The sequence below is a fragment of the Podarcis pityusensis genome, assembly GCF_964106645.2.
Source record: "Podarcis pityusensis genome assembly, chromosome: 6".
Lineage (NCBI taxonomy): Eukaryota > Metazoa > Chordata > Lepidosauria > Squamata > Lacertidae > Podarcis > Podarcis pityusensis.
Genome location: NC_138030.1, coordinates 39,117,288 through 39,254,064, shown reverse-complemented (window position 1 = coordinate 39,254,064; position 136,777 = coordinate 39,117,288). Strand labels below are relative to the sequence as shown.

General features: G+C 41.9%; 4 protein-coding genes across 10 annotated transcripts; 1 reads left to right on the top strand and 3 right to left on the bottom strand.

Moving 5' to 3' along the window:
- Window positions 1-9,690: 9,690 nt before the first annotated feature.
- On the top strand, window positions 9,691-13,585 carry LOC308479508 (interleukin-20-like; the record flags this gene model as incomplete). Its single annotated transcript, XM_081010219.1, has 5 exons — window positions 9,691-9,846; window positions 11,023-11,085; window positions 11,444-11,596; window positions 11,888-11,962; window positions 13,505-13,585. The coding sequence occupies 5 exons, from the start codon at window positions 9,691-9,693 to the stop codon at window positions 13,583-13,585; spliced, it is 528 nt and encodes a 175-aa protein (XP_080866345.1).
- Window positions 13,586-29,336: 15,751 nt separating this feature from the next.
- PIGR (polymeric immunoglobulin receptor) lies at window positions 29,337-63,349 on the bottom strand. 2 transcript variants are annotated; one of them, XM_081010633.1, is made up of 11 exons: window positions 63,193-63,349; window positions 39,799-39,902; window positions 38,330-38,668; window positions 37,546-37,875; window positions 36,315-36,638; window positions 34,097-34,411; window positions 33,207-33,342; window positions 32,446-32,564; window positions 31,473-31,601; window positions 31,262-31,317; window positions 29,337-30,544 (listed from the first exon to the last, which is right to left on the bottom strand). In XM_081010633.1, exons 2-11 carry the CDS (start codon window positions 39,854-39,856, stop codon window positions 30,455-30,457), a joined length of 1,896 nt encoding a protein of 631 aa, XP_080866759.1. In that variant the 5' UTR covers window positions 39,857-39,902; window positions 63,193-63,349; the 3' UTR covers window positions 29,337-30,454. The 2 variants fall into 2 exon arrangements, with proteins under 2 accessions (XP_080866759.1, XP_080866760.1); XM_081010634.1 differs by lacking the exon at window positions 63,193-63,349 and adding an exon at window positions 43,119-43,207.
- Window positions 63,350-70,539: 7,190 nt separating this feature from the next.
- On the bottom strand, window positions 70,540-85,422 carry LOC308478910 (polymeric immunoglobulin receptor-like). Of its 3 annotated transcripts, XM_081009100.1 has the most exons (10): window positions 85,277-85,422; window positions 84,769-84,837; window positions 82,930-83,053; window positions 80,142-80,483; window positions 78,474-78,803; window positions 76,545-76,697; window positions 75,249-75,360; window positions 73,612-73,730; window positions 72,000-72,134; window positions 70,540-71,148 (listed from the first exon to the last, which is right to left on the bottom strand). In XM_081009100.1, the coding sequence occupies exons 3-10, from the start codon at window positions 82,967-82,969 to the stop codon at window positions 71,072-71,074; spliced, it is 1,308 nt and encodes a 435-aa protein (XP_080865226.1). In that variant the 5' UTR covers window positions 82,970-83,053; window positions 84,769-84,837; window positions 85,277-85,422; the 3' UTR covers window positions 70,540-71,071. The 3 variants fall into 3 exon arrangements, with proteins under 3 accessions (XP_080865226.1, XP_080865228.1, XP_080865227.1); XM_081009102.1 differs by lacking the exon at window positions 76,545-76,697; XM_081009101.1 differs by lacking the exon at window positions 85,277-85,422 and having other exon boundaries at window positions 84,769-84,894.
- Window positions 85,423-112,544: 27,122 nt separating this feature from the next.
- On the bottom strand, window positions 112,545-129,748 carry LOC308479605 (specifically androgen-regulated gene protein). 4 transcript variants are annotated; one of them, XM_081010343.1, is made up of 4 exons: window positions 129,695-129,748; window positions 118,194-118,350; window positions 115,480-115,654; window positions 112,545-114,803 (listed from the first exon to the last, which is right to left on the bottom strand). In XM_081010343.1, exons 2-4 carry the CDS (start codon window positions 118,305-118,307, stop codon window positions 113,389-113,391), a joined length of 1,704 nt encoding a protein of 567 aa, XP_080866469.1. In that variant the 5' UTR covers window positions 118,308-118,350; window positions 129,695-129,748; the 3' UTR covers window positions 112,545-113,388. The 4 variants fall into 4 exon arrangements, with proteins under 4 accessions (XP_080866469.1, XP_080866467.1, XP_080866468.1 ...); XM_081010341.1 differs by having other exon boundaries at window positions 129,589-129,711; XM_081010342.1 differs by lacking the exon at window positions 129,695-129,748 and adding an exon at window positions 129,384-129,526.
- Window positions 129,749-136,777: the final 7,029 nt, after the last annotated feature.

Sequence of the window (136,777 nt, the reverse complement as noted above, 5' to 3'; positions counted from 1 at the left end):
GGGGAAAAATAATGCAAGTGAAATGTGAAAGGAAGGGTAGAAAGACTCTTACTTCAGAGAGGAAATTACACACCATCTCTTTTATTTGGTGGACTAAGTATCATTGGAAATACAGTGCAGGTGTCAAGCAAAGGTGCAAACTGAGTTCCTCAAAATCTGACCTTGCTTCCTCCTTCCCACAAAATGGATACTAGGATATAGGGATGCAGGTGGTGCTGTGGTCTAAACCACTGAGCCTCTTGGGCTTGTTGATCAGAAGGTCAGCAGTTCGAATCCGTGTTGGGGTGAGCTCCCTTTGCTCTGTCCCTGCTCCTGCCAACCTAGCAGTTCAAAAGCACAGCAGTGCAAGTAGATAAATAGGTACCACAGTGGCAGGAAGGTAAATGGCGTTTACCTTCAAGTGCAAGTAGATAAATAGGTACCGCTCCAGTGGGAAGGTAAACGGCGTTTCCGTGCACTGCTCTGGTTCGCCAGAAGCAGCTTAGTCGTGCTGGCCATATAACCTGGAAAGCTGTCTGTGGACAAATGCTGGCTCCCTCGGCCTGAAAGCGAGATGAGTGCCGCAACCCCATAGTCACCTTTGACTGGACTTAACCATCCAGGGGTCCTTTACCTTTACCTTTTTACTCGGATATAATTATCAATATTATCCAAAAAGGAGAATTATTTATTTGCATTATCATACTATGTTTTGAAATTAATTAGCATTTAGACTGATATTGTAATGATGTATTAATTTGTGTTTTTTGTTGTCATGTTATCCTGTTGTGGACACATTTCTGTGGAAAAACGCCATACAGACTGAAATAATTAATAAAGGAAGGAAGGAAACCAGGATTTAGACATTGCTATAGCCTGTCATGCTGATTCAGCAGTTGTGGCATGTGCTCGACAGCAGGCTTCTATGCAAATTAACTTCTGAATCAAGACCCATGTCTCCTTTGACAGATGCTACACACTGTTTCAATTGCTGCATTAATTCATATAGCACGTTATTTTATCTATTTTCAGTTATCCAAGAGTGCCTGGCACCGCCCAGGAATTTTTATTGTGATTTTTAAATGGATAGTGTAATTCGTGTGTTTGGATCTATCATGTCAAAAAACAGGTAAAGTCACATTTTGGTCCACTATCTTGATTCAAAATGGTGCCCAGCGTCCAAACGTCCACAAAGACTCCCCCCTCAGGAACCATCATGCCAAATTTAGAAACAATATCTCAAGAGGCAGCCAAACCTATGGCCCAAAATGGGCAAAGTCACATCACAGGGACCCTTGTGCTGAGTTTTGTGACACTATCTCAAAAGGTGGCTGAACCTTTGCCAAAAAATGGGAGAAGTGATGTTTTGGTCCACCATCTTGATTCAAAATGGTAGCCAGCCAAGTTTGACGATGATATCTTGAGAGGCAGCCGAACCTACAGGAAGCAAACAAATGGAGAAACCATTTCCCAGTTTATACAGCAATCAATCAAACAGCCTCCTCATCAAATAACACAGTGCTTAAAAGAAACAAAAAATGCTGGTAAAACCAGAAAGGACAATTTACTTCAAATGCCTGCTGAAATAGAAAGGCCTGCATCAAGTACTTGAAGTTCTATAGGGAGGGCAGGGGCTGTACTGCAACCTTCTCCACCACCTTGCCCAAGAAGGGGGAATTTGTGATTGGGCTGTCATAAATGACAGTGTTCAGGGTGGGCTTCTACAGGAGTGGACACACTATCTCCTATTTCATATCCTCCACATTACTCTGACAAAAATCGGGACGCACATCTTTTGGTGCCACACTCTTGCGGGAGCCGGCTGACTTGTGAACGAGTGCAGCACCAATGCAAATGCCAGCACTGGCTGCAAGTGCCAGCTCATTCTTCTTCCTGAGTGTGGAGGTGGCAGCGCTAAAGGGGGGAACAGGTCATTCTAGGATCATATCAGAGGCCGAGGTGGCTTCTGTAATTCCGGGATGTCCCAGGAAAATCGGGACAATTGAAGGGTATGCTAATTAAGGGCAGCAGGAGCCTAATACAAATGAATTCACCATCCGATCAACTCTCCCCAACAGGTTTTCACCAGCCTGAAGAACAAGAGGGCAAGAAGCTGGTCACATAATTGCAAGGGTTCTTTCCATATCACCAGGCTACACAAACAGAAACTGGTCCAATAAAATATACTGGACACCTTGAGTGGATTTGCAAGAACTATAGCATCCAAGGTGCAATGGGGAGCTGATCAATGTTATAAAATCATAGAATTGTACAGTTGGAAGAGACACTGAGGGTCATCTGGTCCAACCCCCTGCAATGCAGGAATCTCAACTAGATGATACATGATGTAAGGCAATCTGGAGCTGTCACCACCCAACTCAGCTGAGGCCTAGTCTCCCCAGAGCAGTCTGATTCACTTCAGGATTTAGCTCAATTTACTTAGAGGTTTAGCTTCTCCATTAGCTTCCTTTTATTTTCCAAGCACAATTCTAGGTACCAGTTTTAATGTATAAAAGCCTAAACCAGGGGCAGGGAACCTCACACTGGGGGCCAAATGTTGAACCTCCAGGCCTCTTTGTTTAGCTCTCGGGACTTTTCATCTACAGACAATCCATCTCACCAGCCCTGTTCCATCCCCTCCTTGAGTCTTTTGTCTGGCAAGAACTTGTCCTTGATGTGAAGGAAGAAACATTGGGGAATGTGTAGACAGTTCTGGCTATTGCATGGCTGGGATGCAGCCTTCTGTACCAAAGGTAGGAGTCACATTCATTGCCTCTGGCCCTGCTCAGCACTGGCATGCAGAACCCAGAAATTGGCTTGTGTGGTAATGTGGCCCTGGGTTTAAAAAGATTTCCCATCCATGGTCTAAATAGTTTGGGGTTAAGATGCCCAAGCGACAACTCCTGCCCTAGTGCCCTTTTACTGGCATTGCTGATTCATTATATATGGACAGCAAAGGTAAACAACTGCAGAGGACGGAGCAGGGCTAGCCTACAACTATGACCAGGTCTTTTTGGACCAAGCAAATATGGGATCCAAACAAATATGGTGGTGAATTTTTTGGGAGGAAGGGGGCATGTTGCCAAATACAGTCATAACTTGGAAGTCAAACGGAATCTGTTCAGGAGGTCCATTAGACTTCCGAAACATTTGGAAACCAAAGTGTGGCTTCTGATTGGCTGCAGGAAGCTCCTGCAGCCAATCGGATGCCACAGAAGCCGCGTCAGACATTCAGCTTCCAAAAATAGCTCGCAAACCAGAACATTCACTTCCGGGTTTGCGGCGTTCAGGAGCCAAAACGTTTGAGAACTAAGCTGTTCAAAAACCAAGGAACGACTGTAGTCTCAATTTGGGGATGCTAAAAAAAAGACAGCAGTATCTAACTAAACAGTTCTACAAGTACAAACACTTTGGACTGTGCAGTGAAACTTCCTCTCATTCTCTTTTCCCAATGAGTGCCCCTCAAATATATTCTGGGGTTTCTTCCAATGTTTCAGAGCAGATTTAGTGGGTGTGCCACAAGTGCAGGGAGAGGAGAGCAAGTGGAGGTTCTGTTATGCAGGAGAAAGTGATTTGTGCTAGCAGAACTCTTTAGCTGAATACCATTCAGAATTCACTGGAAACTTTTCAGAAAAGTCTCTTCTGAGATATGTTGTCCCAGTGAATACTAAATGAAAACTAGATTATTTGTTCATACTGTATTAGAGGATGAAATAAGCAATGGGCTAAGAGAACAGAACTGAAACAGAAAGAGCCAAGGCTATTGCTTCATTCCAAAGATCCATGGTTGTGGGTGGAGTGGGAGTTCAACTTACTACTCAATTTGGGGCTGACTGACATTGTCTAAAATTTCCGGGGGAGCCCCAAAAAAGAAAATTATTATAAAATGTATCAGAAAATTTCTGGAAAATTTCAATCCAGCTCTAGGGTTGTTTTTTAAAATGTTTTTAACTGTTCATTTAAATTCAAAGGTAGCATGTATGTAGTTCTTTTGTTTATCTCAAAGCCCCTCCCTTCCTCCAGTTTTCACTGTGTCTTTAGATAAAGCAAGCTATGAATGACTATACAAAACAGGATTGAAAACAAAAAATCTGACGCAAGTGAGATATACAGGATTGGGGGGAATAGGGTTCTTTGTATTACTGCTGTTATTGAACTGTCATCCTTACTTGCTGAAATATCTCCACTAAATGTTCACCTGCCTCCTACCATCTACACATCCCACTCACCCTGACCGCTGAAATGGAAAAACATGTCTTCATCTGCTTCACTGAAACTGTTTCATCACAACTCTTTCCTAACTTTTAATGGGTCAAAGAAATGTATCTCTTTATCTCTCTCATCAACTCACAATGAGCTAACAGAGGAAGCAGAACATTTTCCAACTCCTACTACTCAAAAGTTGCAAGGTACTCAGGCTTCCAACAGGTGCCCAGGAGCTAAGAGTTTTGCTTAGATTTTTAACACACCTGTACCATCTTTTCCACATAAAATCAGCCCTCAACTCAGATTTCAAATATGACATAGAGAGTGCAAAGTGTAATGTTGGAGGTGCTGAAGTGAATCAAAGCCAAAATTGCTGACTTATGGTCCATTTTGTAAGAGAACTGCATAGGGTTAACCAAGGTCATCTATTTCTTTCTATTTCCTGAGATCCTGTATAACTGTATACTTCTGTTTGATTATATTGTTCATGAGTTGTATTATTGTTTTTAGGTATTCCCAGCCTTGAAACTTCGGGATTGAGGTGGGTAAAAAAATATAATTCTCTTGGTCATCTACCTATCTCATTTGTATCCTGCTTTTTAAAATAATTTCTTGCCAAAGCAGCTCACATCAGAAAGAATAATGAATATTTGAAATGATCTGTATCAAAAAGAAAAAACAAACAAGCCTAAAAATTCAATGACATTTTTAAAGCCATTTAGAACAGAACAGTCTTCAGAGTCCAACCAAAAATGAGAAAAGAAGGTACAGTATTTGGTACATCTGTACACATTTCATTCACCCACCACATAAAAAAAAACAAACAGCTTGTATCCCGAAAATTCTGTGACTATAGAACAAATGAAATGCACTGCTTGGGCACACCCCTTTCGTAAATACATCCTTCTAACCCTGAACCTCTAGTGCAGGGGTCAGCAAACTTTTTCTGCAGGGGGCCGGTCCCCTGCACTGTCCCTCAGACCTTGCAGGGGGCCGGACTATATCTATCTATCTATCTATCCATCTATCTATCTGAATTCCTATGCACACTGTGAGAAGGAGGCCAAGCAGCAGCAGCTCTGCCAATCAAACACCTGATTTATCTCAGTGCGGCGCGGGGACGTCTCTGCCAATCAAACGCTGCTCCTCTTCCTCCTGTCGCCATCGCTGGGAATCTCGGCTGTGCGGCGGGTTCCAGCTTCATGGTGCAGGCCAGATTCAGGACCCAGGTGGGCCTGATCCAGCCCGGGGGGGGGCATAGTTTGCCAACCCCTGATCCAGCAACTAGCATCCTTCCATGTATTGTTCAGAGGCATGGTGAGAGAATAGGGCTTTCAGCAACATCCTCAAAAAACCCAGATGAAGTTAGTTGAATTGAGGTTCCACTTAAATCAATGGGACAAGTTATGGTTAACTTACCTCTTTGATTTTTATTATTATAATGAATATTATGTTGTGACAATATGTGGCAAAAACCATTATACAGCAAACATCCTTGTTTCTCATGTAACAACAAGCAAACAAACAAATAAGTGAAATAAAAAGGGGGGGTTAAAAAAGTCAAGGAAATGACATATGAAGAGGGGAGAGGGTCAACATAACAAAAACACTATAATATAATGAATAAATCCTGATGGCAGGATTTAAATAAACATTCACATTATTAGTATTAGAAAATGTTTAGAAAATAGTGAAATATTATGGTGTATTTACTTTTATTTTTATGTTTTTAGGCTTGATGTTATGTTATTAATAACTTTTTCTGTTAGGAAATAGCAAAGTGGGTGAAAAGAGAAACAAACCAGAAGTGGAAGTTGGGGGAAGCCCTGGAGGGGAGGGAGGGAGCAATATATGTAAATGTTAATAATTTTGAGGTGTATGTAATGAATGAAAAAGAAAAATGAATAATTAAAAAAATATAATACAATGAATAAATTAAAAGGAAAAATATCATCATTCTCTTGCCCCATCAATTTCAGTGGAACCCAAAGTCAACCAATTTACAGCACACTCCTAACCATTTCTACTCAGAAATTAGTCCTGTTTAATTCAGTAGGGCTTACTCTCAGGTATTCTGGATACAGCCCCATATCTCTTCTGTATATGGGCATGACATAATGAGGAAATGATGGATCCAAGTATCCTGGAGACAAAAGCACATCCTGCAGCTGAGTTAAATGATGTCAGAATGTCACAACATACTCTCAGGGAGGAAAGCTGTATTCTAATTGTGTCTAATAGATGCAACAAGTTGGAAATTGCCTGGCATCTGAAACACAGGAAATTATGAAAGCTCAGGGGCATTTCTTGAAACCTAGCTTGCTCTAAAGTGGGAATGGGGAGCAGAAGCCCAACAGGCACACAAATCAAATGTATTGATCTCGTTGGTATAAATCCCAGCATAGTTCAAACAAATGACTGTTCAACAGGTGACTATCTTAAATATGCATAAAGAGTTTTAAAAGCTACACTTAAAAGCTACATGTACATCTCTGGTTATTGTGAAATATAAAAAGTAATTGCATTTGGGAAAATTGCAGTTGCTTGAGAAACTTTTCAAAATGCTGTTTTTGTTCCAAGATGTGTTTGCACTTTCACAGTTTTTAGGCACACAGCTAAAAGAATGTCATGCATATGAGACAACATTGGGTGCCTCCAGCCTGCCAGTATTTTTGTGGGAGAGATTCAGGAATATAGCCAAACTGTCAACCGCCCTGAGATCTGCAGGTAAAGGGTGGTATACAATGGAGAAGGAGAAGGAGAAGGAGAAGGAGAAGGAGAAGGAGAAGAAGAAGAAGAAGAACTTTAGGTTTGTACATCTGAAATGGATTAAAGCTCTCTTCCACTCCAGCACAATGAACCTTTTCTGTTTGAAAAGTAGTGGGGAAATGCATTGAAATGTGTTTGATGAACAAATGATTAATATGAAGACATGTAAACACCATGCAAGCAAATCAGGGTGATGGCTTATTCTCAGAACCCTCTTCCCCAGAACTGCCCCCTGTGCTAGCCTCCTTGCCTTCTGGAGCTGGCATGCCAGGTGGACCTAAACCCCCCCCCCCCGCCCGCAAGTTCTGCTCGGTGCACAAGCTCTGGGGTAATGCTGTGACAGCTCGTAGGGCTGTCCAAGTGTCCACGAGACCTCACAAGAGCATCTCAGTGCCTGCACACTGAGTGGGACTTGTCCGGTAAGCAAAGCAGAGAGCTTAAGAGGTCTTTCCACTCCAGGAAAACCGGGTACAAAACAGCTTTTAAGCTCCCCATCTTGCATGCATTTAATTTGCACGACTTCAGCCAGACGGCTTTCCAACACGCAAGGTTGAGAATGAACAAGTTAATTGTGCATAAGATGCTATTGCACTGTACAAACCAAAAGTTATTCTCTAGCAGCTGCAGCAGTTCATCAGTTAGGCTGCCAGTGATGTCAGAAAAGCCACACACACTATCATTTCGAATGATATCATCCATGACACTCTTTTTCTTTTCTTTGCCTGGGCATACATATCAGGAAGCTCCTCAAGATCTTCCTTTTCCAATATGTGTACCAACATGAATTTTTCACTGCAGTACACACCTTGGATAATTCATTCATTGTAAAGCACATTTTTTTCCAAAGAAGAAATGTCTGAGGATCTAAAAGTTTTACAAGTAAAGCTCTATTGGTTGGGATCTTTTTTAACCCAGCTAAATATCAGTGTGTGATATCAACTACTGTGAAATGTCAGAGAAATATATTAGGAAAGTTCTGTTTTGTTTGTTTGTAAATTTGACAGGTATACTCTGAGAACTCCAGGGCACAGAGAGCTATTTTAAGACATCTTCATGACATCACTTGCTACTTACTCATGACTCTTCATTTTTCTTTTGGGAACTTTTTAAAAATATGCAAATGAAGCACCAGAGAGAAATTGAGAGTAAAGACTAGTCCCCACCCACAGGTATGTCAAAGGAAATTTCCTGTAAAGTCCTTCATATATATAAAGGGCCAGAACCAGGTAGTGACAATTATCCATCACTGCAAATCACAGCATCTAGGTAACTAAGGTAAGCACTGTGTACTTATGTGTCGGATGTGGCTTATATTAGCTTGAAATCTGAAGGCAGATATTTTACAGATTAAAAACAATATATTTAACTGTTTACAGGATGAACAAGTTTTACTCTTTTTCTTTTTCTATTAACATGAGTTTTATTACTCTATACCAAGTTCTAAGTTAATTTTCAGGTGTTTATTTACTATTATCAAAAATTAAATATAGGTTTAGATTTAGATTTAACTAGAAGATAATTCTATTCATGTCAACACAACAACCTTGCAAGTTAATGTTTTAGGAGTGTAATATTAAGTCGTATGAATTGAAATACATCAGCCTCTCTGAGTTGTGCACTAGGATGTTTTGTTGTTTTTTTAAAAGAATCATTTTATTCAAAATATGTGATTGTAGTAGTAACTCTGATGTCTAAGGCTTTATATGGAATTAATATGGGAGATTACATACACATAATATACTCAGTTCAGAAAAGGTCAGACACAACTAGGTCCCATTGAAATCAATGGGATAAAGCACTTCATTAACTGAGCTTACCTGTGAACCAATTTACATTTTATGCCATGTTGATGCAAATTCCTCCCACCGCAACAAAAACCCACTAGGAAGGATACACTTAAAAAAAACAACTCTCAAGATGAAAAGGTGCCTAGTAAAAGGTAAAATGTAAAGGTTAAGTCCAGTCAAAGGCGACAATGGGGTTGCGGCAGTCATCTCGCTTTCAGGCCAAGGGAACCAGCATTTGTCCACACAGCTTTTTGGGTCATGTGGCTAGCATGACTAAACGACTTCTGGCACAATGGAACACTGTGACGGAAACCAGAGCACATGGAAATGCCGTTTACCTTCCTGCTGCAGCGGTACCTATTTATCTATTTGCACTGGTGTGCTTTCGAACTCCTAGGTTGGCAGGAGCTAAGACAGAGCAACGGGAGCTCACCCCATCATGGGGATTCAAACCGCCAACCTTCTGATTGGCAAGCCCAGGAGGCTCAGTGGTTTAGACCACAATGCCTAAAACCACAACTGCCCTGCACTTATCTCTTTGAAATTTAACAGGCTCCACCCCTTAGATGGGCATTAATTATGCCTGCAAATGTCATCCAATTCTTCCCCAAAATTAAAATGATCTAGGTATTTGTTTTTTCATCCACTGTAATCAATGGAGAAGACATCTGAAGTAGCAGAAAGTGAGGCATAATGATCTTCTTCCTTAGATCCAAGGTGACATGTAGGGCAGGTTCAATGAATAAAATAAAATAAAATAAAATAATCTGTACAACCCTAGTAGTTTCATTGTGGGCATCAGTAGGCATTGTGGGCATCAGTGATGCAAATAATATTTTCCTCTTTAAAACCTGATTTTGAGAAATGTTTAGCAGTTTGACTACACTTCTTCATCAGCAGACCACTAAACCATCTGTGCCTTTTTACAGGAGTGGATTATCAAACAAAGATGGATATACGTTTTTTCTCTTGCCTTGTTCTTTCATTTCTCTTTGGCAAAACTGTGACCACAGAAGCTCAACAATTCAACTTTGGCCAATGTGAATTGAGTGGTGTATCTCTGCGGGAATTAAAGGACTATTTTGGTGCCATCAGGGAAACGGTGGTAAGTATCACAGGGCAACCCACATTTGACTTTTGGTCATTGATCTGAAATTTGGTGTGTATAGCAGATTCATTGTCCTGATCAATGAAACCAAGATGAAAATAGCATTGATGTCTGAAACACATCATGTTTTGACACTGATTACTCAGAATTCCTAGTATAATACTTAACCAAATCATTTAAATGAAAATGCCAATGGAAATATATACATATATTATTTAGATGGCCCCTGGTTAATTCCCTGGGTTAATTCCCCAGCACCTCCAGTTAACATGACACCATTGCATTTCAGGAAACTGAAGATGTGTCCCAGGCAGCTGTCTCACATCCATTTTTTCTTCAACTACATAGCACTTTCTACCAGCCTGATGAGGCACCAAACTGATGTGTCCAGTTGAGTGGAGGTTGCTAAGGAACATCACCATCCTGATCTCCTTTCTTGCACTATTTTTAATAATAAGAGAATTGAAAGAGCCAGTTTAAAAGCTAGTATCTTCACTGGAAGGTCAAAAGTCAAGTTGCATCTATATGTTGATAATTTTCTGTCTCTGCTTCTCAATAAAATGGTTTTTAAAAGTACTCTAAATAGATGTAGCTCACCAAGTTCAATAATCTCCTCAGACACATACCATATACCTAGATAGTCAAGTAACATTAGTGGTGGTCAGAAGAGAAGAAGGTACTAGATAAAGTTGAGACCACACAAAGTTGGGTCATAGACCTCCCTCTTGACTATAAATTCTGGAGCAATTTAGTCCATGGGCAATCCCTACCTTGAATAACCTAGACGGATCTGGTGGTATTCAATAAACTTTATTCTAAAGCACAGAGGAAGAGATTTTAGTCAGAATTTGGATATGAAGACACTGTGTAAAGGAGTAGTTCCTTTAGGTAAAAGAGTTCATGTTCTTTTAGGTCAGGCTTCCTCAACCTCGGCCCTCCAGATGTTTTGAGACTACAATTCCCATCATCCCTGACCACTGGTCCTGCTAGCTAGGGATCATGGGAGTTGTAGGCCAAAAACATCTGGAGGGCCGAGGTTGAGGAAGCCTGCTTTAGGTGAACATGACAGCTACTCATTTGTGGCATCTGTAATACCTGCCTTTCACACTACCTCCCCCCACCTTCCAGTTTTGTCTTCTACTCAAATGATTTCTCTTCTTTTTGTAATTGCAGCAAACACAAGATAACAGGACTGATGTGATACTGCTGAAGGAAGGTGTTTTACAAGATGTTCCGGTAAATATTGCTTTTTTAGCATACAAGAGTGCTCTGAGTGGCTAATTTGTGAAGGTCAAGAATGTATATTTAGTTCATGAATATTTAGTTAATATTTAGTTCATATTTAGTCCTATTAAGACAAATTACATTCAGAAATCTAAAATCATTCCAGGTTGTTCTAGATCTGTATTTCCCCTCCTGAATTTTGTCATGTCATGTCTTGAGAGAGCACACATTTGGATTCAGTGCTCAGGAATCAAATATTTACACATATATGTGTGAACTAGACCCTTGAGAGCCTTCTTAGCAATTATCAACAACTGAAGGAAATCTGAATTTGACCATGCAAACCACATATTTCCCCCCCTTGTTTTAGACATCTGAAAGCTGTTGTTTACTCCGCCACCTGCTGAGATTTTATGTTGAAAGTGTTTTCAGACACTATGAACCAACAAGCAACTTGCTTAGAAGGAAAACCAGCACTCTGGCCAATGCCTTCCTCAGTATCAAGACAATTCTGAGAAATTGTGTAAGTATGATTCGTGACCCTGACTCTTGTCATTGAAAAGTGGGCTCTTTTATGCACCCCAATTCCAGAAATCCTAAATGGTCACAGGAATAGAAATGCATTTTTACAAAGTAAGCAATACGGCTGTACTGGTAGTTAAGAGAGGTGGGCACCTGCACCCAGGGTTCTTTCTAAATCCAAATGTCAGTGCAAAGTTCAAAGATGAAAGTAAGATAAATAGTTTTCAGCCTTGTGTATTATACACGTAATTATCCTAATCATTTTTCCTCTTGTGCTTTTTTGGGAAATCAGCATGATCAAAACAAATGTTCCTGTGGAGAAGAGACCCATAGAAGATTTAAACTTATACTGGAAGAATACAAAACGGTAACTTGTCTTGCTTGTTTCGCCCTCTCTGCTATTTAAGACTGAGTCTTGCATTAATAAATACACATAGCCAGATCTGTCAGGAAGCTTTTGGACTTTGGCAGGGTCTCAGATATATTGTCTATCTTATACTACTTTGAGCTAGACTGAAAGTCAATTCTGCATCTCTCATTTATCTACATATCGGAGAAGCATGCAAGTGAGGCCACCATGGAATGGGGTTGTCGTACCACAATCACAAGGTACAATGCCGGTTTTCCCCATAGCATATTGAGATGACTTTTCAGATCACTTACTATGATCTGAACCACAAAGATATGTATTTTTTTCATGAGGCAGGAGGAAAGGGGGGGGGATAATTCCTGTTTAAAATTCCATAATTAGGAAGGCAATCACCCCATTATACTACTCCTTGGTGCTTCGGACAGAATTAACACCTCACTGAACTATAACTGTAGGGTCTATGAATATGAACTGAATAATAAGATGAATAGCATGTTCAGCCATTTGCCCTACATCCACCGATCTTGTCTCACATTTCCTGCTTCCACATATTACCATGATCTGCAACAACAATAAATCTGGGACCAATTTCATGACATGAAGACCACAACTTAATAATGTCTCATGATGAGAGAAATAGCCAACATTCAATATTTAAATGCATGTAGTTAATAATAGTGTGAAAACAGTATTGAGAGTGATCCAGTGAATACCGTATTTTTCACCCTATAGGACGCACTTTTTCCCCTCCAAAAATGAAGGGGAAATCTGTGTGCGTCCTATGGGGCGAATGCAGGCTTTCGCTGAAGCCTGGAAAGCGAGAGGGGTCGGTGCGCACTGACCCCTCTCGCTCTCCAGGCTTCAGGAGAGCCGCAGCGCCAGCCCCACAAGGTCGGGGGACAGCGGGGAGGCGGAACGCCGCCATCCCGCTGTCTCCCGATGTGGTTTGGAGGCTGACGGCGGGGAGACGCGTGCTTCTCCCTGCCGCCAGCCCCGCAAGCTCCGGGGACAGCTGGGAGGTGCAGCGCGTCTTCCCGCTGTCCCCGGACCTGGTCTGCAGGCGGGCGGCGGGGAGAAGAGCGCTTCTCCCCGCTGCCAGCCCCACAAGCACCTGGGGGGGAAATAAAAATGTTTTTCTTTATTTCCCCCACAAAAAACTTGGTGCGTCCTATGGGCCGGTGCGTCCTATGGGGCGAAAAATACGGTACTTTATACTGAATATACCGCATTATCAATGATTTTTACCAAAATACGTAAAATGTGTTGTTAACACTGTACTTAAATATTTAACGGTTGTCAATGTCTTTGTTCAGTTGTGCAACCTTTCTAATGGATGATCATATGTTCTTATCAAGGGTATCTCTATTACCTTTTAATATAGATTACAAATTACAAATTTGGAAATAACAGACTCTATAAACAACGTTAAAGGGAAATAAAGTTGGAGGCCAACAAATAATCCATTTACAGCCATTTCCCTCCTGTTTGCTTATATATTCTTCAGTAATGAATGTATGAAATTGCTTTTCTCTTCTGCAGCTTGATAATAATGTAGCAGCAAACAAAGCTCTGGGAGAGATGGACCTTCTTTTTGCCTGGATGGAAGGATTCAAGAGCTAACCACGCGTAACACAAGCTTTAGAACATCAAGAAATGCAACAGTTGTTCTTCATTTCAATAACGTAAAAATATTGATATTTATGTATATTTATTTGGTACTTCTCAAAATGAAAGATGGTCTATATATAAATTAATATAACAATAATATTTATTTATTTATTTTGGCATCTTTTTTAAAAAAAAAAAAAATTGTAACAAAAGTTGTCCAAATCCTTGGTAAGCTGTAGCTTCAAGGCTGCTGGACCAAAATCAATCAAACAAATTTAAGGCAAATGAAGATTTGGACTGCTTACCGTGCAATCCTAGCCCCTGATCTGTGCCACTGGAAAGAGGAGAAGGGGGAGAAGATCCTCCACTAGGCTTTGTTTGCCTTCATTAATAGCCTTCACCATATCCTAACCAACTCCAGTATCAAAGATCCAGAAGGGTTAGAATTGCCATCCTTGTAATTTTGAAAATTCATGAAGCATTAATATTTCAGAATGAGGAGGTGCTAATAAGCCTTCATCTGCCATACCCAAAGAGTTACCATTAACCAATTACTTGACCCTGTAACAAAATTTGTCCTTGTGCATTTCACTGCTATTATAACTACCAGTAATTGTTCATGTGGTTATTTTTCTTACTTTGTTATTTAAAATGTATTTATACAAAAGCATATTTAATTATTTCATTTTTAAAACATGCAAGAGTTATAATGTATTTATTAATTATTAACAAAGCCTGGTACCAACCTATTTTTATCTTAAATGTCTAAATTGTTTGGAACTCTGAATTTATTTTTAGATAAATGTTTTTATCTTGCCTAAATAAAGACGTGATATTATTTTTATAATGATCTAGATGTATTGCTTTTTTAGTCTCTGAATAGACACCTGTTTATTCATTTATTAAAATTACACCACACTTTTCCTTCGAGGAGCTCTGAGCGTTGTACATGGTTTACTGTCTCCCCATTTTATCATCACAACAAGCCTGAGAAACTTGAAAAATGTCCACCCTACAATGAAGCTGGATCAACCGCCAGCCATTGCATTTTATATCAAACATTTGCAAACAGAACTGAACATAAGCAGCTTTTGCCAAATTACAAATTACGTAAATTACACATTTACAAATACTTGCCCTTATTTTAATGGTAGCCACTAGAAATTTTTCAAACTTCACAATTACCAGATTATCTCAATCCACAAAGAGAAAAGTCACTTAGAAATCAAATGACTGCCCTTTATAAGATAATAATAATGGAGCAATTGGCTCTTTATGCAATTTTTTGTGAAAAGAGCAACATAGCAATACATGAGCCAGTGTTTCAATATTGCCATCTCCCTATTAACATACATGTTAGGGACTGGACTGAAGGGGAAGGCTGGGAATTGCCCCTCCTTCTCCTTTTCTTCCCTTGGAGGAGGAGGGGGAGTGGGGGGATCTCCAGCAGTTTCAAGAGAAGAGGAAGACAGGATTGAATTGCAGCAGAACTCAGAGTTGCCAAGTTATGAGGTGTTAGGAGGAGGGGGAGAATTGCCAGCAGAGACATCCTTGGAAAGTATAGAAGCACCACTATCCCCACATACGTGTCGCTCACTTAGATTTCAAGAGCAAAGGGCTCCAAGACGTTTGACTCCTGAGGCCACCCGTAGGGCCACAGGCTGTTGCTGGGGAAAGAGCGAAAGGAACTCGGAGTGAGCAATGTCACTATGGAGTTAAGTACTGGATTCTTTGTCTTGCACCACAAGAACTGAATAAAACCATAAATACGAACTTTCTTGCTTCTGCCTTGATCCTTGATGCTGACAATATATGATTTTAGGATGTAATTCTCTTAAAAGAGCACTCAAGTAGGGTAGTGAGAAGGCATCATTTTCCATTCTGCCCGCTATTTGTCCCTTGCAGCACTGTTTTCGTTTTTCTGCAGTTCGTCCAAAAATGATATTGTTTTTCTCCCTGTCCACTGTTGTATGCAAAATTGCAGAAATTCAGCAGGAAGCTATTGGGTATCTACCAACTGGAAACAAAGCAAGATGTCCACCCTAAAACCTTTGCAGGTGCAAAGAATACTACAAGCAGCTTTGTCCTGGTAAAATAATTAATGCAAAGCTGATTTGACTGAAGTGGTATGTTATTGTGTGAGAAAGATAAAGCCAGTAGGTGGCATCAGGCTCCCAACACTACACTGAGGGATAATTCTTGAAATCTCTGCAATCAGAGTTTTGCTTGTCAACATTGTGCCCCATGCACAAGGGCCCAATGGACACAACAATAACATCTATGGATAAGAATAGATTTTGGTACAGGCATTCGTTGGAGATATTGCAGGTTTGGTTTCAGACCACTGCAATAAAGCAAATACCACTATAAAGTGAGTCACACAATTGTTATTGTTTCCCAGTGCATATGAAAGTTATGTTTACACTATTAAGCCAGGCCCCCTTGGCTGCAGGGGCAGGAATGGCTCAAGCCCTAGCCAGCTTCATTCCTATGGACAGAAGAGGGGCACTGGCAGTGGGCTTCCTTCTCCTAGAAGCGGCCAGGCTTTCTGAAGCTTCACCCACATCCTGGTAAGGAGCAATATCTGTGAAGCACAATAAGTCAAAGTGCAATAAAAACAAGGTATGCCTTTGTCAGGAGCAAGCCAGCAGTCAACTTTAAATTGCTGTAAAACAGCCTCGCTGAAGATGCATAGAATACGATATATTAAACAGGAGCACCTGTTTTTGTCCCTTTGTCAACACAACTGTCAGGAAACCCTGATGATGACAATATGGCATATCTGTGATGATGCAAACTTGGACAAATCCACTAACAGTATGAAGAAGTCTGAAGGAAGAAAAAATAAACCAGCAACCTCTCTTTCCTGCCAGGAACTCAGCTTGCTATATATTACATAAAACATGCCAGGAGGCAAAACCAGCATTTCTTGGGTTTGCATCACTCTCTAACTAAAGACATGTCTCTGCTAGGAGGATTTATAATTCCAGCAATCACTAGCCTTTGATAACATGATCAGCTGGTAGCATTATAAAGTAATATCAGGAAAAAATGAATTGCTGACTCAGGTGCACTAAGCATGTTGCATGTATTTTCCAAGGAGACAGCTTTCCCGGTCTTCCTCTTGACATCACTATCAGGCTCGGCACCTGCAGGAGCCAGAGGGGGTTGAATAAAAGCATAACAGCATGAAAGGAAATCAAGGTATATGATGTGACTTGCCAATATCACTTTGTAAAGTGGGGGCTATTATGCATAATAGAAAATCATTTCCTGTAAACCTGTGTTGGAAATGCCTACAGAGTCTGTGTTCATTCCAAAATATTTTTCCATGTTTTATCATTGTATTGGTCTTCTCTGTTTTTATATTTGTATATTTTATTGTGAAGGTTGGATAAGAAATCTAATAAATAAATAAATAAATAAATAAGGCCATGCAGTTACTAGTTAGGTTGACCACCTTTGATTCTGAGGTGCTTCCATGCTTCTGCAACATACACAAAGTGTCCACATTGGCTTACTTGACAGCAGTGGGCAGGTTTAGTATTCCAATCCATGTTGAACAGTGAGCTGCTGTTTAAATTTCCCACAGTGTCCCAGTCATGGCATTGTTCCAGGGCACTGTGGAAATTAAGATGTCCCCCAGTGGAGGACTGGAAGCTACCTTCTAAATTTCCTTCAAGGCCCCAGAATACTACTATGGCCAGCACTGTTCAGAGGCTCCATTAGCTTTGGGTTCTGCTGAGACAATGGGGCCCCAGCCACACACTAAGGATGCTACATATTGACAAGGGATCTTGTTCAGTTGCAGTATAGATTATGGGCAAGTATGGATGCTTAAATCACCTCTTTTGCATGCAGAAATCCCTTGTTCAGTTTCTGGCATTCCCAGGTAGGGCTGGAAAAAGAGTAATCTGGGTCCAGAAATATATTCAACCACTGCACCACAAACAATTGTAGGTATGGCCAGGCCTGCCCTCAAAGATCAGCACCATCAGACAGTTGTCGGTGACTAGAGCCTTCAGGAGGACTCACCTCGAACCCTGCCACCGAGCCAAAATGTTGATTGCAACAACCCAGGCCCTACCATCAGGCAAAGTGAGGCAGTCAGCTTAGGTGGCAAATGCTGCAGGTCTGAGAGCAAAAGCTGTAGGAAGACCAAGCTGTGTGTCTTACCTGCCCTAAGCCAGCCTCCTGCCCCCAGATGCCCCATCAGATGCTGTCTCATTTACAGTGTTAAAGTAAGATTCAGCTGCCATTCCAGTCAGCTTTTGTACACAGACTGGGAAGAGGCACGATCTTATCCTTTGCCTTAGGCAGCAAAAGTTATTGGGCTGGGCCATCCACAGCTGGAAATGACTGTGGCTAGTAAGTCATATTATGTTGACATCCCAGAGGCACTGTGTGGGGATTTGTCAGCTAGACCAGCATTTTTTAATAATAATAATAATAATAATAATAATAAAAAAAAATTAATAAATTAATAAATTAATAAATATTATTATTTTGCTTGCTGCTGTAATGGCTTACTGTGAGGCTGGGTGCTGCTTCCACTGGACCCACTTGAAGGAGGGTGCACTGCCACTAAAGAGGAGCCAACTTGTAGGGGGGACCCTTCCAAAGTTGACAAAAATCCCAAGTATCTCCTCTCCAAGAGTAGCCAGGGTCTATGATGAAACTAGTGCCATCAGGCAGGAAGTTACGCCCTCCTGTCCTGTATAGCTGGAGCGCATTGCAGATTGATTGATTGATTGATGGATGGATTGGTTGGTTGGTTGATTGGTTGGTTGGTTGGTTGGTTGATGTTAAAAGGGATGTAGTGTTAAAGTTTGGATGAGCTCCACCTCTTACACCTTACAGGTAAATTGCAACTTATGTGCATTTAACTGGTGTGTAGTCAGCTTTACATGCTTGGCTATTCAAAAGGGGAGGAAAATGTGGCAGGAACCGGGGGGGGGGGGCTTTGGCAATCCCCCCACCAGTGTGTTTTGACTATATGCAATTTTGGCTTTAGGCACTATCCCCGGGACAAAACCCCTGTGTATCTTGCTTTCATGTGAAACTGAGAGGCATCTTTTGGCCTCGCCTTGATGTTATTGTAAGGGGGACACAGTAGAAAAAGCTTGGACACAAACAAGCTGTTTCTTCAGTCTCATACTTGTTCCCACAGCTTTGGTTTCTTTCCCCCTTCTTCTTTCCCTTCCATTTCCCTTTCTCCTTCTTTCAGCTAGGGCCTCTGAGAGCCAGTGTGGTGTAGTGGTTAAGAGCGGTAGACTCGTAATCTGGTGAACCGGGTTCGCTTCCCCGCTCCTCCACATGTAGCTGCTGGGTGACCTTGGGCTAGTCACACTTCTCTGAAGTCTCTCAGCCTCACTCACCTCACAGAGTGTTTGTTGTGGGGGAGGAAGGGAAAGGAGAATGTTAGCCACTTTGAGACTCCTGAGGGTAGTGATAAAGCGGGATATCAAATCCAATCTCTTCTTCTTCTTCTTCTTCTTCTTCTTCTTCTTCTTCGAGGGTCAAACTCCTGAAAAGCAAAATGGTAAAATCCTTCTGCTAAAAGGGAAGGACCACCAGAGCCAGGAAAAAGTGCTCTGGGGATGAGACCCACCTCCCAGGTCACTCATATCCATTTTACCCTGTAATTCAATCGGGCCATCACATACCCTCCAGCATTTCTCCAATGAAAACAAGGACGTCCCATTCCATAACAATAATTTTACTATTTATACCGCCACACATCTTACTGGGTTGCCCAGTTAATAAACTTCCCTATACAGGATTGCCTTCAGACGGCTCGGGGTTGATAGCTCCGTCCCTTCCAACATTTCTCCAATCAAAATAGGGGCACCCTAAGGAAAAGTGGGACATTCCAGGATCAAACCAGAAACCTGGACAGCTTCTCTAAATCAGGGGCGTCCCTGGGAAATAGGGACACTTGGAGGGTCTGCCATCACAGAATAGCTATCCAAGTTAGTGGAAGATATCCCCCCAAAGTTATAAAATCCCATTGTTATCAACAGTCTTCAAATGGAAATATCCCCCAAAATATTTAGCAGAAATATCCCCCCAAATAAAGAGGAGGAAGCTGTCAGGCAGTCCTACCCGCTGGACTGGTTGTAAAGAAGAAGGTGGTCAGGTGAGGACTGGCTGAGGGAAGGCTGAGGTTGGTAGGGCAGTCCACCTTTAGCCTAATGGATCAGCCACCATGGCTTAGCAGACCAGGACTTTGGAAACACAAGTTGATAATTGATTGGAACTAGTGAAAAACATTTCAATTATTTTCAGATCACTATGGAAATCAGGCCCTAAGGGCAAAATCAACATTTTAAATAGGCCAGACTGGTCGACATAAGTTAATGAATATTGTGCAATGCTAAATGTATTTAAAAAATAAGGCAATGTGGGGATAGCTCATTGTTATGTTGATAACATCTATAACCCCTTGTGTTTGTAGACTTATACACCTATACCCATATCAAGGGAAACTGTTCACGATGACTTTATACTTCCTCTAAAATCAGAGGCAGTAAATTTCCAAATGCCAGGTGCTGGGGAACCACCGTAGGAAAGGGAATCTGGCTGGCCACAGTGGCTAATAGGATACCAGACTAGGCAGGCCTTTGGTGTGAACCAGCAGAGCACTTCCAACATTCTTGTGTTCTTAGTTTCATGTAAGTCTGGAAATCCCTTGTACTAGAAGAGTTAAATTGATTGCACAACCATAAACTTTTGTTCCTATGGGAAGGTCCCAAGCAAGTTGTATTCTGTCATAATTGGCTCTTGCCCTGAGGCTGCCACATTTTGTGCCTAGCAATCTCTTCGTATACTTTTAGAAAAACATGCATGAGTGATCTTTACCCCAGAAGAATTGAAGGGAGTTGGAAGCTTTTCCTTCTGTTGCGGCATAAACAGGAACTTTTCTGGGTGTCACATGATGAGGGTTTGGTGCCTCAAAGCTATTGCTTAAACGAAAAAGCACGTGGCATTTATAATAGGTAAATGTCAGTATACTATGGCTTTTTTTGTGGGGGAGACAACTTTATTTTGTATTTGTCCTTTTGCTTCTCTTTCCCCTTTCACTTATTTGATGTCAAATTCTGGTCATTCTAACCTATTTTGCACTTCTGATGCAAAACTACTTAAATCAGTAAACATTAGGGCTGCACTGAATGGGCACGATCCAACATTGTGCCAGAAGATGCAACAGGGCTTCCCCTTCTCTCCTCCTGTTACAACCCCCCTGTCCTCCCGATGTGCTCCAAGGGTGGAACAAGAGGGTGAAGTTGTTTGCATTGAGCCATTTACTTCATTCACTGTCCCTCAACTCAGATTTTGATGCATCCTTGGGAAGGAATTGTCCAAGAAGCCCAACACAATCACACAGTGTAGTTTAGCACACCTTTGCAAACATAATCCTATACAATTTTATTCAGATGTCCTATTGTAAGTTTTGAAAACTCAGCAGTGGCCAGAGGATTGGAGAAGATCAGTGTACATCCCAATCCCAAAGAAGGGCAGTGCCAAAGAATGCTCCAACTACCGCACAATTGCACTCATTTCACACGCTAGCAAGGTTATGCTTAAAATTCTACACGGCAGGCTTAAGCAGTATGTGGACCAAGAACTCCCAGAAGTGCAAGATGGATTTCGAAGGGGCAGAGGAACCAGAGACCAAATTGCAAACATGCGATGGATTATGGAGAAAGCTAGAGAGTTCCAGAAAAACATCTGCTTCATTGACTACGCAAAAGCCTTTGACTGTGTCAACCACAGAAAACTATGGCAAGTTCTTAAAGAAATGGGAGTGCCTGATCACCTCATCTGTCTCCTGAGAAATCTATTTGTGGGACAAGAAGCTACAGTTAGAACTGGATATGGAACAACTGATTGGTTCAAAATTGGGAAAGGAGTACGACAAGGCTGTATATTGTCTCCCTGCTTATTTAACTTATATACAGAATTCATCACGCAAAAGGCTGGACTGGATGAATCCCAAACTGGAATTAAGATGGCCGGAAGAAACATCAACAACCTCAGATATGCAGATGAGACAACTTTGATGGCAGAAAGTGAGCAGGTATTAAAGAACCTATTAATGAGGGTGAAAGAGGAGAGCGCAAAATATGGTCTGAAGCTCAACATCAAAAAAACGAAGATCATGGCCACTGGTCCCATCACCTCCTGGCAAATAGAAGGGGAAGAAATGGGGGCAGTGAGAGATTTTACTTTCTTGGGCTCCATGATCACTGCAGATGGTGACAGCAGTCATGAAATTAAAAGACGCCTGCTTCTTGGGGAAAAAACTATGACAAACCTAGACAGCATCTTAAAAAGCAGAGACATCACCTTGCCAACAAAGGTCTGTATAGTTAAAGCTATGATTTTCCCAGTAGTGATGTATGGAAGTGAGAGCTGGTCCATAAAGAAGGCTGATCGCCAAAGAATGGATGCTTTTGAATTATGGTGTTGGAGGAGACTCTTGAGAGTCCCATGGACTGCAAGAAGATCAAACCTATCCATTCTTAAGGAAATCAGCCCTGAGTGCTCACTGGAAGGACAGATCCTGAAGCTGAGACTCCAATACTTTGGCCACCTCATGAGAAGAGAAGATTCCCTGGAAAAGACCCTGATGTTGGGAAAGATGGAGGGCACAAGAAGAAGGGGATGACAGAGGACAAGATGATTGGACAGTGTTCTCGAAAATACAAACATGAGTTTGACCAAACTGCAGGAGGCAGTGGAAGACAGGAGTGCCTGGCATCCTCTGGTCCATGGGGTCACAAAGAGTCAGACACGACTAAACAACTAAACAACAAGAAGAATCCAAGGTAAGTGTGGTTCCTGTTGGCAAACAACTGATGCGAAATAGGTTTTTAGGCTCTGAGCATCATCTTCTCAGATGCAACTGTTGAAACACCACTATGGTCAAAGCTGGTTGTGGTATTCTCTGTATTGCAATGGCACACTTTGTAACCACCAAGTCAAATTCAGGTCACCAGCTATGTATAGCAGTCTCCTGGTTTGCCACCTGCCTTAACAGAAAGTGATGCAACACCGGAGGTGAGCAGAGAGATGTACACACCTGTTGGGAAACAGGCCACACAAGGAGAAGAACCAGGAACTATCTGGAAAACATCAGGCCTCTGACAATTAACGTACATGAAGATGAGGCAATTATACTCGAGAGATAACTTCTGAGTGAAAGGAAAATACAAGGAAATGTGGAAGTACCTTAAAATACTCCTGTTCTATTTATAAACCTAATGGAATGTACACCCACACTACTTTTCTTAAGCCTGGGTGGATCTCAGGAAGTAATTTAGAATTGCTGATCTTTCTGGCACCCTGAATCCCCTTTTATTGAGGAGAAGAAGAAGAAGAAGAAGAAGAAGAAGAAGAAGAAGAGGAGGAGGAGGAGGAGTTTGGATTTGATATCCCGCTTTATCACTACCCTAAGGAGTCTCAAAGCAGCTAACAATCTCTTTTTCCCTTCCTCCCCCACAGCAAACACTCTGTGAGGTGAGTGAGGCTGAGATACTTCAGAGAAGTGGGACTAGCCCAAGGTCACCCAGCAGCTGCATGTGGAGGAGCGGGGAATCAAACCCCATTCACCAGATTATGAGTCCACCACTCTTAACCACTACACAACGCTGGCTCTCACACCACACTGGCTCTCTGTTCAGGTTCCATTTCAAGCCAGCTCTACACAAATTGTCTCTGCAGACTGTTTTAAGAGGCTATGATCAATGTACAACATGCCTGCTGAAATATCAAAAATGCACCTCCACTTTACTGCCTTTCTCTAGCATATTATTTTAATTATTCAGAACAAATCTAATGCAATAATCCTTTGTGTGAGCTGTACAGTGCACAGAATTTGGCTTGCTGGGTTGAGGAAGTTTTCCTTTTGACTTGGAACATAGTGCTACAGTTGCTACACTTCTCTGAGCAGGGAGAAGTTCCCAGGCATAGTGCTTACCCATGTTTGAGGAGGTCACTCGGGGCTGGTAAATTACAAATACTCAGGCTAATTAGAGCTGGACAAACAGCTTAACACTCCAATAGTCACCATGAAATGAAATACAGTGGTACCTCTGGTTACGTACTTAATTCGTTCTGGAGGTCCGTTCTTAACCTGAAACTGTTCTTAACCTGAAGCACCACTTTAGCTAATGGGGCCTCCTGCTGCCGCCGCGCAATTTCTGTTCTCATCCTGAAGCAAAGTTCTTAACCCGAGGTACTATTTCTGGGTTAGTGGAGTCTGTAACCTGAAGCGTCCGTAACCCGAGGTATCACTGTATAGGCTTTTAAAAACAGTCCCACCAAGTAGCCAAAGCCCATCTCTATCTCACCATAGCTCTCCAGAAAGAGACAGTGACCATGCCAGAATATTAGTTTACAGAACCCAAAAGCACTTCTCTCGGTGTCTCTCTTTGTCCATTCTTACCTCTGCCTCAAATTGCAGAATTAACACTTCTTATCAGGTCCAAGACTTTGGCCAATTATTGCCTGAGGGCAATTTGTAGTAATAGTCCTATTCACCCAGATTTGTTTGAAAACCCAATGTTGTTGATTAGTCATTTAGTTGTGTCCGACTCTTCGTGACCCCATGGACCAGAACACGCCAATAATAGTCTATAAATAGTGACACTCTGTCAAATAATGTTCCTGGACTTTCACACGTTTTTGATCCAGATACAAGGTGGGGGGGGGGGGTTCTGTGTAGGATGCTGCCGGCTTGTAAGGAGACTTAGCAGCTGGGAACATTCTACAGCTCTCAGTGGTGAGTGGTGGAATTTATAGCCTGTGCTAATCTGAGATCTAAAATCTATCCTTTAAGTAGTCTCTGTCTGTGGCAGATATTTGCCTAAGGGGCTTAGGAGGGAACATACTGGCATGCAACCTCTCTTGAGAAGCACTGTTTAAAGGCAGTGTATCGATACTGTAAACACATACATAAAACACAAGCAGAAATCCATCTGGGTCAACAATCTGGATTAAGACTGAAGCACTTCTAGGACTGGGATATTATGTCTTCAAATGAGCAGACAGAGCAAGTGTGCACTTCATAAATGATGTGTAAATTGACTCAATTTTTATTTTGAAACTAATAGTTTGGAAGGAATTATATGTCTTGAAACATCAAAATATTGTAATAAGAAGACTATCATTTATATAGGACTTTCTGGCCCCCATCTGTTATTGTATGTATCTAGCCTGAGTTAGATGATCAATTTACTACTCCCCACCACCACCTGTGAAGCAGGGAGGGGAGGCTTGGGAAGATGGATAAATCTAGCTTTTGTCTTCTAGTCCTAAGCATCTGGCTGGTGATATGCAGTATAGCAGGATATTCTTCCCTCACCAGATTACTCTTTTTCCTCAGAATAGCTTGCCAAGGAGGATCTGGGGATCCCAGAAACTTAGGAACAGCCCATAACAACAACTCTGTAGTAGCTTGGACCTTGGGATCTGCCAGGAGACAGGCAGGGATCCCACCCTGCAGAAAGGGACCTTGGCTTCTGAAGAAGAGGCAGAACAGCTCCCAGGAACAACAGTGCCTCCAAAGACCAAGCAGTGGTTCCAAGGGAGTGGTTTGTGCATACATGTTTTTGTGTATACGTGCCACTCCCAGAATGCCACCCCAGTGCAAGACGCAATTGTATTGTACTGTCCGGGCCAATCTGGTGCTCCTGCCAGTGTATCCACACAGCCCCAACCTTATTGCCACCTTCTTCTTCCCCAGCACTGCCTGCAAAAGCTATAGCAACTGTGGTGTCAGATTGGCTGCTATTTATACAGAGTACCAAACAGAGTTTCCCTGCCTCAGTTTCCCTCCCTTGCCAGGACCACAATATACTTCCTCTGCCTGTCTCAGTTTCCCTCATGACCACACCACCTCCCCTCTCCTTGCATCGGTTTCCCTCAGCAAGTTCACAAGGTGTACTTTCCTCCTCAGTCTCTAACCCCACAAAAAGGTCACAATATCCCCACCCCCTTGCAGACCACTTTCGCTTCCACCTGCAGCTTCCCACCAAAAGCCCCCCCCCCCCTCCTGTCAGAAAAACATCCCCAGTGCCAGGAAGAGAGAGAGGGATGAGAACACCTCTAATCATTCTTAGTCTGTGTGCCTCTTGCACCCTCTCCTGGCTTAAACTGTCATTACCCTATTACAACTGACAAGTGCAAATATTGGAGATGCTGTCTGAATCTTTTATAGCAACTTTGGTCGTTAGTTCTGTTAAACAACCTTATGTTGTCTGTGAGTCAGCTAAATCACATTCCATCATTATAATAAGAAACTGGAGCAGTAGGTTCATGGCTTATAGGTAGAAAATTATTCAACGGGATGATTGGAAACTTGGCGGTGTAAGAGAGGGGCAGGTTTGAGAATTGTCCATTGATGTATTTGAGGTAGAAAAGGGGCTTATATTGAAAAGGTTTTATGAGAGACTTTGGCATAGACTCTGTTGTGGTTTTCCAGAAAGATTTCATAAGAACAGCCAATAACCAATCTAGTCTAGTGTCCTTTTCTCACAGCAGCCAACCACCGAAGTGCTTCTGCAAGCATCTGCTTTGATCTAAAATTGATAAAATGAGGAAAGGGGGGAATCGAACTCACGGAATATACATTCACCAAATGTCAGCAAAAATAACTTGAGAATTCCCCCCACTTCTTTTCAGTTCTAATGCATAGAAACTGAAATTCTGTACAAATGAATACAATCGGAGGAACTGTAGCATCATATCGACTGATTATATCAGATGATATGATGTGATATAATTAGCAGACTTGGCAATTCAGATTGTCCAAAAGTTAATATTTAAATGATTACGTATTTTGATTTATTTGCTGGCTTTTCCAGAAACAAACCGTTGGTGTGATATTTGAGAAAGAGTGTGCTGGTCTCCTATAGCTACCTTGCAGCAATAAAAATCTGGTCAATAGATGCATTAGCGCCAACCACATAGGAATATTTCAGCTGGGATTTGCATCCTTTTTTTTTTTTTAAATGATAATTATTGAGAATTTTAAAGTTACAAAGAAAAAAGAAAGAGAAGACAAGAGAAGGAGAAAAAGAGAGAAAGAAGTAGATAAACATAACAATTAAACAATACAGATCAATAAAAACCAAAGTCAAAAAAAAAACCACACAATGCATCTAAATCAAAAAACAAAAATAAACAAAAAATTAAAAAACAAATCTAATATTCCCAAATCCTTAACTTTCATTAACTTATTTCCACGACCTCCTCACACCTCCCTTTTTTGTATTCTAGTTGTTAATTATCTCAGCAAATCCTTTCCATCTTTCACAATAGTCTGTCATTAACTTACCTTAATCTATTTTAACCTTATCTTACCCTAAAAAACCCTAAAACTTAAAACTTAAATCTTATATATACCAAATTTTTTTAACCATAACATATTCTTACATAATTCTTTTTGACATTTCTGCTAAAGCCAAATAATTTCATTCCAACATTTTCCTAATACTCATTAATTTTACAATACTTTTCTAAATAAATTTTTAAAACTTTCTTCCAGTCTTCATCCATCGTCTCTTCTTCCTGGTCTCGGGTTTTGTCAGTCCTTTCTCGTCCATCTAATCCATCAACCTGGTGCTCTTATGTCCGAGGCTCTTAAGTCTTTTCCATGTCCTTTCTGCAGGTCTTCTTCTTGTTTATACCTGCCCTTTACTTTGTCTTTTGTTGATCTTTTTCTTATTTTCTTTCCTTTCTCATTGGGGGGTAGGTCTCGGGAGGACTCCAATCCAAAAGTATCTCCATCTCTCCTCAGCAGATCAGCCCATTCCCCACAGTCCCATTCCCCACAGTCAACACTGTAATCCAGAAAGTATTTAAAAGCATGTTTCAAAGTCTTTCCAAAATTAAGAGCCCTCACAACTCCAGACCCCCCCTGGTCCACTCCAGATTCAAACTTCAAGAACAGCGGCTTATACTCCTGCAAGGCCTCGGATCTCTCCATTTGTGTTATTTGAGGTTCAACAGCAACCTCCTCCATTTTCTTCTGCACTTGTGCTTGCCCTATCAAAACAGATTCCTGGGCTGGTTCCTGAATGGTTTCTATATGGGTATTCGCCGTTTGTCCAAAGTTTTTAACTGCAATAGTCATCAAATCCATCTTCTCATGCATCTGCTCCAGCAAAGCACTTGTCTTGCAAAAAGCAAGCACCAAGACTTCTTGTAAACACATTTTTTCCCCCAAGGTTAGAGTCTGGTCTCACGATCCTAATCATACAGCTGTGAGGTCTCCAGATCAGCTCCGGCAACAAATTAACAAGCTCCCTCTAGAGGAGACAATTTCTATTTGTATCCATCTTTTAAAAGCAGGACCAACAAAGAAAAAATACTTTCACATTTCAAATACTTTGTTTCTTTTGATTGCAAGAAGCAACATTGGAGTCAATTTATTTCTCTCTTTTTTTTTTCTTTTTTTTTTACTATCTGTCAAAAGACGTTCCATTCACAGTCGATGAACTTCCCCATAAATTCCTGTCTCTGACACCCCGTTCCCAGATTTGAGACGGTGGAAAATTTATCTTTCTTTACTCTCTCTCCTGCAGGATTAAACAGTCAAAAATCCCCCTCTTTTCTCCTGCTTCCAAGAGGGGTTTTGGTGGTGATGAATGAAGGAAATTTAGAACTTTATATACGACTTTCCAGACTTTAGCTTACAAAATTTTTGCTTCAATCTATTTACAAAAAATGGGAGGCGGACTTCCTGTTTAGAACCTTCCCGTTTCGATGCCAAATTAAAATATTTCTTAATCCAATTTTCCGTTCTACTCACGGGTACTTGTTTAGAGTCCAATTGTCCACAGGAAAAAGTCAGCGCTCTCCGGCAACGGCTGTGCGGCTTCACTCCGTAAAAGTAGCGGTTGATTCAAAACACCGCGCCACTCACCCCATGTTGCTTCGGATCCCCGAAAAAGGGTTTCCCTGCGAGTAGGGGAGGCGCTCCTGGTGTCAGCCGAATCCCACGTTCCCAGGCTTCCTCCGCCTGGGATTTTTAGAGGGTCTCCGCCTTCGCCGCGGCGGCAAGACCCGATTTTCACGGAGCGGGTTCCTCTCGGTCAGAGGAACTCCGCCATTGCCGATGGCGCTGTCCCGGAAGTCTGGGATTTGCATCCTTTGCCCAGATGGGATGATGAACCAATCTAGTCAGATGCTCTATTCATTATGTTTACATGTAGCTTGTAGATCTAGTTGTGCAACTTGACTCCTTTGTGTAAACAAACCAAGTAGAAGGAAGGTAAACAAGACCAATTTCACAAAATAGATATAGTACTATAGGCTTGCAGTGTGACCAAAGGTTTCAACTCTATCACTATATAATATATGAGGCACAGTAAAGGAGCCATTCTGTATCTGTAACTATCATGCTACTGGCATGCCCATGAAACAAAGGTGCTTGTCTGCACCCCCAACCCCTTTTATTCTTACCAAAGCAAATTTTATTCCCCTCCCCCCCAGTGATTTGGTTCCTATTGAAATGGCCACAGATCAAAAATGATGAACGAAAGAGTGGTTACCAGATGCTCAACATTTGATTCCAGTTTGCTCTATCAAGTGTGTAACAGAACTATGTTGCATTTGCTATTCAGGGATGTCTCCTTGTTGTAAAATGTAAACACCTCATCTAGCAATGGATACATATATCCAGATCTTCATAACGTGCTTCTCTCTCAAAATCATCAGTTCCCTCTCAAAATCAGCAACAAACTCAACTTCCAAATTCACATTCAGGATATTTTTATGTCAGAACACACTGCTCAAAAACATTGCATACAAATAACTATAAAGTCACTGATTCCAGATGATTATAGATTACAGAGTCAGGCTCACAAACAAAAAAATAATCTTTTTATGTTTTGCGTTTACTGAATTAATTTTTAAACGATTATTTTTCTCATTATCCAGAGGCCATCAACAGCAAAATCCAGCTGTTGTTTTCATATACAGATGGGCACAACATTTGTATAAAGTTTCCAAATCAATACCTATTAATTTAAAATGTTTCAGCGTTTCACAAAAATAATCAGGTACAGAATCATAGTCCCCCCCCAACCTCCCCATCCCTTTCCTTCTATTCATGATTGCATGATTATGTGATCCTAGTTTCATTGCTTTTCTGATTATTGCTTCATTTTGTTTTGTTTTACATTTTCTCAATAAAACTGCATGAAATGAAAATCTCTAAAATGTGGTGGAGTGGAAAGAGGGTGGGGGGCTTCCACACCATACATTTAAAGCACCATTGTACTATTTGAACAGTCATGAAGACTCATGGGAAATGTTGAGGGTGCTGGGAAATGCAGCTCTGCAAGGTCAGCACCCATAACAAAATACAGTTTCCATGACTTTTAAAGTGGTATAATAGTGCTTTAAATGTTTTGTGTGGATGTGGTGAGAGAAAGAAGATCAATCAATCAGGCACAGATTTGTAGGGGACTGAATTCAACACCAGGAAATCCAGAGCTACAGCACTTCCAACAGTTGACTGTCCAGCTGTGCTTGAGGACTTCCAGTGAGGGAAGAGTCCCACCACCCCTCTAGGCAATTGCTTCCATTGTTTAACTGCTCTTACCATCAGTACATTTCTCCTAAATCACAAAACTTTATTAATTATATAATTTTGATATGAAACTATTGACCCTTAAAGGAGTATATGTTGATCAAGAAATATTGTATAGTATGTGGCAGAACTGAAACAATTTGGGGAAATCTTAGGATCTCAGCATAGCTCGCTATTCACTTATTCTAATCATAGGCTGTCTTTAGTCATTATTGCATAATTGGCTTCCACCAGTCTTCCAGCATTTGCAATCAAACTCTTCAGCCATCTGCAAAGCTCTATTGTTCCTGGTCTCTTCTTGCAGGGGTCTTGTTGCCTTCATTCAGCAGGACTGTGGTATAAGCCATCTCAATTTCCTCCGTGGAGCCCTAAAAGAACAAACAGAAACCCCAGTACTATTTTAACTTGGTCCATGTGACAAAATGGCCGCTTTCTCAGAGAGAGCTCCAGTTTGTGAAGCACTCAGAGATATCTTAGATGTCTGCATCAAAGAAGCAGCTGCTCATGGGTAGGTTTTCATATGATTTGCACCCCTGCATGATCAGTAATGTGGAAGCCCGCATGCACACAGATTCTCACACGCTTTGCTCCTTTAATGCAGGCATCCATACCAATGTGTGACCATCCAGGGGTGAAACCAGCAGCATTCCCAGCATTCCCTGGGGCACCCTTTCATGTGCTGCACACATGAAGGCAGCTAGTTTGATCTAACTAGTTTACTGCCTGCAACAGTCTATACCATTTTTCATCCATGATGGTTCACAAAGGGGCTAGCAAACTGAAACGTAAATTTAAACAACAGTTAATGTGAAACTACAATCAACAGACAACAAAAGAAAAGAAAGTAGACTTTTTTAAAAAAGGAAGAGAAATAACAAATTAAACTAACTAACGGTTTGTGCATCCTTCTGAAAGGAAGGGAAGGAGTGTGACAGTTTAGGGGGAACCGCCCCCAAAGTCCTTGCTTAATACAGTAACATGCAAAGAACACTAGAAGCTTTTAAAATAAGGTGTTTTTTCCCCCTGCTTCGTAACTGGGATTACCAAGGGACTATTATAGTCCTGTTAATCTAGCTCGCTCTTACCCTCTTTGTCTTCTTTGGTTTACCAGTCTCCTTAGGACTGCCACTGGTTATATTCTCTGTAAAGAATGAGAGATGTTAAGGGGCTGAACATGAAAATAAAAGAAAGCTCTTCCATGAATACACAACTTTCTTAACTGAATCACTATATTGCATTGTCTCTCCCCATTAACACCTAGTTGTAGCTAGAGTAAATGTTATACAGGGGTCTTACCATCCATGGTCCCTAATTGGGTCTCATTAGCATCTTCCATGCATACATTGTCCTTTGCTCCATACTGTCTCACATTCTCAAAATCTGTCATGCTGATGTTTGTCCTGTAGCTTCCAACTGAGACCAAATCTGTAGAAAGGAGTGGGGAAATGCAATGCAGTTCTTCAGCCACATAATGTGAACAAAAATCCATAATACTGTGGTAAATTGTGCATATAAATACATATACTGGTGAAAATAATGCATTATATCAGAAAAAAAATGGTTTACAAAAATTGTGTACTTTATGCAAAATTGCATATAAAAAACATACATAGTAGGAGAAATTTGCACAAAAATGCTAATGAATTTCCGTGAGGACTTAAAAAAAAAAAAAGCAAACTGATGTAGAAATGTGGATAACTGAACTTAAGACTGGGGGGGGGGGGGGCGGATGAGACATGGAGAGAAGCCAAAATATTGAGACATATCAACCCATCTCAAATTCTGAAGCAAGGTCCTCTTCATTCATTGCAGCTACAAAGAAAGCAAGCATAGGATTTCAGCCAGAGAAAATATTTGTGGCTCTCTCATCAGGCTAACAGGTAGAATTTGTGATTGTGCTGCTGTGCCACCCATGTGAATACTTCATACCAGGACCATTACACTCTTACTCTTAACCGTGATCCAGAAGACAAAAGGACGCCAGTATAGCTTCATAGAGTATATGAGCCTTCAAGTGCATCTGGGCATTCATGGCCTGTGAGTTGTTTCTAACAGGAGTTCAGAGACAAAGAGAGATCCCAAGGCAACATGAACCCAAGGAAAACGTTTCTGAAGTTCACCTTGCTAATGTTCACAATATATTGTTTGGGAAGTGATAATTCAAGTGCTCAAATTATAACAAAATTAAAATTATAACTCAAAAATTACAACAAAAAGTACATAAATTTACAATTATATTCCACACACCCTAGAACTTGTATAGATTCACCTGAATGCTTGAAAACCTTGCGCTTCACAACAATACCAATTGCGACAAGAAGCAGAAATACAACTCCAAGGGGGACTAAAGTGGAGACCAGAACTGAGGAATTTTTGCTATCTTCATGGCTGAAAGAGAAGTTGAATTGGAACTGTAGTAACTTTAGAATGAATAACCAGTGCATACAAATTTTAGGAAACAGATAAACTTGCCTAAATATTCTGTTGACATGGCGTTACTTATATTCTTACGATATTTTAAATACTTCAGGTACATTCCCAGAATCTATTAGTATTAGGAGCAAACTTTACATGCTTATGGTAGCTCCATGAGTTTTTCAACATGGAAGAGCCCCAATCACACAGAAAGAGGGAGGGAGGTCTAATTTTGAAAGCAAAGGGACATACAGGTGAGAAATAGAGGACCCTTCTCCTACCATTCTGCTTCTCATTCCTCAGCTCAAGCCCTTTTCTCTGACAAGCAGAAAAATGTCTGGGGAGAAAAGCTGCAGGGAGGTAGATCACAGGAAGCGGGTGAGAACTGGCTCTGCACTCTTCCTCTGTGTGTTCTCTTTGTATTTCAAATTGGACTCTATTTTTACACAAAGGGGAGCAGGCCTGGCCCTCAGCAAGTGCTAACTGTCAGTTTATCTGATTGCTCAAAATGATAAATTCAGTAACAAAATGTGACTTGCTTCTTCTTTTAGATCCCTTGCTTCTCCTTATACAATGCACTCACACATCATCCTTAAGGCTTTTACAGTCGCTCACCTGTCTACTGGGCTTTCAACTCCAGTTGCCTCCTTAGCTTCATTTAAGGGAAGGCCCCTGCTTCTAGGGTTGACTTCAGGAATTATATCACTGGGTTCTTTGTCGGCACTGGAATCTTCTTTAGGGTTTTGAAACACTATTTAAGCATGTTTGGGAAATTGGTATCAAGCAACATATAAGAAAACAAAAAGAAACAGAAAAGAAATAAAATAGTCAGTACCTTCTGATAATGGTTGTATCATGGCTTATTGCTTGCACACAGACCCCCTTCATACCTGCCCTATTATTCACAATAAAACCAAGGAGGCTTTAATTAACTACCGTTTCTCATTTTGTCCAAACAAAAGGTTTACTATCATAGAAACGGATATTAAACCAGGATATTAAACCAAGCCATGGTTTAAGATCCTGGGTGATAGATTCCTGCTTTAGACAAAATGAGAAGCTGTTGTAAACTAACATGAATTATTGGCAAAGGAAGGGCAAAGGGCTCTATGCAGAGGCTAAAAGAGCATGCATGCCTCAGTAATCCACAATAATCTGCTGTGTGGAAGTGCCTTTAAATGCTCCTGTGTTTAATTGTTGCCAATCTGTGTTACTCGCAGAATCAAATTATAGAAAAAGTATCTTCTGAATTGTTTAACTGAGTGGTTTAAATATGAATTATGGCACTCTAGGAAACCAGGAGCATAGCTAAATCATGTCATCCATGAAAGGCAAAGACCCACAAGCATAAATCTGCTCCATAACTTGAGAGTAGACATCTTGAAGTGCTCACTAAATATAATGTGTCAAAATTTGGAAGCAACCCATAATAGGCCTGGTAAAATGTGGACAGTACAGGATATGAAACCTACTGTGTTGTCCCTCTGATCAGAACTGAAGCTCACCTTCTTGCACTTCCAGATGCATTGCAGTTGTTTCTGCATAGTGACCTCCACGTCTGACTCCACACCAATACCACCCTTGATCTGTTCGTGACACTTGGTCAAAATTCAGCGACAAAATTCTGTTGGTTGCATCACAGTTAACCACCAAGCCGTTTTCATTTTGGGTGGATAAGACGAGAGGTTCACATCCAGTATTCTTCCACTTGCACCAATACTTCTCATAATCAGCATATTCACATGAGTAAGAGCATGATAGTTTCAGTGGGGCACCGACAACAGCGTTGATCTCATTATCTATTACTAAATTGGGTTTCCCTGTTTCAAAAGCGGGGGAAAATTAGAAGTAAATAGGCCATCAGTAAATCACTTTAAATCAAAGACAGAGAGCCTAATTTTAGCATTATTAAATGAAATAGCTGGTATACAATATATCACATCAAACGCCCCTAACTGGACCAGACCAGACCTTCCTAAGCAGATGAATATGTCATGTGACAAATAGAATGCATGAACTAGGCAATTATAGATAGTATTTGCTGCAGAAAACCCAAGTAGAATGTACTTTGGGTTTTTCCCTTTCAACGGAAAGATAAAAGGCATAGTAAGAATCGAAATGAAACCTCCAACCCTAGGTTTATAGGCCTATGAAGTGGCAGGGCCTGCTGGCTGATTATTAGGCTCAATAGGCCATACCTTTAAAGTTCCTTCAAAGCATGCACACTCCCCAAATAGGATCGTGGGAATGGGAATTGTAGCTCTATAAGGGATAAACTACTGTCCCAAGGATTCTGCACGGGGGAAATATGTTTTTAAGGTGCTTCAAATATATGATGTATAGACAGTGGCGGAGCAAGCTGATCGAGCACCATGGGGCAGGGCTAGCCGACTGTGGGATGGGGCCAGCCGCCCGCGGGATGGGGCAAGCTGAGGCAGGACACTCCATGGGGCCTCAGAGGAGTCTGTCTGCCTCCTCCCACTCAGCCGCCCTACAGCTGAGGGGGAGGTGGCGAGCAGACCATTTGGGGCAGCACAGAGCCTGCGGGCGCCCAAGCCACCGTGTCACTACCAGGAGAGATGCGTAGCTCAGGCACACTGCAGGCCCCACGGAGAGTGCAGCCTGGCATTTGGTCGCACACACCCCTTAGTAGTGACACCCGGGGCACCCCGCCCCCACCGCACCCCCTTCCTCCGCCCCTTTGTGTAGACAGCCTATTTTAGCTTCTTAAGAAATTAGCAGATGGAATTAACAAGCTATCTAGTGGAATGGCTGCACTGGATACACATTTCCTGTAAAGGAAGGAAGTGGCGGAGGAGTATAACAATGGCAGCTCTGGACAAGCAGTTATCAGAGCAGTCCTATCTCTTCAAGGAGGTAAACAGCAACAATAAAACCAGGAAGCAGAGTTAGTGATTAAATTTCAAAATTGGATAGCATATCCTTGCCTTATTTTCTTTAGCAGAATCTGCAAAGAATTGCTATTCTGAATGTACCCTAATAAGGACATGTAGACAGCCAGATCCACAAATGAGTTTGTCTGAAACTATTTGCTGTGATTTTAAAGAACTGGCTATTATCTAGCAGGAATAAATCTCTTTTCATTCCCATTCATCTCAATGATAGAATTAAGTTGGTCTCTCTTACTGAAATTAATGGGAATTAAATGAGACATTTAATATGCACTTTTTCTTAGTGTAAACTACCATTGTGAGAATAATCCTACAAGGATCAAAACCCCAGTGGGTTGGGAAGGGCAGTCTAACCCATCCCACCCACCTACCCACTGCAATTTATCCATCTACCCACCTCCCACACTCTATGTAGGATTTCCACTGAAATAAAGTTCCCATTATCACTAATGCAAATGGGGGAGGGGTGTTTTCACTGGGGTCTCAGGAAATAAGTTACATTCTTCTTCCCAAACCCTACCTATCATTGAACCAATCCTGCTCTCTCCCCCAGTGAATAGTGCCCCTTTTTTACAAACCAAAAACAAGACTGGGTATTTTATGCGATAATGCATTTCATGTCATATCCAGCTTGCTTCTGTCTGGATTATTCTCATTATCTGCAACAAAGTCCCTTTGAAAAACAAGTATAATATTTAGGACTGATTCCATTTGATCCTGCTGTGCTGTATCAGCTTAGGCTCTGCAACACTGAACAAAAGAGGCATATAGTTCTGCTGAGAAGCACATTAGAAGAAACATGGTCTGTTACCTTCTACAATCTTCAGCTCTGTTGCTGACCTTCTTTCCTCTTTTCCATCTACTACACACCAATAGAACCCTGCATCCTTCTCATTCAGTTGGTTCAACAGGATGGTGAATGTTCCATTACTTGGGTTATCATGCATCACTATTCTTCCCTCATAGGAATCCATCACATACCCAAAGTCATTTATTAATGGAAGGCACCTGTTTTTTTCTAACTTGCACCACTGTTTGCGTGTATAATTCTCTTTTGGATCATAATGGCATTCAACAGACACTGATCCACCTTGGACTCCTCTTGCTACAGGTTGTCCTTTGGGCACCAAAGACCCTGGAGAAAGAGAAGGCATGAAATTATATTGTTGCTGTTGTTGTTAATTTCATTTCTATACCCCTGTATGTATTTAAGAAAAAAAAATCTTCAAGAAGTTTACATTAAAATATCAGATAAAACAATATAGAATAAAACATTATGGGATAAAGTCAAGTGTATATTCAAAGCAACATCATTAACGGAAAACTGAAATATTATCTTAAAGATTTCAAAATAAAACATTACAAAAGTGGTCAACTACAGAAGCCACGTTTAATGCCATTTAGCTTACTAATAACACCATGCTCAAAATCCCCAGATGATAGCTCCGAATGGTTTCATAGAGATGTTGTAATATAGTAGACAGAATGGACCCTTGTGGGATCCCACAGCCCAAAAGCCATGGAGCCAAGAAACATTCTCCTAGTACTGTACTACTACTGCAGATAGGAGTAGAACCACTGTAATACAATTCTCACTTCCTTGAGTTGCTCCAGATGAACACGATAGACAGTGGTATCAAAAGCCACGGAGATGTCAAGGAAACCAACAGGATCGCATTTCCCACTGTTTCGGTGCTGAAACTGGGTTTGAAACTGGACTGGAATGTATCTAAATAATCTGCTTCTTCCAGACATACCCGTAGCTAGCTGGCAACTACCTTCTCAATCACCTTGCCCAGTAAAAGGAATATTAGAGACTGGATCGTAATTTTGTAAAACCTCTGGATCCAGAGAGGACCTCTTCAAGAGGGGCCTCCTTCAAGGCAGTGGGCATAACGTCCTCCCATAGTGAGACATTGTCCACTCCCTAGAGCCATCCAGTCAATTCCCGCCTACTAGATTTTATCAGACATGATAGGCAAGGATTAAGAGGGCACATTGTTTGCATTTAGGACTGCAAAATCTCCCAGCCCATTACCCACCTTCATAGACATGTATATCCAGTTCCTTGGATTCTCCCCCTGCCCCATAGATTCCAGCTCCACAGAGATATGACCCTGAATCTTTCTTCTTTAACTGGGTCATAAAGATACTGAATGATCCAGGAGTCCCAAGAAAGGTCAGCATAACTCTTCCTTCGTAGGCTGGGTCAATTTTTCCATACGAGTCAATAACAGTGTAGCAATCATTCTTTGACATCTTGCACAGGTACTTCCGAGCACTTGCATATTGCGCACCCAAGTCACAGTTCATAGTCACTGATCCATGCTGCTCAACATAAATGAGTTGAGCTTCATCCGGAACTGTTGAATCTATAGTAAGGAGACATAGCTTTACCAATTCTCCATCTTCCATTCTACAATCTCATGTTGTTCTGCATTGCACTATGTATTGCTCCATGGTTCTACATGTTATGACCTCCTACATTTCTTCCATTAGCTCCCCCCCCCCCAAAAAAAGTAATTAAACAGTTGGAGACTTCAAGGACTTTCTCACTCCCCATCTACAACTGTTCGTGTCAAGAAGTGACACAGTTACCACTATGTTACCCCCCTTCCCACTCACTTACATTCCCATCCACAGCTCATATGTATTCAGAATTTGTTTGTCCCAGAATAAAACAATAAAACAATAAGATTATTTAGTTATGCAGAGGATGAAGCAGGAAAAAGTGGAAACTAAAAATCTCATCTTCCAATAAGCCATAGATAAATGGATATTTGTAGCCTGCTTCTGACAGAAAATAAAGTAGCATTATATATTTACCTTCGGAAACATCCAGCTTCACTCTGAAAGACAGTCCATTGTCATTTAGTGAAACACCACATTTGTACATCCCCATGTCTCCTCTTCTAAGCTCTGATATTAATATAGTGAATATGCCATTCTCTGGAAAGTCTGTTATTAAGGCTCTGCCTTTGAACGCTCCAGCAACATAGCCATTGCTAGAAATGATGGTTGAACATTGCCGTGTTGATTCCTTGCACCAGTACTTCCTGCTGTGTCTATTCACACTAGTGGGAGGGTAAAAGCATTTCACAGTCACTGAGCCTCCAAGCAACCCAGTCACCTGCCGTGGTCCAAATATGGGACTTGAAGTTAACACTGAAAAGGGAAACAAACAGTGCACATCACTAGCTGCCACCGCATCACTAAAATAAAAGCTGAAATTATGGAGAGTGTCAACTACAAGCCTTAAATAAGATTGAGCCTCTGCCATATGCACTTTGTGTGATCTGCTGACAAATGAAACTTAAATCCCGTTCTGCCCTGCCCCGACACCTTATATGTTGCATATCTGTAGCTTCTCCCCAAACAGGTTGAGGATCCTGCATTTTTGTAAGTAATAATAAACGACGTAAGCATACTAAAAATTGTTTTAATGCTACAGTACCATATTGGTACGTCCCAAATGCTTGGGAAAGCAAGCATGTCATACTTGCCAACATTTTTCCGATGAAAATAGGGACATCCTATTCCATATTAGGCAGCTTCTGACATATATCGCTACAGAGAAGGCTCTCCTCACCATCCTCCGGACCTTTCTGAGGGTTGGCATGCTCAGAAGGGTCTATGATCTCAGGATCTCTGCAGATTTGTATGGGGGAAAGCAGCCCTTTAGGGAAAGTGGTTAAATTGAAATGCTAAGGGGTATAATCCCATTCATACAGATTTCTTATTTCGTATTGGATTGAACACCCTGCATTCTAAAAGTTCTTCCAACATTGCAGGTTTGTTGTGTTGCAAACAGAAAGGGCAGCTGGACAGTGTCAAATGCCTTTACAGCACCTCACTTTCATCTATATAATAACCATCTATAAAGCCTGCCTCTGCTTTTTAGGCTGAGCAACATATTACTGAAGGAGGCCACTTCTTCGCAGTTTACACTTTAGAAACATCAGCATATGATTAGAAAAGCCAGGGCACCACCCAGGTTATCAGAATTTTTAAAAAATAAGCAGAATTAATTTTAGTACCATCTGGAACAAACACTAAAATATACAGGAACATATCCCAATCAAAGTTAGGCATATTTACGTTCCATGAATTTAAATCAATCCATTAAGATTCATGGGACTTATATGTACTGGGATTTGCAAGATCATTCCTTACGTATTTGTTTCTTCACAAGTGCCTGTTGGTTAAACTATACCAAGGGGTACAAATGTTTTGGGTTACTGCCCTATGAAGATGTACAGTGTTCTTAATATCCCGGTGGTTGGTTAAATACTCACGGCTTGCAGATTCAGCTTGGACAAAGGCCAACAAAAAGATGAAGGCCAGGATGGCCATTTTACTCAAGGGTCCTAAACCTGAGATCCCAGGTTTCTCATACAAACTGAAATTCAAAAAGAAACGATTACATCTGTAAATAGGCAACATCTAAGATAGGGATATTGTGTGTGTGTGTGTGTGTGTGTGTGTGTTAAACAGACTTCAATAGTACATCAGCTAAATAATCCTGCATAGAATCTTAAGTGAAAACATAAAAAATAAGAATCATTAGCAATGTTCAGCCTGGCATTGTGAATATCGCTTGATCCGGGTAATGAATTTGAGATAATTTCCCCATAATATTGTGTTATTTAGCTAAGAGAAACTGTGAGCTCGAAGAAACATCCTCAAAATTCATTGCATACAGTAATATTTATACTAATTGACTAACCAGTTCATTTATTAAAAGTTAGAGAGTTTGAAAGTTTTAAATAACTTTTAGAAGTTCAAAGGATTTATGAACTACATAGATTTGACTGTGTGATGAAATTCTAAAATGATGCACTAGAGGGCAGTCGCAATGTACAGATGTGTCTGGCAACATACACTGAAGACCAGAAAACACTCTTGCCACTGTTTTAATAGGACCTAATCTATTTCTATTAAAATCTATGGCAGTTTTGCTATTGATTCCAGCAGGATGTGTGGAAAGAACCCCTAGGCAAGGAGGGCTTGTTATATCTCAGTATATCTAGAGGCCCCATTATCATCTTCGTCAACATCGAAACCTTTCTGAGGGACAATGTTCTTGCTTACATATGTCATCAGAACAGAAGCGATGCTCACATCATGCCATGGAGCGGCAGTTTTATGGGTGGTCTGTTCCACTATTTGCTGGGTCACCTCTCCAAGCCTTATCTCTATACCCTTTTCTGCCTCCAAGTATTTGCTCTTCATTTGCTCTATTCAAACTCTCATGATTCGAAACTGCATTTCAAGCAAATATAAAACTATAAAAGTCAGGAAGCATTATATAGTTACAGTGCCATGAGACTCCTAGCAGCTGTTCATAATAAGAAAAACAAGAGACTGAGCTCATTCACACAACATGCTAAGCCAAACCTGGGCTTAGTGAGACTGTGTGAATGTGCAGGCTCCCAAAGAGCAGCTCACTTTGCTCCCCCCCCCCCATCCCCTTCTCTGCAATGTCACACTGAGCTAAGCCATGTTTTGGTTTAGTATGTCATCCAAACTGGGACTTGCAACTAAGTTATTTTATCCCGTCTTGAGCTGTAGCCTTGGCCCAGTTCAAGGAAACACTGTACAGTGGTACCTCGGGTTACATACGCTTCAGGTTACATACACTTCAGGTTACACACTCCGCTAACCTAGAAATAGTGCTTCAGGTTAAGAACTTTGCTTCAGGATAAGAACAGAAATCGGGCTCCGGTGGTGCAGCGGCAGCAGGAGGCCCCATTAGCTAAAGTGGTGCTTCAGATTAAGAACAGTTTCAGGTTAAGAACAGACCTCCGGAACGAATTAAGTACTTAACCCGAGGTACCACTGTAAAGCCAAAACTTGGTTTAGCCTAATGCAGCAGCAAAAAAAGAGCAAAGTGTGTGCAAGTTCCACTCCACAGTTTGTCCTGGTGTGTTGTGCAAACTGGGTTACTGGGTTCTAGTATGTATAACTGAGCTAGAAAAGGATGCTTCCAGCCTGATGCTGTCGAATGCCAGGGACTCTTGCAGAGCTAAGGCAAATCTGATGCTTTTATTTCATTGGGCTTTTAAAAAATATAATAATACTTGTTCCTAACTGGCCTTATGAATAAGAGGATATATCAGTGCTTTAAAAAGTGTGTTGCTAATTATTTATTTAGTTGTTATTTTCACGCCACACCTTCCTTTCCAAAAAGGAGCACAAGGCAGATAACACAATGTCAAAGAACACATTAAAAGCATTCACCAGCCCCCCCAGCAATAAAACAGCAACAGGCAATACCTCCCAAACTCAAATCATAGCTGGATAAATAGGTGCATTTTCAAAGTGAGGAGACAGCCTGATTTCACCTAGAAGGAACTTCCATAGGTGTGGTGCTGCCATGGGGAATGCCATATTGTGTGACTGTCCTCCTCACTGCCACCATTTCCTGAACCACGAACAGAGTCTCTTCCACTGCTGGCAAAGTCTGGTTTGGGAGGCGCTCCTTCAAGCACTTGAGAGCCAAGCTGCTCAGGAACTACTGACCCACATCATCTCCATTTTGTCAGGATTAGGAACATAAGAAGCTGCCTTACATTGAGTCAGACCATGGATTCATGTATTGTCTACATTGCCTGGCAGCAGCTCTCCAGAGATATGGTAAATAGTCCTCCCAGCCCCACCTGGAGATGCTGAAGTTTGAACCTGGGACCTTCTGCAAACAAGGCAAATGTTCTATTACTGTGCTATGACCCTTCCCCAAATTCAGCTTCAGATTATTGGCCATCATCCCGCCCATCACCACTCCTGATGCAGACAGATGGTGTAAAGACTGGAAATTGAGAAGACAACATTCAAAATCTCATGATGTTGAAGTTTTTGGAGCCTCCAAACTTAGCAGCTCTGTCATCTGTTGATAGAGATTTCTGCTCAGAATTAAGTTGCATGTTCCATCTTGAGTCACCTTCAATGTTTGCTTCCTTACATCCCCCTGCCGTTCTATCCTGTTCCACTCGAGCAGAGGATTGTGATGGTGGAAATTGTTGTTTGTTTGTGTGTTTGAATGTGTGTGTGTGTGGCAGCAGCGTTTAACTAGTATTGCTCTCTTAGCCCTCATTCACTCACAATATTCCTGCAGAGTTTTTCTAACACAGCGTGTTTGTTCAATATTTCTAATGCCTACATTTAGTAGAGCTTACAACCAAGGCAGCTTGCAGAACAGCATTCTGTCCTGTCTCTATCTTCTTGCCCATCACATTGTCTTAAATTTCCTGCAAATATTTATTCAGAAATAAAAAGGGCTGAACATCATAGGGAAACGCAGCCAAGGCAGTCTAAATAGAAACTGGTTAATCAAGTAGATACGATAAAGTTTGGCAACGGACTGAACCAAAACGTGGGACCCAGTTCCCTTTTTCAAAGGGTTCCAACTTTTGATTGCTAGAAATCTGAATCAATGCCAAATTAGACCCCAATTCGGGAACAATCCCTCCAGTAGGCATTTGCTGTCTCTTCCTTCTACCTTTCAGGGATCAGACCAAAAGGGTGACGATTTCTTCCACCCACATCCAATTTTAATAGGGTGATACATACATTTACAAACACAGTACTCTCCCAAAGACTGGTCTTTGCCACCTACCTCTCGCTTCCCTAAATAGTGTTTCTGGCACTCTCCTTGCTGCCCTGTTACGTGCTGACTTAAGAAGAAAGAAGGCTACATGTTAGGCAACTCAAGAGCTGCCAAAAACCACTCCTTAAAATCCTGAGAGTTTACATTCTAAGTTTACAGCTGATCCGACCTTTACACCTCTTCTCCTTTAGTCAGAAACACAAAGGTTAGAGGGCAGTGTTTGCCTTGAATTTTCTCCTTTGCCCCAGGGGCAAGATGAGAGCTAATGATCTTCAGTTAGAGGGAGGTAGATTTTGGTTGAACATGAGGAGAATCTTATTGATGGTAAGAGGTGTTTGACAATGGAATCTATTACCTACAGAGCTGGCTGGCTATTCCTCGCTAGAGTTTATTAAGCACAGAATGGACAGCCATTCATGGGATCATCACCAGCATTTTAGGGTGCTGAATGGCACCCTTTCAGCAGTGGTGGAGTTGCTGCTCTCTGAGATAAGGATGGGGTGAGGTGTCCACAAAGTCGGGAAAGTTCTGGGTTGATGGCAGCAGCTTTCCACAGGCAGGAAGCCGCCACCAACTCAAGAGTTCCCCCAACCTGCACCCCTCCCCATCCTGGCAAATGCAACACTGCCTTCAGGAGAGTATGCACCACTGCTGACTGCAGTCTTCATGTAGCTCTGAATGTTCTGCATCAAGCAGTGGTTTGGACTAGCTGTTCTGCAAGATCCCTCCCACCTCTATAATTCCTCCATAGCTACTGGGGCCCATGCGAGTCCTTGGTACCTTCGAAAATAAGACTTACCTGGCATTATATATAATGGCCTTGGGTGGGGGGGTGGGGGGGGTTCACACAGCTCTTCTACTGCTGCACAATATATGCATTCAGGAGCAAGATCAGTGGCAACACCAAAGGCTCAGAAGGCTAAGGGTATGGGTATCAGCTGTTTTTCTTGGAACCTGTACCTGAACACATCACTTCATTCCAAGTCTTGACCCCAATTCCAGTTCAACTTCATGTTCAGTTTGCAAGTAAGTTAGTTCTTGTAAGGTACTAACCCTCCTGCAAAGCCTCCCATCATAGAATGTACATCCAAAATCCTTGCTTTTTCCTCTTCCTCCCTCCATAAGGCTTTTAACAAACCAAGAAAACCCACTAATTTCTGCCTGCCCCTCCTTTCCCTCTGAGCAGACATGTACAGGATTTCACTGCAAGTGTTTCACACTGAATTTGAGGCATGGCCTGAGGCAGCCTGAAGCTTCGCTCTGATCTACTGTATTTCCTCAAGGCTTGAAAACAATCGCATGGGAAGAGGCATAGGTTGTGTTTGTGTGAGTGCCATTGTGCAGGGGCGAGCGTGTAGTCATGGCAGCCAAGTCATCTTACCAGCCAGGAAGGGGTGTTTTGCAGCATTCATGCAGGCAGAGACTATAGCGAATGCCAAGTAAGCAGTGTGCAAATAGCCTGAAGAATGTATTCTCTGGGCATCAGGTGATGGACTTTGTTATAAGGGGTAATTCCCAGCAGTGAAAATATTTTATTTCCTCCTTTGCATAAAAGATGCCTTGTTGTTCTTTCTTCCTCTTGCTGTGGTGTTGCTCAATGGCTACTTGTCTTAGGCTATTTATTAACTCCTGGACAATGGAAAAAATGCCCTTTCAGAGTCTGAGCCTCTGTTTTCTATAACACTTCCCAACTAGAGGCTGGTATAAAACCAACAAGATGGCCTTGGCTTTAGAATATTTTAAACCAAGGTCCTCATGTTCTCTGGAAGCTTGAAATATTTTCTCAGTTGATTAAATAGGTTTTCTCACAAAAGCCCTCTTACGTGAACATATCATTCTCCAGCTCCTGCATAATATGCAAAGGTAAGCAGGGTCTGGTATGGTTTCTAATTGGATTGGGGATTCCCTCATTGTCCCTCAATGGATTGAGATTCCCACATTGCAGGGAATTGGACTAAGGGGACTTCCAACTCTACAATTTTATGATTCTATGATGCTATATCCAATTACTTCTTGGCCCTCATTGCTACAGAGGGATTTCTTCATTCTCATTAGTCCATCTTGCCTCAAGGTCCTCTCCCTTCTGCCCTTGTCCTCAAGCCTCATCCTCCCGCACCTACCATTCCCTTGGTTTCCAATTTCCTTCATCAGTGTTGGCTCCAGATTGGGGCATGTGTGGGCTTGTGCAAGATGCTTCAATGGCACCTCATATCTGAGTGGGCCTGCCTCCTTGTCACCACTGCCCTTTTGCTCATCCTCCCATTCAGCACCAGAAGCAGAGGCAAGTGGAGACTGTTGCTCATTCTTCTTAATCTTCTTGCTGTCTGCATGGTTGGAGAGGACAAGCGAGAGGACAGGCAACAAAAGAGGAAAAGGAAGAGCAAGACCAGGGAGCTCTGAGAATCAGCAGTGAGGGCCCTAATGTAGGCAGACATTGCCAACCCCTGATGCTGGCCCCAACCTAGAGGTTATGTCAGGTTTTAGTCCTGATCAAACCAACAATGTTCCTTTTCCTCACAAAAATTGAATTGGTTCTCTGAGTAGCTGTACTGTTCAGAATTATCTGCACTGTCACACTAGCCTAGACAATCAGTACAGAGGGACAAGCAAAACACAGTCTAAATCACTGGAATGTGAATAAAATTGGGTTATTTACTGAAGGGAAATGAAGTCATTTTCTTTAATGTACAAAAATGTTTGTGTCACAATGCTTATGCAGAACACTGTCCAGCATACCATGGTAAACTGAAAAGGCAACGAAATTTAGTAAAAGTCATTTGCTTGGCCTTGAGGTTTACCAGTAAATGCGAGAATTCTCAGAGATTTATCATTGTTATCCTAAATTTTAAGACCTATCAGTAAAAGTAAACTTCCATTGATTTAAATTTTGGCGTATCTCATACCAAACATTTTATTACTTATCTCAACAAACATTTGTTTCTGCAAGGGAATAAGAAATATATAAGAAAAATCAACATAAATCAACATAAATGTGTTGAGTCATTATCACACACATGTAGGCAGTGCTTTTTTTCTTAATAAAAAAAGTTTAGGGGTACTCTCATTTTCCTACTCATATGGAAATACTGCGCCTCAATGAGGCCAAACGTAGATTCACAAAATGTTTAGGGGTATGCGTACCCCCAGAAAGAAAAAGCACTGCATGTAGGAATAAAAATAGCAGAATATGGTGCATTTTGTAATTCTGCTTTAAATTTCTAGAATTTGGGATTGCAAAGAATGGTGTATTGTGACAGGACTTCAAACATCAAAAGAAAAATATAAATCAAAGTAACACAAGATCCATCATCATTTCTGGCAGCAGGAAAAAATGAGGCTGCCAGTACAAACAAAATTTGACTAGCAGATTTAAATCACTGGTGCATATCAGGAAGCGGGAAGTTGTGGTACAAGCTTTATCCTGAACAGACAGACAGCTATATTTGCATTTCTCTTCTCTCACAGATTGACTGCATAGTGGTTTAGAGTATTTTTAAAACACTTATTACTGTCACTTCATTAGTGACTCATTTCCTTCAAAGGTGGAGTCTAAGTCATAGTAAACGTATCAACAATTATTAATTTTAAATAAAATTTTGTATTATATACTATATAATCTACCTATCTATTTCTGTGAAGGTGCTGTGAACTATGATTCGCTGGAGATCTTAGAACAGAGCTTTCCAGACTTTTAATGTTGGTGACACACTTTTTAGATATGCACCATTTCGCGACACAGTAATTCAGTTTGATTAGCAAACCGGAGCTTAAAGTAACCCCTTTCCAGCCCCGGGAGGAGTGCAGGGAGTGTTTGCACAACACACCTACGCACTGCAGCTGACACACTAACATGCCATGCTACAGAGTTTGGAAAGCTCTGTCTTAGAGTAATCCCACACCACAATGTGTGCTTTATTATAAAAGATAGCATCATCTTATCCAGGGGTCGGCACAAGCGGCCCACCGATGGCCCATGAGCCACCCCCAAACTGATCTGCCTGCTTGGTGAGTCCCCACGTGCTGCGCTAAATCGGCGCCGGAAATCGCGTCTGCACAGATGCCGGAAATCACATCTGTGAAGACGCGATCCAGCCCACGGAGCAATCTCTGCAGGAGTGAACCGGCCCAGGCGACCCCTGATCTTATCAGTACCAACCATATATGAAGAATAGAGTCTAGTCTTGCCCTCCTCATTTGCTATGGAAATCTAGCATGTGGGTCAAAGAAATAGCATCTCTCCTGGGACAAACATTCTAGAAAATTCTTGTTTAATGCCCATAAGAGTGGTTATGATCAGTCACAAGATGTCCTTTTATGCTTTGTTTGCCTTGGGCAAGATTGAAGTTGATTCCCACCCCCCTTCCCCTTGCCAGGAACTTTGTAATCGAAACAGCTGACTGCCACTTCCTGGTAGTATGTGTGTTTTATTGAAAAGGTTTCTGTGCTGCCTTGTAGAGAAAAGCCCTCTTCAGGCAGCTTGTGCAAAAGGGATGAAACGGATGCAACGTAAGTTCAGTAAAATATCATCGAAGTTTAAAAGATTAGTTCAAATATTTTTTTAAAAAAACCATCCCTTTCTCATCATTTAAACAGCTAATATGATTGTATTTGCAGGTGGATAGCTCAGTTGGTTAGAACATGGTGTTGATAACACCAAAGTTGCAGGTTTGATCCCCGTACAGGACAGCTGCATATTCCTGCATTGCAGGGAGTTGGATCAGCCGGTCCTCAGAGCCCCTTCCAAGTCTACGATTCTATGATCTCAACAGGGTCTGTGAAGTACATCTTAAGGCAGGGACCAGTTGATACAGGGGCAACCAGTCCCTAAGATAACCTGGTTAAGAACTTTGCTTCAGGATGAGAACAGAAATCGTGCTCCGGTGGCACGGCAGCAGCAGGAGGCCCCATTAGCTAAAGTGGTTTTCAGGTTAAGAACAGTTTCAGGTTAAGAACGGACCTCTGGAACGAATTAAGTACTTAACTCGAGGTACCACTGTATTGCACTTTACAACACATTCAAAATGTTTTATTTCCAGCTGTATAGCTGAGTCTGAGTGTTAGGTGGTGGGTTGACATAGCAGCCGGCACAGCGATTTCTTCAAGTAGCTCTTTATTATGGTAAGCTGGAATAGAACTAACTGCGAACAGCTCAGCCGGCCTGTATTTATAGGCAGCCGGCTGTCAACATTGTAACCACAACAGCCCAGAGTTCCCGCCTAAAATAACTGCCGCGGACCTGAGTGAAAACTATCTACAGACCTGAGTGAAAACTATATACAGTATCCCCCTGTTGGCCCAGGGTGAAACTACACTACATAACACCCCTCCCCACCGAGATAAGGCGTTAGTTACAATCGTAATGGTTTCCTTATATACAGCACTACGCGTAATGGTTCAATTAAGCACAAAAGCATATCGGTTACATTTCCCATACTTAGACCAACAGTGATACCTGTCCAACAACATAGTCCTTTAAATAAGTTGGGCGCTTGGAAACTCTGCCAGACCGCCGGGGACTGGTAGCCAAGTCCGGAGGGCCACACAGTTCTCGCTGAGGCTGTGGTGCGACCCTAGGTGGCGTTGGAACCAACTCCCCTGGATCCGCTGCTGTGGGTGGAGCCTCCGCAAGTGGAGTGGTCTGAGTCTGTTCTGAAACGGCTTGGTTCGGCTCCACGCTGGCAGTTTGTGAGGGAGGTGTAGGTGGGGCCTCGCCATCTGTACGTGTCTCTTCTGGAGCCGCAAGCGCAGTTGGGGGCACCTCGGTAGTGTCCAAGTCCCCAACCCTGCGCCTAAGCTGGTCTATGTGCCGTCGCCACAAGCGTCCGTCTTCGAGTGCCACCTGGTACGAGCGAGGTCCAGTGACTCCCACTACTGTGGCTGGCACCCAAGGGATGTCCCCCACATAGTTCCGGGCAAAGACCTGGTTTCCTGGGACAAATGACCGTGGTGCGTTGGCACAGCCTGGGGGTTCAGCCACGGCAAAGTCTGGGTGTAGCCGGTCGAGCGGTGACCTGAGGCGGCGGCCCATAAGCAGTTCCGCAGGACTCCTCCCTGTGGCCGCATGAGGGGTGATGTGTTGCACGAACAAGTATTCGGCGACCCGCTCATGCCAGTCTCCCCGGTCCAGGCGCGCCAGTGCCTCTTTTGTCGAGCGCACCATTCTTTCCGCTTGCCCGTTGCTGGATGGATGAAAAGGTGCCGTTAGGGCATGGCGGATGCCCAGTCCCAAAAGATACCGCTCAAACGTGCCTGACGTGAACTGCGGTCCGTTGTCAGAGACAAGGACATCAGGACACCCATGCGTTGCAAACAGGCCTCGCAGCACCCGGATGACAGCTTCGGTAGTGGTGGAGGGCATCAGGGCGACCTCCAGCCATTTGGAATAGGCGTCCACCACTACCATAAAGGTCCGGCCGTGAAAGGGGCCAGCCAGATCAATGTGCACCCTCGACCAGGGTGTTTTTGGCGTCTCCCAGGTGTGTCCCTTAGCTGCCGGTGGTGCAGGCCTCGACTCCTGGCACGCTTGACAGGCGGACACCCAGGCAGTGATGGCATCGTCCATATTAGGCCACCAGACGTAACACCGAGCCAACGCCTTCATTTTGACAATTCCCGGGTGGCCAACGTGCAGAGCCTCCAGGACGCGCTGATGGAGTCCCTGGGGAATCACGACGCGGTCTCCCCACAGCAGGCAGCCACGATGAGCTGAGAGTTCATGTTGTCTGGTTGCGAAGGGCTGGAACTCCGATGCAAAAGGCCCTTGTGGCCACCCCCTCCACACCCAGTTGAGCACCCGGCTGATGGTGCGATCCTGGGCAGATGCGGAGGCCACAGTGGCAGCCGATACAGGCGCTGCCGGAAGATCCTCAATCAGAAGGAGCGATGAAGCTGGAGCCGGGTCTTCCACAAATGCTGGAAGAGGGCAACGGCTGAGGGCGTCGGCATGGCCCATCGATTTCCCCGGGCGATGGATGAGCCGGTAGTGGTAGGCAGCCAGGAAAACAGTCCATCGCAGCATGCGTGGTGAGAGGACCGGTGGAGTTGGACGATCACCGGCGAGGAGGCCCAGGAGTGGCTTGTGGTCAGTGATGAGGTCAAAAGTCCTGCCATAGAGGTATTCATGGAACCTCTTCACTCCAGCCACAAGTGCCAATGCCTCCTTGTCGAGCTGGCTGTAATTCCGTTCCGTCGGAGATAGTGTCCTGGAAAAGTAGGCGAGCGGTGCTTCTCTTCCATCTGGAAAACGGTGACTAAGGACAGCACCGATGCCAAAAGGTGAGGCGTCGCAGGCAAGGACCAGCGGCCTGGATTCACTGTACTGTACCAGCACACTGTCTGAAGAAAGGAGAGCCTTGACCGCGTTGAAGGCCGCCGTCTCCCGATGACCCCAGGCCCAAGGCGTCTTAGTGCTAAGGAGTCGGTGAAGAGGCTCAGCCACTGTGGCTTTGTGGGGCAGGAACATGTTATAAAAGTTCAGCAGCCCCAGGAATGCCTGCAACTCCGTTTTGTTCTTTGGGGTGGGGGCCTGCTGAATAGCGCGGATCTTGGATGTGGTTGGATGAAGACCGGAGGCATCGATAAGATAGCCCAGGAACTCTACCTGTGGAACGGCGATCTGGCACTTCTCCCTCTTTACCTTGAGCCCGGCCTCCTGGAACCTGGTCAGCACGGCACGGAGGCGCTCGAACAGCTGCTGGTGTGAGTCTGCAGACACCAAGACGTCATCAAAATATGGTACCACGCCCGGAAGCCCTTGCAGGAGACGCTCCATAAGGCTTTGGAAGATGCCAGGAGCCACACTCACCCCGAACTGCAACCGGCGGCAACGGAAAGCCCCCCGGTGGGTGACGATCATCTGGGCTTCAGCAGTGGCATCATCGACTGGCAGTTGTTGATAGGCTTGGGCAAGGTCCAGCTTAGCGAAGACCTTACCCTCACCCAGGGAATGCAGCAGGTGTTGGACAACAGGAACCGGATAAGCGTGCTGCTGAAGTGCCTTGTTGATCGTGCACTTGTAGTCAGCGCAGATTCTCACCGACCCATCTGGCTTGACAGGCGTGACGATGGGGGTTTCCCACTTTGCGTGGTCAACCGGCTCCAAAACTCCTTGGGCGATCAGTTTGTCCAGTTGTTCATCCACCTTAGCCTTGAGAGCAAAGGGAACCCGGCGTGGCTTTAGCTTGATGGGGGCGACTTGTGGATCAAGGCTAAAGGAGATGGGCGTACCTGTATATTGGCCCAAGGTGCCGTCAAAAACCTCGGCAAAGTCTTTGACCAGACCCTCAGTCTCTGCGTTAGAGATGCAGTTGATGCCGGTGACTTCCAGGCCGAGGGCATCAAACCAGTCTAGCCCTAGGAGGCTTGGCCGCTGACCTTCGACCACCACCAACCGGAGCAGGCCCGAAAAATCCTTGAAGGCGATCCGGAACCGGCCAACGCCTACCACGGGAATGTCGTTTCCCTGGTAGTCTCTCAGGTGTACGCGGTGAGAGTCGAGTTGCCTTTTGGACACTCTGGGTACCAGTCTTTTGATGGTGCTCCATGACACGATGGACAGGGCAGACCCGGTGTCGATCTCCATGTCACATGGAGCTCCTTCAATGAGCACCGTGACGTTCAGCTTGCGTCGCGTAGGCGAGTCGGTTTGGCCAATCGTGGTTCCAGACGGGCAGCGGCAGTTGGTGAGAGCGAAACAACTTTCCTTGGCAGACTGGAGTGAAGACTTGGACTTGCGAATCGATGAAGGGGGGGTGTCAGACGGAGCCGATCGGCAGACCTTAGCGATGTGGCCCCTTCTGGAACACTTCCTACAGATGGCGTCTCTGAATCGACACTTGGCACGGGAATGGTTGCCTCCGCAGCCAGCACATTCCGGTTGGCCCTTGGACTTCTGTTGGAACTTCCTGCGCTCCCGCTTTGTCTGGTGCACGTCATCGTCTTCACTGGAGGATGCCTCCTCACTGCTGGCCTTTTCATGATGCACCGGAACTGGCTCCCTAGCAAGACGCGGGCTGCTGGACTTGCGGATCTCCTGGGCGGAGCGTTCAGCAGCTTCTGAGGCCACAGCCTCCTCAATGGCTTTCTGTAGCGTGAGGTCTGGCTTGGCTAGGAGGCGCCGTTGCAGATGGATGTTCCGGACCCCGCAGACGATTCGATCCATCAGGGCATCGTCTAAGTCTCGGAACTCACAGTGCATTGCAGCCTGTCGCAGGGCGGTGGTGTAGTTGTTGATTGACTCCCCCTCTGCCTGGTTCTGGTGGTAGAACGCATGGCGGGCAGCAATCTTGGACGGCTTTGGTGCGTAGTAGTTGCGGAGCTTCTCTTGGATCGTGTCCCATGGTGTTGCCTGGACTGCTTCAGGCGCAACCAACGCTCGGGCCGTCTCAAACACCTCAGGCCCACAGAGGCTGAGGAATAGGCCCCGCTTCCGCTCCTGTGATACTTCTGTCAGCTCGTTGGCTTGGAGGTAGCAGTCGAACCGAGCGAGGTAGGAGTCCCATGATTCAGAGGCTGGCGCAAACGGCGGTAGAGGCACAAGTGAAGCCATGATTCCGATGCCGGCGTGAAGGGCGATGGATGGAACACAGTGCTCTAGCCAGAACAGTCAGCTCTGAATTGGTTCTGCCCAGTGATTTCGCTCAGTGATTTCGCTCTGTGATTCAGCTCAGTGATTCAGCTCAGTTCAGAGGCTGGCCGCATCTGGCTGTGCTCTGATGTCCATCAATCCCACCTTCGTCGCCAGTGTTAGGTGGTGGGTTGACATAGCAGCCGGCACAGCGATTTCTTCAAGTAGCTCTTTATTATGGTAAGCTGGAATAGAACTAACTGCGAACAGCTCAGCCGGCCTGTATTTATAGGCAGCCGGCTGTCAACATTGTAACCACAACAGCCCAGAGTTCCCGCCTAAAATAACTGCCGCGGACCTGAGTGAAAACTATCTACAGACCTGAGTGAAAACTATATACAGTATCCCCCTGTTGGCCCAGGGTGAAACTACACTACATAACACTGAGATTCACTAATGCTTGGATAACTGTGGTAAGGTCTGATTGCCCTAGATAGGGCCATGGCTGGTAGAATGCATTCCTGACTGCTGCTTCTACCTAAAATTCCCAAGAATCCAGGAACACACCCAAGCCACAGTCTCGGGAACATTGGTGCGTAGGTGGGTGTGTAACTTTTATAATTTGCACCTTGAAAGTCAGCCAAAATTTGCCTCTCGTAATTTACATTCACATATGCAATGTTTTGAGAAAATCACTTATGGGCCTGTGTCCTAAATTGTTTAAAGACCTAGTGAGGCTCCTGGATTAGATTCTCAGACTTACGTTTGATTCTAAGACTCTATGTAAACTGTCCTTCTCCTGGTATGTAGCTCTGCTAAAGCCACATCTAGGGAATGCAATCTCCATGTTTGCTGTGGTGACAAAGGTTGCAGTCGTATTCACACTTCTGATCTGTCATGTGTATATATGTCTCTCTCTATATATATTATTTATATATACATACATACGTACATACCCTGCCCCTCTGGCTGGGTTTCCCCAGCCACTCTGGGTAGCTCACATTGAAACAGACTAAAACATCAAACATTAAATACTTATTGATACAGGGCTGCCTTCAGATGTCTTTTAAAAGTCAGATAGTTGTTTATTTCCTTGATATCTGAAAGAAGGATGTTCCACAGGGAGGCCGCCACTACCAAGAAGGCCCTCTGCCTGGTTCCCTGTAACTTCATTTCTTGCAGTGAGGGAACCAGCAGAAGACCCTCAGAAGAGGACCTCAGGGCTGACCGATGGGGTTGGTGATGCTCCTTCAGATATGTATGTATGTATGTATATTGTTATAGACGAAGGGATCCCTTAAAACCTAGAAATTATTAAATGCTAGGATTTTGATTATTTGGGATGTGAAGGGAGAAATATAAGCTGCAGAGGAATTCCGGGGCTATCCTGTGCAAAGCAACCTGGCTAAGCTAGGGCCATTAAGGAACAATAGAGGGTCATTGGCATGCAAGAGAACTATCCTTCCCCCATTCCCTGAGGTGCAAACAGACGGGGTATGGAATGTTTGAGGTGACAGGAAAAGAGAAGTTTTGAGCAAGGGTTGCTGGGAGGAGGAAGGAGGAAGAAGGATCCATCTTTAGCAGGCTGACTGCAGAGCTGGCTGGGAGAGATGCCTTGGACAAGCCCCTCTTGAAAGGACCATGCTGTAAGATCTGGACTCCCTCCATGCAGACTGAAGGTGTAAATAGGTGAATAAATCGTATTTCTCAAAGCTATGACAGTCTCCATGGTGTCTCAATTCTCCAAACCCTGGGTGAGTCCCAGGAACCCCATAGGCTCTTGCCACTGCTCGGCGGGGAAAGGGGGAAACACCCAATTTGTAACAATATATATGTTTGTACTAGAAGCCAGGAAAGAGATAAGGTAACATTCTTTACCACAACCACCTTATGGCTATTTCCTATCTTTTCCACTGTGGGTTGCAAAATAATAATAATCATAACAATCATCATCAACCTGGTAACAGAACTATAACAGCTTGTTGATTATTGGAAACCCAGCTGCAAAGATCAAAATCCAGCACTAAACCCAGACCTGTATTATATGGTGATTCACCCATTGCGGCCACCACATGGAAGGGCTTCCATCAGCCTTTCCATGGCAGCTCTTAATCACTGCCTTCACTATACCCTAACCATTCACAGTCGGAGCTAAGCAGTTTCTATAATCTCTTATTTCCCGGCACACAATTAGTTAATATTCTCCAGGCAGTTTAGGGGGAAATGAAATACAAACATCATCCGGCTATTATTTTATTGATTTATTGATTTAATATGCTGTAAACCGCTTTGAGATTTTTATTAAAAATATAAAGCTGTATAGAAATTTAAAAAAAAAATACAAAGTCACAAAAAGCACAAAAAGTCTTGACTATAAAAAAAGAAGCAGTGAACTAGCAAGAGACACCCTCAAACCACAATTCACAAAAGCATAGGAGAAAATAATTGTTTTGACCGGGCAACCACCTTCACTCTGAACAATATGACCTCACAATGGGGAATTGCTTGGAAGATGGCCCTGATTTCTGTTATTGAAACTGACTGTGAAAATGGATGATTTCAAAAGGCTTGGCTGTTGCAAAATTAAACCCCTGTAAGATACGCTTTAGAACAAAGGTGGACCAAAGGCCATCGCTAATTCATTACTGAAAGTATCACAGACTAATAAAGTAGAAAGTTACAAAGTACTTCTCATTTACAGTCATGACCCTGAGAATCTGGGCTGATCATAAAGCCTTCTAAAAACAGAATCAGATTTTTTAAAACACATTTTCTTAAGAAAATGAAACAACTACAGTATTTACTCGAATCTCATGCACCATCGAATCTCATGCACACATCAATTTTCAGAACCTTGAAACAAAAAAAAGTATTTGCTGGTGAAATGTGCCATTGAATCTAATGTGCACCTTAATTTTCACCACGTAATTTGGCCAAAAAAGGTGAGCATTAGAATTGAGTAAATACAGTAACGTGATCCCCCTTCATGGATCACTGCCTTGCCGTGGCGAAGGGGCTTCAATAACTCAGAGAAGCTATGAGCTATGCCGTGCAGGGCCACCCAAGATGGACAGGTCATAGTGGAAAGTTTTGACCAAATGTGATCCACCTGGAGCAGGAACCGGCAAGCCACTCTAGTATCCCTGCCAAGAAAACTCCATGGACAAAGGCAACAGGCATATAAAAGTTATGACGCTGGAAGATGAGCCCCTCAGGTCGGAAGGCGTCCAACATGCTACTGGGGAAGAGCGGAGGACAAGTACAAGTAGATTCAGAGCTGATGAAGCGGCTGGGCCAAAGCCGAAAGGACGCTCAGTTGCGGATATGCCTGGAAGCAAAAGGAAAGTCCAATGCTGTAAAGAAAAATATTGCATAGGAACCTGGAATGTAAGAACCATGAACCTGGGTAAGTTGGATGTGGTCAAAAATGAGATGGCAAGAATAAATATTGACATTCTGGGCATCAGTGAACTAAAATGGACAGGAATGGGCGAATTCAGTTCGGATGACCATCATATCTACTACTGTGGGCAAGAATCCAGTAAAAGAAATGGAATGGCCCTCATAGTCAACAAAAGAGTGGCGAAAGCTGTACTGGGATGCAATCTCAAAAATGATAGAATGATCTCGATACGAATCCAAGGCAGACCTCTTAACATCACAGTAATCCAAGTTTATGCACCAACCACTGGTGCTGAAGAAACTGAAATTGACCAATTCTATGAAGACTTACAACACCTTATAGAAATGACACCAAAGAAGGATGTTCTTCTCATTACAGGGGATTGGAATGCTAAAGTAGGGAGTCAAGAGATAAAAGGAACAACTGGCAAGTTTGGCCTTGGAGTTCAAAACGAAGCAGGGCAAAGGCTAATAGAGTTCTGCCAAGAGAACAAGCTGGTCATCACAAACACTCTTTTCCAACAACACAAGAGACGACTCTACACATGGACATCACCAGATGGGCAGCATCGAAATCAGATTGACTATATTCTCTGCAACCAAAGATGGAGAAGCTCTATACAGTCAGCAAAAACAAGACCTGGAGCTGACTGTGGCTCAGATCATCAGCTTCTTATAGCAAAATTCAAGCTTAAACTGAAGAAAGTAGGAAAAACCACTGGGCCTGTAAGATACAATCTAAGTCAAATCCCTTATGAATACACAGTGGAAGTGAGGAACAGGTTTAAGGATTTAGATTTGGTGGACAGAGTGCCTGAAGAACTATGGGTGGAGGCTCGTAACATTATACAGGAGGCAGCAACTAAAACCATCCCAATGAAAAGGAAATGCAAGAAAGCAAAATGGCTGTCCAACGAGGCCTTACAAATAGCGGGGGAGAGAAGGCAAGCAAAATGCGAGGGAGATAGTGAAAGATACAGGAAATTGAATGCAGATTTCCAAAAAATAGCAAGGAGAGAGAAGAAGGCCTTCTTAAACGAGCAATGCAAAGAAATAGAAGAAAACAATAGAATGGGAAAAAACAGAGATCTGTTCAAGAAAATTGGAGATATGAAAGGAATATTTCGTACAAAGATTACCATAATAAAAGACAAAAGTGGAAAGGACCTAACAGAAGCAGAAGACATCAAGAAGAGGTGGCAAGAATACACAGAGGAATTATACCAGAAATATATGGATGTCTCGTACACCCCAGGTAGTGTGGTTGCTGACCTTGAGCCAGACATCCTGGAGAGTGAAGTCAAATGGGCCTTAGAAAGCATTGCTAATAACAAGTCCAGTGGAAGTGATGATATTCCAGCTGAACTATTAAAAATTTTAAACGATGATGCTGTTAAGATGCTACACTCAATATGCCAGCAAATTTGGAAAACTCAGCAGTGGTCAGAGGATTGGAGAAGATCAGTCTACATCCCAATCCCAAAGAAGGGCAGTGCCAAAGAATGCTCCAACTACCGCACAATTGCACTCATTTCATACCCTAGCAAGGTTATGCTTAAAATTCTACAAGGCAGGCTTAAACAGTATGTGGACCGAGAACTCCCAGAAGTGCAAGCTGGATTTCGAAGGGGCAGAGGAACCAGAGACCAAATTGCAAACCTGCGCTGGATTATGGAGAAAGCTAGAGAGTTCCAGAAAGACATCTACTTCTGCTTCATTGACTATACAAAAGCCTTTGACTGTGTTGACCACAGCAAACTATGGCAAGTTCTTAAAGAAATGGGAGTGCCTGATCACCTCATCTGTCTCCTGAGAAATCTCTATGTGGGACAAGAAGCTACAGTTAGAACTGGATATGGAACAACTGATTGGTTCAAAATTGGGAAAGGAGTACGGCAAGGCCGTATATTGTCTCCCTGCCTATTCAACTTATATACAGAATTCATCAGGCGAAAGGCTGGGCTGGATGAATCCCAAGCCGGAATTAAGATCGCCGGAAGAAATATCAACAACCTCAGATATGCAGATGACACAACCTTGATGGCAGAAAGTGAGGAAGAATTAAAGAACCTTTTATTGAGGGTGAAAGAGGAGAGCGCAAAATATGGTCTGAAGCTCAACATCAAAAAAACTAAGATCATGGCCACTGGTCCCATCACCTCCTGGCAAATAGAAGGGGAAGAAATGGAGGCAGTGAGAGATTTTACTTTCTTGAGCTCCCTGATCACTGCAGATGGTGACAGCAGTCACGAAATTAAAAGACACCTGCTCCTTGGGAGAAAGGTGATGGCAAACCTAGACAGCATTTTAAAAAGCAGAGACATCACCTTGCCAACAAAGGTCCGTATAGTTAAAGCCATGGTTTTCCCAGTAGTGATGTATGGAAGTGAGAGCTGGACCATAAAGAAGGCTGATCGCCAAAGAATTGATGCTTTTGAATTATGGTGCTGGAGGAGACTCTTGAGAGTCCCATGGACTGCAAGAAGATCAAATGCATCCATTCTTAAGGAAATTAGCCCTGAGTGCTCACTTGAAGGACAGATCCTGAAGCTGAGGCTCCAATACTTTGGCCACCTCATGAGAAGAGAAGACTCCCTGGAAAAGACCCTGATGTTGGGAAAGATGGAGGGCACAAGGAGAAGGGGACGACAGAGGACAAGATGGTTGGACAGTGTTCTCAAAGCTACAAACATGAGTCTGACCAAACTGCGGGAGGTAGTAGAAGACAGGAGTGCCTGGCATGCTCTGGTCCATGGGGTCACGAAGAGTCGGACACGACTAAACGACTAAACAACAACAACAACAAATACGGTAAATAAGGTACTCCACAAATTTGAAGATTAATTAATCAATTAACTGTGGTTCTGTTGCCAATCTTACAATCAAACTAAATATCTCAAGAGTTCATCAAGCACAAACCCAATTTGTTCCTACGATTTAAAATCCATGTACCATCCCTTATGAAACTACAGTTCATTTGATCTCTGTCAAAATTGTCCTGGCTGTTAAGGATATCCATTCTACCCCAGATGAGTTATTCTGATAATGTGTTTGATCAAGGGAAAATACAGACAAAACCTGAATTTCATAGGAGTGAAGCAGTACAGCTAACAATCCTTTTCAAAGTTGTTTAGGTACACTGTACAAGCTGACCTGGAATCAAAATTACACTTCTAAGTTTATGGGAAGCTTTGTGAATTATGCAAGCAGCAAGCATTACTGAATATGCTTAAACTCTCCACACTTCTCCCTTGTGAAAGGGAAACTCACGTATCTCCTCTGCATGCTTGGGGAATGCATAACTTCCTGTTCACATGTTCTTCACATGTTATCCACAAGCACACATTTCCAGTTTCAGTACTTCTGCAAAGTCACCCAGTTTTCTACCTCTTATCGGCACTATTATCTACCTCTGTATAAGATTAATAGTGTCAAGTTGAAGTAGTGTGAAATATATTGTTAACATATAACCAAATGCCAGTTACATGTACACCTGAATGTGCTTCACTGTATATATATATATAACTAGCACATTGAGCTATAACTGTTAAATCTTCATTTGCTAACAGTAGCTTTAATCATATTATGAAATGGTTATTCTGCAAAATTCTGATGCATGCGAAGTGTTTAAAAGAAATCAAGTGGGCCCTTACCATTGTGAGCCTTTTTTATATGCACATGTGCTGGTAAGAGACTAACTGTTCAAATGCTGGTTTGCTGGGTGCACTATTCTGTATTACCACCTCTTTCTCCCTCCCTCCGTCCCCTCCCCCTCAGTTACTGTTGTTAGAAAGTTAAAATTGGAGGGTGGAGCTGGGATGAGAAACTTGCCATTTCCCTAACCCTCCCTTCTTTTTCTTCAGAATTTGAGCGTTGTGGAGAATGAAGTGGCCCACAGCCAGGCTTGAGACTGGAAAACTAATGTTAGGCAATGTACAGTACCACAATATACCACTTTAAAACAGTCATGGCTTCCACAAAAGAATTCTGGGAGCTGAAGCTTCTTAAGTGTGCTGAGTGCTGTTAGAAGACCCCTATTCCCCTCCCAGAGCTATACTTGACAGAGTGGTTTGACAGTCAATACCTCCTTTCAGGGATTGTACCTCTAGGAGGGGAGAAATGGGATTTCTGTATGCTGTCCTCACAGCTGAACTCTACACATTCAACAGTTATGTCTGCATAGAATTTGTATACATACAACTCATAGGGCCTTCTTGCCATGCAGATCTGAACCTACAATTTCCAATAAAATAGCTTTCAAATAAAAATGCCTGGGGCAGGATCTGCTGCTCATATTCTGCCCCTCCTCATGTGTGCCCAATAAACACAGATTAAAGGTCTGAAAAGGGCTAAGGTAAATGCTGCCACTCCATTTGCTTTCATCACTCCTACTTACCAGGAGGCAGATAGGGAGGGTTGAGGAGGTGGGGAGGTTGGCATGGAATGAATCCCATGATCTTGAGATTAAGAGTCTCATGCTCTACCAACTGAGCTATCTCCATTCAGGAAGTATATTGCATTTATTGAATGCAAGTGTCATAAAGCTTTGCAAAAATGAACTAAAAATCTCAAGTCGCAAGCCAGACTCATTATCACTTTTTAGAATAATCATAAGGTGCCCTCTGCTCATCACTTGCATGCAGTCGTGGTTTTTGTTTCTGAATCATGATAGGAGTCAAAAGTGAGCATAGAATTGCTTAAGAGTTATGAAAAAAATAATACAGTGACCATCATACAGTGGGCTTTGTTCTTGAGTTAATAATACAGCTGCAATGACCTTCTTATGGGCAAGTTATCTGATTTAAGAACCTATCTAGAAGAATGGGAAGTTTGCTTGAAAGTTCTTAAGCTAGAAGTGAAGTTAGTTTCACAAGAAAAGGAATAAAGATGATTCAGAGAACTTCACACCTGCGTCTTAACTTCGCTTCTATCTTAAGACCTTTCTTAGGCCTTAAAAAGAAACATTAATGAAAAATGAAATATGGTTTATAAAGCGGGACAGACCTTATGAACGCTCCTTTATAATAGTCTCATTTATTTGTATCTAATTTGATATACCAGTATATGTTAGGTACGATTTAAGCTGGGCAGTGAATGTATGCAGTTGTGGCCTGGTGAATGTGCACAATGGCTGGTTATTATGCACACTAACCACTCAACTTACATTTTTAAAAACCTGGTGCACAAACATTAAAACACTGATTGCCTTCTGTCACACCCTAAGATGTAAAAGGAAGTAGTTCAAATTTTAGAAGAGAGGAGAAAACTAGGAATGGTTCCACAAGAAAACATATCTTCTCTCCTTGCTCTGAGATGTAACACCCTGCCTTCCACAAGGACCTGCCAACCCTTCATTCCAAACTTCTGTAAAAGTACGGTAAATCTGGAGGCAGATTAATTTGATATCCCACTTTTTAAATAAATAAATATCTGGTTTGGGGGCAAAAAGAACTGCAGCAGACCTAGTCTATTTAAAGGTTAGCAAAGTTAGTAATACACTATACCTTCCAGATATTGTCCCCAAAGCACTAAAACTCAACTTGTCAGGGCAGCTCTCTGAATGAAATTTGTGGACCTCAATTGCAATCCAGTGATAGGAAAGTTTCCCCCTTCTTCTGTCAGGACATCAGTTCTGCCATACATTACTACAGCATGTTGGGGAAATTGTGTCTAACAAAAACTCCTTTATGATGACTTGGTGGGTAGGTTTACCTTATGCTAAGGGATTAAGTGATTCACTTGTTTTGGGTCCAGCTTATTTCCCGCCCCCCTCCAAGTTACATTGGCTGTCAGTAAAGCATGAGGCACTTAATCCCAGGGTCATAGGTTCAAGCCCCAAGTAGGGCAAAATATTCCTGTATTGCGGGGGGTTGGATTCTATGATTCTATGACTGTGGCCCTGATCTATGTTTTGACTTGACTTAATGAATGGTGCACCTTCAGCCAAGCACCTTTCTGCAACACACTTTATGTTCTGCTTATGACCATTATCATTCAAATTAGATAGATGGAGATGATCTTGCTTCACAACAAAGAGGAGAACCAGATGCTCCTTTGGTTGCTTATCTCACCCAGAGTTGTTACTGAGTTTCAATTTGAGCAACATTTTGAGGTGAATTTGAAGATTCCTGAATAGGCAAAGTATCTCAGAAATTTCAAGGGTAGCAAAAATAATGTTGATGACTAGTGCAAGTCCTCAGGCGAATTTCGCACTTCCTTAGACTGACGTTGAACTCCATCCATGGCAGAATTTGAGGTGAATTTGGAGGTTCCTGCTGAGCAGGAGAAGGAAGGATGGATTCCAAAGGCACTGTAGTGATCAGCTGGGCTTTCACCCCAAGACAGTCCATCACATCAGCCTTGTGTTGGGTGAGATTGTACATAGGGACTTTGTGTAAGCGGGCAGCTCCTACGAGCAGCACAAACCTGATTGGTTTGATGTGCAGGTACTTTTGTGCCTCATCCTGGTAGATCTACCAGCTACTCTTTAGGAACAATGCCTGCATAATGCAGCCTCATGCTCCCTTCCTGCCACAATCACCAACTGATGTTCTAAGCGGTAGACTTTGGGGCAACAGCAGAGCCCCCTTCAAGTGTCACTCAGTGGCAGCTTCTGAGTGGTGTTTTCACCCCTTCACACACACAGTGCCAAAATAATTAACAAAAAAATTATCCATATGGTTTCCATAAATATTTCTATATACTAAACAAGGCCTCCATTCTTTAGTACCCATTTAAAAATATACAGCTAGCCTGAATTCATAAGCAGGCTATCAAGGGGACTTACCTCAGGTAAACATGGTTAAGACTCATCAAAGAGTTTATATAAAATGTGTCTGCAGCCTAGTGATTAAAATAGCCTCCACATAAATTGATAAATTGTATGATTTGGAATGACTCCTGAACAAAATGTTCAAAGTAACTGTGGTAAGCATCTCTGGAGCAGTCCTAAATTTCCTTGGTACCTCTACAGATTGACCCTCTAAATATGAAGGCTAATGTCTCAGAGCCTGGAAATCAAACATTTTCATTTTTAAAATTCGTTGTTGTTCTGTTGTTACAAATGCAGCAATATAATTTCACACTGCTAGAGAATAGTAAAGAAGCATTACTCACATTCTGGATTAGTTGTGCAGAGCAGACCACTGGTGCAAAAAGCGCCTTTTCCCTTCTGTTCTATCCTCCTACTGTGTCAAAAATCTGACCCTTGAGTCACTTCACTCTTTATGGCTGTTTGTCCCTGGGCTTCCTAAGTACAGCTGGCGCAAAACTGGATTTGACAAAAGTGAAAGTGTCATAAGACCTCCTCTTAACTCCAGCCCTGTACATCCATCCACCTGTTGAAACTGCTTAAAGGAATACCATCCCACAAATGTACCGTGCCAGTGATTCCCAATTGATGGTCTGTGGACCCCCTGGGGTCCACAAAACCTACCCAGGGGGTCCATGACACCATTCATGTAACAAAAACTACCACAGAGATATAAAAATATTCAAAAATAGGGAGTCTGTGACTGGCATTTGAAAAACGGGGGGTCCGCCATATGTAGCTAATTGAGAACCAGTGTTCAATCATTGTTTATGACACACACTATGTTTTGGAAGCGTATGTGTTTTGGAGGCTGCACAATTTTAATGTTCAAAGAGTGCACTGATGATTACATTTATTGAGGCACACAAGTGCACTAGTAAATATACTTCATCAGTATACAAAAGATACTCAGCTCTACCTCTTGTTTAAACCAGAACCAGTAAGGGCAATGAATGTCCTGTATCTGGGAGAGGTTGGAGGTTAATGGATTGAAATTGAATTCTGACAAGACAGAAGTACTTTTTCTAGGAGACAGGGGGCAGGCAAATGTGGGGGACTCCCTGGTCCTGAATGGGGTAACTTTGCTCCTAAAGGACCAGGTGCACAGCCTGGGGGTCAATTACAATACCAAATGCTATGTGGAATGTGATTATATAGCTCAGTCAGTAGAGCGTGAAACTCTTAATCTCAGGCTTGTGGCCCTTGTGGTCCCTTCCAACTCTTCAGTGCTGTGATTCTATGATACAACTGTCATGGGCAAATACTGGACAGTGGCACCATAAATAAGGACTTCTCATGACATTCTGCACATTTTTAACAGTTTGATTGTTTGGTTTAGCAAATTATTTGAGAGTCCAAATGCTCTTTCCTCGATTTAAAAAGAAGTTAAACACAAGCAATATTTCCCCTTTCTCCTACAATCATCAATTCCTTTGCATTGAGATGGGCAGGTGGAGGTGGCCAGGCGAAGTATAACTTTTCCAAGTTCTGGTAAGGATCATAATAAAATGATATTTCCCATGTTTGCTCATTTGGTAAGGCTCTGACCCAGTTTAGATAAATAACACGCAGTTCAGAGTGTACCCTTCCATGACTGCATTACGGAACTTCTCCTTTCTCTTTTCTCAAGAAGGCAAGTAAGGAAACATCCAGAGGGTGTGTCTGAAGTGTTTCAACTATGGCAATACACACTGGTATTGCATACACTCCCTTAATATGTGTGTATGCAATGGTTCACAGGAATGCAAAATTAAGAACAGGGAAAGCTATTTGTGGTGACACAGAGAGTGAGCAGGGGAGGGGAGCACAACACAAATTGCTGAAATTTCAGGGTTTCCAAAAGGAACAGTAAGGAGCAGCAGCAACAAAACTAAAGGCAATTCCAGATGATCCTAAATATTATCCAGGTTGAAGAATGAAATGGTTAGACATGTGTAAATATGTCCATTTCAGTTTCTTCTTTTTCCAGTCTGAAGGTTAGTTCTCCATATTCCACATTGGTTTGTGGTTGTTGTTATTTTTGAAAGAAAATTCATGGGAAGGACTCGCTCTGAAGTTGATGGGTCCTCCTTAAGTAGATGTTGGGTGGCAATCTGCCATGGATGCTTCACTTGAAATTCCTGAATTGCAGGGGGTTGGACTAGATGACACTCAGGGTCCCTTCCAACTCTAGAATTCTATGATTCTATGATTCTTGAAAATACATGAAAATGTCATGAAAATTAACCAGCATTGTAGTACATATTTCTCTTAATATACACACGTTTATGCAATTTTGCCTAAAGTATGTAAATTTGAAAAGCTAAATTTCCCCTCCTATAATGCATTTTATAGGTTATTTTCTCTAATATAGTCATTTAAATGCATAGTTTACAATAGTATGTGTATTTTTGTACATATTCCATGGCTGGAGAACTGCACTGCAAAATTTGGGACAGTGTGAAGGATGGTTGTATTTCAAGTCACATCTTGAAGTGTGAATTAGGTAAATTCATATTTAAATGTGAAATAATCCAACTTTGTTCCCCTACACTAGAAGTGGTGGAGCTATTCTTCAGGGTTATGCATTACAATGGGTGGATTCAAAAAAAAAAAAAAATAGCCATTTACAGCAGGACTGGGCAGAAGGTAGAATTTAGCAGTAGATCTTAGTATTATTAAGTAGATTAGAAAGAATTTTTTGAAATCCAGTTGAAGGAAGCAGGGATAGGGGGGACCAGAACTGTGAGTAGGGGGAGTGCTAGTTTGGAAGAATTGTGAGCTCAAAAGAAATTTCTGGGCTCAGAATCCTTAACTTCGAAGATTATGTCATTTGCACCAGACTCTGCTTGATGGTTGTTGGAGTTCTAGCAAAAGCGAAGCAGATCCTAGAAGCCTGAAATATCCTTACTGCCAGATTTACAGCCATCTGACTAAAGTGGCTCTGGAAACTTGAAGCCTGAACTTCAGCCTCTCTCATTGTTTGATTTTACATACAAAAGCACAAAACCTGATGGACAAGGATTTTCAGTTTGTACTCATCCCCAGAATAAATAAAACAATGTTTCAGCTTACAATAAAAACAATCTTCTCTTTTCTGAAGATGGAAGAGGTGCCAACACAGGGAATATGTAGGTTCCTTTTTGATTGTTAAGAGTCGCTTCCTATTAATTAGATCTTGTCATTATTAAGGATGCAAAATATATGCATCATCCATCCAGTGTTGAATGCAAAATACTGTGGTACCTCAGGTTAAAAACTTAATTTGTTCTGGAGGTCTGTTCTTAACCTGAAACTGTTCTTAACCTAAAGCACCACTTTAGCTAATGGGGCCTCCCGCTGCCGCCGCGCGATTTCTGTTCTCATCCTGAAGCAAAGTTCTTAACCCGGGGTACTATTTCTGGGTTAGTGGAATCTGTAACCTGAAGCGTCTGTAACCTGAGGCGTCTGTAACCCAAGGTACTGCTGTATACAGTATCAGGTCCAAAGTTACTTTATTCTCCCTTGTTTGCATACAGCTTATCTAACTATTGCTTCTCATCTGCGGTTCCATCATGGTTATTGCTGTACAAAACTTCAACATCACAGAAACAAGGAAATGCACTCAAAGGCACCGGCTATTATCTATGTAATGAGTTTGAACCATTACAATGATTTATACATGGTGCTAATTGCTTAATCATCATGAATGAAGCTCAATTGCTGACTGCATTTATTGACAATCATAGCCAAAGTTTTGTAAATAACTCAGATTTTATTATTTGTACAGAAAGGGGGGGCAAACAAATATCTGAAAAATATATGTGCAATGAATATTATTTTTCTCCCCAGCACACTCTGATTACAATGAAATTAATACAACATGGGTTTGATCTAAATGTTCCCTTCATCCAATAGAAGGGGTGACTCCAATCCAATACTGGTTATTTATTTACATTATTACTTACCCCCTCACACATAAGCTGGTGAACAACAATTTTTGTATTTTAAACACTGGAAGATTTTTTTAAAACAAAAATTAAAACTTTTCTTTAAAAGAAAAAAAAAAAGCACGTAGCATCAAAAAAACCAGTAGCATCAAAATCCAGCACAAGTTTTTTAAAACAAAAACAATTCCACATTATAACAACAGGAACAGTGTAAAAACAGTTTGCCACGATATTATTCTGGGTCACTGCCTTATTTATTATAGAGTAGGAATAAGTACATGTGAAATTGTTGCAACCTATCAAACAATTGCAATATTTTTAGCAATTTCAGAGAGCACTTGCTGGAAGGGAGGGGATGCTGGCCTATTTGTGGTCTGTTTAATTCTGAAATATGCACTTTAGATGGTCAAATGTTTTAAAATCAGCAAACTTTGGAAAATTGTGACATTCTAGAAAAACACGCTGGTCCATTCCACTTAAGGCCCTAGTCAATTCTTACTTTTAGATATATTGAAGTTGTCAGAAGGTGACTTCACCACATTCCTTTCATATGCTGCCTGCTAGTATTTAGTTGCCATCCTGGAGCTAATCCAGCTCCATTGCTTTTATCCATATAAGAACATAGGAAGCTGCCTTATCCTCTGGAGCATGGGTAGGGAAACTAAGGCCCGGGAGCTGGAGCGGGCCCAATCGACTTCTAAATCTGGCCCATGGGCAGTCCGGAAATCAGTGTGTTTTTACATGAGTAGAATGTGTCCTTTTATTTAACATGCATCTCTGGGTTATTTGTGGGGCATAGGAATTCGTTCATTCCCCCTCCCCCCAAAAAATATAGTCCGGCCCCCCACAAGGTCTGAGGAACGGTGGACCGGCCCTCTGCTGAAAAAGTTTGCTGACCCCTGCTGGAGTAAGATCACTGGAGTAAAATCATCTACCGGTAACTCATTATTGTCCACTGGAAAGCACTGGCTCCCGGGAGTTTTATTTATTTATTTCATAAAAATTATATACTTATATATAAAAGCATATTTTATATTATTATAAAAACAAAACCTCAAAGCGGTTTTAGACAGGGAGTTTCTCCCAATCATATCTGGAAATGCCAGGGAAATGGCTTGAAATCTGTTTCATGCAAAGCATGCGCTCTGCCACTGAACCACAGCTCTTCTACATCAGCTCTCACTATTTGCATTTGAGCAACAAAGCCACCACATGAAACTCAAAATAAAAAAAATCCTTCCAGTAGCACCTTTAAGACCAACTAAGTTAGTTCTTGGTATGAGCTTTCGTGTGCAAGCACACTTCTTCAGATACACTGAAACAGAAGTTGCCAGATCCTTCTATATAGTGAGAAGGTGGGGAGGGGTATTACTCAGAAGGGTGGTGGGAATGGGAGATTGGCAGATAGCTGAGATGAGCCTGCTGACGACTCTTAACGACTGTAATAGGTCTTACAGGAAAAGGCAAGGGGTGAGAAGGTGAGAAATGGCTTAGTCATGTATAATGGGATAAGAATCCAATGTCTTTGTTCAAACCAGGTCTCTCCATGGTTTTAAGTTTGGTAATGAGTTGCAATTCAGCAGCTTCTCTTTCCAGTCTATTTCTGAAATTCCTTTGTAGTAAAACAGCTACTTTGAGATCTTGTATAGAATGTCCTGGGAGATTGAAGTGTTCTCCTACTGGTTTCTCTGTTTTGTGATTCTTGATGTCAGATTTATGTCCATTTATTCTTTGGCGTAAGGTTTGGCCTGTTTGTCCAATATAGAGAGCTGAAGGACACTGTTGGCATTTGATGCCATACACAATGTTAGATGATGAGCAATTGAATAGTCCCGAGATGGTATGTGTGATGTTGTTGGGGCCAGTAATGGTGTTGTCCGGGTGTATGTGGCAGCAAAGTTGGCATCTGGGTTTATTACAGGCTCTGGTGCCAGTGTCCGTGTTAAGTCTGGTTGTAGTATTATTGTGGGTTAGGAGTTGTTTAAGATTGGGTGGCTGTCTGTAGGCAATGAAAGGTCTTCCTCCCAGAGCTTGAGAAAGAGAACTGTCATTGTCCAGGAGAATAAATGGACATAAATCTGACATCAAGAATCACAAAACAGAAGAATAAATGGACATAAATCTGACATCTGCCAAAGAATAAATGGACATAAATCTGACATCAAGAATCACAAAACAGAGAAACCAGTAGGAGAACACTTCAATCTCCCAGGACATTCTATACAAGATCTCAAAGTAGCTGTTTTACTACAAAGGAATTTCAGAAATAGACTGGAAAGAGAAGCTGCTGAATTGCAACTCATTACCAAACTTAAAACCATGGAGAGACCTGGTTTGAACAAAGACATTGGATTCTTATCCCATTATACATGACTAAGCCATTTCTCACCTTCTCACCCCTTGCCTTTTCCTGTAAGACCTATTACAGTCGTTAAGAGTCGTCAGCAGGCTCATCTCAGCTATCTGCCAATCTCCCATTCCCACCACCCTTCTGAGTAATACCCCTCCCCACCTTCTCACTATATAGAAGGATCTGGCAACTTCTGTTTCAGTGTATCTGAAGAAGTGTGCTTGCACACGAAAGCTCATACCAAGAACTAACTTAGTTGGTCTTAAAGGTGCTACTGGAAGGATTTTTTTTATTTTGACTATGGCAGACCAACACGGCTACCTATCTGTAACTGAACACATGAAACTCAGTTAACCAAATAATTTTGTGGTCACTTGTGATGGACTGACTGGATGCAAAAGGGGGGGCACCAGCTGGGGGAAAGCCAAAGGAAACCCTCAGGGGAAGAAGGCTCAGAGCTACGGGAGTGGGGGTGGGATGACAATGGGTGGCTGGAGGCAGAAGAAAGAGCAGAATCGGAGGAGGAGGAAGTATCAGAAGCAGAAGAGGTAACTGGGTTTAATGAGCAGGAAGAAGCTGTGGCAGAGAGCGGTTCAGACTCCAAGGCTGAAGCAGAAGCTGGAGAGGAGGTTGGCCAAAGAGGCAGAGTTGAGACAGGCTGCTGAAGAATCCAGGGAGTCTCCCTTTCCTGCTGCAACCAGCTTTCCTCTGCCCTGGTCTCCTAGAACACACAGAGAAATGAAAAGAGCAGAGATTGGTTGTGTGCATGTGTCATTTGTGACTGCTTGGGAAACACCCTGGAAAGGAGGTGTCTTTGAAAGCAGTGGGAAGGTGGGGACCTTCAATTCTCGCAACTGCCTCACCGGAGCAAGACCTGCTGGGAAGAGTTGCTGGGGTCACTAGGCCTGCACTGTTTTGGTTTCTTTGAACAAAGAAACACTGACACCATGTTTTTTATTGCTGACCTATGTTTGACTCTGGCTCCTGACATCACCTCTCTCAATACAAAACTCATACAGTGGTACCTCGGGTTAAGTACAGTGGTACCTCGGGTTACAGACGCTTCAGGTTACAGACGCTTCAGGTTACAGACGCTTCAGGTTACAGATGCTTCAGGTTACAGACTCCACTAACCCAGAAATAGTACCTCGAGTTAAGAACTTTGCTTCAGGATGAGAACAGAAATCATGCGGCCGCGGAGCGACGGCAGCGGAAGGCCCCATTAGCTAAAGTGGTGCTTCAGGTTAAGAATAGACCACCGGAACGAATTAACCCGAGGTACCACTGTGCTTAATTCGTTCCAGAGATCCATCCACCTGAAACTGTTCTTAACCTGAAGCATCACTTTAGCTAATGGGGCCTCCCGTTGCCGCCGTGCCGCCAGACCACGATTTCTGTTCTCATCCTGAAGCAAAGTTCTTAACCCAAGGTATTATTTCTGGGTTAGCAGAGTCTGTAACCTGAAGCGTATGTAACCTGAAGCGTATGTAACCCGAGGTACCACTGTATATGAATCATGGCTAAGATGATCACAAGAGCAAGGATCCAGAGAGTGATCTGAGATGCACCCAAGATCTCGCATATAACCAGTATATATTTTAATACTAACCCCCAATTCTGAGCAGCATCTCATGTCATAGCACAAACTGCTTTTGAAAATTCCCTTAATTTCCAAAGGCACACACATACTGCAAAGACTCATTCTAATTCACAGAATTAGAAGCCTTATAGGTGTCTAGGTCCTGGTGATTACTTTAAAACTAATAGGAGGTGTACCTCACATTGTATTTCTGATATAATTTTATGTCAATATCAGAAGGGGACAATATAATGCAGAATGACTGCTGCTTAGACATAGAATAGATTACATAATGAAAGCTTTCAAAATACTCTCTTAACTATATGCAACCTCATTTGAAAAGGCAGTCAATCAGTTTCTCTCAAGTCTTCGGGATTTGCCCCATGGCTGAGCAAGGAATATTCATTTTCAACTGGGACCTCAACTAAAACAGAGAGAGAGAGAGAGAGAAATATTAGGTTATATCATAGAAGCTAAATTATTTGGAACTACTTTTATGTCCTTGTCTCTAAAGTACTTGAACATGGTCCAAAACAAGATGGCTTGACAACCACCAACTATGCAAAGATTTTTTTAAAAAAACCACCTCAGCCTCATTTTTGCTATTTTATTCAGTAGTTTCCATGTGATCAATATACCCTGACTCCAGATTTCAACATTCTACAGCCACAAGAAACTTTAATACCATTTGAGCATTAATAGTATCCTAACAACCCCATACAAAGCAGTAGCTTTAAATTAATGTAAGACACCAAAGAACTGTACTATATTAGTCGGTTCAACATAATAAAGCTTGCTGTTCATAGCTTCTTCTTTTTAAAAAAATTTAGTCATCCGGTAATAATATCAGAACCTCCTTATTACAAAAGATATTGAAAATGAGGACAAAAGGGTTTAAACAGATGGGAGCCATGCACCAGAACTATGAAACTGTGATTTTGCAAGATTCTAAATCCCACGGGGAATCTCCATGCATAGAGGAGGGAAGACTCTCTGCTTCAAACTGTCACCCTCAGACTCAATAAATAAAACACAATAAAAGAGATGTGCTGAAGGGGGTGTTCCATCACTGCCCCTCACATATTTCTTTGCATGCAGAAACAATGATAGAGAAAGAAAGAAAGAAAGAAAGAAAGAAAGAAAGAAAGAAAGAAAGAAGCCCATTGCACGCATTTGTGCAATGGATTGTGGCCAACATTTTGGGAAGGAGGTTAATATTATTGATATTCATCTAACAAAGGAAATTTAAGTCACAGAAGCAGAAAGAACTCATACCTTTGTCAGGGTCTAGGGCAGATTCTTGTTCATTCGCTGAGCCTATTTGCTCTTCCATGGGTCGTTCTCCTGAACAATGTCGGCCAGCCAGGGCTATTGCTCCTTCAGGGTTTCTTGCAGGAATGTCATTTGAAGCTTTTGGTAAAAACCCAACAGATAATTACATTTTCATCCATTGACTACTGGGGTAACTTTTGTGGCTAAGAAGACATACCACTAGTCTCAAAATAAATTGATGTTTCAATATGTTATGCAGGTTTACTAGATTTGGCAGTGAGAGTTGTCCCAGAGAAGCCAGTGGGCAAAATAATATTCATGTGCAAATAGCTTGTGCTTTGAACATCTTCAAAGCAATGCTTTGCCCCCACCCATCCTGTCCTGGCAAATGTCACACCACCACCACTAATGGTGCTCTGGGTCCATCACATACCACTATTGTTTCTGACATTTAACAATGAAACAAACTGAGATAGGCTCTCTATTGAGGCAAAAATCATGGACAACTTGGGCCCTCACCAGATAGGTCACACTACTTCCTGAAAATAGGAGACCTAAGAAACCAGGAGTGGTGGGTGCACTGCCTTTTCTGAATAGGATCACATTCCCTGTAAGAACAGGTACACAAGATTTGGGGCAGAGGAGCATTCTTGAAGCCAGTACTGCTCCTTGATAACTAGATAATTCCTTTTTTCCCCAGTTTCTATTGATTTGCCAGCTGCACCCTCTTCTGGAAAAGGGAGAGTTTGCACCTATCATAGATGCCATGGTGGTAACTTCTAGATTAGACTACTGCATAGCAGGTTTGGAAAATTCAGCAGGTCCAATATACAGCTGCACAATCACTAATAGGGGGTAGCTTTACAGGCCATATTGTGCCAATATTGAGAGTACTGCCTGCCCATTTGTTTCTGAGCTAAAGTCAAGGTACTGTTGTTAAAGCTCCACATGGCTTGGGACACTTTAGAGAATGAATTCTGCCATGCCAATGTCCTCAGGAACTGAGGACATTTTGCTGAGAGCTTCCTCCAGGTGCTTGTCCTGGCTAAGAGAAGCAGTGTGACCTTTTTGATAGTGGCAACCCAGCTTTAAAACACTGTCACTTATAAGGCCCATGTTGCTACTGTAGCTCTTTCGCCTCATTTTTCTAAGGTTAAAGTCTTATGCTGCCAGGCCTTCTAGAAACATGTTTTTGCCCTTGTGCTGTTTCCTTATATACCTTGTAGGAATTATGTTTTTAGCGCTTAGGTTGGAATCTTATACCTGCTTACCTGGGATTAAACCTCACTGAGCTCAGTAGGACTTACTTCTAAGGAAAGAATAGGCCCGTACAGTACTGTTGGTATTGCACAACTACAATGGTGTCTGCATTTTATGATTTACAGCCAGTGTCCTTGTGAAAGTTGTGATTCAAGTGCATTGATATAATGGATACATAGACAAATGCTCCAGCTTAAATCGGACAAACTTTGGACCAGCAAGATTTAGCCAACCTGCATCCATTGTGAATGAAAACTGAACATGATACCAGCAAGGGCTGTTTTGTGCCATATTTTGCTGCCCCAACAAGAACCAAATGCACAGAAGCACCAAAAGAATAGACGGCTTTGCTTACCGTCCTTCTTTCGCTTCCTTATCTTAAGAAATACAATGATAACAGCTGCAGCCAGAACAAGAAATCCAAGCAAAATTGGTATCACAATTGGAAGTAGATTTAGTTCAGTTTCAGACAACCTAAAAATAGACATAGTACAAAAAAGACCTTTTTGTTTTGTTTTGTTTTGTTTTGTTTTGTTTTGTTTTGTTTTGGGTTTGTTTTTTTGCTTGTCATCATGTGTAAACTTTTACTTCCCCAGTGGCTGGTGGGTGTCTGTTACACATCTATCTCTTTTGGTGCCAGTGCAGGGATCAGGAGCAGCTCATACAAGTTAGCAGCCCAAACATTAGACCAGTAAGTTGCCAAATGTCCTCCCGGAGGAGGAGAAGTTGAGCAGCCCAGGATAAAAGGGAGACAAGAAGATCGGGGAGATTGAATAAGTAGGGGAGAGAGGAAGTAAAGGCAGCTCAGAAGGGGTAGAAGCTGGCAAGCAATGCCTCAAAGGAACATCACCCAGTGGGATCAAAAGGAGTTCAGGAGTTCACCTTGGTGAGAGAAAGGTGGGGGGGGGGTCCACAGACAGGGCCCCTACACTACAGATGCCTTAAGCATCACTGGCTAGTTAAAATACTTGGTTAAAAGCATTCTGAGGGCATCTCATGATAACAAGAGTCCCAAATATAGCATGAGTGTGGGGCTCACCAGGTTATTTCTGGAGATAAGCAGTGGTTTTTTACTAAAAAAAATATTTAGGGGTACTCTCATTTTCCTACTCATATTGAAATACTGCCCCTTAATGAGGCCAAATTTAGATTCACAAAATGTTTAGGGGTATGCGTACCCCTACGTACCCCCAGGAAAAAAGCACTGGAGATAAGAGATAGTCTGGTGTTCTAAAGATCCTTGTTACCTTTAGGACTTGGGGCAAAAGAGTTCAAAATTACCCTTGTGTTGTGGTAGGAATTGGCATGTTTTGCCCTTTACAACAGAGCCACAGTCACCCTTAGCTAACCCTTCAGAGACTTCAATCTAGCAGAGGGTGTGGCAAAAAGTCGGTGCAACCACCAATCAGAGAGAGAGAGAGAGAGAGAGAGAGAGAGAGAGAGAGAGAGAGAGAGACGCACAGGACACTCAAACATTTACCACCCTTTTGATGATTGCTCTGATTTCTGCCCAGTCTACAAAATTGCACCCTCACCACCCATCAGTTCATCAATTGTCTCTAATTTTTCTATAGACCTTGCATTTTGTTTTTTTGTTTGAAATAACGTTTGCAGCAGTGTAATAAGCGTTAACACCAGTGAAAGGAGTGCCATCTACTGGCTCATCCTTATTTCTTGCAACGCATAATTCTTTTTCAACGCTTCCTTTCTAAGCATTCGACTGGCTATTTTGGGAAACTGCAGTTCTTATATTAAGTGTGCAGAACACTAGCAGCTCTCCCCCATTTACACATGTTAGTATTTTAACTAGAAGACTCAGCACATTAGTTTGGATCAGTTTCTCATTCTTTCCTTGGCATCAGCTGCTAAACTGGCGCCTATTTTTCAGACTGGTTGGATGACATTTTTTTAAACTTAAATTTTAGAGGAATGGCTGGATGCCACTGAGCATGAGAATGTGCTTAAACTAGACAAGGCATCTTTTAACTTTACCTTTGCTTGTAAACTTCATTTGTAGCTGTCACATAACTGTGGGGGGATGTCCAGATTGTTTGTGGCTCATATGTGGTTGCTGTATCATTTACGATGTTGAAGAAAACCAATTCTGTTAGGAGGAAAAAGATTCTGTAATTGAGGATCATTGAAAATCAAGATGCTCTTGAATGTTCCTACACCAGGGGTGGCCAACTTGTAGCCCCACAGATGTTGCTGAACCACAACTCCCATCCACTGGCCCAGATCATTGATCATGTTGAGTGGGGATTATGGGAACTGTATTTCAGTGCTATTAACTGGAATTCAGAGGGAGTTGTCAGAAGAACGATGCCCAAGGCTTTGCTGGATGAAGCTGAAAGAGGCTGCAGCATGGCAATGTAGGAACAGGGTCCTTCTCACCTTTACCTTTTGACTCCAGGAGGCAGTCGAGTAAGTGGAGGCTCTGCAGCCAGTACCATGGAAGATGCTGCACGGTTGGTACATGGAGAGTTGGCCCTTCTGATGCCAGCAGCATCAGTTCCAGAGAGGCTATCAACTCAGAAACTGTACAGTTGTATGAGGCAGCAACACTGTCCTATTCCACCTAGCATTGACCAGAAAGAGGGATATCCACCACCTTTATCATGATGCAACAGCTGCCAGTGGTTTCACTTCATCAGGGCCAGCTTTATTAGGCAGAGTGAGACAGCTGCCTCAGGCAGCAGGTTCTAGAAGGCGGCAGCAACCCACTAGCTGTTTCTCTTGAACCCTATTGGCTGTACCCTTCTGGTTGTGTGTGTCCTATCCTGCACCCCCATGATCAACCTAATCCTCTCAGAAGCACTGGGTGATGTTCTGCAGTTGACAGAATTGAAATAACATCCAACTGCAGGCCAAGTTGCCTTTTGTGCATCAAAAGGTGAAGGAACCATCTTGTCTTTTGTCCCATGTGGCAAAATGTATTGGGCCAGACCTGCACATAGCAACCTATCTCACCACCTGGAATCCACTTAGAATTGAGCTTTATGCTATAGTGGGACCCCAGATTGGATGTCTGCATGTGATTCACTGTGCAGGCATAAAGGGCAATGCTACAAAAAGTACCCCTAGGGTGAAGTAATACTGCCTTGTTAAGATAGTAATATATGTTTGAGCTATACCACTTCAGACTACAGGGAATGTGGGGAATCTCACCTGATCACACATTGTGTATCGATCTGCCTATCTATCTATAATCTCCTTTCCCATTTTGCCACCCCATCCCGCCGCTGCCCTGCCACCAAAGGCGCCTGCAACCACCAAATCCTCTCTTACCTGGGTTGCGTGGCAGCGCCTGTGAAGTGGCGGTGGCAGTGGGTTCCAGAAAGATCTCATGAGGTGGCAGGGTAGACGTGGGGGTGCCGCCACTTAGAGTTTCACCACCCAAGACAGTTTCCTCAGTCTGCCACATGGGTGGGACAGCCCAGCCTTCCACATTAAAAAGGGAGGTCATGGAGAAAGTTATAGCCTTCCTTCCTTCCTAAAATCTAGTCGCCCATGCACAGGGAATCATTTGTACATTCATTTTTAAAATGCACCACCTCCCCACTGTCCCCTGCCCAACACACATGCACCCTACCTAAGAGCCAGCTCTTCGCCTGGCACTTTCATTATACACCTTTAGGCGCCAGGCAAAAATGTTCCTTTTTAACTTGGCTGATTTGATTGACATCCTATGCCCTTTTAAAATGTGGGGGTTTGGGGGAGGGGTGTTATTGGGCTATTGTTTTTATTTCAGTTATGTATTTTGTGGTTTCATATTTTGATTTTATTCTGTGAATTGCTCTGAGACCTCCGGATATAGGGCGGTATATAAATTCAATAAATAATAATAACTCCTAGGGGCCAAGTTCCCTACGCCTCTCCTCCCCAATAAAATATTCACCATTCAAAGTAGAGCAGCCCAGGATAAAAGGTGATAAAGTGGTGTGCAAGCACTGCATCTTGTGATCTATTATATGGGGTGGGGCTTACTTGCCCTCCCCTCCCCCCATATTATATTCAAGTGCACCTCTGCACACCTGCCAGGAACCACGTGCTATCATACATGCCTCATGTTCCCATAGAACCCTGATTGAGAAAGCAGAGCACAGGTATCATGGCAACAGCTCACCGGAGGGATTTGGAACAACTTCTCTTAGAAAGGGCCCTGCCTGTTCTAACAGATTTAGCCACACACAGAAAGGCAAGGGATTTTATTCAGTAGCAGCCTCTTTCAACTGAGAGCCCCCCGTGGTGGGTTTACATGAAAAGAGTATATGCTCAGGCAAGGTCTGTGACTCCTCAACTTCCTCTGGGTATATCCACACTGCTCAGGGCAGGAACATTACCAACAGTCAGACACATGGAAGTGGTTTCAAGCCTATAGGATTAGAGCAGTCTTAAACAGTAGGTCTTGGACCACTTTTAGTGCTGCAACCTGCTCAGTGCCTCCTTGCTTGCCTGCCCCACCCCCTAGCTTTTCGGTTGCACAGATGCTGTGGGACTTCTTACCATGAGAGAAGGTTGTGAAAAAGAATTTAGCAATTTCCAAAAATGTATTGGGTACCAGCAGAAAGGGATGTCTCCATATAAGGTCATGTAGAATACGTCAATTGAAGCTAGACTTCACTTAATAAGCTGTGATTAATATGTGATTCCCTATACAGTGGAAGTGTCTAGACTTGACGAGTTTATCAGATGAGCTGCTAAGATAAGGAAAAGCTAAATGTTTTGGCAAGGAATGTTCTTTTGCATTTTACAACCCCTTTAGGCAGGTGGTTTCCAGAAGCACTGTAATTTTGTAATTGCTTTTAAAGAAATGCTTTTAGAAATAATAATACTTGAGGAAACATTTTTGCAAAACTGTGTGTCTAGTTCTGCCAGCACACTCTTTCGTGGGCAGCTTGGTTTTATAGAAGACTTTTAGCGTCACTAATTGGACCAGAAAAGTGACAGCAGAAACAAGCCCTCAGCCAGCCTGGCTTAGAAGTGGAGGTGGAAGGAAAGCAAATTTGAAAAATGAACTTCCTACTGCTTTGGGTTGGGGCTAGCAAGGAGAGGAACAAGGCATTCTGCATCCCCCAAAACCAATCCCATGCCCAAGGATCATTGAAGCTCTGAAGAGGGTTATCTCCCATATTTGCAGAGGGAGTATATGCATACCCACCAGCTCATAGGGCCATTATGACATTTGTGATTTTGTCATTTTACTTCTCTGCTTACCTTCTGTGACCTCCAGTTGTATGATGCTTGAGCTTGTGTTGTCATCAGATGTTCCTGTTCCACATTTATACATTCCTGAATCTTCTTTTCTCAGTTTGTTTATGAAGACTTTGAAAGTTTCTGAGCTATTTCCAGCAGTAAAAACAATTCTTCCTTCTTGCTGTTTTCCCTTATTCATGCTATTATCTGCTATGAGAGAACAGCCAGATCTCCTCATCTTACAAAAGGATCTCCTCATGCTTGACTTGGCAGTTTCCACTGGGCATTGGATCATCACTGACCCTCTCACTTTACCCCAAAGTATTTCAGGTGATTTTGGCATATTTGGACCTGTTTGGAGAAAATAAATCAAAGCATTTATTACTATCTCCCCCCCCCCCCGCCAGTCTTAAACAATTTTTCAAAGAATCATTACTACCTACTACAGCCAATAGTGCACGTATATGAAAATATAAAAAGGTGTTTTACTAGAGAAAGAGAAGAAATGAAGGGCACCTCTACCAATATCAATGATATTGGCACATCATTGGTACAATCAGCAGGAGAGGCCCGGTTGGTGGTGTTTCTGTTGGGTGATGTACAGTTCACACTGACCCATGATAGGGTCTCCTCAGAGGCTGAGTCCCATTTGCTGAATGCCCTCCCTGGTCAAGCATATCTGTCTCTCTCATTATTAACATTGAGGAAGAATTTAAAAATGTTGCAGTTCACCTTGGCATTTGGTGACTGAAAGACGCTGTTCCTTAAGATCATTAGCTGTGAGGATATGTGCCTGTTTTAAAATGTTTAATTTTTTTAATGTAATTGTATTGTTTTGCTAGTTTGTTGTTTGCCACCCTGAACTCCTTTGTAAGAAAGGACAGGACAGGAATTAAATTATTAATTATAAAACAACAATCAAGCAGGCACAAAATGTAAACAGACTTTCTCATTTAAAACATTTAAGCAACCCAAATACATGCAAAAGCTGGGCTTGTCCTCATCCACCTAGCAATTTATTGAAAGCCTTGTTTGCCTCTACGTTTTTCAGATGGGTTATTAGCCCTTTGAACAACTGTAAATGGAAAACTGTATCTATAGATAATGGCTCCACATTAGAGTACAGATATGAGAGAGCTTAAAGAGCCATGATTATTGGAGGTTAATAGAGAAAAGTGAGGCAAAAGCAGAACTGGAAAGTGATTGATCTGAATCCCAGATTTCTGCCAAGAAGTCTTTTGAACTAAGTTCTTAGCATAGAATTTTACCCAAATATATATTTGTTTTGCTTTTTCTAAACCAGGATATCCCTAATAGCACTTGTGGTTTGGTTTGTTTAGAGAATAGGTGGCAAAGCAACTGCCGTCCAAAGAGTTTTGGAAAAACCTGTTGTGGATACACAAAATACCCATTTAAAAGAAAAACAAAGAAGCAATACTCAGATCCTTCTCCTCCCCCTACCCCCCAAAACCCCATGCACAGCACCAATACACACAGACTAAAACACAGACCAACAGAGACAAAACACACACCCTACACACCCAAAAAAAGAAAAAGCAGGCAAAATTATCCCATCAAGCCAACTGAAAAAGCAGACCCCCCCAAAACAAAACAAATTGTTAAAATAGCCCTTCATTTAGCTTCACCAGTTTTTGAAAAAAGTTGTTTGGATTCCAACGGCTTGCTTACCTTCCCAAATGGTTAGATTCACTCCAGCATGAAAACCATAAGCATTTTTGTTGCCAATGCCACATCTGTAATTACTGGAGTCTGTCTTTACCAGCTGTGTCATTGTCACTTCCAAAATCCCACTTTGAGGGCTATCATGCATTGACACTCTTCCTTCATAGTCTTTGTGAGTGAAATCGTTAGTTGAAATGATAGTCTGGCAAGAGTGACGGTTGGTTGACTCCTTGCACCAATATTTTCTGCCATGTCTATTGGCTGATGTGGTTTCATAGTAGCACTTGATTGTCACTGATCTTCCAGCACGGCTTATCAGCAGCCTTGGAGCATATAATGTTCCTGAAACTGTTTTAAATAAGGGTACAAAAGCTATCAACACATTATTCAAGCAATAAGACAATTTATATAGGGTCATGGTGCAATTCAAGCCCCCTTTGAACCAGGCTGGGAGTGATTTGAATGGATTGGGAAGAGATGTCGCTCCATGTGAGAGGCAGGTCCCATTGATCCTGCTGACCCTATTAAAGATTGATGGGAATTGTATCTTGCATGTATCATTGCAAGGAGTATCCTGCTACAGTCCTGAGGGTCAAATTTGCCACTGCTACCAGGTATATTTTGTAGAATGGGTGGGACACAATGGGGAAGAGCTCAGGACTGCAATGAATGGTATGATTGCTTATTAAACTGTAATTTAATTCACATTTCATTCACTATCTGAGCAAGGAATTAGTATCCCAACAAAGCTTTGGTAATGTTTATATTTTGCTAATTGGTTAATCATTTGAAGCATTGACGGTTCCCAATAAGGAACATACTCTTACACAATCCTCTGAATAGTGATAACTCCAGGGGTATAGCATGTACCCAAGTTCCAGTTGGGTTACTGAAGACTTACTATGTTTTGTGACACATGGTTTATTTACACGTATATACAGGTTGTGCATGGGTGGAGATTCACAGCTTTCACACACTAACAGATACTAGTTCTGTATTTGGTTTTGAGGAAACCCAGGTACCGCACAGCTCCCAAGACATCCTCCAACTCCAACCTTTTCCTCAGACAGTCTTAGTACGACCCCAACTGCAGGTTCAGGCCACACAGACACAGTTGGACGACATCATCCCCAGAGAAGGGGTGGGGGAGAAAGCTAAGCCCTGTTTACCAAATGGCCCCTGGCCCTTGCAGTGCACAACAGAGGACACCAATAAGGATGAGATTCAGGTGGATAACTGTTGGTACTATATTAGGGAACCTCCCAGTCAGAGGATACAGCCTGGCAACCATGCTTGGACTCACCCTTGGAGGTTTCCCCAGCATGTAGGAGTCAAATACTGTAAAATCAGGTCAAAGTCCATCAAAAACTTAGCCAGTTCCTCCAGGAAAGTAGAGCCAACCACCCTACAAACTTTTCCATTCTACATAAAGCTTCAGCAGGGTTTTGTAGCATCAGTTCATTTGGAGCTATCCAAGGTCCTGTTTTTCTCTGCTCTCTGTATAGAATAACCTTAATCTGATTTGCCAGCTGTGATTTGAGTTTCTCTACCTTGGCTAGCCTTGATTTGACTGTACTAGACACTACCTGTGTCCTGTTACCTTCAAGTGGCTATGGAACAAAATATTATTTTTTCAGAAGGGTCTCAAACTATGAGTTCCTATCTGAAGAAGTGTGCATGCACATGAAAGTTTATACCAAGAACAAACTTAGTTGGTCTCTAAGGTGCTACTGGACTATATATATATATATATATATATATATATACATACATACATACACACATACATATATATATATATTCCTATGTTGACAAATTGCTTATACTTAACCAACTACTGAACAAAGCTAGACCTGTTTGGCAGCCTTGAGCACTGAAGCAGTCCTTCTACAGACCAGAACTGAACTGTATTACTGTAGAGTCAATGAACCAGAGATGACCTTGAGGCTTTCTAGCTCAAATCCTAATCCCATTCCAATATATTTTGAAAGATCCTGCTTTGTCTGGATCTTCTCTAATGTAAAAATAGTTTCCTAGAAAAAGTCTAACAGATTTATCTGTGAAAATATTTCATAGTATACCTGAAGGAGCATCTCCACTCCTATTTCTCAGCCAGGACACTGAGGTCCTCCTCTGAACATCTTCTGCTAGTACCCTCACTACAAGAAGCAAAGTTACAGGGAACCAAGCAGAGGGTCTTCTCGGTAGTGGCACCCTCCCTGTGGAATGCCCTCCCTTCAGATGTCAAGGAAATAAACAGCTTTCTGACTTTTAGAAGACATCTGAAGATGTCCCTATTTAGGGAAGTTTTTAATGTTTTTATTATGTTTTTAGATATGTTGTAAGCCCCCCAGAGTGGCTGGAGAAACCTCCTATGTAAATCAGGGGCACCTGCAGCAAATTTATTTAATCCTTTCCTCAGACTATGAAAAAGAGACTTAAATATGAACTTTAATATTATTAAGTGTACAGAAAGTTTCCAAGTTACCAATAGAGTAACTCTGGTTGTTGTTATTTTTGTTGTTGTGTTTGCATTTTTTGATTTTATAAATTTAAAGCCAAAGTATATCTTAAGCATATATGAAACTGGCTGCAAAGAGAGTGAAAGAGGGGAGAAATGACAATTTACTAGCTGTATTGGACTAAAGATTTGTTCTTGAAGGAGCAAGCAGAAAACACAGAAGTGCCAAAGATAGACCAGAAGGAGGATAGTTGTTATGAACCCCAATTCTTTCACAACCCTGACACAAACTTATCAAACTTATTGAAGATGACACAACGTTTGTCTACTCACCGTGTATGAGAACGAGGAAAAAAATAAAGGTATTCATCATTGTGCTTGATTTCAGATTTATTCAAAATCAAACATCTAAACTGGATGCAAGGAGTAGGACAGGCTCTGAATACCCCTACAAAACCTGGCAGAAATATGAAGGGTTTTTTTAAAAATCATTACATTTATTAAAGATATTGAAGTGTAAAAGAGATAGATATATACACACACACACACACACACACACACACACACACAAAATTATATAGTCCAAGAAGGCCGATCATCTGTGAAATATATCTAGCATTCATAATTGCTGTTACAGGTGAAAAAAATGAAATGTTTTCTGCAGAATAAAGCAGCCCCCCTAAAGTGTTTTCTCCCCCAAAGCCTGCTGACAACTCCCTTTCCCTATTTTGCTTCTTTCTGGAATTTCTGGGTAAATTTGTCAGCAGCAGTGACTCTGAATAAAGATAACGTTCATGTGTGTGGCTGCAAGCTCTGGACAGTTGGAGAACTTCCTCATGCATGTTAAAATCCCCTTTTTAGTTTGTTTGTGTGTTTCATTTTAAGAAGTTGCTGCTTCAAGTGTCTTTACTTGAAGACAGGAGAATTTGTACATTTCACAAGCACACACATCCATGCCCATGATGAAGAAGATAGATGAGGTTGTCAGCTTTCTTGCTTCTGCAAAGGACGTGGGGGATAAAATAGGACCAAAAAGGAAATAAGCATTTACTTGTAACAGTGCATTGTGTCCCCCAAGCTAGGGTCAGAGAATTTAACCAGATCAGCACTGTGTTACCCCAAAATTCAATGGTTAAGTATGACTTCAAAACCAAATGGAGTCACACAGCTCCTTGTGCAGCTTCCTTTCTGGGGCCCAAACTAAACTTGTTTGTTCACATTTTTGCCCCACGAATGTATACATGGATGCATAACATATGGTACCACAAAATAAGTTTTGTGGTATTTTAAAGACTATCAATTTCATCATGGCATTAGCTTTTATGGACTACAAAAAATATTCTGAGCCTATGGGGTCTTATAACACTCAGCAAAACACATATAAAAAAAACCATTTTATCAGCTTTGATAGATTAAAAAGAAAATACTCTTGAACATTTGCTTAGTTCTTGCCTTGGCTAGTCACCAACTCTCAGCTCAGTCTCCCTCACATAACTGTTGTGAAGATACAGAAGGAAGAATAATCTGACTGTACCACAGGCACCATTTTTTTCTTCCTTTAACTAGAGTGATGCATCATTGTACTATAAAGAACCATGGGTGGGGTCTGGGGGGGCTGCAAATTAGTATAGCTCCAAACCTTCAACGAATCTTACTCAGGCCTGATTGTTGCGTATTTTAGATGCATAAATCACAATCCCACTTTTCAGTTCAGCTTACTCCCAGGTTAGTGTGCACAGGTGATGGCAGCAGGGCAGGGCACTCCTATCTGCAGGAACTGCTTCTCCAACACAAATGTGTTATTTCCTTTCAGAAACTCTGGAATTTGTGATGGAGCTTCAGTTCCTGCCATTTGCTACCCTCTTCCTTTTCCCCAAGTAAGGCTCCCCACTCCCTTGAAATGGGAGAGGAACAGTTGTGCACAATTGTGTGCATGGTTCCTAATCCAACACTGAGGACTTCATGTTCAGTCCCAATTCTTGACTGCCGGCTTCCAGCCAAGACAAACTTCTGACCGCACAGATCTGAGCACTTTAATGCAACAAGTGCACAGAACCCTGCTTGTGCCCAAAGCTCTGTCTTGCTGGATCAGAGTAAAGCTGGGGCCATATATCCACCCATACTTTCATGGGACCTTTCGTTGCCCACAAAAGTTGGAGGAGAAATACTCACAGGAAGATGTGCCCGTTTACTCAGAAATCAGTCTCACCATTCAACAGGCTGACAACACGGTAAGTGTGCCTAGGAATGCAGTTTTGGGGAAAGCTGTTATCATTATTTTAAAGTGATATGCATTCTCAGCAGGTTTTTAGCATATTCCAAATAGTAGCAATTCAAAGCCCTACTTATTCTCAAAAAGATCCCTATATAGTATCCTCCATTCATTCATTAAATGTCACTTTTCCTATTTTTACCATTTGCAAGAATTTATTCAACCAGCCTGTAACCTTCAGTGGAGACAAAAATAACCTGGCAATTAAAACTTCTCATTGTACAGTATGCTATATTGGGAGAACTGGTCAAACCTAGCAAGTTATAAAAGCTGTAATCGCAAAGTCAGCATTTAGCATTAGAGAACAAAACACATTGGATCCAATATAAGCAATGGCTACCTTGACAGGTTTGAAAAAATGTCTTTTTACATTGCTAATTTATCATTCACAAAATGACTTTTCCTTACCTTATGATGAATATTAAAAGCACATTGGTTTTCCAAACTGCAGGTTTGATAATAGCATCACCTACCTGAAAATTTTGGGGTTTTTGAATAAATATTTAAATACGACACATGAAGCTGCAAGTTGATTTCAGTCCTACCTTTTAAAAAATTCTGTTTCACACTCTGCTGTCTTCAATAAGTAGAGTATAAATGAAACAAGCTGTGTGTTAAAAAGAGGAAGCCTCAAGTCTAGTCTAATGCATCTCAGGTCACCGCAGTCAGTAATATAATGAAGTTCTTGATTTAAAAGAAGAGGAAGGATCTATGGTCAGAGTATGAAACAAAAAAATTCCCCTGCTTTCTGGGCACTTAGAATACCAGAGAACAGAACTGTGGCTAATTCACATAAGCCGGTCCAGGGAGAGTTTCATTCAGTAAATTAGAAACAGTTCATTACCTTGAACTTGAAGTGAACCCCCAAACTGCAAAAAGGAGGCAGTTCAAAATAGGTGGCATAATAATTTGAAGTTCATGTAATTACTTTGTGGGTGATAAGAAAAGGCCTCTCTTTGCTCAAACCCTATAGGAGTCAAGAGGGTGCTTAGACATTCACCTGAACATGGGATGTTTGAATGGGAGGAGAGACAAGACATGCATACAGGTCTCACCTTCAATGTCCCCTGTATGCTTTGGCATGATCCGCTCAGTACCCAACCTTCCCATGTTGAGTGGAGAAGATCTGCAGAGGGCTTTTACTCATGTTCTCTCAAACACAATTAGAACCTTCTGCACCTACAGGAGCCCTGATAAAACAATGTTCCTAATGCATCTCTCCAGACTTCTCTTTCTGGCCCTCAGGACCCCTTTCCCCTTGCCACACATCTTATCAACCCTACTCCATAATAATCTTGAACACTTTGACCTGGCAGGAATGTGCGTGTCCTTGGACTGTGACCATGCCGCTTGCTTGCTTGCTTGCTTGCTTGCTTGCTTGCATGGTTGGAGGATGGGGAGATAGTGGGGGGGTGGTATGGAACTATCAGGGTTTTGCGCGGCTGCTGTAAAAAGGTAAAAGTCCTGTCTCTTGCTAACCCACTTTTGCTTCTTGCCCTGCTCACTTTCATAGAATTATACAGCTGGAAGGGACCCTGAGGGTTATTTGCCCGTCTCCAGTCCACAGGGACCTTACCTGTTCTCCAAAAAATCTCAAAGATTGTAGACAGAGGCTCTGACATTACATGCACAAGTTCCTTCGGTACCCCTAGGCCTCAGGAGAATGTATTTGTGTCAGGCGCTAACTGCACCGAACACATGCTCATAGGTTCTGTCCTGCAGTCAAATAGTCATGCATGTGACACTAGATAGCCCATACAGTGGTACCTCAGGTTAAGAACTTAATTAGTTCTGGAGGTCCGTACTTAACCTGAAACTGTTCTTAACCTGAGGTACCGCTTTAGCTAATGGGGCCTCCCTCTGCCACCGCGCCACCGCTGCACTATTTCTGTTCTCATCCTGAAGCAAAGTTCTTAGCCCAAGATACTATTTCTGGGTTAGTGGAGTCTGTAACCTGAAGCATCTGTAACCCGAGGTACCACGGTACATCCGTTTTCTACCTTCAAAACCATCTTTCGCTCTTTCGTTCTTTCTTTCGTTTTGGTCATTGTTGTTTATTGGGCTTCATATGTTAACATCTACATATTTCTTTTCATTTCTTAACATCCACATATCAAATTGATAATAAGTGTCTATAAAAAGCAACTGTGGTTTGTTAGTTTTAAATGATTTACTGGTAATCAGTTGTTCTAGTTGCTAAATTTATACAACTGGCCTATATGCTTAACTGTTTGCCTTGATGCTTTATCAATGGGGCTGAATCACTTAATCCCTTTAGACTCCTCTTGTGGTTTTGTTTTGTTTTTCTTCATTTTGTCCTACTTTGGAAAGTGTGTTTGCTAGCTCAAAGGTTGGTAGATAAATAATAACCATATCGTGCGATTTGATAGGACCAAGCCTAATTGTTTCTCTGGTAATGTTAATGATTGGTTGATATAAGGCTGCCAAGAAAAATAATAGCGATCTCACTCTCAGTCTTTGTACCTCCCCTTCCATCACCATGCAAGAACTTCCTGCGTCAGAAGGCGAACAAGGTCTTTATCTTATTCTTTATCTTATTTTGCTGCTTCCATCTTGGCAATATTGGTAACTATAAAACTAATGTGATATGTAGACCCATTTTTATCAAGTCTGCCTTTATGGATATTGTACCTGTAATGTACCAGCTCCCAGAAGAAGGGCATTCTGAACTTAGGTACTAGTAGTAGTAGTAGTAGTAGTACTAGGTACTACTACTACTACCCAGCCTTCTCAACCCAATCCTGGTGTTTTCCCCACACACAATGTGCTTTAATCAGATTGGTATCAGACAACACCTTGCAGCAAGACACTTCAGCACCTCATAATTTGTGGTAATTGTCTACTATTTTGCTTCTCTTATTACACAGCAAGTGCAGAACAATGCTGCCATCAAGTGGCTCTGGAAAAACACTGCCATGAATAACAGAGCCCATTTGAAGAGACGCACCCATAGCTTTTTTGTCTTGTTTTTACAGGGAGTGTGTGTAAATTTAACACTGCAAGGTAAACATTATTCCAAATACACATAGCCTTAGGTCCAATTCATATGTTACCACTACATTATGGGATTTGTTTCCCTGTGATCTGCATTTTTTAAATCATATTTTGATATTTATTGTCTGTTTTACATATTACATAAAGCTATAAAGCTATTCTTCAGTGTATCTTGCCAGCTTGCCCAACTGAACAAATTTAATATCCTTAGAAGCAAACTATTTAGAAGGGTATAAAGCTCTGACAGAACGGATCTGGGTTACAAGCCTAAGTAAGTTCTCAGTCTCCATCAATCACCGTCTTGAAACTGAACCTACAGCATTCAAAGTAGAATAATAATGATGAAATGATATAAGCATATAATGAAATGATATAAGCAAAAATTTATTATCACACTTGCAGGTAATATTCTTTTTTCTTCCTCACTGAGCATAAGACAAAGGCATTGACACCAAACATTATTTTACATTGATATATTGATTGACTGGCCTTTCTATGGTCTTCCTTAAGGGTATTATGATGGCCTGTGCTCCAATCAATGGTTTTGTTGTGGGCTTTTATGTGAAAAGCATGAAGGAGGTTTTCATAGAATCATAGAATCATAGAGTTGGAAGAGACCACAAGGGCCATCGAGTCCAACCCCCTGCCAAGCAGGAAACACCATCAGAGCACTCCTGACATATGGTTGTCAAGCCTCTGCTTAAAGACCTCCAAAGAAGGAGACTCCACCACACTCCTTGGCAGCAAATTCCACTGTCGAACAGCTCTTACTGTCAGGAAGTTCTTCCTAATGTTTAGGTGGAATCTTCTTTCTTGTAGTTTGGATCCATTGCTCCGTGTCCGCTTCTCTGGAGCAGCAGAAAACAACCTTTCTCCCTCCTCTATGTGACATCCTTTTATATATTTGAACATGGCTATCATATCACCCCTTAACCTCCTCTTCTCCAGGCTAAACATGCCCAGCTCTCTTAGCCGTTCCTCATAAGGCATCGTTTCCAGGCCTTTGACCATTTTGGTTGCCCTCCTCTGGACACGTTCCAGTTTGTCAATGTCCTTCTTGAACTGTGGTGCCCAGAACTGGACACAGTACTCTAGGTGAGGTCTGACCAGAGCAGAATACAGTGGCACTATTACTTCCCTTGATCTAGATGCTATACTCCTATTGATGCAGCCCAGAATTGCATTGGCTTTTTTAGCTGCCGCGTCACACTGTTGGCTCATGTCAAGTTTGTGGTCAGCCAAGACTCCTAGATCCTTTTCACATGTACTGCTCTCAAGCCAGGTGTCACCCATCTTGTATTTGTGCCTCTCATTTTTTTTTTGCCCAAGTGCAATACTTTACATTTCTCCCTGTTAAAATTCATCTTGTTTGTTTTGGCCCAGTTCTCTAATCTGTCAAGGTCGTTTTGAAGTGTGATCCTGTCCTCTGGGGTGTTAGCCACCCCTCCCAGTTTGGTGTCATCTGCAAATTTGATCAGGATGCCCTTGATTTGATCAGGATGCCCTTGATCAGGTTTTGTGTGTAACTTTCATCTGATTTTTTTATTTAAAAAGTCTGGTTTGTTTGCGTGTACACTTCTTTCCCTAGTTTTTCCTATTGACACAGAGCAGAGTTTCAAGATTTTGTAGCATTCCCAAGTGATTAAATAGCTTCTGCTGTTGTTTAAAGTAAATGTATTATCATCATCATTAATATGAGTGACATGAATTTACACCGTGATGTGATTTCAGCTCTTGATTAGTTTAACCATGTGTCCTGGTTCAGACAACATGCTATGCCAAACCTTTGCTTAGCTCAGCACAGCAGTAAAAAGGAGCAAAGAGGAGCAAAATGATTAGGTCTTTTCTTTTTTTTTTCTTTTTTAAAGTAATTTTTATTAAAGTTTTAAACAACAAAGAAATAAAGGAAAGACATACACAATACATATAACAAAAACACAAAGAACAAAAAAAAAGCAAAGTTCAACAATAAAAATACAAAAAACATAACAATTTAAAAACAATATCTCTGTTTCATTTCCGTTTTTTAGTTGCTTATTTTCTGGACTTCCTCATACCTCCCTCTTTTGTATTCCAATCCAAATTATTTGTCCAGCAGTTTCTTTTCCACTTTTTAATCCCAATCTTTAATTTAATAAAATATTATAATATATAACTTCAACTTCTTTAAACCTAATCCTTGGTCTTAATATCATATACCATTAAGATTTTCCCTCTTAATATCAAATTTCTATTTCTTTAAACATCTTTAATCTTAATCTTTAATCTTAGTCTATCATTAACTTTAACCTGTACAGCTGGAAACCTCTTGTTTTCAGTCCAACATCACTCTAACATTCCTTAATTTTACAGTGTTTCTGAAGGTAGTCTTTGAATTTCTTCCAATCTTCCTCCATCAACTCTTCTCCCTGGTCACGGATTCTACCAGTCATTTCCGCCATTTCCATATAGTCCAAAAGTTTCATCTGCCATTCCTCCAGCGTGGGAAGTTCTTGTGTCTTCCAATACTTTGCGATGAGTATTCTTGCCGCTGTTGTTGCATACATAAAGAAAGTTCTATCCTTTTTTAACACCATTTGGCCGACTATGCCCAGGAGAAAGGCCTCTGGTTTCTTAGGGAAGGTATACTTAAATACCTTTTTTAGTTCATTATATATCATTTCCCAGAAAGCCTTAATCTTTGGGCACGTCCACCAAAGGTGAAAAAATGTAGCTTCAGTTTCTTTACACTTCTATCATTTATTAATGATAAATTTTTGCAAGCTTGACTGGGGTTATGTACCACCTGTATATCATTTTCATAATATTCTCTCTTAAGGCATTACATGCCGTAAATTTCATACCTGTGGTCCATAACTGTTCCCAATCAGCAAACATAATGTTATGTCCAACGTCCTGTGCCCATTTAATCATAGCCGATTTTACCGTTTCATCCTGAGTATTCCATTTCAGCAGCAAGTTATACATTCTTGACAGATTCTTAGTCTTGGGTTCTAACAATTCTGTTTCTAATTTGGATCTTTCCACCTGGAAGCCAATTTTCCTGTCCAATTTGAATACCTCCATTATCTGATAATAATGAAGCCAGTCTCGCACTTTGTTTTTTAGTTTTTCAAAACTCTGCAATTTCAGTCTATCTCCGTCTTGTTCCAAAATTTCCCAATATTTCGGCCATTTGACCTCCATATTGAGCTTTTTCAAGGCTTTCGCTTCCATTGGTGACAGCCACCTTGGAGTTTTATTTTCTAACAAATCCTTATATCTTAACCAAACATTAAATAGCGCTTTCCTGACAATGTGGTTTCTAAATGCTTTATGTGCTTTGACCTTATCATACCATAAATATGCATGCCATCCAAATACATTATTAAAACCTTCCAAGTCCAAAATGTCAGTGTTTTCAAGGAGTAGCCATTCTTTCAACCAGCAAAAAGCTGCTGATTCATAATAAAGTTTAAGGTCTGGCAGGGCAAATCCACCTCTTTCCTTTGCATCTGTTAGTATTTTAAATTTTATTCTGGGCTTCTTGCCCTGCCAGACAAATTTAGAAATATCTTTCTGCCACCTCTTGAAACAATCCATTTTGTCCACAATCTGCAAAGTTTGGAACAGAAACAACATTCTAGGCAATACATTCATTTTTATCGCAGCAATACGGCCCAGCAGTGAAAGCTTCAAATTTGACCAAATTTCTAAATCTTTTTTCACTTCAGACCAACATTTTTCATAGTTATCTTTAAATAAGTTCCCATTTTTTGCTGTCATATTAATCCCCAGGTATTTCACTTTCTTAACCAATGTTAAACCTGTCTCATTCTGAAACCTCTCTCTTTCAAACGATGTTAAATTTTTCTCTAAAACCTTGGTTTTTGACTTGTTCAATTTAAATCCTGCCACTTGACCAAATTCCTGAATCAGTTCTAAAACTCTTTTAGTACTAGATTCTGGCTCCTGTAACGTCAATACTAAGTCATCTGCGAATGCTCTCAATTTGTACTGTTTAGTTCCGACCTGTATACCTTTAACTGACTGGTCCCTTCTAATCATATTCAGTAAAACCTCCAGGACCGAAATAAAAAGGAGTGGGGAAATAGGGCAACCTTGTCGTGTCCCTTTTTCAATTTTTAGTTCTTCCGTCACAACATTATTTACAATTAGTTTAGCTTTTTGTTCTGAATAAATTGCACCTATACCATTCTCAAAACCTTGGCCTACCCCCATACCCTGGAGATTCTTCTTCATAAAATTCCAAGAAATATTGTCAAAGGCTTTCTCCGCATCTACAAATATCAAAACTGCTTTAGTGTTTATATTCACTTCTAATTTTTCCAAAATATCAATTATGTTCCTCAAATTGTCGGACAAATGTCTTCCTGGGAGAAAGCCCGCTTGGTCTTTATGAATCTCTTCCATCAGCACTTTCTTGAATCTCTTAGCCAAAATGTCTGCAAAAATTTTATAATCCACATTCAGTAACGATATGGGGCGGTAGTTCTTAAGCTGTGTTTTTTCAGTCTCTGTTTTTGGTACAAGTGTAATATATGCTTCTTTCCACGACTCTGGTGCTCTCTTCCCCTCCATTATTTCATTGCAGACCTCTTTCAAAGGTTGAATTAACCATTCTTTTAAAGATCTGTAATATCTAGAGGTCAAACCATCTGGTCCTGGAGATTTACCCAGTTGCATGTTTTGAATGGCACCTTCTATTTCCTGTTCAGTTATTCTGTCATTCAAAATTAGTCTATTTTCTTGAGATATTTTTTGTAATCCGTTTGTTTTCAAAAATTGGTCTAAATCTGTTTCTTTCATTGGCCCTTGAGTATATAGTCGTTTAAAATACTTCTGGAAACAACTTCTGATCTCCGCTGGGTTCTGTATATTCCTTCCCTCCACTTCTAAGTTCGCAATCGTATTTAGTTTTTGTCTCTTTTTCATTTGCCATGCCAACAATTTGCCACATTTATTGGCCGATTCAAAAGTCTTTTGTCTCATTTGTTTAATTTTCCATTCTATTTCCTGATTCATCATTTTCATATATTGTACTTGATATAACTTTAATTCTCTCAAAATCTCTTGAGATTTGGGATTTACTCTCAGTCTTTTTTCACATTCATTTATTTTGTCCATTATTTTATCTTTCTTCTCGTTTTGAGTTCTTTTCTTTATCGCATTCTGTTGTATTAAGAACCCTCTCATAACCGCTTTACTTGCGTCCCAGATTACTCTTTTCTCCACATTGGAACTAAGATTTATCTCGAAGTAATCTCTCAGGGTTTTTTGGGCCTTTTTAAGAAATTCTTCATCTCTAAATAAGGTGTCATTCATCTTCCATCTGAAGGAGCCAGTTGGTGTTAGTCTCATTTCCATCTTAACAGCATTGTGGTCGGAGCAAATTTTCGGGCAGATTTCCACCTTTCTTGTCTTTGGTGCCATACCTCTAGTTATCCAAATTTGGTCAATTCTTGTCCAGGTCATTTTGGCTTCAGAAAAGAAAGTTCCCTCTTTAGCCAAGGGGTTTCTAATTCTCCAAATGTCCACTAAATCCAAGTTGTCTGTCATATCAAAAAAAGTTTTCGGTAGTCTTCCATCCTTGGTGACTACCTGTCTTTGTGCCTTGTCCATATAAGTAGATACCACTCCATTCATATCTCCCATGAGAATCGTATTATAGTCCATATGGTCCATCAGGGTCTCATGCAACTTCTTAAAAAAATCAGATTTCCCATCATTTGGTGCGTAGACTCCTACAATCAAAAATTTTTCTCCTTGTGTTTGAATTTCAATTGCCACAAATCTTCCTTGGTCATCTTTAAAGACAAATTTCGGTGATAAATCGTCTTTTGCGTAAATCACAACCCCTCTCTTTTTAACTTTGTCCGACGAAATAAATTCCTGACCAAGTTTTTTATTTATCAACAATTTCCTGTGTAATCTTGTTATATGTGTTTCTTGTAAACAAATTAAGTCCAATTGTTCCTTTTTTAATATATGAAATACTAACTTCCTTTTCTGAGGGGAATTCAAACCCCGACAGTTCCATGTTAACAGTTGCAGGGCCATGATGTTATTGTTTTAGTTCTCCTCCTACAGCACCTAGTGCCTGTTCCTCGTCCGTCGGTGGTATCCCTTCTTTCGAACGGTCTTTTGGTTCCGGAAATAGTTCTTTTTGTAAGTCTTCTCCGTGGTCTCTGCAAAATTTGTCTTTGTCGTCTTCCGATCTTATTTTCCTCTTCTTTCCTTTGTAGCTAAAAGACAGGCCTTGAGGGAGTTCCCACCTAAAGTTGATACCGTTCCTTCTCAGCAGGGTAACCAAGTCTTTATATTTTGATCTGAGATCTAGAAGGTATTTCGGAATATCTTTAAATATTTCCACCCTAGTCCGATGGATTTCCAGTGTCTTCTTGAAATGTAGGCCCAAAATCTTATCCCTCTCTTCTTTTGTTCGAAAAGTAATCAAACAGTCTCTCACCTTCTTCTCTCCTCTTCTCCCAAGTCTGAAAGCATTTACTATTTTGAAACTGTCTTTTGCCAATTCTGGATCCCAAAAGTCCAAAAATTCCTGCGTGAGAAATTCAGCTAGGTTGTCCTTTTCCACCTCAGGTACCGATCTGACCCGCAAATTCACTTGCTTTTCCTTCAAATCTATCATAGACAGAGTCAATTTATGGTCTTCCAGTTGTTTGTGCAGTGTTGGTAATTCCTCTTGAACCTCCTTAACCTCTGTAGCAGAAGTTGTAGCAATTTCTTTAGCCTCCTCAGCAATCTGACGTATTGAGGCCGATTCCTCTAGTAATTTCTGAATAGTCTCTGTGTTAGTATTTACTTTCTGGCCCAAATTATTTATACTTACAGTATTTTGATTGATACTTATTGTATTTTGATCAATCTTGTCACATGCCTCTGCTACTTGTTGACTTATTCTGTTTAAAGATTCATTGACCTTGGCCAAAACTTGAGCAAAGGCATCATCACTTGTCGTACCTTTTACTTTTTGTTGTGCCGATGAGGCTGTTGTTGAGGTTCCAGAAGGGCCTGAGGCTGAAAATCTCCTTTGTAATCCTTCTTCTGTGCGAATAGGCCTTCCCGACCTTGTAGTCAATGCATCCGCTTTCTCTTTCCCATCTGCCATTCCTTTAGATAATGCTCAAGGTCAGTCACGTAGTTAAAATCAAACAGTGGAAATTTCCAGCCAAGCAATGTGAGAATTCCTCAAGCCAGCTACAGTTTAAATTATAACAAGTTGTAACAATTTCAAATTCCACTAGGGGGACACTGTAACAGTCATAAAAGTTCTTGGATACTTTAGTTTCTTTTTAAGCCCCTCCAGTTTATTCAGCAAGAAAACAGTCTATACAAAATATTAACTTAGAACCAGGAGATATATATTCACATAGTATGTCCAAACTTTTATTTCCTGTGCAGGACTAGCTGTCAAAATATATTGCAAGACAGTACCTCTCTTTCTTTCCTAAGTTACCTCTGGAGATCCTTTCCCAGGGAAGTGAATGATGGTTTAATCCCTTCTATTCCACTTCTTTCTGAAGAAATCACATCCACAATTTCCCCCCCTTTTCCCTCAGTTTAAGGGGGGGAAAGTCCAGGTTGGATGGTTGGATTAAAGTCCACAATACGTACTTTTCCAATGCTTCCGCTTTCAAGTTCAATGCTTTATTTTATCTACAAGGAAAGAGGCAGACTTCCTTTTATACCTCTTTCCGTTTTCGGCCAAATTTCAATTTGTACAGTTCCAATTAAATTGTATCCTACTCACGGATCGTTGATTTCAAGTCCGAATTTCAAGGAAGAAAGGCAGCGCTCTCCGGTCGACAGCTTGCGGCTTCACACCACGAACGAGCAGACAGCCCACAGCACAGCGCTCTCCCCCGCTCCACTTCCAAGCCCGTTGCCAGGCTTTTTACCGGGTTGGGGGGGGCGCCAAATGTGCCCGCTGGGTCCCAGGCTCACAGGCTTCCCCCGCCTGTGATTTTTGAGGGTCTCCCGCTGCGCCGAAGCAGGATTAGACCCTTATTTTCGTGGCGCCGATTTCCTCTAGTCGAGGAAATCCGCCATCAACCGCTGGCGCCGCCTCCGGAAGTCCCAAAATGATTAGGTCTTTTCCGGGAGCCCACATACTCACAAGGTCTTGGCTAAGCTGAGCAGGGAGGGGGACTCCAGCCCATGGTCCAGATTTGGCCCACCAGTGCAGATATCACTGGTGAGATTATTTCAGAAATTAAAAAACCATCAGTGAGTGTTAACTAAAAGCACATCCAGGCAAGCTATTTATAGAGCATTCATTCTTATTCATTTGCAATGACAGTTGGTTTGCTGTTCAACAGTGGAAGGCACACCCTTTGGAGGTTATTGCAGATGGTTGGACTAGATGGCCCTTGAGGTCCCTTCCAACACTGTAATTCTATGAGGTTATGTAACATTGCAGGAGGCAGTAGAAGACAGGAGTGCCTGGCGTGCTGTGGTCCATGGGGCCACGAAGAGTTGGACACAACTAAACGACTAAACAACAACAACAACAACATTGTGTCAAGCAATTGTTACTCCATGTTTCCCTGTCACTTTCCTTACCAGAAATAGCCCAATTTTTATTTCTGTTTTGTGGAAGCAGATTTATTGCACAAGAGCACCAAATCCACTGTAATTCCGTAAGCTAAATTTGCTAGTATATGATCTAATCCCACTCACAGAAAAGCAACAATTTGGAGGCAGAACTGAAACATTTAATTACTCTTCTAAACAGTTTAACAAAATATCTCCCCAGCAGCAATGGATGTCAGTGAAAGTTTTTTCTAGAATTCTGCACCTGTCTTCTCCTGTCCATTTACACTGTTGCTCTTCAGAATTCCACAGAGTTACTTTAGCAAAATCCTGACTCAAGGATTTTACTTTACCTGTTTCTAAAATATCTCCACTAGATGGACCTCTGACTGTGCTGCTTACTTTCTCCCAGCCAAACAGTAGCTGCTTATCCACATGGTCTGAGCCTGATTGCATGTATCTTACTCCTGACCTGCCACCATTGTGAGTGAGTGCTGATTCTGTAGAAAAGACCCATGCAATTGGCCACTGAGTGCACAACTGTGTTGATTAGCTGATCTCCCAGGTGTCCAAGAGCTGGTCATAGATAAATTGCTTCCATAAGTCTGATAAACATAAGTGCCCCTTATTTTCCAGGGACAATCCCAGATTTACAGAGGCTGTCCCAATTTCTGATTTGATCCCATAATGTCCCACTTTTCCCTAGGGAAAATATTAACTCTAATATCTCCCAAATCTCTGCCTCCTGAATCTGGACTGCGATGTACCCAAAGAAAAATGCATATGCAATGAAGTGACAAAGATCACTTGGGTAGGGCCAGATTTTCCTTCATGCAGTAACTGTCAGAAGACATTTTGCAATCAAATGACATCAGAAGGATCATAAAGGGACTTTCTGACTGTGGTATCTACCTGGAAGGCAGCACAGATGAAGGCAAGCTAAAATCAAGGAATTGTGAGACTGGCCTGAATAGGCACTTTAATAGGCATCAGGTATAATGACCTGACAGAAGCCAGTTTAAAATGCCTCCGCTTAAAGTCTTGTGATGCTTTTTATCTTCATAAACTAAACACGAGTCAGCTGTGTCCTACAGCTACAGAAAAGGTGAATGCCACTTTAGACTGCATTAATAGGAGCATAGTTTCTCAGTCACAAGAAGTAATAGTTCCATTTCATTCTGTGCTAGTCAGACCTCATCTGAAGTACTGTGTCTTAAGACAAATTGCAATAGATTCTGAGAAGAGCAACAAAGATTATCGGCATCACAGGAAAAGAATCCTATGAGGGATTCCTATGGGTACAGTTTGCCTGGGAAAGAGAACCTTGACAGGGAAAGGTGATACCACATACCTGTAGAAGACGACAAAGACTTGTTTTCTGCTACCACAGAGAACAGGATCTAATGGGCTTAAGATACAGGACTGTGGCGATCACACAGGGCCCCCGGACGTTTGACGGTCTATTGACCCTGTGCCACCACTGTGATTGCTTTCTTCGCTGCCACCACCCCGTTTCTCATGGGGACACACGGAGTCCAGACAGTTGTTAACATAAACAAATTATCAAGTTTATTTTTACACGCAGGAACAAGCTTATGGTTTCAGTTAGTTTTTCTTGACAGTTTCTTAATCTTAGTTCTTAACAAGTTCAAACTGATTATCCCCAACTATCTATCTGACTCCACCTAACAATTCCTCTCACTCACTCACAATACAACTTGACCAACCCACTGCCTATTCCTCCCTCTTCCTTCTCCAATTCCCAAACCTCAACTAACTTTCAAAACTCCCACTCTAACTTTTACTCCACCCCTTGCATTCCCACTGGCCAATCACATCACACTCATTTAACCCTTTCCTATGACCCATCCTTGGAGGCAAACGCCAAAAGGACTCTAATTGAATATTAAGAAAAATGCTTACTGATAGAACTAATTACCTAGTGACCTGGCTGGGCTCTTCCTCATGATAACTTTTTCAGGAAGAAATGAGACCGTTTTCTGCTGGGGATGCTGTGATCCTGAATTTTTTGCACTGAGCAGGAGATGATCAACAACAGCAGCCTTCACCAACCTGACGCCACCCAGATGTTGTTGGACTACAACTCCCCTGGTGGGAACTGTAGTCCAGCAGCATCTGGAGGGTGTCAGTTTTGTAAAAGTTAGTCTACAAGCTCCCCTTCAACGTTAGTGTGCCAGTGTGGTTTAGTGGGTAAGAGCGGTGGACTCGTAATCTGGGGAACCTGGTTCGCATCCCCGCTCCTCCACATGCAGCTGCTGGGTGACCTTGGGCTAGTCACACTTCTCTGAAGTGTCTCAGCCTCACTCACTTAACAGAGTGTTTGTTGTGGGGGAGGAAGGGAAAGGGGAATGTTAGCTGCTTTGAGACTCCTTAGGGTAGTGATAAAGCGGGATATCAAATCCAAACTCCTCCTCCTCCTCCTCTTCTTCTTCTTCTTCTTCGATTCTGTAATTTCCATTGCTATACCTCTTGTCATCTCTTTCCCTAACAATTCTTCACTGTCATGCTGTTTGAAGTCCTAAAATGCATTGACTTCTCTGCAGTAACACTTAGTTGTTGGCATCTGTCTGTCTTGAAAGACAATGGAGTGTGCCTCTGGGGGTAAAGTCAAGCCGCTGTGTTAGCAGTACCAGGTGAGCTCCCAAGGGTGCAAGCCTGGTTGGTGTATATGGAGGTGAACAGTAACACCGCAGAGAGTGATATAGCTTTATGAAACTTCTGTTAATTGCTGCTCAGCTAAGCAACAACATGTGGAAATTCTTTCTGGCATGTTGTCTCAGAATTGCAGTGAAGTAGCCACAGTGCCATGGTGTTTTCCATAAGGGCTGTTGCTACTTGAATTTTTCTGCACCATTGTACGAAGTGCCAACTTTGCCAGAAGCATCCTGTAAACGATGATGCAAAATGTATTCATTAGACACAAAGTTGTTTCCTTGGAAATCACCATTACCTAACAGTTACATAACTACGTTGATGGGATTTTTAAAAAAACAACAGAGCCTGGAAACTAGTAAACAGTCCCTGTGGATAGGGATACAGTGCCCCAAAATATGTAAGGCATTGTAGGCTCCTGGTCAGAGTAACCAAGAGAGTCACAGGTGATGAAACTGCATTCTAGCTCTTTTAGATAATTCAAGGCTACATCACAATGTTCTTCTTCACAGAATTTAGGAGTTAGAAGGGACATTGGAGGTAATCTACTCCAACCCCCTGTTTGATGCAGGAATCTTACAAATTACAACATCATTGAATGGCCATCAATCCTCTGCCGACATAATGCCCAGCAAGGAAGAGTCCACCACTTCCCAAGGCAGCTTGTCCCACAATTTCTCCTAATGACAACTTCTTCTTTGCCATTTCCACCCATTAGTTCTTGTCCTGCTACCTGGGGGGAAAGAAAACAAGCCTGCTCCATCTTTTGCATGAGACCCCTTCAGATATTTGAAAATAGCTATCATGTCTCCTCTTGACCTTCCCTTCTCCAGGCTAAACAGAACAAACCCTTCCCCATTAAGATTTCTTCCAGACATCTTATAATGCTGGTTGCTCCCCTTTCAACACACACTGTAGTTTGTAAATCCCCTCCTTAAAACCTGGTGGCACCCAGAATGGGGTGCAGCACTCCATTCATGGTCCAGAAGACAAAGACAAGGGTCATGATCCAACCATCATTAGGAACATTTAAGTCCCATGTATCTCAACAGAATTGCTGAGGATGCACATGCGCTTAGCACTCTCAAATAATAATTAGTGGGACCCAAATGCTTCACTTTGGATGGTGCCCAGCAGGTTATCAGATTACATGCAAAGCCTGATAGTTTGTTTTTTTAAACTTGAAGGCTGTAGCTAAGGTGTTTCCCATCACACCTGTAAACAGTACATTGCAAGGCAGATGTGGTAACTGGAGGCAGAGCTGTGTTGTTCTCTGCCTTGTGTTTTCTATCAACAAAGCTGCTGCTAAAATTCTGACCTTGATTGCCACTGGTGGTAGAATGAGCTGGCAGGTAGTTATCTGGATCATCAGACGATTTAACAGGGAGTCCTGAAGCACAACTGGGGAAGAAACAATCATTTGGCTAAAATTCAGAAACTAGAGACATGGGAGGGAATGTGGAACTGAGCTGAGAATGAAGGCAAAGGAATGAGAGTGCATCTGGATAGTTCTGATTTACAGCTGATATGAATTCATATGTAAGATTAGCACACATTCACCAGGTCTTTGACCTCTCATTTATATTACTTCCCCTTACACTGACTACAGTGTTTGCTCATTTCATTTGCAGCTTGAAGAGTTTGTGGCTGGGTGAGTACCTTTCCTGCAGCTGCTCATTCCTCACACTAGTTTTAACTTGCCAACTCAACAGACCAATCAAAGCCCCAAAACAGAGTCTGCTGGAGGAAAGGGAATGCAAAGTCAGACACGATATGCAGTCATCAATGTCATTGTTCCCTAACTCTGTTTAGCCCTGTTCACAGAGGTAGGCTCTAGGCAGGGTTTTGTTTTTTAATTTTATTCAAACACTTCTCTTGTGTAACTCAGAATCCTTAGGTGGAAGATAATGGAGCTTATGTCAGCAATGCCCTTTAAGCATTGGGCTGTTGCAATCCAACTGGTTGCTTACGTCTGTGTCCGCCTTTGCTTATTTATTTTTGACATGCATTGTTTGGAACTCAGGTAAAGGCACCTTGACAAACAAAATGGTGATCAAAATCCGCAGATTGGTTATTAAAAGAAACAATAGCCAAAATCAGGAACTTCCTATATCTTTATTGATTGAAAACATTTTAAAGCTCCCTTTCAAGATAACATACATGGTTGAAATAAACAGAAACATTTAACAGATACAAGAACAGTATTTTCCAGCAGCAGCAAGGAGTCAAATAAATCTCTATAGTCTCTCCAAATTAAAATCATTTAATGTGGCATTTGACAGCCATCAAATTTGACCCTAGGCAAATTTATGTGAACATTGCTAAATTCAAAATATGACTAGAGATCAGGCATCTGTGGCATTATTTTTGACTTCCCATGTCTACACTGTACTAGTTAGGGCTCAGTCCCTGGCATCTGTAGGCAACACTGAGGAAAAGGCAGCACTATTCAAAATGCTGGAGAGCCACTGTCAGTCAAAGTCAACAAATATTGAGCTAAATGGGCCAGGTGATCTTGGTCTACTGTTCTTAGCAGAAACCCTATGATCCTATGATCTACTCACTTCTTAGCAACCAGGCAGTTCTCCTTTTACCTTCCTCAACGTGTAGAAACCGATCCAAAGGAAACCAAGATGCTGATATCAATGTAACAAGGGAGTGCATTGTAAATAAAGTATAATCAGAACATCTTCAGTACCTGTTTTATATGTTGTGCATAGAAACAAGAAAAGTAATCCTGAAATCTCAGGTTGCTGTTTTTGGGAATAAAGTATGACTGTGAACAGTCAGTTTGATCTCTGTGCCCTGTGGGGAGTAACTGCTGCACCATCAGGAATAAACTGGTTCAGACTTGTGAGTTCTATATATGGGTGACTTTGGTAAGATTTATCACCCTGCTAAATACACACACAACATTCCATTGCCGATGGCAGATCCAGGATTACTGAAATGCAGTGGCATGAAAGATAAGAGCAAATACAGGGCTGTCTTCAAGTTTGCAAACACACACCTCTTACCGTGCAAAGCGTGACAGGTGACACCAGATCTCTGCCTTATTTTTCTGCTCCTCCACACTCTAAAAGTGGGCAAATGGGAGGAACCACCCTGCAAAGAGCAAGGAGAGTGAGGAGCATGGTGTAACACCATGGACAGAGGAACCAGAAATGGTACCACGGATGAAGGATGAAGGTCAGCAGTAGCAGCAAAGGGATGGCAGAGGATTTTTGATTGCTGACCATGCTGAATGGTACCACCAGGCCTGGGTTGTTGATCTGCTTGATCTGGAGATATAGTTGAAACTTCAAATTGTATTTGACCCATGAACACCGATACAGACTATGGAACAGTCTTACTGAGCCAGTTCTTAGGGCATTTTCAGACCATTGCTATTGTCAGGTGGGATCCAGTTGCATCACAGCAAATTCAGGTTCTGCAATTAGGAGGAGGAGAGAAGAAGAAGAAGAAGAAGAAGAAGAAGAAGAAGAAGAAGAAGAAGAGAGTTTGGATTTGATATCCCACTTTATCACTACCCTAAGGAATCTCAAAGCAGCTAACATTCTCCTTTCCCTTCCTCCCCCACAACAAACACTCTGTGAGGTGAGTGGGCCTAAGAGACTTCAAAGAAGTGTGACTAGCCCAAGGTCACTTAGCAGCTGCATGCGGAGGAGTGGGGACATGAACCCGGTTCCCCAGATTACGAGACTACCACTCTTAACCTCTACACCACACTGGCTTTCTTAGAGTGGATTTGGTGCTACCCTGCCCCTCAAAAGCAAAGTTTTTTTGCAATAAGGAAAGTGATAAGAAACTGCTCTCTCCAGGAACCTCCACACAAACAAATCAGAATGAATGTTCGATAAATAACCAATATTGTCTAACCACCCTGCAAAATTTGCACCAACAAATCAGGATGAGTACTCAATATATAGATGTCATCTGAAAGCAACCCTGGTATGAGGGGCACCAGTGCCTAAGAATATCACCCTCCACTTTGCTCCATATTTATTCTTATGCAAGTGCAGAAGACCTAGTTAATACAAGCAAAAGCACCTGGAACGACTGTGCAATCTCTGTAGTCCTTTCTCTTATAAAGAATCACTCCACCCTTCTAACAAATACTTCTGTAATGGATTTAGGGGTTGCTCGTGTGTAAGTTGCCGCCACTCCTGGCGAGGTTACCTGGTTAAACCCTTTCTGACTGAACAGCCTCCAGCATCATGACTGTCTCAGTCGCTGGCAGAATCCGTCAGTGGGCGTTTCTTAAACTTCTTCCAGCACAAAAGTTCCTTGACGCCTAGTCTCCGCCTAGACTCCCTGCGCGGAAGCCTTCTGCGCAGGGAGGGTGTGGGCAGAGGAGGACCCGTACTCTCTCCGCTGGTCTCCGGCGAGGAGTCTTGGAGCCTCCTCTCCGATTCCCCCATCTGCCCCCCTTCTCTACTGGTGTTACGCTGATTTCCTTCCCCAGCGGACGGGCTGCCTCTCTCCCTACTGGGACCCTCTCCGCCATCCCTCTGGAGCCTTCCCTCCGCCTCTAGCTCCGATGGCAGTTCCCTGACAACTTCCTTTCTAGGTAGTAAGAGAATCAAGTTGTAAATGTACATGTCACCTTAGGACAGCTTTTAAAACTTGCAATACTCAAGAATATTCCAAAGCAAAGGAAAACACTTATTCAGAGAAAATGAAAGGACAAACTGAAGCAGTGATGTTTAACATTCAACGAAGCTCACATGGTTTCTGAGAGCATTGACAGGTCCCACGAAAGAACAATTAGTGGAAACTATTTCTGATCCTGAGAAGGGAAAGAAAGGGAACAATTTTTAACAATCCTTACACATGAAGTTTTGAAACTAGTTTATGTAATTCAAACAGTATGGAAAATCCTATATGTGATGGTTAAGGTGATTTTTTATATGGGGGTGAGAATTTTCTCCATTCACTCTTTTTATTCTTTTACATATTTTAAAACTAGTAAAGTCTATTTTTAAAAAAATGGGTAGGATACATTCCTGATTTTGCTTTCCCTTAAAAGCTTCATTCAAGTATGATTCAACGGTTTCACTATGTTTCACCATATAGCCTGCTCCACTGTCCAACTTCACAGATGAGTCCTGCATTTGAAGGGCTATCAGATGGCAGCCCTCTATTGGAAGGCATTCTCTGTCTGAAGAACAGTCCAAGGGCTCATTCACTACTTGTCCCTTGCTTAGGAAGCACAGGTCTGAGTGATGCTCTTTTTAACACAGCTGTCCAAATTTGACCAGCATTCTTCTAAGTCCTTTTTTATTCTGAGATAACAAAACTAAATCATCGGCATAGAACAGAATTGGCACTTTATTCTTCCCAAGGGTGGGGGCGAGAAGGGGTGGGGATGCCATATCAAGGATGAGATTATTTATGTAGCAATTAAATAGGAAGGGTGCCAGTATACATCCTTGTTTGACACCTCTGTTAACTGGAATTACCTGTGAGAGGGTGCCTTGAAGGCCCAGTCTCACTTGCATGAGGTTCCCTCGATGTAGTTGATGGATGAGCCAGAAAAGTCTTTTATTGATATTTGAACGGACCAGTTTGTTTGTTTTTTCAACTGCCCCATGCTTTCCAGGCACAAGTCTGAGCAGTTTTCTGTTTGTCCGGCATTTCCCCCAGGAAAGTCCACTGAATTGGAGCAAACATCACTCCTCTGAAACCCTGATTGATGATTGCTCCAATTAAGTGGTAAAGAGCAGGTTTCTTCAGGGAAATGTGCAGGACAAGTAGAGGTCTGAAGACAAAGAACCATAAAAAGGGAGACAGGGGCCTTGGGGTTGCCCAAAAATAATTGACATTTCTAGTTCACAGTTCCTGTCATATTTGTTCTGTATACTAAACATAGTCAATCTTCCAAAAAAGGAGTATGTATTAGCTAACTCCGCCATCAACACTTCTTTTCAGACTGATTACAAATAATAAATATTTGGACTTTAAACCAAGGTGTTTATATGTTTCTAGTTCCGTGCATTCATGCATACGTCGTTACACTTTTTCTTTATGGGGTTCCTTGAAGACTGAATTTTATTATTCCAGGAAATGGACATATAGATGTGTGTGATGTATAAATAGCTATGTAAACCAGCAGAAAATCTAGCCATCACCTCCAATCTTGAAATAAAGGGAGAGGCTAGTCATGACATGTCTTCTCTGATCTCTCCCCCACATATACCTTAGGGTTGCTATTTTCCCCCTGGCAATAGTTCCTGTGCCTTTGACAGCTGTTCAAGTGTGGAGGTGAAGTGAAGGAAAAAACATATTTTGCCATGCACTGTGAAAGACATAGAAGCTTGACAGACAAAGAAGTGGCAGTGCTACTTTGTACAAGTCTAAGACTATGTACACATTAGCAGCTTATTTGCATGGTGTTGTCAGAGCTGGCCCACCCAGGCCAGGTGAGGTGACTGCCTCAGGCAGCAGAATCCCCTTGAGCATGTTTTGAACTATGGAAAGGCAGCATAGAAATAAAAGTGTGTGTATGTGCGTGCGTGTGCGCGCGCATGCACACACACACGCACAGTTTCATTTTAAAATGAACTTTCCAAGCAATAGGAAAATTCACATTCAAATACCTGTGCATCCATTAAGTCACATTCTCTTAGCCTGGCCCTCATAAAGCTGTTGTGAGACTAAAACACAGTCTGAGTTCCACAAAAGAAAGGTGGAATTTAAATAAATGCCACATTCCTTTACATACTTTTCTAATTTGAAAAGCGGGAAGAAGTGGGAGTAACAATATGCAAACTTACTGAGATAATAAACCCTCACTATTAATTATAGCTGCCTAGAACCAACTATGATGCTGGCTTTTGTCACAACAATGCAAGTTCCAAAACACAAAGAGGTGTCTAAACAAGTTTGTGTGTGGGCAAAGGTGTGTTTGTTTTCGGTATCTGCAGTCCAGCCTAACAACCTGACAGCACCTATGTGAACAATTTCAAGGGTTCAGATTGAAGAATCAGTAGGTACATGAATGTTCAGGAATTCTGTCCACCCACATGACAAGGTTGTGCAGGCCAGTGTTGTGAGGTAAAATAAGACATGTGCACCAGGTTAAAGCTGAGCTCAGCCTAGCCCAGCCCTGCCCATAAAGTGTGCTGGTGGATGAATTCCTCTTTACAAGGGAGGAGACTTCAAATTGCAAATCAAGCCAGCTCATTTCAAAAATATTACTCCAGCAAATGGGAGTAACTTCCCCCAGAGCCAACCTGCCTACACACCTTATTCCCAATATAAATATGTTCTTACAAGACCTAACCCTTTGATGTATGGTGGTGTTCTCAAATTTTATTCAAACAAACCCCTTTAAAATCTAAGTACGGAAGCTATTTTGGGGGGAGAAAAAGAACTTTGAAAAATGCACCCCCAGATGTAGCTTACATCCAGAACCTAAATGCACATAATCAAAGGGGGAACAAAACAGAGATTGCAAAGCATTTTACAAATTGTGCATATACCAGTTGAAATTGATTGTTTAGGAGCATCCCTGAAGAAGAATTCTTACATGCATTGGGCTCAAAAAATACTCATTCCTTTCTCTTATTATTGGTGGCTTCCTGATTTTGTTCTCCAGCCATCTTCCCAAAATAATGATCACCTCTGCTCTGTCTGGCAAGCGAATTAAGGGTGTCCAATTATATGAGCTCTATGCAGCTGCAGCGCTCTGTGAAGCACAAGGCATCCATTGTGTTCAGCTGAGCTGTGATATGAACTAGAGAATGCATCCTTAAAATAAACAAAGTATTTAATCCTTGTTAGCTTCCTTGAGCATCCACTGGAAAGGCAGAACATAGATAGTGAATATCTTCCAAACAGATTTGATATGTTGGAGAGAAATACAGAACAAACAAAAGGAAAACCCCAGGAATGATATCCTGAGGATGTCAGATAAATGTGCTGGCATAAATCTGTTTGTGAAAACAAAGTAAAATATATTAAGCAAAAAAGTTTATGGTAAGCTTTAAGGATAACACACACACACACACACACACACACAAACACACACACACACACCCCACAATTCACAGAAAATCTGTTACACCAGGGCTGATCCAAGATATTTTGCCGCCTGAAGCAAATGACGAAATCCCTTGCCATTCCCCACTCCATGTACAGCTCCTCACTGGTTTGGTGGCTGAATCTTACTTCAACACTGGCAGTGGAATAGCACCCTCCACTACACGAGTTGCCCCTGCTAGTTTAAGGTGTGCATGACAGACTGTGTGACACACACAGCTGTGATTCCCAACAGAAAGGGGGAATCCAAAGAGCTCAGGAGGAAAGGCCTGGGAGGCTGCTGCCCCCTCCCCAGTACCTGTAACCTGAGGAGATTGCCTCACTCTGCCTAATAATAAGGATGGCCTCAAGGTGCACCTAAATCTATTTGAAACTAGGAATAACAAGGCAAAGCTCTGTGGGACCCCTTGTTTTCAAAATATGCTGTTGAATATCACATAATTCCCAAAAGCAACTTCAACAGAGAGTATATAAAATACAATATTTTATTTTATTTTATTCCTAACTGTATATACACATGGTCAGAAAATGGTACAGAATTGCTTTTGATAAGGTGGATAGGTTTGTGTGTCTTCACTACATCTTGGGGTGGGGGGAGGAATAAGTATAGTTTGGTAAGAACTCCACACAGGAACTGTATTTTCCAACTAATTCCAGTTGGAAACTTGCTTTTGTCAGTTTTTCTGTCAAAGTTCCAACTCCAAATACTGGCTATTTCTCACACCTGCCACCTGCAGAGCACCTGTCTGAGATCAAATCCCTGCAGGCAAATTGTCCATTCATGAAACAAAGTAACAACAAATCCAGATATTAATACACTAGACATAAATATTCTTTTGTAATCTTACTACTTGTTCACAATTATCAGGCTGAACCCCTCACATCAGTATCAACAAATAAACTAAATGGGTGAAGAATTGCATTTCCCCATTTTCTCAGAAGTCAAAATATTTTGTAATATTCTTCTAAGAGAATTATAGACCTGAAGGAAGATCTGCAAACTGGGCAAGTGTGCACATATAAACAGTTTTTCTCCCTCTGCAGTTCCTTTTCATTTTGTCATTGTTACTTGCTGCTTAAGTTAAAAAATGTTTATTCCCCACAGTCCTAACAATCCCCCATCTCCTCATAGACTGAAGATTTGTGGGTGGCGGTAGGAGGGTGATGATTAAAATACACTCTAAGGATGGGTGCAGTGCTGGCTCATCCAATAGGCAGACTAAGAACATGCTTAGCACCACAAAAAAGGTGGAGGAATTCTAAAGAATTCGACATTTGATATCCCCCCCCCCAAAAAAAGCACATCATGGGAATGGCCAGAATTTTGTTTGACTTCCCTACTGTTTTATTTTAGAGTTTAGTATTGTTTTATTTTTAATAACATACGAGTGGCACCATAATCTTTGCAGCACACAGGGCCTCTAAAAGCTTAATCCAACCCAGGGTGGTTGGAATAAGTTATTTATTTACAAAAAATATTTATATACCGCTGTATCATAAAAATATGCCACGGTGGTTTGCAATATAAAACCATAAAGGTTAAAGACACAAAAAAATGAAAAACATATTGCACATCCTACGTTGTTGCAATTTGTGAACTTGAACTTTGAACCAGTACTGACTGCATTGTGTGAAATGGCAATGTCGGAATGGGTTTATCATAAACAAACATTTAAAGCATTACAGTAATCAAAGCAAATAAGGTCAATCAACATACTAAAATGCAAAACTGCATAAAACCTAAAGAACCTGCTTTTAAAATCTCACCAGTTCCAGGCTTGTTGAAATTTTGATTTGACTTGCATACAGTATTTAAAATGAATGAGACTCAAGCCTCTACGGACTGTTAAATATTGGGTTCAGAACTTTTCGGCACAGCCTGAACCCTGAGCATGGTACATACTTTCCAGTGGCCTTGTACTAGGCATGTGTTGCATAACATCACAGCTATGCCAAGAACAAAGCCTGCCACATTAAATAGATCCCTTGTAGTAGAAGGCCACATGCATGGGCCTGTCAGGATACAAACTCCAGGATTAAGGAGCTGTCGCTGCTTGCAAAGCTGATCCATCATTCTCCATCTGCCTTTTCCACCACTAAATACGAAAGTATGGCATTCATGTGGAAGAGAAAGAAACTACATACAAATAACTTTCCCAAACTTCATCACCGGATTCATTTTAGAGATTTGCATGTCTGTGAATAGAATCAGCCATCTACCCACACATTACTTGTCTCATCTCCCCTGCAATCTCTTAAACTAGGGGCAGCACCGCTCACAGCTTAAGAAGCTACTATAGCAGGGAAATATGTGTGTGGAGCAGGCATAACTGATTCATTTTAGAGACACTTCCACTTTGGCAGGGACCAGTGCACATTTCCTGTTAGGGCTATGAAAGATCCCCACCCAAAAACCTGGGGAATTCCTGTAGGCCATACTGAGCCAGAAGACCCTAAGGGTTGACTGCAAACAAGGCAGCTTCCTATGGTCCAGTTGCATATGTGTCTGTATGCGACTGATTAATCGTCTGATTATGATTAACATTCATTTACCTTTGCAAGTTCACCTGCTATTTATTTTCAACTATGACATTTCCAATATGATTATTAAAGATGTTCTGCAATTTCTAATCAGCTCTAGTGTCATAGTACTTTTAAAGTTACTTAAGGCAGTTTAATGCATGCATATGTAAGAGCTTGAATATACTTTACTGGAAGCACAAGAATAATTGGTTTAAATTAGCATTGTAAACACCAGCAAGCCACTACCAGTCTTTGTACAAAGGATATGTGGCAACTTGCATACATGATTTTGAATTAGGCCATTATAAACATAGTTCTTTTATTAGCACACAAATGTGATGAACAAACTTCCAAAGTCAGGGCACAATCAAAAACTTCACCCACTGCTGGCATGGCTGTGGGGAGCCACTGCCACATCTTAAACCCAGCTGCTCAAATTGGCCATTGCAGGAGCTGAGGAAGGGGAGAGGGCAATTGGATCTGATCCCTGTGCCAGCTGCCGGGTGGTGCAGAGATCAGGTCTGGAGCAGGCCCAATGCCACTGGGTGATGGCAGTGAGACTACTCAGGATTGTAAGAGATACAAAGGTGTCTTGGTCCTGCCTCTCCCTGCCCTCAGAACCCCATTTCAGGGCTTTCTGCTTGTGAGCCTCCCACCCACTTGCACATTCAGTTGACCTAAGGGGGAGGTGGATGCTGGAGTGCTTTCTGGACCACTCCATCTATAGCAGATGGCAAGAGGCCAGCTCAGCTGAGCAGAGGGATACATCTATTCAATTCAAAAACCCTTCAGCCTGTTGTAAAGTGGGGTGGGGGGCAGGTTGGGAATGTTTGAATGGTTTTGCCAATATAATAGCAAATATCAGTTCTAGTTAAGTATAATAGTCACCTGCAAAATTTATAGAAGGCCAAGTGAAACAAAAGTTCCAGCTTACCCTCCAAGCCAAAAAAAAATGTTATGTAAGCAGGAATTAGTTGCATTTTCAAAATCAACAAGACTTCTTTCTACATGTTTAGTTAAGGATTTTGGTGTCAGTTATTTAACAGGAGCCACACCCAAAGTTCCACTCTAAAATGGATTTTTACTTCCTTTAATGTCAGAAACAAATTGGCATGAGAAAATTTGCACTTTAAAAACAACAACAGGAAGGCATCAAAGTCCAATACAAAAGTTCACCCAACCATTAAAATTGACATAAGTTAAATTAGTATCCTGGGAACACAAGCAATTTTGAGTTGACATTTGGGATACTATTAGGACTGAGTGCTAAAATGTAGATTTGAAGCATATTTAGGGTAGATAGGAGAATGCCCCTGGCAAGTTCCTGTCAGGAATTGCCTCTAACCCCATCCCCCATGAGTTAGTTATAAAAACATTTCACCCATATTTTTGACTAGTCATTTTACTTTCTTCACATGTCTTTGTATTTATTCACAGTTGGTTGAGTGAGGTCCTGCCAACTTGCAGTTCAGAGATATATTGAGCTGGACATAAATTTGGCTCCCTGCTGCAAAGTGATGCGAATTGGCTTTGAGGAGACTGCTAATGCCTATAGTCTTGTAGCATCACCAATTTAACAAATGTAGGAGAGTAGAAATCTGTTCATGCAGTCTCTGGTTCTACAGTTCAAAATCCTGGGGCTGGTAGCAGTTGGCAGGGAGAGAACAACTAGTAAAATAAAGCCAAGCTACAGATCAGACTTTAAATCAGTTAGCCACAGAATAACTTTTAGAGTATAAGTATGCTGTTAGTCTCTTCATGCAACTTCATCTAGAACAGGGATAGTAAACCTTTTTATGCCTACTGCCCACTAATGCATCTTTCTTGATGGTAAAATTTCCTTACCGCCCAACATTGATCGATGGAAGGAGGATTGAGCTTGTGCCGTAGAACCCCCTACCGCCCACCTAGAAACCTGAAATGCTCACTAGTGGGTGGTAAGGACCAGGTTGACAACCCCTGATCTAGAACAACAACATACCAACAAAATGAATGGGTTAGGTGTTTTGTGTGCACCTAGTAATATCTGGATGAGAGTTTCTAATAATTAAAAAAGAATTGTGTTACAATGTTTAGTGTTGAACTAAGATACAGTACATTTTCATTTTCTCTCTAATTTCTTATGGTATTCAACTCCTGAGATGGGAAAGCGTGAGAGAGGGAAAGAAAATGTAAACAGAACTGTTGCACAAGAGCACTTGGATTTTACAAAAGAACACTTTTTTAATCATAGTGGATGATCGGCTCCCAAGCTCTTTTGATGTGTTCCCCACCACCACATAAATACTACAGTTCAGCTAGTTCAAAGCCAAAAATCCATCCTTCCCTTATAGTTTGGAGACCTGCAGAGCTGCCAAATACAGTGGTACCTCGGTTTACGAACTTAATCTGTTCCGGAAGTCCGTTCTTAAACCAAAACCATTCTTAAACCGAGGCGCGCTTTCCCTAATGAGGCCTCCCACCGCCAGTGCCCTTCCACCATTCAGATTCCGTTCTTAGACTGAGGTAAAGTTTGCAAACCAGGACACAACTTCTGGTTTTGGGGAGTTCATAAACCGAATAGTTCGTAAACAGGGCTGTTCTTAAACTGAGGTACCACTGTATGCTGGGGTTCCTCAACAGATGAGTTGGTGGGAAAGGGTCACTTGCTCTAATACTGTGGTGCTAAATACAGTAGGTTTAACTTCAGCTCATTATTATTAAAGAACCTGTAATGTTTGAGCCACAAACCTTTCCAGAGATAGCAGTGATTTTACGCAACTATGCTTACTTTCAAGGTTATGGTTAAATTTTGTGTTTCCCACAGACCAGTTCTCCCTACTCCACTTTACTATTTTAACATGTTTTACTAACCAAATAAAATCCAAAGTTTCCTCCATATAAAATAGTTTATTTTTCAATTTTTAATGCAATTTTCATTCTAGAATACTGCATGATTTTCAATGAGCATATAATAGTAATTTGTTCACATAAGCAGGTACAACAAACTACCATCAACCAGATCAATTCTAGTTCTAGTATTCATTTGCTTTTAATCAAATTCTAGCCAGCCATTTTGAAGACATGTTGGAGGTGAATTGGCAAGTACTTCTTATCATTCATGAACTTGACACTTAAGATTCATATCCGATACATTCTTGCCAGTTTATTAAATATCTAGCGCATGCGTCATCTCAGTGGATATAAACAGGCCTCCTGATTCCACCAGCTACACTGTGTGCAGCAGATTATCAGGCCCAGAGTTTTAAAAAGGAACCAAAAAACATTATTGCAACTCAATCTTAACTAAAGATTTCTAGCCATATGGCTGTCGTCATGTTACAAGACCTATGAGTTCATAGTTTGGCATAGCAATTACAACTTAGATCTTTGAGAGTTCCCCCTTCCAGTTAACCACATACTTATTACATAGTCATACATTCATACATACATACATACATACATAATCATACTTTTATACACTATATACAACACCCTAAGAGCCTATAAAGGTGGTGGCAGATGTAAATGGCAGAATTAATCCTCCTCTACAGAAGTGCAGTTCTCGTGCAGACAGCTGAAGCCAGTGCTGGTTAATCCATCAAGAATGTCTACAGACTAGACAAGACCTTCATCCTATGCTGCAGTTCCTCCCATTTTAGCTGAAGAAGCAGAGGGAGCAAGCATTATCCACAACTGAACACACAGTTTTTGTACTAATCAAATGATTTGGCTTACTCCTTCAATAGACCAAGTTTTTTCAAAGCCTCCTTTCTATGCTCCTCTGTGGCCCCCTTAGGGGTGATCTTTACACTGACACATGGTGGCCTGGGCAGCTTAGAGGGGGGCTGAAGTGGATAAGATCGTCGTTTGTCACTTTTTTCCAACTCAGCATTATGCATTTTGTTTTCCTTCAGATCAACAAAGTCTTTCCCCGTGCCAAGGGAAGCTGGGCGTGGCCGGCTACTGCGAAGAAAGTTTGGAGTGATCTTGTCAAAAAATGACATTTTGCCAAGTGAACCACTGTTCTTAATATTCTGGTCCTCGCTCCCAGAAGAGATGCAACTGCTCAAACCGACACCTGAACGCTCCAGTGTTTTGGATTTGACATTGACTTGTTTGACAGCTGCAAGGTTGATATCCATTGGGTAGATTTCTTTCCCACCAACCTGGTTGTGCTGTTCATCAGATTTCTTATCAGAGGTGACATTATCCATATTTACATTCTCCCTGCTGCTTGTCCTGGGAGTTTCTCTTGGAATTGAGTAAGGTGTGGTTTTGATCACATGATCATCGGGATCTTTTTCTTGATCTAGTGGGAGACCCAGTTTCTTAAGAGCTTCTCTCCTGGCTCTCCCCTGTTCATTTTGGATTGAATGAACTTTTTCCATGGAAAAATCACCGGTTGCAGCTCTGGGCCTGCCGTTTGATGGAGCCAGAACCTTTATCTTGTGACTGGGATCCACATTGAGTGACACAGCATTACCTTTGCTGGTTTTAAGGATAATATTGGGAGGCAGTTTCCTGGGTTTGGGGGCAGTGGGAGGACCTTGCTTGAAGTTGGGATCTAGGGCAGGTTCTTCCAGTGTAGGTTTTTGATAATTTTCTTGAGCAACAGTAATTTGTTCAGAAATCTTCTTGCTACTTTTAGGAGAGAGAGGTTTCAGAATGGCTTCTTTCCCAATTGCTACCCCCATCTTATCTAGTGAAAGTTCTGTCTGGGTAGCTGCAGCCCCATATCCCTCCACTATATCAACATTCCTCTTATTTTCATAGTGAGGTGTCCCACTTGGCTCTTGCCCACTTCTAGGATGACTCCTCCGCTGGTCCTGGAAAGGTTCAGGGGGTGGGATGACTATAGATTCCAAGTTAGATGGCCTTAACTGGGAGCTCATTTTAGGCTTGTCATTTGGTGTGTCCACTGGCTCGTGCTTAGGAGACCCCCATGAAGTCTGGCATTTCAGAGAATCAGCAACATTAGACCCTGTTGCTTCAGCAAGAGAAACCTTGGGAGCACTTTTTACACTGATGTTCCTTGGAAAGATATGGTGACCTGGATTTGGAGTGACAACAGGAACAGAGCCAGAAAGACATTTTTTGCTCTTTGGTTCAATTTTGTTGCGCTTTCCTAGATTTTCATGATCCAGCTCTACAATATTGGGGGTGGGGATAGAAAGAAACAAAAGAAGGAGAAGTAAGTATTGTTCTTACAATCTTACTATCACAAAACCTCAACAAAGAGAAAGAGGAGAAGAGCAAACCCAAGTCCTTAAATTATTTGCCTTACCACAAAAGGATGAATTAAAAACAAAATACTAACTGTATCAAAGTGATATTTTAACAAATCCCACACATGGTATTTATTAGATTAAAAGCTCAAGGAGTAACAGAGAATATGTCTGTCTGTCTGTCTGTCTGTCTGTCTGTCTGTTTCTATGGTGGGGATGTGTGCTTGTAGCCAAATTGGAACTGGATTTAGAGGTTAGGAAATGTCTTTGGTTTTTCCACAGCATAAGTGCATTGCCTTGAACCATAATACTTTAAGTTACCAACCTAAAGCGATAACTCAAGCTCATTATGGCTACTTTTAGTTGTTCAAAGGAGCTAAAATGAATGTGTGCTTTTTAGCATCTAAGCTACTAGATCTACCCCTAAATTTTGTGCTCTTAATAGAACATGCATGTGAAACACTTTTTTCCACACGGAACTCTACAGTTCTGAAACTAGTTCTGTGCTTTGTTTCCTCACCACCACCTAGACTGAGCCAGGAATGATGCTTCAGCTGAAACATTCCTGTTAAAGAATCACAAGAGAACTCAGCTTACCTTTAGGAACATCTCTCATAGGCCACGTCCGTGGATGCTTAGAAGACTCAGCTGTCTCTGCCTCATCAGTAGAAACTCCGCTGTCTCCTTCAGTATCCAGAGAATCTAGTGTTTCTTCAAGGAACATAAGGCATTCTTTCTCCGCCACTGATAGATAGTCATAGCCACTGTCACTCTTCAAGACAAAAAAACAAAAAAACCCTGAGCAACATGAACAAGGAGACATAAAAGCTCAAAAAGAATTATCCTCATCTCAAATTTATTACCTTCCATAAAGACTTAATTACTGCAGTGAATTTGCAAGAATTTGGTCTGTCAGTAAGCCTACACAGGAGCACTACCTAATCTTTATAACCAAGGTCAACACCACCATTATTGTTCTCCCTTTTTTGTTCTCCCGCTGAGACCACATAACACCGGTCTTGAAAGACCCACATTGGTTCCCAGTATGTTTCTAGGCACAATTCAAAGTGTTGGTGCTGACCTTTAAAACCCTAAATGGCCTCAGTCCAGTATACCTGAAGGAGCGTCCCCACTCCCATCGTTCAGCCCGGACACTGAGATCCAGCGGTGAGGGCCATCTGGCAGTTCCTTCAGTGCGATAAGTGAGGTTACAGGGAACCAGGCAGAGGGTCTTCTCGGTAGTGGCACCCGCCCTGTGGAACACCCACCCACCAGACATCAAAGGAAAAAACAACTACCAGACTTTTAGGAGACATCTGAAGGCAGCCCTGTTTAAGGTAAAGGTAAAGGGACCCCTGACCATTAGGTCCAGTCGTGGACGACTCTGGGGTTGCGGCGCTCATCTCGCTTTACTGGCCGAGGGAGCCGGCGTAAAGCTTCCGGGTCATGTGGCCAGCATGACTAAGCCGCTTCTGGCGAACCAGAGCAGCACACGGAAATGCCGTTTACCTTTCCACCGCAGTGGTACCTATTTATCTACTTGCACTTTGACGTGCTTTCGAACTGCTAGGTGGGCAGGAGCAGGGACTGAACAACGGGAGCTCACCCCATCACGGGGATTCGAACCACCAACCTTCTGATCAAAATAGACCATGAATTTTCTGCAACCACCACTCCCATTCTCAAAGACTTCAGACAGAAAGACTGAATGTGGCCACAAGATATTTGGGTCAATGGTCCAATGGCCAAAATGAATGCATAAATTACATCTGCCAGATTCCAAGATTCACGGGATTTGTCTGCTTTCAGTAATTTTCAAGCATAGATATTACAAGTTGAGTTCCAACTGTCAATTATTTAATGTCAATGTCCCAGCTGATATACCCAAATGGTAATAAGATAAAAATCTGATGTAGGAAGAGTTGGATTCCCTTGCTTTTTCTAGGATGAGGCCATGTGGGAGTGTTTGCAAGGTACAGGTTTATTACGATGACAAGGTAGAGGCCCCACAATAATTGAACTACCCTGCTCATCGTTATTAATTAAATGCACAAGTTCACTTCTAGTATGCAACAGAAGGAATGGAAGTTCAATTCAGAACTGTAATTTGCATAGCTGTCAACTTTTCCCTTTTCTTGCAAGGAATCCTATTCGGAATAAGGGAATTTCCCTTTAAAAAAAGGAAATGTTGACAGCTATGGTAATTTGTAGTTAGTAAATCTCTACAAATTACAGTTAGCAAATATCTAGTAAGCTTCAAGTCATACAGGAAATAGTTTACCTGGTCTCATCACTCACTGGACAGAAATCCACTCCACCCCACAGGTTACAGAATGACAGTGCTAAACTTGGAGTGAAGCTGTGTTAAACTTTAGTGAAACATATCACAGAAGTTTGCATTTACACAAACTTGGCTAAGGCTCACCACAGTGCACTCTCCATCACCATCTCTTCAATATGGCATCATTATTATTCTTCAATGGACTAGGCATTGGGAAACTGCAACTACAGCAGCTCCAAAACATTTCTAGTGGAAGTACCGCCATTCAGTTGTCATTCGAATTTTAATATTCTCAGCAGGTTGACTGAGGGAAACTCCTTCACATAGGTGCTTGGAGAAGCCTCACATCCTAAGGGCAAGTTCATACATTCATGACCATCACTCAAATAATTTAACACCAAGGGCTCATCCACACAGTGCTTTCTAGGTACATGTTCATGCTTGCAAGCTCTGTGTCTGAGCGCTTTAATTTCCGCGCCCCTCCCATTGCTTTCTCAAAGAAAACCTGCTATTTATGCTGCATTGAAACAAGTGGCAATTTGGGTTTTCTGTGGATTTCCGTTTGCTTCAATTCAGCGGTAAAGAACAGGTTTTCACAGAGAAAGTGCTGGAGGAAATAGAAAAGGACTCGGTCACTGAGCATGAAAGCACAGACCCCTGCCTAGAAACAGCACACAAGGAAGTGACCTAAGTGACAATCAAGTCAAACACTTGCCTCAAAAATTAGTTGCCCCAAACAATATGCTTATCCCTGTGTATCCCATCAGCCTAATTCAGCGTATCAGAGATTATGGTAGTTGTAGTGCAACTACAGGTGCCCCATCCCTACAATACAAAGCCCTAGCTTGCAAGTAATTCTGATTTTTTAAAATTTTTAGTTGAAAACTTTAGCCCAAGGTTAAGATGGTGCTTTATCTTTTATATTTCTTAAGTGTTTTAGCAGTTGGATATTTTATTTAGGGCTATAGACCTGTCTAAACGTTCTGAAATTATGTGGAACAGAAAAATAAATTGAATTAAACTAATATACCTTTCCGGACAAGCTGGAATCGTTGCTGATCATACTGTCACAACTGCCTGCACTGTGAACAATTGCTCTGGGTTCTGGGTCAGCTGTCCTTATCCACAAATCCTTTTTAGGCATATCACTAGTCAGGCAAGGGAGCAGTAAGTATGACTGAGGAACTCTGGAGAGGAAACATAAGAAGAAGCCATAAACATATATCACAACTTCAGAACATACTCAAAAACAGATTACTGCTGCAGAAATCCTGCCGGTTGCTGCATATGAATATCATTTTTCAAGAATTTCAACTCATTTATACCTTGCTGCTTTTACACACATGGCAGCTTACAACAAGATGTAAAGCAATGCCCAAATTCACAAGCCTTGGGATCCAATAAAGTCAGTACACTTGACTTAGTAGTACTTTCCCTTCACCAGGATACATTGCTATAATCAATCAATTCTTGGAAGCAGTGTCCTCAGGGCCACCAACAAACAGGTAGAAGGGGTAGGAGTTTGTGGGTGGCCAACCCCCCCACCCCACCCCAGCTTTCATCCTTTTTCAGTAGCATAAGTATGTCAATCAGACATTTGTGAAGAAAATTAGAGCAGAAAATGTGACTCAGCAGGCAGCACTGTTGCTAAGGACACTTCAGCACTGTTGCTAAGCAACTGGAGGAAGAAATATTGATGCCCAAGCCTGGGACTCAAGAGGGGCCCCTCCTAGAGTAGCAGGAAAAATCAGAAGCTAAGAAGAAGAGGATACTGGGGTGTGTTTGTTAAAGCACTTTCCTCATGCCCACATTATTTCATTCATTCAGTGTGCTGCCTTTATAGAATAAAACAAAATGGGCTTGGTTCAGTATATGTTACTTAGAAGTAACTCCCTTGAAATAAATGAGGCTTCCTTCCTACTGAGGAAAAATATATGTGATATTGCAGTTGTTACCCTGCTCTGCTTTTCCACACCCCACAAACAATCACTACTGGTCTGCTTGTCGTCGCTGGGCTGTTCTTTATTCATATACAGTAATAATCTTTGCCTTGGCTTTTGACATCTGAGGTGTGTTTTTAAGACCTACCCTATCGCTGTGACAGTGATCTATGTTAACTTTTTTAACATCAACTTTTAAATTGTTGTAACCTGTTCTGGGACCTGTTGCTGAAGGGCAGCCAATCAAAATAAACAATACTAATACAAAAATACAAAAATAATCAGCAAATAAAGCAAACAAACAAAATTAAACACCTTACAACTGCAGCGAGTTAAAATTCCTATACACTGTACTTTTAACATAATAGTTTTTTTAAAAAATCAAGGCAAAATGTTTTGCGCACAACTGATAAAAGTTGCAGCCATTTTAAACCCACTTCTGTCTATGCATAGCTCTCACTCACACACCCTACCTTTCAGGAATAAATAAAAATAAATACTCTGGGCAGAATTATTATTTATTACTAGCAACCTTGTGCCCAGCATTGCTTGGGAATTCTAAGGATTGGTTCACACCAGTGTTTAATGTGTATTTGCAGCTCATTTTGTCTGTAATTATTATTATTTTTGCATTGTCTATATGATGCCTCCTTATCCAAATGGCAGCCCACACCTTTTCCCACTAAATTTGAATTTTCCTAATCAATGGATAATCCAGTAAAGAAAGAAAATACAAGTTAAAACAGTATGTGACCAGACTGTGGATCCAATGAAGTGCATTGTGTGGGCAGGTTGTTTTACATGACTGGTGACATTTTACTGGGTGCTGCCTGCCACACTTCCTACTTCCATTTTGTTTCCATCTGCCCAAAGAAAAGCTGCTGAAGGCACATTCACATTTTAACAGTATTTTTTAAAAAACCCCAGTTATTTTGGCCAGAAGTGCTTTTGCTTGAAACAGCTGTATTAAAAATAAAAATAAAACTTGTCCTTTCAGGTACAAGAGGTGGGAAAGGAAATAAAGGCAAGGAAGTGACCGTCTTTCATGCCACTGTCTCCAAATCCTTGCTTGACTTGGAGCCACACACATTACTGAAGGGGCGGCGGCGGCATTCACTGTTTTGTGCACATCTGGTACATCAGAAAACCTGTATATAAAAAATTAAAACGTGCACATGTACAGGTAACAAATATCTGTGCAAATATCCACAACAGATTTCAGGTTTCCTGGCTTGGAGCAACACATACATTTAAAAAATAGTGCCTTTTGTACAAATTTGGCACGCTGGAAAACTTGTATTTCAGAAATTTATGAAGTGTGTGCATGGGTAAGTAAATACCTGCATACCTGCCCACAATGGACCTCAGGTTTCCAGAACCTATGATGAGTTAGGAAGTACTAACTGAGAGCAGGGAACACCAACACAATATTGTGAATACATCCAATCAAACACCACCTACTAGTGCAGACAGAAAATAGTAAGAGGTTTTGAAAGCACTCGTGTGGATGACAACAAACAAGCATGCACATGCAGAAGTTGGCCCATGTCCACATTAACCCCTAAAGTGATCACCAATATAAAACTAGCATATCAGAAAGGTTTTGAAATCAGTGGTTAAAAAATCAGTTCAGTCCACCATCTTGATTCAAAATGCTATCTAAATGTACTTGAACACAGACGAAAACCTGCTATTTGATCTCAGGAATCATTATGCAAAATGTGGTTACAATATCTTAAGGAGGTGTCCAAATACACAGTGAACAAACATTTTTCCAAACTACATAGTAAGTATTTTTAAGTCATGTCACATATTTCACAAAAAGTGACTCACAATGTTAAAAAACTAGCAGGTAAACAAAGTATAAAAACAAGACTAGCTGGAACAAAACAAGAGTCATACAGCAAGAATAGCTATTAAAAGCAATTTGCTCTTTCGTAAGGTTTTTCTTATAGCACTTCTTGCACATCCATTGCTGTCACAAATCCCAGCATCATTTGGAAATGCCATGTTGACAAAATCAGTTTCTCTTTCTGCTTTTTAGCAGATTTTTATACATTCCTGTTGCTGTTTCAGTTCAGAATTGGATCAATCCCAAGCCTTTTTAAGGGGTTCTCTTTCTTTATGTAATAAGAGGAGGGGGGCGGAGAGACTAGCAAGTCCTGCCCCTTCCAGCACATCCCCCTCCTGTTCTCTGCTGGTTAAGGCTTGCTGCACGTTCTGAAACCCCAACAAGCACTGCAGAAATGGCCCGTGCCCACATATATCTGGCTATAGAGATGGAATCTTACTCTGGATTGTTGAAGACCCTGCTGAAGTCCCCACAGTAGCTACCTCTGAAATGAGTTCTCATCTTGGAGTTTAAGACCACTTCCTCCTGTACACAATTTCTAGCTTGTGTGCCTTAAATGGTAGAAGAGACCATTTCAAGTTACCTCTCTCAGTCAAGAGAGAAGGCATTAGCCGAGACCAATGCTTCACCAAACTGTAGACATTTTGCTTGCCAGACAGAATAAACTCCTCCTATCTTCATCCATCACCACATGCTGTTCTAGGTGTTCTCCCAATGCCACGCCCCCCCACCCCCAGGCTGACTGGGTTGGGGGTGCGAGTGGAGGGAGGAGAGGAAGAAATCCCTGTTGCACCAGTGCAGCTCATTGCTCCCACTAGCGCAGCTATTTCGTTGAATCTATCCCTATGACCGGATGTAACCCTTGTAATGAAAGAAAGGCTCTATGTTTCTCCAAGCCTATAGAAGTTCAGCCTCAGGACAACAGAAGACCTGCATGCATGAAATGCACTACATTAAAGCTTTCTTTGCACAGGAGCACATTCCTTCGGAATGACAAGGAGAGCAAAGGATGACATTTCACAATATCATATCCCATTATTATTACTACTAATGCTGACTCTGCCTATGAACCAGCAACGCTGCAAAGTCACAGATTAACTTTAAATAATGCAAGGTTGTCACAGGCTCTATGGGCAACCTGCCTATTTACTTAGGGCAGAGGCCAGGGTGTGCATTTCCCTACCTGGCACATACCTCACATTCCTTATGTGAAGGAGAATGCCTTAAAGGGACAGGCCACACACATATGGTAGGACAGGGGTCTTTTAGAAAAGGCCCGTCCAGACAGCCCCTTCCCACATTCCCGCTTTAAAGCTATAGTGCACAATGAGTGGTGTGGGATGAGTTGGAGGAAATCTAAGCAGGTGTCTTTCACCCCTACTAGGGATGGAGAAATCTGCCAGTTTAAGATTTGCATTTTTCCAGTGTTAAGTTCAGTCCATCACATTTTCACACCTGACTGTGATTTTTAAAAAAAAAAAATCTTAGAAGTATTCATTAGCATTTTATTCCACATTTTGCCCAATGTGCACACTTTTGTAAGCAATTTTACGTAACGGAATGTATTTTTGTATGTTATTTTCACTATTGTGTGCGTTTTCATGTACATTTCCCCATAATATATGCAAAATTCTGAATCTTTTGAAAGAAAGTTGACTTTTGGTTCACATTTTGTTTTGGTAAAATATAAATTAGGTACAATTATGGAATTGTAGAGTTGGAAGGGACCCCAAGGATCATCTAGTCCAACCCCCTGCAATGCAGGAACATGCAGCTTGTCCCATATGGGGATCAAAGCTGAAACCTTGATGTAATCAGCATCACACTCTAACCAACTAGATTCACATTTAAGCGTACACTGAAATGACTTTCTTCCCCATCCCTCATCCCTACACACATATACGAGAGGTCACTGAAAGAGGCCAGCTGCTCTGGTGCCACTGATATAAAATTAACAGCAACAACATATGTCTGATTCCTTACCCACCTGTCACCATAAGGTTCCAGGGAGGATTACAGCAATTTAAAAATACAATATTAAAAACAATTAAAAACAAATTATAGTCACAATAATAGGGTGGATCCTAATAATATATATCTCATATATATCTCAGGTCACATACCAGAGGCCAAGGTACAATGGAGACTACACAAGGAATGTGTCAGATACACCTCTGTGGGGAGGGAATTCCAAAACTTTGTGGTGGCCACCAAAAGTGCCCTCTCCCAGGCCACCACGCACAAATTTCTGAGGGTGGTGGAACTACCAATGTGAGGCCCAGATGAAAACTGCAGCTGTTTTAAAACAGAGGTTGATACATAGGGGACTAGTGGGGGATTAAGCTGACTGCAGTGTGTGGAATTTAGGGCATGTCCAGAAATTCTACACCGGTTACAAAAGGCAATATTGACTACACCCCAGCTAAGCTTCAAAATCGTATTAAAGCTTCAAAATCATATTAAAGGGCAACTGAGGGGGTAGGGGTATGATGGACAGGTGGCATTTACAAATCAGAACATTCATCGGTTCATGTGAAATTTGTGCAAAGTTTGCCTCAAGGTGATACAACATCCACTGTTTATTGAGCCTTCATTCCAATTTGTTTGCGCAGTTCATAAAACTTCACTTTGAGTTATTGTTGTCCCACACTTCCGAGTGCACGTCCTCATTTTTTTAATAGACTTTTTCTTTTATGGTGTGTATAAACACTTCCTTATATACTGCTTTTCCTCCAAGGAGCTTGAGTATGTGGTTTGGCTATACTTTATCCTCACAACAACCCTGTGACGTTAGCCTGTGATAAGATCACCCACCAAGTGTGCTTCATAGCTAAGTGAATGCCTTTCCAGTCCTAGTCATTTAGCTTAACTTATACTAACAAAGACCTGATTGGACAGGAAATAATACAACCATAGAAATACAATGGCTATATTCACATCAAACTCAATACAGCCTCATGGTATCATCCTCTATGTCACATACTGTCTTATTTTTCCCACAGTCTTGAGACTCGAATTCACCACGTGCTGGTATGCTCCCTCTTCTCATATATTGTCTCCTCCTTCACAGTTTGCTGCGACAGAGCCAACTGTGATTATACCTAATCAGAATTGCTTCAAAGCTATGATTTACAAACCTTCACCAAACACATTTAAAGCCTTTTAATCCTAGTTTGGTCCTAATGCAAATCCTACAGAAAGGGAAAAGCACACCTCTGGTTAACCTTGAAGCCCTCTGCCCCATATTGTTTTGTCAAACAGCCCTGGCCACAGCCCTCATGTTCCCCAGCTTCCCCCTCAAAAAGTTTAGAGTTACATACTAAGGCAACTCTACACACTGAAGCCATTCATGTTTCACCCTGATGCTTGACTCGCACCCAATCCCCTCTGCCTTCTATCCTTCCAAAATAAATAGACATAAGCCCTAGTCCATAGACACTGAGTCTCTTTGTGTGTGAACCTCCAGGCTGATCCGCAAGGTCAGATTTGAATCTTCAAGCTACAGATCCAAGCCATGATCCAACAGCCAAGCTATGTGAGAGGCACCCTACAGCTTCTGTTGAAGCAGCTACTGGACTTGCCTAAGACTATGCAACAAAATCAGTGGCAGAAGCCAAGAGTGTCACCCATCTTTTCCCACCACTCCCTCCCCATGCTTCATTCAGTACATGAAGCCATTCTGCCTTGTGAGGATGTGGTCACAAGCTTTCTAACCAGAAAGACATGTTTCCAGCTCCACCCCTCTGCCTGTCACATTCTGTAAAGTCATCCAGCAAGAGATGGGAAGACTACTCCCTCTTAACATGGATAACTAGTATTTAAAGCTCAGCAGCACTGAAAAGCTTCTTTTCAAAATGCAGGCATGTCAGTTCCATTCGTAAGAAGGTGCTACAGCATCACAGGGTGTGTTCATTCAAATTGCAAAAATCAGCGTGATCAAGGGTGCTATCACGTCAGCGAATCATCTTATATAATAAAAAGGAAACTCTCAAAGATTGCGGTGCACGTGTGCCAATCATAATATTTACAGTTTTCACATGGGAGACTGAATGCCTTCCATTATTCCTCAGCCTTGGCCATGCCCTTGATGCCACATACATAAGCAACGATCTAGAAAGGGGGCAGTCCCTGCCTCACTTCCCATCTCATCTTCCTTAGGTTAGGAAGGACCTTTATGAACTCTGCTTGGGGGAAATAAGCTATCTTGTGTTGTACAAAATCCAGCAACAGGGTTCATTCACATCACAGCATTGTACACAAAGACTAAATCAAGACAAAATCCCACGGCCTCCTATCAAAGACAGCAATTTCTCCACTCGAGTTACTGTATTTTTCTGTGTATAAGACTAAATTTTTTCCCCCTTAAAAATAATGTCAAAAATTAGGGGGCATCTTATACACGGATACATCTCCCCCCCCCCATTTTCTTAAATCTGAGTCCCCCAAAATAGGGGGTGTCTTATACATGGGGGAATCTTATAGATGGAAAAATACGGTACTCTTGTGTTCCAGTACACAGTATTTGTGACGAAGTTGGATAAGAGAGTGACTAACAGGTATTTAGCAACACCACCATCATCAGTGCAGAATGTTCAGTATGGACAAAAGGAAAGTTGCTCAGACACAGATACACATACATCTTACCTTTGCTTTAACAGGATGAACACTGTTGTTTTGTGAAACAGTTTTTTTTAGCCATCAATTATACCATTTACTTTCAAGTGTATAAGGAGGCAACCATGACAAGAGCAATATACAGAGTTACAGGGCTGGCCCAATACATTTTAGCACCTGAGGTGAACTACAAAATGGCACCACCACCCCTTCCCCCAGGGAAGAATGGGTGAGTGAAAGTCTACATCAGGAACAAGGGGGGAAATAAACATCTACATCGGGATCTGCTGCCCCTGTGGATCCTGTGGCCTAAGACAATTGCCTCACCTTGCCTCCTGAGTGGGCCAGTCCTGCAGAGTTATTTCATTAGGAGGATGCCTCATAGCAAGAAAATGTAGGGGGGTGGGGGAGAGACAGACTCTCATCACATTGGATCAACAATGATCACAAAAGAAGATGTGTAAAAAGCAGTCTTCTGACTTCTGTTACTAAGAGGAACAAACATGTGTCCAATATGATATTAAAGGGTTTGGTGCACTGAATAAGTAGCCAAGAAAATTACAACCTAACTTGCCCAAAACTGTATATTACTACTTAAAATTTTGATCCCTAGCATCACAATTAAGCAGCTGAACCTGGAAGGACAGTTGAGTAATCCAGAGCCTAGATATTCAAAAGGCTTTAGAAGCTAACAAAGGTGTAGTTAAAGCTCTAAAATCTGAGATATTAAATATTAACTCACAACCTGAAGCCACAGTTCACTGATAGCGATTATGAACATAGGACACAGCAGTAAAATGTTTTCTTGCTGCATTGCCACTTATTCTTAAGGAAATGAAACCAGGGTGTGCCCAATACCTGATATTGTTATGAGTTTGAGGGAGAGGAAATAGCCTGTAGGTGAGATCCTTGTAACCCCTTGTAACCCCTTGATCCAGCAAGTGTTAAAACGTAAGCCAGGCCAGCTAGATGAGGTGATAGCCTGGGTGATGGGCCATTAAGGGGAAAACAAAGGAAAGGGGCAATTGGGTGGGGCTCCTCACCCAGCTTGTGGTTAGTTAGAAGGATGAAGCTGAGTTTAGAGTTGAGTTGCAGTGATGTGGGCCAGATTTCAAGCAGCAAGCTGGAAGGAGAGAGAGAGAGAGAGAGAGAGAGAGCAATGTTTGATGTCTGTTTGAATCCAAGGCTGCGGATATGGGAGAAACAAGACCATTTTGGGTGTTGATGCTGTGATAGGCTCAGGTTGCATATATGTGCAAATAAACCATATATCGGGACACGGGTGGCGCTGTGGGTAAAAGCCTCAGCGTCTAGGGCTTGCCGATCGAAAGGTCGGCGGTTCGAATCCCCGCGGCGGGGTGCGCTCCCGTTGCTCGGTCCCAGCGCCTGCCAACCTAGCAGTTCGAAAGCACCCCCGGGTGCAAGTAGATAAATGGGGACCGCTTACTAGTGGGAAGGTAAACGGCGTTTCCGTGTGCTGCGCTGGCTCGCCAGATGCAGCTTGTCATGCTGGCCACGTGACCCGGAAGTGTTTCCGGACAGCGCTGGCCCCCAGCCTCTTGAGTGAGATGGGCGCACAACCCTAGAGTCTGTCAAGACTGGCCCGTACGGGCAGGGGTACCTTTACCTTTAAACCATATATCATAAAGGCACCACAGTATCCGCTATGCCTCATTCCCAAAAGGAAACATAACCCCTGGGTAAGTGCCTAGAATCCCTGTAATCTCACCCCACTCAGACATTAGGGTGGTGTGCAACAATATCAACAATGCATATCATATATGAGCCAACTGAAGGAGGCAGGCATTTTCGATTCTTGACCTTCAGCTACAGTGCAGTCCCTGTAGGCTCTGGGCCCACGAAACATATGTTTATCACCATGTAGTGAAACAGGTACCAACACTGTGGAGGGAGCAGAGGCAACAGTGCACAGCCAGCTCTCAGAAGGGAAGCAATGAGTGAGGTAGCTGTACCCACTACCACCTCAATTTAAAGGGGGGAGGGAATATGGATTTGAATCCAAATTGCTTCCTGCAAACTGAGAATGAGGAATTGCCTGCTGGATCTGATCCCAGTGGGGCTCCCTGTCAGCATCTATCCCTTCAAGTTCTCAATTGTGCCATTGTAGCTGCAGCTGTATCTGTCCCACACTGACATCACCCATGACATCATTTGTGAGGAAGGGCCTCGCTGGCCAAACTGGGACTCTCGTGGGCCAAATTATGTCACGGAGCAGAGGTTCCCCACTGCTATTTTATATCATAGGTATTAGAACAGAGTAATAAAATTAAGGTGGTCTATGTACATTCACCAACAGCCCTCGGTACATGTAGTAATGCTGATTACTTTTAGATAGAGGCAAAATACTTGGGTCTACAAGATCAGATGGTCTCCTCTATAACTAGTTGCTTTTTAAACTATAAGAAGATTAAGTACTAGGTCCTACAATCTGGAAGGTAAAGTCCTTCCACCAAGGGGCATTATAAATATGGTTTATTGTCACAAGTGACGTTAAACGCCAGCTCAGGTCCTTCATTTGACGCTTAGCTGCAAGTGGATTTTAATAGTATAAAATGCAAGTCTCATCCAGATCCCTCCTCCTTTCCACAACCTTTTTACAACCAACTTATTTATTATATGTGCACTGTTACATTTCATTTATTGTATATTTTAATTAATGTTATTGTGTATTTTAAGTATAGTAGTAAACTGCTTAGATTTTGCCATATACCGTAAGTGGATATAACAAATAAATAAATAAATAAATTAAGCAGATGAAGCAGTGCATACTGTTGGAATTTAGCATGCATCAGGACAAATAGCAAGAGTCAATTACTATCTCTTTTCCCTATTAGATCATTTCATGGTCCCCTCAAGTAGAGGTTACTTTAATTTCTTTTATAGTATTTTCTTTGGGGGTATAGGCTTGCTCCAGTTTTTAACCTAGCACACAGAGCTTAGCTGACTGACCGATACATTGCCCAAGAATACCCTGCAAATGAAACTCAGTGACTCCATTGAAGAATTTAGATTTTGTTTTTAAATAAGCTTTGGTGGCATGTATTCTTATATATTAAAAACCAATAGAATGAAAGAGTGTTGCCAGTTCACTAAAAAAAAAAAAGCTACTTTGAATGCATCTGCACGGACTAATGCTATTCTGCATCCCATTGGCCAAACCACATCAGAAGAAGAGACAGAACATGTCAAACATACATGCACAAGCACCTTGACCCTGGAGACCCATCCACTTCTACCTACACAAAAGACTCTTTAATCATTACCCTTACAACACCAGAGCTGCGCAATCCTAGTTTTCCAGTTTCAAATTACAAGCAGGCATATTTCTGCATGTTTACCTACATTTAACTGATAAGGAGCACATTTCCACCCCCATCTCGTGTTAAAAACAATTTCCATCCAAGTCTCTGAAGATTTATTAAAATAATTTAAATGATTGCAAAACTTAAAGTTAGCTTATTTTCCCATAAGTGTGATACCGCAATTATATATATAGAGAGAGAGAGAGTATACTGTATAAAATATATAATATATGCAATATATATTATAGAAAGTGCATTTATGCTTGATTGCATCTTCCAGATTTTTTGAAAGAAAGCTGCTTTTCTTACTACAGTTCTATATATTTTTTATTGTTAATAAGCCTGAACAGAAGCCATGAAAGAGACAAACATTTGTCATTCACTAGAAAGGCACAGATTTAGAGATTAAAAGTCATTTTAAAAGCAACTAAGCTACCAACAGAATTCCCCCTAAAATTTATCAGGAAAGGTTTGCAACATGCATGGATTACCTTCACTAGGAAACTCGAGACTTTCCATAATCCTTTACGAGCCCAAAGATTTCAGTAGGAACAACGGCAAGAAAGATAGCACGAAACAGGGGAAGCGTATAAGCAAGACTGGACAAGCCAGCTATCTGGTCGGCTATTTGTATCTAAATCCAGGAACACTCCTTTTCCGCCTAAGCAAACATAGTTTAGTTAGAGTTTAACTCACCTTTACTAGGAAATAAAAACAATTCCAGCTACTCTGCTATGAAATGACACGACCAAACAGGCTATACCACCTTCTCTGTTCTCTTCTTGACCTCCTACTGACTTACCTAGACAGGTAAATTCCTCCTCTGTCTTCCTCACTCCACCCTACTTCTGACTCTCAACCAATCATGCATCCTCCTTCAAACTCCTCATTCCAGCTGTTACCAAAAGGAGGGGAAGGCGGGATTACAGAGCTCTCGGCCAACCACTTTTTTCCCCAGTTCTAAACTTTGGCAGCCAGGAATGAAGCAAAACAGGTAAATGTTTATTTTTAATCTGCATTTTCTGAAGATGAATCGTTTTGCAGCTAAAATGTCACAGGTTATATTTCCCATTCAGGGTGAACTGTAGGATATGAGTTTTCTCTTCCTCTGAAAAAGGGGGGTGGCAAAAAAAATAAATCAGAAGCCCACGCATGGCGTGGGATGCATTGCTTCATTCTTTGAAGCCCCTTGGCTTCCCCGTCTTTGTTAAGGCTGTATTCCTACTGCTTTTCTTCCCCTACCAATTGCTCAAAAATGCAGGCAGAGGACAGTCAATAACTCTGGAGAATGGAGTTGTAGACGTGGGTCACCTTCCATCAGCTATCTGGCTTAGATCCAGCAGTGTGTGTTATTCATTTTATTTCTTCTATCGTTCTCAGTGTAGCCAAGCTTCCCCTATCTCATTGTTGGCATCCGTCTGTCTTGGGAGACAATGGAGGAGTGTGCCTTTGGGGGTGAAGTCAAACCGTTGGGAGAGTTACAGAACCTGCTGCGGCTGTAGAGACCAATGCAGGCGAGACATGTTTTGTTGCAGCTGGGGCAGATGAAGGCATCCGGTTGTGCTGCTGCAGATGCACCATGGCATTTCTTCTCTCTGTACTCATTTCTCCTCTGGTGTGTGCTACACACTCACAATCTATCAGTCTCTAAGCACTATGGTTGTCTGTAAGGAATTCCAACACAGTAGAGTTGTTGTCAGCCTTCATGTCTCACAGACATTTTTGTAATGCAGAGTTAATGTGCCAATGGGCCAAGTGCCTGAAGCCAGCTTTCCATAGAGCACGACCTTTACACCAATATGTTAGCATCATCGCTACCCCTTTACAACCATGAAAACTAATGAAAAGAGAAATGGACCTCCCTCTGTGAACAGACTACAGATGTGGGAACTGAATCTGTGATCCACAGGTACCAGCTGCTAGAATGAGGCAGGGAAAAACGAAGGATACAGAAGTGCATCTGCAGGCCTTAGAGTGGCTAGTCATTGCCCAAAACAGACTCAGGCTTATCACCATGTAAATATGCATGGATATGAAGTCTTATTTTCATTTCTGATCCATCAGAAGTTTCTTGGCTGATGCTAGAACTTGTTCAGATAAATGGGTTGCTATTATATGCAGCGACACCTGGCTGTTCCTACACCTAACCCATGAAAGGCTGGCATCATATAAATGGGAAATAATAATAGTAATTGGGAAATTGTAGGCTTGCTCTAGATTAGTGGAATTTAAACTTCCTACCCTCAGGAAACACTTTCTACATCAATCCATCTCCAGAATACCCCTTGTATAGTACAGAAAATTCAAGGACATACCAGTAGTTCCAGTATGCATTCTAAAATACATAGCCATCACTGGAGCCTTACTCCCAAGGAAGAAAGTGTTCATAGGCTCCTAGCATGGGAATAAGTACACCCTATGTACACTTATCCTATGTACACCCTATGTACACTTAGGGACGCGGGTGGCGCTGTGGGTTAAACCACAGAGCCTAGGGCTTGCTGATCAGAAGGTTGGCAGGTTCAAATCCCCACGATGGGTGAACTCCCATTCCTTGGTCCCTGCTCCTGCCAACCTAGCAGTTCAAAAGCACAAAGTGCAAGTAGATAAATAGGTACCGCTCCAGCGGGAAGGTAAACAGTGTTTCCGTGCGCTGCTCTGGTTTGCCAGAAGTGGCTTAGTCATGCTGGCCACATGACCCGGAAGCTGTACGCCGGCTCCCTCGGCCAGTAAAGCAAGATAAGCACCGCAACCCCAGAGTTGTCCGCGACTGGACCTAATGGTCAGGGGTACCTATACCTTTATGTCCACTTGCATGCATATCCTAAGTGAGCAAAAGTGCCTGCTGCTATGCCCTTGGCTGGTGAACCAGTCTCTAGTGTTGAGATAGCCATTTATACATATGAATACGTGGAGCAGAAGCAGGAAACCCAATTGCAGCAACAGTGGCAGAATTCTTGTGGCTTAAGAAAATAGTGGCACCAGTGGGCCTTCAGAATTGGAGTAAAGTGACCAGACTTGCATTCCTATATGCACTTTGCTGAGAGCAAACCCAGTAACCCACTGAACTATGTGGGATTTACCTCTGCATAAACAGTCCTGGTATTGCAAATATTAGGAAACCAAGTATTTCCAACCCAAAATACAAACCAAATGAAGTCTCAATGAAGTCCAGTTTAGCAGTCCTATGATTAGTTCAGAGAGAGAGAGAGAGAGAGAGAGAGAGAGAGAGAGTGTTTACAGGTTATTTCTGTTTCTCTTTCTGTCGTTTGCTGTCCCTCCCCCACCCCACCCACTTCAGAACACATCAAAGAGAGTAAGAATGGTGGCAATATCAACTTTGCAACCTCCCATCCCACCAACCAATTAATGAATGGAACACAACCTTTCTTTGTTGTGCTCTCAAGGCTGCTGGGCTACTTCAGAGATGGCAATAAGCTGCCTATATTTTCAGATGCACAAGTGCCTTTCTTTTGCCTCATACATTTCACTGGGAGGCACCACCTTCATTTGGCATGTCACTCTTCTGCATAGTTTGCTAGTGACACCTTCAAAAGAGAAACTCATAGCTTTGACTCTAATATGTTCCTACCTATTAATTAGTTCCTTCTAGGATGTGGCTTAAAATATATTAGTTCATCAGATTTATTGTTCTAGGTGATTTAACATGGCGTGCTTTACAAATCGGCAACAGGAAAAGCTGAAGAGGCTGGTTCTTTCACAAATTGCTCATGAATCAAGCTTGGGCTGTGCTTTACAAACATTTCCCCAGCACCAGGCATATACAAGAATTCAACCTGAGCATGAGAGATTTACAATCCAAAAATTATTGTCATCCTTCCATTGGCTGTTTATAAAGATTTATGGACTGCTTAAACACAGAACTCTCTCAGTGGTGTACATAATAAAAATTGTAGATAAAACACAGCTAAAATGTAGCAAATGACCACTATACAAATACTGGGAGCCTACTGTAGTTCAATAATGAGAACAATTTGCCCAGCAGCTATGATTTATTTAATTTTACAGATTAACAAAGATTTGAATAGTAGAGTGAAGAAAAGATAAGCTCCTTATCAATTCCACATTTACTCTTCTCAAATCCACTTTTTACAGAAAAGGGCAAGAGAGTTTAAAACATAAAATAGAGCAAAGGGGAATGGATATTTAAACAAGAAATGTTGGTAAGATCCCAATAGAAGATTAAAGTCTAATTTTGAAAAATTCTAGGAAATAGGCAGCCAAGTCTCATTGAATTATATACAACTCGTTATTTAATAGGCAGGTATAAAATATAGTCTACACTAGGGATGCCATATTTCAAAAAGCAACATTTGCTGAGCTTTTAGAAAAAACCATCTAAATTGTTGAGCTTTTTAGTAAAAGCTACAAGAATTTTAATCCAGGACGCCATTTTAATCCAGAACGTATAGCAGCCCTTGTATATACCAATTTTCAACTATGGGTATAGAATGTATTTTCCAAATTTGTTAAATGAAGCCTAAAAGCAAGAGACTACATAGCAAATAACTCTCATAACAGCAGTTTCTCAGACCCTCTCAGGACAGAGACAGATTTAGGGAAGCTCAGTCGGTTCCACTGCACTGGGCATGGGCGTTGCATGCAACACTGCAGGGGTATTGCAACTACAACATGGTCAACTGAGCAGAATGGAAGGCGAGGGGCAGCGGGCACTGAATTTTGGCCTTGCACAGCACAATGCTGAAATTCGAAATACCAGACTCCACCCCTGCTCACGAGCATCTTCATGGTTACACAGCTACACAGCTTCACTCCTCGAGTGGGGCTTCAACTTCTAAGATTTGTTCTCAGAATTAAATTTAATGTGCTGTCTATTAAGTGCTGAACTTTATATGGTCTTTTTTTGTTGAATTCCGGGTGCGTTCACATTAGTGCTTTACAGCACAATGGGCTTTTTAGTGAGTTTCATGGCACTTTGCCACCTAGCTGTTCGCATCAAGCCAGCTTCATTCAGAATTAGGAACAGCTAAAAGACACCATAGGGACGCGGGGGGCGCTGTGGTCTAAACCACTGAGCCGCTTGGGCTTGACAATCAGAAGGACAGTGGTTCGAATCCCCATGACTGGGTGAGCTCCCGTTGGTCGGTCCCAGCTCCTGCCAACCTAGCATTTCGAAAGCACGCCAAAAAGTGCAAGTAAATAGATAGGTACCGCTCCGGCGGGAAGGTAAATAGCGTTTCCGTGCACTCTGGCACTCATCAGTGTCCTGTTGTGTCAGAAGCGGTTTAGTCATGCTGGCCACATGACCCGGAAAAACTGTATGCAGACAAACGCCGGCTCCCTCGGCCTGTAAAGCGAGATGAGCGCTGCAACCCGAGCCGTCTGCGACTGGACTTAACTGTCAGGGGTCCCTTACCTTTTTAAAGGACACCATGCTGGATGTTAGGTTTTCATTTTTTTAAAAAAGTAATGGAAACTAGTCCAAATGCAAATGCTGGAGAGGAGAGGAGGAGCTGTATTATTAGTGTTAAAGATGAACACAAATTTTAATAAATGTTACCATGTGGAAGTTAGGACAAACAGGGCCCCCCTCCTCTGCCCAACACTGTCTACTCTTTCTTTTGACATCACTGAAGTATTATTCTAAGTTGGCACACAAATGTCACCTCTGCATATGCTTAGCATTCCATTTTCTTAATTATTAACTAAAAAGTACTTGATGGAAGGGGAAAGGAAAAACTCAACATTTATTCCAGCTCAACAAGTACAACACTCCCTGAAGTAGGTTGTGAAAAATCAAACAGCAATTTGCTTCCCGTTAGTCCAGCAAGGTAACATTTGAATTAGGACCCACATTGCAATAGTATGGAATGGACTTCCTGACGAGATGGTCCCTAGAGTGCTGTGACCAGCGGGGTATACTACATTGCAAAATGAACTACTTTAAGCCACCACTTAACGGGCAATATTTGTCCTGAAGAAGCTCAGTATTTGAGAGGTACCAATTTTGGCATCAACAGTTTGATGAGGTCAAAGGACTAGATAGATAACTTTCAGGATGCTCCAAAGGCTGTTGCTCATGAGTCACTGCGTTATGATTAACACCAGTGCATTGGCCATTGGACTGGCCTGCTGTTTTTGTATAAGTTCTGCCTACAGCTGTCTTGCTCGTCCTTCGGAAATGTGGAGCTCATAGCGGTAGGCCTTACAGATTGGTTGTTAAGAATTTTTAAAAACGTAATGTGTCTAAGGAAAAGATTATGAAATTAAGCTTAACACTAACAATAAGTATTTCCATGAGTCTGGAGATATCTCTGTGTGTCACTTGGTTCCTTTCCTTCTATAAAACAGACTATGGTGAACTCCTCAAGACAACAGAAAATAAGCAGTATGTTTGATCTGAAATGCTGCAGCACAACTCCAATGGCACAGGACACTTTCTAAAGTGTGTTCTAATTTTGTATTACGGTAATTGATTCAAAATACTTGGTCCTTATATTCTCAGCAATGCAACTCACAATTCCACTTTACCTCTAAAATTATCATTCCACCTTTCTTTTCAAAATAAATGCCAAGAAAACTAACAAAAGCCATAAAATATCAAAAAATGCAACAGAAAACATCACATGCCACAAATGCCGTTTTGCCCAAAGGTTTCTGAACGAGAGAGAAGAGATTTGGCAGGTCATCTCAGGAAAATTCTGTAAGTCGAGTGCCACAATCACAAAGTGCCTTAACAAATTTACTTTATGTACTACTACTACTACTACTACTACTAATTTATTTATACCTCGCCCATCTGGCTCGCTTTCCCCAGCCACTCTGGGCGGCTCCCTAAAGAATATTAGGGAATAAGAATGTTTTAACTTTAGTTCCAGCAGCAAACTTCATTTAAAGAAGCGAAGCGCAGATTGTGGTTACTGAAAAAAAATCCACAACTGATTTTGTACATATATTGGTACTCCTTCTCATAATGTATCATTTTTAGTAACATGAAAAGTGGGGGGGGGGGGGAGGAAAGTTCCATTATTCATGATTCAAAGGTATACAACCCCAGGCTGCTAAAATGTGCTATAGTCTGAAAATAGGACTAACACCATTTGAAGTATGAGCATCAAACATTAACCCACAGGGAGCAGCTAGAGCTTTGAAAACAAGTTACACTGCTTTTAAATTTTAAATTAAAAGGCTTTGTTAATAATTTTAAATTAAAAGGCTTTGTTAATAATGAGCAGAGCGCTGAATCCCACTAGAATGGCAGCAGTCAGACATTCACTGTTAGCTTCCCACAGATTTTATCCAGCCACCAGCTAAAGCAGGGGTAGGCAACCTAAGGCCCATGGGCCACGAGTGGCCCAGGGGGGTCGTTTAACCGGCCCCCGAGCCGCCCCCGAACCAAGCCGCCTGCTCAGTGAGTCCCCACGTGCTGTGCTAAACCAGCACGGTGCAGGGACTCACTTCCAGAAATTGTCTGTGCATGCCCAGATGCCGAAAATCGTGGACATGTGTGCTCACACACAATCCGGCCCACAGAGGAATCACCGCTGGAGTGAACCGGCCCAGGCGAGGTAAACCTTACCGACCCCTGAGCTAAAGCAAAGACCTACAGTAGCAGAAGACCCTTTGCACAAGTGAGCACCTTCTTCCAGCTGAGTTAATATACTTCCATGCACAGGTGAGCATAAGCTGTAGAATGGCCTATGCCCAAAGCCCCTCTAGTCTGAAGGAAACAACCAAGAGCTGTTTGTTCTGCATTCAACCGATCTGCATTTAATCAATTCATGCAATGAGTTGCTTTGCTCTTTTTTATTGTTTTCAATCAGCTGTCATTTCTGTTTGGAGTGCTGAGAGCTACCCTGATGGCTCTAGTAGTGAGCCACATGGCAGTATACAAGTTTTAGAA

Coding starts and splice junctions, on each gene's coding strand:
- PIGR (XM_081010633.1), bottom strand. CDS start 39,856: ATGGCCATCCTGGCCTTCATCTTTTTGTTGGCCTTTGTCCAAGCTGAA. Junction 37,876..38,329: donor GAAGCTGGATGTTTCCGAAG/GTAAATATATAA, acceptor TCCTTACTATAG/ATTCAACAGTTCCGGATGAA. Junction 32,565..33,206: donor GTTGAAAGCCCAGTAGACAG/GTGAGCGACTGT, acceptor CTTCTCTTTCAG/CCATGAAGATAGCAAAAATT.
- LOC308478910 (XM_081009100.1), bottom strand. CDS start 82,969: ATGATGAATACCTTTATTTTTTTCCTCGTTCTCATACACG. Junction 72,135..73,611: donor AAGGAAGCGAAAGAAGGACG/GTAAGCAAAGCC, acceptor TTTTACCAAAAG/CTTCAAATGACATTCCTGCA. Junction 71,149..71,999: donor TGCCCTAGACCCTGACAAAG/GTATGAGTTCTT, acceptor TCTCTGTTTTAG/TTGAGGTCCCAGTTGAAAAT.
- LOC308479605 (XM_081010340.1), bottom strand. CDS start 118,508: ATGTGTGTAAAAGCAGCAAG. Junction 118,351..118,488: donor ATGTGTGTAAAAGCAGCAAG/GTATAAATGAGT, acceptor TTTCCTCTCCAG/AGTTCCTCAGTCATACTTAC. Junction 114,804..115,479: donor TATGAGAGATGTTCCTAAAG/GTAAGCTGAGTT, acceptor CCAATATTGTAG/AGCTGGATCATGAAAATCTA.